Genomic DNA, 138,717 nt, shown 5'->3' with positions numbered 1-138,717 from the left:
GTCAGGGATGCTTTAGGGTGGATTCCTGCGTTGAGCAGGGGGTTGGACTCGATGGCCTTGTAGGCCCCTTCCAACTCTGCTATTCTATGATTCTATGATTCTACACACATAAAGCATTAAAAACTATTAAAAAACTAAACATGTGGGTGATTAAGATGTGCTGCCATATGCCTGGGCAAAGAGGAAAGTCTTAACCTGGCGCCAGAAAGATAGCAGCGTTGGTGCCAGGCGAGTCTCGTCAGGGAGATTGCTCCAGAGTCTGGGGGCCACCACCGAAAAGGCCCTGTCCCTCGTTGCCACACTCCGAGCCTCTCTCGGAGTAGGCACCCGGAGGAGGACCTATTCACGTCGGGAGAGGCGTCCATCAGGTATTGCGGTCCCAAGCCGTGTAAGGCTTTATAGGTCAAAACCAGCATCTTGAATTGGGCTCAGAAACATATAGGCAGCCAGTGCAAGCAGACCAGAGCAGGTGTTATATGGTCGAACCTTCTGGTTCCCAAAATCAACCTGGCCGCTGCATTTCGCACGAGCTGCAGCTTCCGAACCGTCTTCAAAGGCAGCTCTACGTAAGGTGCATTGCAGTAATCTAACATGTATATCCCGCCTTTTTTCCTCTAAGGAACCCAAGGCAGTGTACATTCTCCATTCTCCCAACAACAACCCTGTGAGGTAGGTTGGGCTGAGAGTTTGTGACTGGCTCAAAGTCACCCAGTGAGCTTCCATGGCTGAGTGGTGGACTCCTGACTCCCGGTCCAACACTCTAACCACTACACCACACTGGACACCTTGGTATGTCCCCTTAGGTTTGCAAGATCACAATGTTGCAGTGATTGGAGAACCTTTCCATTTCGGGCTTCTGCTATCGGACCCTTCCCCAACCTGACAAGTCAGATTGCATCATTCCCAGGCAACACCTGGAGGGTGCCAGGTTGGAGAAGGCAGCTGGCTGGGGATGATGGGAGTTGCAGTCCAACACATCTGGAAAGCTCCAGGTTCAGGCAGGCTGCTCCAGACCCTTCTTTTAGGCACCAGTGGTCTCTTGACCGGCGTCTCTTGTACTTCTGACTCCACAACACCCAGTCTCTCCTTCAGTAGCAATGGCAAAACATTTAGCCCTGCCCTTCAACAACCACTGCATATTTATTCTGCAATAAAGCAATCCATAGTCATTCATGACATTTTTATCCCACCTTTATTTTTATTTTATTTTATTTTATTTATTTATTACATTTTTATACCGCCCAATAGCCGAAGCTCTCCCAAGGAGTTCAAGGCAGTGTTCATGGTTCTTCCCTGCCCCCTTTTTTCCCCTTACAACAACCTTGTGAGGTAGGTTAGGCTGAGAGATAAGGGACTTGCCTAAACTCGCCCAGTGAGTGCTATGTCTGTGGGGATTTACTCCCAGGTCTTCCTCCTCTCAGCCGAACCCTCTAACCTAGTCTTGCAAAAGGAAAAAAGGGGGGGGGGGAAGCCCAGAGCAGTCACTAGCCTGCAAAGGGGCTAGTACCTTATGTTTCCATGCTTGTCCATGGAGCAGAGGAAGCCCTCACCTCTATGGCCAGCAAGGAAATGCAAATTACCAACCTTTCAGTAGGCTTATTAAACCAATTTTCCTTCTTCAAAGCAGGCTGGCTGAGAAAGCGTGAAGCCAAGGGACAGGTTGAAGAACATCAGAAGATCCCTCAGGCTGCATCAGACCAAGGTCCATCGAGTGCAGGACTCTGTTTACACCGTGGCCGACCAGCGGACCCGTTGGGAAGCCCGCAGCAGGACATCAGCACAAGTGCTCCCTCCTGACCATGTTCACCAGCGCCTGGCATTCAGAAGCTCTCTGCATCCAAGCTACCATCAAGCCTAGTAGCCATGAACAGACTTTTTCTCTTGCAAGAATTTGCCCAATCCCTTTTTTAAAGCCATCCAAATGGGGGTCCTTCACCACATCTTGTGGTGGCGAATTCCATAGTTCAGCCATGTGCTGCATACTTCCTTTAAAAATCATCATCATCATCATCTCCCACCCCCCCCACCATTAAGCTTCATGGAATGGCCTCACACTCCGGCTTTAGAAGAACCACTTGAAGACTTGGTGCTCATGAGACAAGAATGCATCTGACGTTCAACTCTTTCCCCCCTTTCTATTTTACCACCATTGGGCATGTTGTCTGAGGATGATGGGAATTGCAGTCCAACCCATCTGGAGAGCACCAGTTTGGGGCAAGTCTGCCACCAAGCCAGAATGAGGGAAGGCGCTCCCCCCTCCTCATGCACCACGTCCTTCTGAGGCCTGCTGTCAGCACATTCAAGCTACAACCACTGACGTCTGGAGCTTTTACTAACGGATCAGGTGTAAACTAATCCCATCATTTCCTTGCAGTAGGTAACTCCCATTTCCTCACTGTCTCTGGATGCTTTCAGATGCGTGGCTCCCAACATGACCCAATCACTGGGTACCAGATAACAGCAGGATGCTCTTGCACGGCACGCTACATTCTTCGGGCAAGGGCGAAGTCCTCTTTCTGGTAGTTACTTCCTGCTATGTGCCATCCACATGAGTGGGTATGTTACAGCCACATGGGCAGAGAAGGTACAATTCACCTGAACACCCTCTCTTCTTTTTTTCATTTGTTTTTCATCTATTCTTTGGTTTTGGTTTTAAACAGTTACTGGGTTTGCACTGACGCACGTATTTAAGCACAATTCAGAACTTGTAAAAATGTTTCAATAAAGCTTCTTTTCAGCGGAAATTTGCAGAAAAGAGGGGGGGGATGGTGCTAAAGTGACATGATGGAACGAAGGGATGGGGGAGCGGAAAACGGACTGTTTGCCTTTAATAATAATTAATCCCAGTGCCTGCTTTTCATTTTAACCTTGGAGCGTGTCTGTATAATTCTTGACCGCTTTGTTGGAAGCTAATAAAACTTCCAGTCACCTAGTTACACCGCACTCGAAGCAAGAATTTGGGGTGGGGGTGGGGGGCTGCAAACGAAACTGTTGTTTGCAACCAGTCTGGACTTGCTCACCTTTGCAGGAGGGGGGGGGGTGGATGCACAAGAGGCCAAAATAATTGTTCTATGGCAACGTTATTCAATTAGGTGGTGAGGCAACCCCCCTGACATGCTTGTGTGGGAGCCGTGGGTGGGTGGGGGCGACATCTCTTCTTTGTCCCTTCAACCTACCGTTTTGCAGTGGCTGCTGGAATATGCACAAACTCAAAAGGAAGGAGGGTGAAGCAAGCGCTGGGTTTGGGCTGCTGCTTCAAGCAGTGAAAGCAAGGTTGGAGGAGCAGGCAGCAGCCGTGGGAGTTGAGGAGACACAGAGGCCCAGCAGCAGGGGGCCTGATTAGTTTTATTTACTTATTTAATTTATTTGGATATTTCTAATCCACTCTTCATCACATGATAGCAGGGTGCTGGGCAATAGCATTCTTCACATACTTGAAAGGTTGTCACACAGAGGAGGGCCAGGATCTCTTCTCGATCCTCCCAGAGTGCAGGACACGGAATAACGGGCTCAAGTTAAAGGAAGCCAGATTCCATCTGGACATCAGGGAAAACTTCCTGACTGTTAGAGCAGTACAACAATGGAACCAGTTCCCTAGGGAGGTGGTGGGCTTTCCCACACTAGAGACATTCAAGAGGCAGCTGGACCACCATCTGTCAGGGATGCTTTAGGGTGGATTCCTGCATTGAGCAGGGGGTTGGACTCGATGGCCTTGTAGGCCCCTTCCAACTCTGTTATTCTATGATTCTATGAAACATAAATAAATGGTCTTCAAACCACAAAATGCAATAAGCCATGTTCTATTTATTGTTCTATTTAAGCAAAATAGAACAATAAAACAGCATTAAAAGGCAGCAAAAAGGCAGCAGGACAGACTGACCAGCTTTAAAAAAAAGCCAGGCAAACAGAAATGTTTTGACCTGGCACCAAAGCAACTGCAAGTGAAGAGTGTTCCTCAAAGGGGGTGCCATAACCAAGGAGGCTCTGATGTATCCACCTGGGTGGGGGTGGGGGGCACTGAAAAAAACCATGGCTCCATCTCCTGCAATGGTGAAGAGTGTAACCTGGGAAACCGGTTTCCTGCGTCTCCACAGCCTTACAGGGGCAGCCTGTGTAGCGGAGTATATACACTGCATGCAGAAGATCTCAGGTTCCACCTAGTAGAAAGGCCGGAAAAGACCCCTTTCTCCAAAGCCTTGGTGATCTGCTGCTCTCAGTTGAAGCACTGATGGTCGTTGGAGCGCATATATTATACTACTCATTTTTAGTGCACTTTTGAAGGTGCGAGGGATGGTCGAGATGTGTCTTTAAAGAAACCACAACTCCAGCTCTCTGAAGTAGAGACGCAAAATAATGTGCTATTTATTACATTTATATCTTACCCCTCCTCCAAGGAGGGTGGGGTCATACTTAGTCTTCCCTCCCACCATTTTATATTTGCAACAGCCCTGTGAGGTAGGCTACACATTGCACACAAATGCATGAAACAGAGCTGTTAAAATGTTTAAGAAAATCAGCTGACGTTGCAACCCTAGAAGTAAGCTCCATTGAACCATATGTGAGAAGTCATCAACAGGGTTGCACCGTTAGTGTGTGGGAGAGGGGCGGATGTAGAGGAGAGAAGCAGCGTGGGAGAACTTCACTCTTGCCCTGCTTATGGCTTCCTCATTCCAAATTCCTGCTTTCCATTTCTACTGTTTTCTGCTGTTCATGCTGTCTTAAAGTTTTTTTACATTGTTTCTGAAGTTTCAAATTGTTCTAAAGTTTCACATTTTTAAAAACAATTTAAAAAGTTTTAAGTTGTTGGAAGTTTTTCCTGCAAGTCACCTTGGGGGCAACTCATAGATTCGCAAATAAAATATGAATCGATAACACCCCCACTCCATCCCCTAGCTCAGCCTTCCTCAACCTGGGGTGCTCCAGATGTGTTGGACTGCATCTCCCAGAATGCCCCAGCCAGCTGGGAGTTGTAGTCCAACACATCTGGAGCGCCCCAGGTTGAGGAAGGCTGCCCTAGCTGCTTTCCTTCCCCCATCCATTCTCCTGCCCCAAAAGGTTTGCCAATGAGTGCAGTCTCTTCTGGACGCTTCCATCTCTGGTGGATGTGCCACCAAAGGGGGACCACCACACCCCGTCTCTCCATCGCCTTATCAGACTGCGACAGGCAAGGAGGAAACTCTTCTGAGGAGGGTGGAATTACCTTTAGTATAGCCTAATCGGAAATGTGGTTGGGCTGACACGGCCCCCAAAACCCCTGGCCTTGATTGCCCTTTTTGTTACGTTATAATGAGGAAGTTTAAGGTAGCTTCAAAATGGATTCCCTTGGCTGACCAATCTAATGCTGGCTGAGAATTCTTGGACAAATCAAGGGCCAGCTTTGGGACGTTGTGTGAGAAAAAGACACTTCTTCAAATGTTCAGAAGGCAGGCAACATTTCTTCTCCGTTTCCAAACGGAGTTCTGAGGCTGACTTTATAATATGACCTGTTTCTAATTCTCCTCAATTCAGTCTGTCTAGACCAGTGGTTCCTAAAGTGGGCGGTACCGCCCCCTTGAGGGTGGTGGAATTGCATAGGGGGGCATTAAGAGGCAAAGGGGTGGTAGGGGGGTGCTAAGAGGCAAAGGGGCGGCAGGGGGGCGCTCGAGGTGGTCTTTTCTAAGAAGCACCTCTCCAGAAGGTCTTAAAATCCAGAGACATTTTTATGGGAGAAGGTAGTTTGGTCCCAAGCCATATAGGGGAAGAATCCACACATGTATTAATACCGTTTAAGAAGAGTCCTTTTAATGGTGAATTGAAATGTTTCAAAAGCACCAAAACGCTAATGAAGAGACATATCCTGCTTGGTGTGCCCTGCCACGCTGGCTGCAAAACAGAGGCGTTCGCTCTCTTTTCCCTCCCTCCCTCAGCATTCCCTCACCTTCGTCTCACATCAGTCCGCTGGTCTCTGTCCTCCACTCTGCCCGCTAAGATCATCTTCTTGGGCCGCCGCTCTGACCATGTCACTCCACTTTTGAAATCTCTTCATTGGCTTCCAATTCACTCCAGAATCCAATACAAACTTCTCCTGTTGACCTTCAAAGCTTTTCACGGTCTAGCTCCTGCCTATCTCTCCTCTCTCATCTCACACTATTGCCCCGCTCGTGCAATCCGCTCCTCTGATGCCATGTTTCTTGCCTGCCCAAGGACCTCTACTTCCCTTACTCGGCTTCGTCCTTTCTCTTCTGCTGCCCCTTACGCCTGGAACGCTCTTCCAGAACACTTGAGAACTACAAACTCAATCACAGCTTTCAAAACTCAGCTAAAAACCTTTCTGTTCCCTATAGCTTTTAAATATTGAGTTTGTTCTGACTCTATACTGTTTAGCTTCACCCTACCCAGTGCCTGTTTACACTTCCCTGTGCCTGTTTGCATTCTCTTTCCCTCCTTATTGTTTACTACAACTTTATTAGATTGTAAGCCTATGCGGCAGGGTCTTGCTATTTACTGTGTAATCTGTACAGCACCATGTACATTGATGGTGCTATATAAATAAATAATAATAATAATAATAATAATAATAATAATAATAATAATAATAATAGCAAGCCTGCAGTGGGTGCTTCCCATTTAAAGGGTCCAATTGAGCTACAAAATGACATTGAGCCTCAAAATGACATTGAGCTGAAGCCAAAGTTTAAGAAATCGTACCAGAAGTTTTGGTTACAGAAGGAAATTTCTGATTGCTATCCTGCACTATGGAGAGTGGTTCAGAAGCTCCTGGTTGCATTTCCAACATAATATTTGGTGGAATGTGGTTTTAGTGTGGTCTGCCTAATTCTCTCCAAGCAAAGAAATCGACTCCAGATTACTAAACGTGGTGATTTAAGATTCATGTAAAGTGACTTTAAACCAGACATTGGGAAACTGGTATCACTTCATCAAGCCCATCCATCACATTAAGAATTTACAGAATAGTGAGGTACTCTACCCTAGTTACTAAATGTGATATCTAATATTCTTGCTAAATGACTATCAGACTTTGAAAAGATGATATCACTGGATCAAGTTCATCAATTATGTTTAATTGAATAAACTAAAAATATGTAATTGGATTTTGAATAATTATTCAATTAATTGTTACTGTTTTGAATTTTATTGTTATTATCTTCCTTAGTGGGTCCTTGAAAACCACTATTCTGAATAATTATTTTTATAGTGTAGGGTAGTGGGTGCTGGGCATGAGTTTGTGGAGCCAAGGGGGCGGTTACCTGAACAAGTTTGGGAACCACTGGTCTAGACTCTAGTTCTTAAGTTTGTATCCTGACCTTCCTGCAAACCCTACTGGAGCTCTCCCAGACTGAGACCAGCCTGGACCTGCTGAGGTTCTAGATGGAAAAGCCACACCATGAATGATGATGATGCAATCACTGCACGGTGAAGAGCGGCATAATTACATTCATGCCCCCCCACTTCCTGACTCACCCCCACCATCAGTTTTGATCATGCCCCCCCCCCCCAGAGTAGCCTTCTAAAATAGAGCCATCACAGAAGGCATTGGGTGGTTGTAATTTGAACACTGAAAAGAATTAAAATGGGGACTCCTCTCCACAAAATCTAATTCCAGGATACCCAGCATGTCTTTTGCAATCAGGGAGTTTTCTATGCTATTTGTGGTTGCAGTCCTGAGACAAGCTTTTCACCAACAGCTCCCAGATTTCCTAGCCCAGGTCCTACAATGCATTCATCTTTCAAAAGCTAAAAATATCCGCCATTGTCTGTTAAGAAGCACGCATTTTAAAAAAGGAGCAGGGAAAAAGCCCCCCTTCCTCCATCACCATTTCATTTTGACTTTTATCTTAGGCCTGATGCTTAGGGCAAAACATCACATTACAAATGTGAACTGGTTTAAAACCAGTTCAGTTGCCCTGGCTCCTCCGGCCAGAGAATTGTGGTATTGTTTGTTTGGTTATTTCTTATTGGAGGTTGGTCTCCCTCTCCAAGGACCAGAGTTCTAGGAGATCCGAGGGAACAGGCTTTGGCAGCTGCACAGTTTAGGCAGTGATTTAAAGTAACTTGTAGCGTGGGACGTCCCCACATCTCGAAAGCATTGCTGCGGTGTTATTCTCTAAGGTCCCGCGATACTTTTTGCCCTGTTAATACGGAGCATCGAAAGAAACCTCTTTGCTTCACTTTCTCGTGCAGCCTTCCCCGACCTTGTGCGCTCCAGCTGTGTTGGACTGCCACTCCCATCCCACCCCGTGGTCATGTTGGCTGGGGATGATGGGAGTTGCAATCCAACACACCTGAAGGGCACCGGATAGGGAAAGGTTGGTCTGCCGTACGTGGGCAATGAAACCATAGGGTTGTGGGTGCTCCCCACCCCCACTTCCCACTTGCCCTGCCAATTTTGTCCACCTCCTTCCAGTTGCCTGATAGTCAGAAATAAGGCTCACCTGTTTAGCAGGATCAGGCCAAACATCCTGTTCCGCAGTGGACAACAAAGGGCTTCCAGGACTCCCCAGCAATGCCCCCCTCCCTCTCCGTGTCATGGGACCAAAAGCTGTTGCTGATATACCTCGTCCTCCATTAATTTGCCTAAGCAATCTCCTTTTGATGCTCTCTAAGCTACTGACTGTGTTATTGTTTTTATGGATTCTACAAATGAACAATTGTGTGGTGTGAAGAAACCCTTCCATTTGTCTATCCGGACTCTCTCCGTTTCATTGGGGCCACCTCTGCCTCACGTTCTGGTGCTAGGGGAAGCAGGACGGCTGTTTTATTTCCACTTTCTTGAAACATTTCTTGGCCGCCTTTCAGGGCAGAAGCCCTCACAAGGCGGCTTACGACAATATGCCTATGTATGCCAGTTGCTGGGGGACATGGGCGATAGGGTGCTGCTGCACCCGCGACCTGCTTGCGGGTTTCCTGTGGGCAGCTGGTTGGCCCCTGTGTGAACAGGATGCTGGACTGGATGGACCCTGGGTCAGATCCAGCCTCAGGGCGCTTCTGATGTTCTTATAAGAGAGGAAGATAAATTTCTCCATGCACGGAGCCTTGTTCTGAAATCAGGAATGGTGGCCTTTTTAAGAAAGCCCAACTGGTGTAGACTTTCTCTGGCTGGGAGATCTCATGCAGAGGGGGCTCCAGATGTTTGGCCTACAACTTGTAGGCCAAACATCTGGAGGGCCACAAGTTGACATAAGAACATAAGAAGTGCCCTGCTGGATCAGACCAAGGGTCATAGAATCACAGAATAGCAGAGTCGGAAGGGGCCTCCAAGGCCATTGAGTCCAACCCCCTGCTCAAGGCAGGAATCCACCCTAAAGCATCCCTGACAGACAGTTGTCCAGCTGCCTCTTGAAGGCCTCTAGGGTGGGAGAGCCCACCACCTCCCTAGGTAACTAATTCCATTGTCGTACTGCTCTAATAGTCAGGAAGTTTTTCCTTATGTCCAGATGGAATCTGGCTTCCTGTAACTTGAGCCTGTTATTCCGTGTCCTGCACTCTGGAAGGATCGAGAAGAGATCCTGGCCCTCCTCTGTGTGGCAACCTTTCAAGTCTTTGAAGAGTGCTCTCAGGTCTCCCCTCAGCCTTCTCTTCTCCAGGCCAAACATGCCCAGTTGTTTCAGTCATTTCAGTCCATGTAGTCCAGCACTCTGTTCACACAGGAGCCAACCAGCCGTCGGCCAGGGATGAACAAGCAGGACATGGTGCAACAGCACCCTCCCACCCATGTTCCCCAGCAACTGGTGCACACAGGCTTACTGCCTCAAATCCTGGAGATAGCACACCCCTGGTCTAGTGCTTGGGAAAATTAAAGCAGCTAAACTCCTACAAGCTCTATGTGTGGATGACAGAAGCCCTGAAAAACTCTTTTTGCCAGGACCCTGTTTGCAAAGCAACTTCTCTCTTCGGGTCCCATCCTGGCCAACCAGGCTCCTGTTACCGAGCGGACTCTGCTGCCATCCTGCGGCGTTCAGGAAAATTGCAAATGCATTGCATTCCTGAGTGCTTAAACAAAATATTTTGTAAACTGGGAGGTTGGGAAAGGAATGTGGTTCTGTGATGGCCACAGACACACTGATTATCCATTGCTTGCAAGATGCAATTAGTGATTAAGTTCCTCCCTGCCCCCTGGCATAACCCATGGGCTCTTGGACACAAATGGCACAGGTCTGGATGCAGAGGGACTGAACCAGGGCATAGAGCTTTGTTGGAGTACATGTTTTCCAGGCAGGAAGTCTCAGGTTCAGTCACCAGAAGCACCTCCAATAAACAGGCTCTTGGGTAGTATGGCTGTGAAAATGTCCATTATGGGCTAGAGCGATCGATGCATAGTTAAAGTACGGCATTCAATACCGTGTGATCTAGAGATAGCCACCAATTTCGATGGCTTTAAAAGAGGATTGGACAAATTCCCGGCGGAGAAAGCTATCAATGGTTACTAGTCCTGAAGGTGATGTGCTACCTCCAGTATCAGAGGGAGTAAGCCTGTGTTCCCCAGTTGCTGGGGAACATGGGTGGAAGGGTGGTGTTGCACCATGTCCTGCTTGTGTGTTCCCCATGGGCAGCTGGTTGGCCACTGTGTGAACAGAGTGCTGGACCAGATGGACCCTTGATCTGATCCAGGAGGGTTCAGAGGAGGGCAACCAGGATGATCAGGGGTCTGGAAACAAAGCCCTGTGAAGAGAGACTGAAAGAACTGGGCATGTTTAGCCTGGAGAAGAGAAGGCTGAGGGGAGATATGAGAGCACTCTTCAAATACTTGAAAGGTTGTCACACAGAGGAGGGCCAGGATCTCTTCTCGATCCTCCCAGAGTGCAGGACACAGAATAACGGGCTCAAGTTAAAGGAAGCCAGATTCCAGCTGGACATCAGGAAAAACTTCCTGACTGTTAGAGCAGTACGACAATGGAACCAGTTACCTAGGGAGGTGGTGGGCTCTCCCACCCTAGAGGCCTTCAAGAGGCAGCTGGACAACTGTCTGTCAGGGATGCTTTAGGGTGGATTCCTGCCTTGAGCAGGGGGTTGGACTCAATGGCCTTGGAGGCCCCTTCTGACTCTGCTATTCTGTGATTCTATGACCCTTGGTCTGATCCAGCAGGGCACTTCTTATGTTCTTATGTCAACTTGTGGCCCTCCAGATGTTTGGCCTACAAGTCTGTCAGGGATGCTTTAAGATGGATTCCTGCATTGAGCAGGGGGTCGGACTCGATGGCCTTATAGGCCCCACCCAACTCTACTCTTCTATGATTCTTTGTATGTTCTTCGTTGTATGATGCAATGTTGTAAGGTCACTTTTGTGTGTTCAAAAATTGCCAGGGCCCCCTTTTCCAACAAAGAGCCCAAAGAGCTCATTTTTATTTTTCACAGAAAAACACAGGTGATCAAGGGTGTGTGTGTGTGTCATGACTGTTGCAGACCTTGCCTCCTCCAAGATAAGGGAGGCCCACTGAGTAGGGTGACCCTATGGAAAGGAGGGCAGGGCTCCTGTATCTTTAACAGCTGTATTGAAAGGGGAATTTTAATAGGTGTCATTTGTAGGCATGCAGCACCAGGTGAAATCCCCTCTTCATCACAACAGTTAAAGCTGCAGGAGCTATACTAGAGTGACCAGATACAAAAGAGGGCAGGGCTCCTGCAGCTTTAACGGTTGTGTTGAAGAGGGAATTTCACCAGGTGCTTCATGCATACAAAGGACACCTGCTTAATTTCCCCTTGCAATATAACTGTTAAAGATACAGGAGTCCCGTCCTCCTTTCCATAGGGTCACCCTACCGCCAAGGCCCTTCCAAATCCTAGAGCCAGCATGCTCAGCCAATGGGAGAATGGTAGCAAAGTTTACTAAGAACAAATAGGCCACCCCCACCCCTCATGAAGATCATGATGCCCCTTTCCTTTACAGTAGCTCCCATTACAAGCTCATTGTCCTTAATTTAATGTTCTCCTTTCTATCCTACAACTGTGTCCGTCCTTTTTCTTTTATCACCTTATAAACTTTCCATCTCTACCCATTCCCCATAAATTTATAGGGATACTGGTTTTCTTTTTTCTGGCAGGCTCCTGTGGTTTTAAAAAGCTGGAAGACAGGCAGAAGCTCAACCGGTACAGCTTTCCGCATCACTGCTTTGCTGTGCGCAGAAAAGCTTCACCTGCTGATTTTTCCTCTTGCCTCCCCTGTCCTCTTCCTTTTGTGTCTTACCTATTAGACTGGCAGGGACCTGTCCATTTAATTCTTTGCAGAATGCTTAGCCAAACCGTCAGTGCTGAATGAATCAATAAAAAAAGCAATGATGAACAATCATTTCTGCCAGACTGCAGCTGTTTAAAGACATAGAGGCCTTGCTGGGGTTGGGGGCAAGTCTCCCCCAGAGGCCATCTTTGCTAGGGTTGCCAACTTTTCAACTATCCTGCTGCTCTTCTGCAGGCATGAGCAGGCGACAACGTTCATCTCCATGCTGCAAGAAGCTTTACCTACTAAGGTTGTCGGCTCTTTTAATGACCTCTGCTCATGTGCATTATTAAACACAGGAGCAGGTGAGACCAGGTTTTCTTTTTGAGTCAACTGGCAACCTCATTTGCTCTTATGTGTACGGAGACGTTACTAGGGTGACCATATGAAAAGGAGGACAGGGCTCCTGTGTCTTTAACAGTTGCATAGAAAAGGGAATTTCAGCAGGTGTCATTTGTCTGCATGTCACACCTGGTGAAATTTCCTCTTCATCACAACACTTAAAGCTGCAGGAGCTATATTGCAGCTATACTGTGACCAGATTTAAAAGAGGGCAGGGCCCCTGCAGCTTTAACTGTTGTGATGAAGAGGGAATTTCACCAAGTTCCCCATATATACAAATAACACTTCCTGAAATTCCCTTTTCAATACAACTGTTAAAGATACAGGAGCCCTGTCCTCCTTTTCATATGGTCACCCTAGACGTTACCTACCATGGCCTCTGTCCACTACTTCCACAGGCTTCTGGGCCTACCGGTCAGCTCTGCTGCCACAATATAAGCCACTTTGTCTCTAGATGCCGTGGCTCTTTGGGGGGGGGGGCGTTGAGAGCATCTTGCCTAGAGGAGCTGCCTGGCCAGAGAACCGCCTTTCCCTGGGGCCTCCGTTGCTAAGCGCTGCTAAGATGCACCTGTTGCCTAGCAACCCTGTGTTGTGGATGCTGTTGCTGGGGCTCGGGGAACTACCACTCCCATGATGCTCATGGCCCTGCCCCACCTGAGAAGGGGGGGTTTACTGCTGTTGCCATGGTTGCAGATGCAAACAATATGGCTGCCCCCAGCCCTGCTGGCCAGAAGGCAGCTGGAGGTGTGCGGCAGCTGGTCCAGGAGGGCAAATAGAAGCCCACGTCTGCAGCATCATGGCCCATGAAGAGCTGGACGAAGAGAGCCTGAACGACTTGTACAGCTGGGTGGATGGCATCCCCCTCTCCCGCCCCAAGAAGAACATCGCCCGCGACTTCAGCGATGGAGGTTTGGGGTGGGGGGAGCAGAGGGGAAGGGGTGGGTGAGCCTTGCAGGGGGGTTGTTGTTGTTGTTGTTGTTATTATTATTATTATTATATTTATTTGTATCCCGCCTTACAAAGTTTAAAATATACATGGGGGGGGGGGGAACAAAACCATAAACAATTAAAAAAATACACAACAAAATTATAAGACATTAGCATAGATGGAGGGCTGGATTATGGGTTGTGTCCTGTGCCTTTCACAACAGGTGCACAAGGCGGATAGAGATCAGATCCGCCTTGCAGCCCTCCTCACTCTCTCCTGCAGCTCAGCCTCAGAACAGAACTCCTCGTCTCCTGCTGCTCACGCCTTTGCCTCCTTTTTAACTCCCCCCCCTTCTCGTGCTTCCTCCTCTGTGGCGAATTTTAGACTTGGAAGCTCCTTGGGGGCAGAGATTTATTGCACCACGCAAACCAACGACGCTTTCCACTTCAGTGTATATAAAAATGATGGCAACGGTAATCTGACAGGCAAAGGGCAAGCAGGGATGGAGGAACTGCCAGTTGGAATTATGCAAAATCAGGCCTTCCCCAACAGCCATGCTGCCTGGGGGTGATGGGAAGTGTAGTCTAACACATTTGGAAGCATCAGCTTGGGGAAGGCTGTGTAGAAGTATTATGAGCGTAGCACAGCATGTGTGAGTGAGCGCTGGCGTGACTTTTTAAGAGCCCCAAATATTATTTGGAGCTTCTATTACTTGGCTCCTGCCCACGAAATTCAGCTTCCTGGCGTGTTTACACATCACTCAAGCAACACCTGGGCCCTTGGAAGGTCTGTGGCTTGCATGGCCAGGAAGTTGATCCACATAGGTAGACGTCTAATTCTTGCATACTCAGACAGGTATGGAAATAGCAGGTGTGCCAGGAAAGGTTCACAGAAAGCTGCTCTGTAATGAGTCAGGGCTAGGGTGGCCCTATGAAAAGGAGGACAGGGCTCCTGTATCTTTAACAGTTGCATAGAAAAGGGAATTTCAGCAGGTGTCATTTGAATATATGGGGAACCTGGTGAAATTCCCTCTTCATCACAATAGTTAAAGCTGAAGGAGCTATACTAGTGACCAGATTTAAAAGAAGGCAGGGCACCTGCAGCTTTAACTGTTGTGATGAAGAGGGAATTTCACCAGGTTCCCCATACATACAAATGACACCTGCTGAAATTTCCTTTTCAATACAACTGTTAAAGATACAGGAGCCCTGTCCTCCTTTTCATATGGTCACCCTAGTTAAAGATACAGGAGCCCTGTCCTCCTTTTCATATGGTCACCCTAGTCAGAGCCTGGGTCCATCCAGCCCAGTACTGTTGGCACTGAGTGGCCATGGCTGGCTCTACAGGATGTTTCCAGCACTACTTCATTTATTTCTAAATTTGCATCTACGTAGACACATTAGGAAATTTTAGGCAAACCTATGTCTTCTTTTTGGGTGATGCCTCTGCTTTTGCCAGCGGGAGCCGGGGTGGGAGTGGGGATATGTAATAAGCTACATTTGGGCATTCTGCTATGATTAGAGTTACTATCAGACCACAACGAAACCTGTTTGAAACCTGCCTTCCAGGTAGAGTGGAAGGGAGTCTGTGGGAGGGGTCAAAGGAGGGGCTTTTGGACACTACTATCCCTTGGGACTCCCCAGCTTCCACTGCCCCTTTTCTCACTTTTATTTCCCATCCAGTTTTGGTGGCCGAAGTGGTGAAGTTTTACTTTCCCAAAATGGTGGAAATGCACAACTACGCTCCAGCAAATTCTACTCAACAGAAACTTTCCAACTGGCAACATCTCAACAGGTCAGTATCGCCGAGATGAATGCTGGCTTTAAAATCCACTGCTGTAGATTTCAAGGTTCCAAATTTTAAAATGGAATGTGCAATGTAATAATAATAATAATAATAATAATAATAATAATAATAATAATAATAATAATTGTTACCCGCCTCTCCCTCTGGATCGAGGCGGGGGTACAACACAAATAAAAACACCATAAAATACATACAACTAATTCAAACGTTTAAAACCAGTGCATCATTAAAAACAGCACACCATTAAAAAAGGCATCTTAAAATTCCACTGGGTAGGCCTGCCGGAAGAGATCGGTCTTTATGGCTTTCTTAAATTCTGGAAGACTGTTAAGTTGATGAATCTCTCCCGGCAAGCCATTCCACAAACTGGGAGCAGAAGAAGAGAAGGACCTCTGGGTAATAGTTGTCAGCCTTGTTTTTGTTGGCTGAAGTAGATTCTTCCCAGAGGACCTGAGTGTGTGGGGCGGATTGTACGGGAGAAGGCGATCCCGCAGGGAGCCTGGACCCAAACCATGTAGGGCTTTAAAGGTGATAACCAACACTTTATACTTCACCCAGAAACTAAACTAAAACCGTAGGATTTCCTTGCCAGAATTTATGCGCCAGTTTTGAGAGGGTTCTGATCGGGGTGGTAAATAAATATCGGAGCATTTAAAGTTTGATATTCCCTGGAGCGCTCCCTTTTTTTCTGTGAATTTCACCCTGTTATGCTACAAAATTCAACAAAACCAGCTGCTTGAAATCTCTCATAGGTGCCCTTCACTAAGTAAATATGGTGTGGTAATGTCTCCATGACCAGCATGTGCTGTGGACATATTGATATGTTTTGGGAAGGGAATTTATTTAATGGAGTGTACCTTTTTGCAGGAAAGTGCTGAGCAAGCTGAACTTCTCCATCCCGGAAGATGTCGTCCGGAAGATTGCCCAGTGCACCCCTGGGGTGGTGGAGCTTGTCCTGCTCCCACTGCGGCAGAAAATAGATGAGAAGCAAAAGCAGGTCAAGATGTCATCAAACTCCTATCAGGTTCGTAGCACTCAGGAGGCAGCGGGCCACAAGGCCCCCATCAGGTTTATGGAGCAAACCTCAAAGTCTTCCGGTGTTCCCTTTTCTTCCACCCAACACCGAGGTTTGGGATGGGCAACAGTATTCCTCTTGTTTTTTTCAAACTTACGAGCAGCCTGTGCAACAGGGCACTATTGTGCCCATTTTACAGATTGAGGACCTGAGGCTGAGAGATAACACCTTGGCCAAAAGCACCAGCAGCCCTTTGCTAACATCTCAGCCAAGTCTGAACTCTGGTCTCACACACCTAGGTGGAGCTCTTAACCTGGAGGCTGCACTTTTGCCTCTTGTTACACTATAATCAGAGTTGTCCATACTATATGCCTACGCCCAAGAGAATTCAAATTCTGCATTGAGCATATGCATACATACACACACACAGAGTCTATTTTTTTTAATTCTGAAGCCAGTATTAGAAGGAACACATCTTAATGCTATTACCTAATTTTGTGTCCGTTCCGAGAAATGCAGAAAAGTGGGAGCACTGGATAGCTGTTTACAGAGCAGAATCGACATGCAATGGAAACATTCTTCCTGGTAGTCCTGGAGGAAACTGGGCAGCACCTGGGGGAGAGCTCAGAGAAGCGGGAGCCAAAAGCTGCAGAGTTCACCTGTAACTCAGGCAAGGGCTGAAAGGTGACCTGGAAGTGTTTATACTGGGTGGCCAAGGTCAGCAGCAAGCAATGACCAAAGTGCGGGTGGAGCTCAGACAATATCTGCTACAGGACGACCGTGCCTTTGCACAGCTGGCGCTCATTTTAAAGGGGCCTGTGCAGGTGAACATTCCGGGGGATCGTGTCCAATGTTTGTAGTGGCATGTGCTGAAAATCACCAAAAACTACACTTTAAACTCATGACATTCCGCATAGAGTAGTCCTTGCCAGTTAACACTTTGGCCTCTGTACTGCAGTTTGCACCTGTGATCTACAGAGGACAAAGCCTCTGTAGATCACAGGTTTGAGGCCCCTGTCCGCGTGCCCACGGACAGGTTGTGACGGTCCCCATCCCACAAAACAAGGAAGTGGCCACCTTGCTTGCTGTCTCCCTGGAAGGCAGCAGGGGGCGCAACGTTAGCTTCCAGAGGATCCGTTTCAGACACCGAGAAAGCCGGAAGGAATTTAAGGCTGCAATCCTGTTTGCACATTAATTTCCAAAAGATCATATGGTAATGCAAGATTTTAAAAGATTGCTATTATGCCAAAATGTTTCTTGCTGTGCTGCATACCAAAATCTCTGGAAAGATGGATAAACCCGGTCAGGTCAGATCTGTTGGCCATTCTGGTTTAAAGTTAGACCAGCCTTCCCTCACCTGGTATCCTCTCAATGTGGTGGACTTCTGCTGCCATCACTCCCAGCCAGCAGGGATGGAATGATGGGAATTGCAGTCCAACACATTTGGAGAGCACCAGGTTGGGGGTGGCTGACACAGATGTTTGATTTGGCATGGAAGGGAAGGGCCGGCAAAATTGCAGCCAGGTAAACACTAGTGCAGAATACTCCCAAGTAGATGTACTGGGCAAACAGAGGCTTACTTTCCCCAAAAGTAGACAGCCTGCATCTGGGTTGTACCACTGAAGTCTTTAAGTGTCAGTTCACAGGACTGAATGCTCCACTACACACACTGCACACAGAAAGCTAGCATGACAGGGGGAAGGCTAAAGTAGAACCCTTCTCCCTGCCTCCTAGTCTTCTATATGCAGGGAATTATTTTTGTATGGAAGAGTTTTCTATTATATGTGCCCCCTCCTCCAGAGTGGTGAGGTACAGCCCAGAACCAGCTTGGCTGCTTCAAGGAGAAGTAGGCCACAGATGAGGATGCCAACGATGATGATTTATTGCATTTCTATACTGCCCCATAGCCGAAGCTCTTTGGGCAGTTTACAAAAGTTTAAAACATTAAAAATCAATATACAAAATTTAAAACCACAAAAACATAAAACAGACAGCATACAAAGACAACATAGATCTAAAACCAACTTTGAGCGCTCACCTAAACCTAAAGACAGAGCTGGGATTAATTAAAAACTAAACATATGCTGCTAAATGCCTGGGAGAAGAGAAAAGTCTTGACCTGGTGCCAAAAACAGAACAATGTTGGCGCCAGGTGGGCCTCGTCGGGGAGATCATTCCATAATTAGGGGGCCACCACTGAAAAGGCCCTCTCCCTTGTTGCCGTCCTCCGAGCTTCCCTCAGAGCAGGGACCCGGAGGAGGACCTTAGATGTTGAACGTAGTGAGCGTTCATGTCGGGAGAGGCGTTCCGTCAGGTATTGTAGTCCCAAGCCGTGTAAGGCTTTATAGGTCAAAACCAGCACCTCGAATCAGGCTCAGAAACGTACAATGAAAGCAGGGCATAGATGCCCACTGGTAACAGCTGCTCCGGGCTGGAGTGAGATGGCGATGGTGCCATGCACCCCTGCCTTCCTCCTTGAAAAGGACCCCCGCGCTGCTGTGCAGGTTAATGCAAAGCTCCCGGGACTTCTCCATGCCTTCCTCCATCTCCCTTCTGCTTCCTTCCAGGGCCGTCCAGCCACCACCGCCGTGGGCTGCTGCAGCCTCTGCTCTTTTCCGACTCCGTTGCCCCAGGTCTTGGCTCGTTTTGTCAGTCGCTGTTCTTTTGCCTGCTTGGAAACCCGTCTTGCGCCTTTTCCTCCCTGCCTGCCTGCCTGCCTGTCTGTCCGTCAGCCCAAGCCACAAGGCTGGGTAGGCGGTTAGGATTGCCAGATGCTACTCATTTTAAGAAAGTCCCCTTCATTTGTTGCCCGTTATTCCCAAAGAATCAAGGATACAGCAAGAGGGAAGGCGCTTAGACGCCCCGAAGAGAAGAGAAGACGTTCTCAGGTGCCTGAAAGCACTTTTCATTATGCCCAACACATTATTTTATTTATATATTGCCCAACAGCCTAAGCTCTCTGGGCAGTTTACAACTAAAACCATAAAATCCAGATTAAAACTTTAAAATCACATGAAACCAGAATAAATTACAGTCCAGGGAAGGCTTGTTGAAAAAGATATGTTTTTAGGAGGTGTTCAAAAGTTATTCCCTTTTCCGCCTCTCGAACCACACGAGGGTTGTTGTTTTTAAAGAAGGTGGGGGCCACTACAGAGAAGGCCCCGTCATTGAGGTTCTTCATGGCGCCATTCCCTTCGTGTTGGGGTGACGAGCAGGGCCTCATCTGAACATCGTAAATGTTTCCTGGGTGTATATAAGGGGAGGAGGTCTGCTAGGTATCCTGGTCCCACGTTGTTTAGGGCTTTGTAAGATAATAGCATGATCTTGTACGTGGCTCGGTACCTAACGGGCAGCCAGTGCGGTTCTTTTAACACTGGTTTTATGTGGGCAGAGCTAAGCATCCCCGTGAGCAGCCTCGCTGCTCCGTTCTGCACATGCTGCAGCTTCCGAATCACATACATGGGTAGCCCCACATATGAAAAGGACTTTCCTTCCTCAGGGCCTGCTTCTCTTTCTCCAAATATGTCGCAAAAACATCTCCCCAATGCTTCCTCTGTTTTGAAACGCTACATTATTCCAAAAGGTCAAAGCCCAACCTCAGTATAACGGATGTGCTTGACTCCAGGCCAACTAGAATCTGGAAGGTCCAGATTTGGCAGAGTTAGACCCAATGAAAGGAGCAGGTCTAACATGAGTCTCATTCATTTCAGTGGGTGTGATCGAAGTAGGACTATTGCATTGTAACACTGGATACAACCCAAAGTCATTAGGTTGACTTCGTTGTAACTCTGGATACAACCCAAAGTCATTGCCCTGCCTTGCTCTCAAAGTTCTCTCTCTCTCTCTCTCTCTCTCTCTCTCTCTCTCTCTCTCTCTCTCTCTCACTCACACACACACACACACACACACACACACACACACACACACACACACTGTTGAGGTTAGTTTGCTCTGTTTTTGTCAAGGAATGATGCAGGATCTGGAGGACTGAAGTGAAGGACTCATGGAGCACTGGGGAAGGAGGCCAAGAGTTGGGGACAACAGCTGGGGTCAATAGCAGGATTGTCTTCACACCCCTGTAAGAGGGCTTTGAAGCAAGGATGACTTCTGTCCTGTACTGCAAAATGCTGAGAAAATGACACATTCAGAGCTCTTAAAGTAGGGATGAGCAACTTGTGGCCCTCCCATGTTTTGGCCTACAATTCCCATAATCTTTCACAACTGGCTATGCTGGAGACAGCTGATGGGAGTTGTAGTCCAAAGCATCTGGAGGCCCCACAAGTTGTCCCTCCCAGCCTTAAAGAAGTGGAGGCTTTGCCCTGGTTGGGATCTGGCAACCCAAGGCCCTCAGATAAGGTCTGGGAGCTGTCCTAAGTGCTGAAAGCCCCACACTCATTCTTTGGTGATAGCAGGGGAAAGGGGGACGAGCTAACTAGGCTTTGGGTCAAGGACACCACCCGTGTGAATGCCCCACTGGGACACCAGCACAGCAGCAGCATTCACATTTATGCTGTGTTTTGGTCAATAAAGGCAGTAAGCCTATATACACCCCAGTTGCTGGGGAACATGGGTGGGAGGGTGCTGTTGCACTCATGTCCTGCTTGTTCATCCCTGGCCGATGGCTGGTTGGCCGCTGTGTGAACCGAGTGCTGGACTAGATGGACCTTGGTCTGATCCAGCATCAGGGCACTTCTGAGGTTCTTACAGCTTTAGGAAGCCCGGGGCTTCCCCGCCGCCCAAATCCTTTCTGGGGGCCTTCCCCATTAGAAGCAACTGTGTTTTATCTCCTGAGCCATGAGGACTAGTAAATTGCTGGCTTTTTACCACTAGACAGCAACTCAGAGGGACTTGTGGGCTCCTCAGTAACTCCCGATTAACTTTACAGCTTGTACCTGAGAATGTTTAGCATGAAGGAAAGATATGGGGAAGAGAACATATGCTGAGTGGGGTGTCAACGCAAAGAGAAAATGATGTCTCACCATATCCCCGGGAGACAGACACAATGGGATCTACTATGTCCCACCCAGTCCAGAGACCATGAGGGAGAATGGACCTTGGTGGACGGGGAGCCTGCTGGCTTATGAAGGTGCCTGTGTTCCCCACAGCTGTAAGCTCTACTATGACACCCATTTTAAGCCTTTTACTGCAGTCGGAGTTTCTGCTGGAAGATTTATTTATTTATTTATTTATTACATTTCTATACCACCCCATAGCCAAAGCTCTCTGGGCGGTTTACAAGATCAGCATGATGGAGATGTTCCAGGGCTTGGAGGTAGTTGAGAACGTTCAGAAGAAATCTAGAAGTTGTCAGCAAGAAGAAGGAGAAATTGTATCTCAGCTGAATTGAGGATAATAATATACAAGTAGGCAAGACCTACGTTGGCTGCTAGTGAACAGATGCACTGTGACTCATTCATCAATGGAATTAGCTGCCCACAGCTGCTATGGAGCTCCTTTCTTGGACAAATTCCAGAAGAGGAGCCAGGTTAGGGCTGAGTCAGGTGTGCCTAATACTTCGCTCGACGGACGGCAGCTGAGGAGATGAATGGCCCCCGCTAAAACGCCTCCAGCTTGTGACGTTTGATCTGCGATAGCCCATTCACAGACGGAAGCCATCGTTGGTCATGGCGGTCGCTGAGTGGTGGTCCGTGTGCGCTGGGACTCGTGCCCAGTCTGTGCAGCGGCGCAAAGGCAATGTGGAATGCCGACCGCCACGGGGGCCACAGCTACAGGCCCTGTGTGAGTCCTGTGCTTTGAACTCAACGGCGCTTCTGAGTGAATCGGGCACAGGACAGGACCGCGGCTGGTTTCTCAGCACAGGAGAGCGTTGCTGGATCAAATCAAAGGTCCCTGCTGTCCAGCATCTGGGTTCCAGCAACGGCCAGGAAAACCCCGCCAGAGCTGAAGCAGAGCCAGATGAGATGGGAGGCAGGACCGTTTATTTATTTATTTGTTTTATTAATTTATTTATTACATTTTTATACCGCCCACTAGCCGAAGCTCTCTGGGCGGTTCACAAAAATTAAAACCATAATAAAACAACCAACAGGTTAAAAGCACAAATACAAAATACAGTATAAAAAGCAAAATCAGAATAAAACCACGTTCCACCAGTCCTGCGGGGAGACCATTTTCTCTTCCCTCCCCACCATGTCTTCCTTTCATTTCATGTCTTTTTGGACTGTAAGCCTGTTGACAGGGACTGCCTGGTTTTCATTGACTGCATGTAAGCTCCTCTGGGAGCTGTTTTGACTGAGGAGCGGGCTAAAAATGCTTTTAAAAAAATCATTGATGAAGGTGACAAGGCTTCCCCATCTATTCCCCCCCTCCCCAGAAACTGGTGCTCAGTGGCGCGCTGCTTCTGTGAACCTGGAGGTTCTGTTTATCGTAGAATCACAGAATAGTAGAGTTGGAAGGGGCCTATAAGGCCATCAAGTTTAGCTGTCTTATTTATTTATTACAATTTTATTCCATCCAATAGCCAAAGCTCTCTGGGCGGTTCACAAAAATTAAAACCATGAAAAGCACAACGAAACAACCAACAGCCTAAAAACACAAATACAAAATACAATATAAAAAGCACAACCAGGATTAAAACCACACAGAAGAAATGGATACAGATTAAAATACGGAATTAAAACAGCAAAGTTTAAATTTAAGTTAAATTAGGTATTAAAATACTGAGAAAATAAAAAGGTCTTCAGCTGGCGACGGAAGGTATACAGTGTAGGTGCCAGGCGGACCTCTCTGGGGACCTCGTTCCACAGCCGGGGTGCCACAGCAGAGAAGGCCCTCCTCCTGGTAGCCACCTGCCTCACTTCCTTTGGCAGGGGCTCGCGGAAAAGGACCCCTGAGGATGACCTTAGGGTCTGGGCAGGTACATATGGGAGGAGGTGTTCCTTCAGATAACCTGGCCCCAAGCTGTTTAGGGCTTTAAATGTCAATACCAGCACTTTGAATTGAAACTATTAATCAAAATATGATTAATAGTTAATTAAAACATTAATCAATTTGCAAAAAAAGAAAAGAGAAAAGAAGCAATGAACAGAGCCCGGTTCTCCATATATTTCTCTCCTGTTTGAATACTATCCTTTACTCCTAGGATGCAGAACCTCTTTCAGCCTGAGGGCCCTGCTCCTGGTAGCCACGTGCCTCACTTCCTTTGGCAGGGGCTCACGGAGAAGGATGCCTGTGGATAATCTTAAGGTCCGGGCAGGTACATATGGGAGGAGGTGTTCCTCCAGATAACCTGGCCCCAAGCTGTTTAGGGCTTTGAATGTTAGTACCTGCACTTTGAATCGAGCCCGGACCTGGACTGACAGCCAATGAAGTTGTAGAAGGACAGGCGTGATGTGGTCTCGCTGGCCAGTCCCTGCTGTCTTATCCTCATAGCAGACCCTCTCCCCATTGCAGTACTTTCTGTTCAGCCAGAGAAGCTTTTGAGACAGGAGATCTTGTTGTCATCAGGACTGGCCAACTTCTAGCGCTGTCATTCCCAGCCCAGACTTAGACATCAGTCAGCTCCACAGAACTCTTCTCCTCAAATCTGGCACCACAGGTCTAAAGGGACCCCCGTTTTGGAAAGGGCGATCTGGCAATCCTTTGTTGGCTTCCGTGTTGTCGCTGCAGAGGCTGCTAGCTAAAGGAGCGTTCCGTGGCACCCCCCCACTCCACCCGAACCCCACAAGAGAGGCTTGGGCCTACTGCTTGCTCGCTCTCTTCCCAAACTCCAGGCTGAGAGCGCTGGGATTGGTTTAAAGTGCCCTGGAGATGTGGCTGCACATGGCTGCCTGCTGGTGGAGGGACTCCCAAACGTGAAGCTCCTGGCTCATCTCCAAGCCTCCACCACGTGCAGGTCTTGTGTTTCCCCATTAATGGACTAGTGGCCCAGTCTGTTGGTAGCCTGTTCACCGAGACCGTTCCTTTTGCTGCCTGTTCCCTTTGCCACCATGACAGCACTTCTTCTGCCCTTCTGAGAGGCTACTAGTCTCTCCTGGCCTCCAGCCTCCTTTCTGTTACGATACACACACATGTTGAGAATCAAATTGGCACCAGAGTGGTGCACCAGGGAAAAGTGGGGGCCCTGGTTCAGAGTGGCCAATTCTGGGGGGAAAGTGACCTACCATGGATAGGGGAGGGGGTAATTTAATTGAGCGACACTGATGCAAAAGGGGGCCCTTTTCGTGGAGAAGACAACAGCAGCGGGAACCCTGAACTTTATGGTGTGAAAACATGTTTCCTTTACCTCTCAATACAGGAACTAGGAATGCGCTCAATGCTGGAAGAGAGCAACTATTTGGATACAGGTAGGATCACTTAGAACAGGGGCGCTGTTGCATTATTTAGCTTGAAGTCCGGGTTGCTACTCAGGAAACCTCTCAGGCCCAACATGTCCAACCCAAACTGGATGGAGCCACCCACCCTCCCATGATCACAGTCCTGTCTGGTTGAGTTAAAGGTTTCCATGGGAGCCAATCTGAAGTGGTTGCACATACTGGAAGAGCAAGGCAGAGTCAAGTCAGGCCATGCAGGATAGGCAGGCCTTTCAGTACCCTGCGCAGGTCTATGCTGGCTAGAACTCATTCAGGAAGAGCTGTTGTCTCAGCAACATGCAGAAGCCTTCTCAAGCCTTAGGAAGGCTGGCAGGTCTGGACTTGCTCTTAACTCTGCCTCTGAGGACCTATATACTTCTTAAATGGTCATTGTTCATTTCTGCAGCCACTGAATCCTGCAGCATGGAGGCAGTGATGTTTGCATCAGAGGGTTACCCTCTGAGTCCAAAGACATGGTGTGGCCTGGATTGTCCCAGAATAGCAGATGATGGGTTACTGGATGAAGCCTCCTCACCCCTGTGAGCCAGAGGAGGAATCGAGGCTGGAGAACAAATCTCTCTCTCTTTCGCACACACTTATTTTAAAGTGGTAACCCTTTTAGATCTGGGACCAATTAGTTTAACTTGGAGAATGAAGGACAGCCACTTTGCTCTCCTCTCTCCTGGCCTTCCCCTCTCTCCATTAGCAGCCCAGCACTGTAAACTTTCCTTTTCAAATTTTTCTAAATGAACCTGAAGTTCTGACAGGGTAAATTTCAAATTGAAGAAACAGCCACCATATAACTGTGGCAGGTGAACATCATGGTGACAATGCAGTGACAAAATTGAATGGGAAACTGAAGCTAAAAAGCATGCAAAACCATCACATCAGTGTAAAGGAACGAGACCTGCGGAAATGTTGATTTGCTACAACACGATCTAAATATGCAGTAAACCCATTCTCATGGTAAAAGAAATGTAAATGTCTCTTTAAAAATAAATAAACCGAGGATAGCAAATGAAGAGCTCTGGGTAAAGGGCACACTGAATCTCAAATGCATTCTGTCTTTGCTTTGTCATGTTCTGTCTTTGCAGAACACGAAAGGTCCAACATGTCTTTCTCCTCATGCTGTCTGCTTTGCATTATACAGGCTACACTTCAAAGCCCAAACCCAACAGCACCGGGGTTTATATCCACAACTCACCTGGATCTGAAAGGTAAGCTTTTAACTGTCCCAGGGCTGGCAATATGGGGGCAGATATTTGTTGGTTAAGCAGGGGTGAGTAACCTCAAAGCAGCTTAGTCAGTAGATCTATATAGGGCCTGGTGGAGTATAGAATCATAGAATTAGGGTGACCATATTTTGAAAACCAAAAAGGAGGACAACATGGTCGCCCCCAAGGGGGCATGTCCAGCACCAAGGGGGCGTGCCCACCCGAACATAGCCTTGGTCACATGTCTGATTTTACAGCACACATTTAAGACAAATCTGTTCTACATAACAACTTAATGTTAAAATCACTAAAATAAAGAACAAGTGAGAGATTCAATGTATCTGAAATTAACTTCACTCACTCCTACTTTTGTAGGTTTTGCTGTACTTTGAAGCTTTTGCTCTACTCTGTGTGTTACATTCTCCCCTTCCCTCAAATATCTTTTCTGACTGTATCTTCACTCATTGCAAGCTGCTGTTGTTGTTAACAGGGTTTGCTACTGGCCCCAGATCTGTTTCAAATTTGGTATGGCTAAAGCTCTACCTAAAAGCTATCATGGTGCCAACTTTCAGCTCTTTATCTTTAAAAATGACAGTTTAAAAAATAATTTAAAAACCTCATTTTTAAAAAAAATCCTAAAAAATCAATGGATGAACGGATCCATTTCAAATTTGGTGTGGCTAAAGCTCTACCTAAATCCTATCATGGTACAAAGTTTCATCTCTTTATCTTTAAAAATGATGATTTTAAAAATAATAATTTTAAAACCAATTTTTTAAAAAATCCTAAAAAATCAATGGATGAACGGATCTGTTTCAAATTTGGTGTGGCTAAAGCTCTACCTAAATCCTTTCATGGTGCAAAGTTTCATCTCTTTATCTTTAAAAACGACAATTTAAAAAATAATTTTAAAACCTCAATTTTTAAAAAATTCCTAAAAAATCAATGGATGAACGGATCTGTTTCAAATTTGGTATAAGTAAAGCCGTTCCTAAGAGCTACCATTGTGCCAAGTTTCATGTCTTTATCTTAAAAAATGACAGAGTTACAAGCATTTTTGTTAATTCCCATTAGAGCTGCTCTTTGGGGGGAAAAATCCGGATTTCCCCTCCCCCTCCCGGATTTGCCATCAAAAACCCGGGCAAATCCGGTCATATGGTCACCCTAATAGAATAGCAGAGTTGGAAGGGGCCTATAAGGCCATCGAGTCCAACCCCCTGCTCAATGCAGGAATCCACCCTAAAGCATCCCTGAAAGATGGTTGTCCAGCTGCCTCTTGATTGCCTCTAGTGTGGGAGAGCCCACAACCTCCCTAGGTAACTGATTCCATTGTCGTATTGCTCTAACAGGAAGATTTTCTTGATGTCCAGCCAGAATCTGGCTTCCTTTAACTTGAGTCCATTATTCCGTGTCCTGCACTCTGGGAGGATCGAGAAGAGATCCTGGCCCTCCTCTGTGTGACAACCTTTCAAGTATTTGTAGAGTGCTATCAGGTCTCCCATCAGCCTTCTCTTCTCCAGGCTAAACACGCCCAGTTCTTTCAGTCTCTCTTCATAGGGCTTTGTTTCCAGACCCCTGATCATCCTGGTTGCCCTCCTCTGAACACGCTCCAGCTTGTCTGCGTCCTTCTTGAATTGTGGAGCCCAGAACTGGACGCAGTACTCTAGATGAGGCTTCACCAGGGCTGAATAGAGAGGAACCAGTACCTCACACGATTTGGAAGCTATAGGAGGAAGCAGTGCAGGTCCTTCGCTGCCAAACTCTGCAGCGCGAGAGCCCTGGCCCTTTGCCCTGCCATGGCATGAGCTCCCAGGGCTTTAGCAAGGCTGCTGTGCTGTATGCCCATGCTCCCCAATGTGGATGACTCTGTGCCATGCAACAGCCTCACAGCATGGCTAGGACAGGGCAGCGAGGAGATGATCGCATGGCAGTTTTAAAGGCTGGGAGAAGAAGCAAAGGGTTGATTTGCCCTTTGCAATGAGGGGTTTCCAAAGTTATTGCAAATCAGAAGCTCTCTCTCTTACACACACACACACAAACTCCCAAATCCCCCCATTCCCAGGCCCCAGGTGGATGCTCTGCTGGTGATGGCCAGGTGCTTTGGAGGAACTTGTGTGAGGGCAGGGAGCGTCCCCCGCTTTGGGGCCCTCCTGACCTCCGGGACTGTTCCCTCTCTCTAGGGATGGTAAAGGGCACCAAAGCTACACGGTGCCACTGCAAACCGACGCCAACCTGCGCCTCCATTTGGCCGAACGGGAGCAAGCCCTGCTGGCCTGCCAGGAGACGGTTCAGGTGAGGACGGCGTGCATGTGCTCACTCTGGGGATCCCAGCAAAGTACGTTTCCTCCACCCCACCACGATGCTCTCTGGTCTGGTGCTTCTCGGATCCACAGGGCTCCCTTTCCCTGTCAGGTGAGAGTACGGGTGCCTTTTGCAAGCGTGCAGGTGGAGCAGGTGGGAAGCCGGTGCACGGGCTAAAATGCAGGCCGCAAAGGCGGAAGCAGGGACACCTTGGGCAGTGACCCCCCAAACACCTTCATCACACTCATTCCATTTTAGAGAAGCTCAGGGGGCGGGGGGGTTTCAGTGGTGGGTGGGGTCAAAGGCAAAAGGGGTGTGGCCGAAGGTACCAAAAGCAGCACCCTAGTTTAGCCTAAAACTCTCTTCCTGCCAGCAACTCAACCTTTTTGAATGGGTGGTGGTGGAAACAGCTCAAAAGCACCAAGCAACTGGTTCTCAACAGAATCCCCCCCCCGGGGGGTTGGAATTGTAGGGTTCCGGGGGGGGGGAATTGGGACCACTATTCAGCAAAGTATGATGTCCTGTAGATTATGTCTTCCTACACATGTTATTAAAAACGTCCCAGAAAAGTGTCATGTTGTCTGCAAAAGCCAGGCCTTTGCGCTCTTTTCCCTCCCTCTTTCCCTCCCTGCCTCACAATCCTAGAAGTTTCAAGCTTCCCATTTAAAGGGGCAACGCAAAGCATGGGGGCTGAGAATGTAAAAGGGGCCATGCTTTGCGTTGCCCCTTTAAATGGGACTAATATAGAAAAAAAATTTTTTTAAATATTATATGCATATTATTTGGAATGCACCTTTTGAGTTAGACTATCTTGGGAAGGGGGGAATTATATTCTGAACAATGGTGAAAGGGGGGAATGGAGCAAAAAAGGTTGAGAACCACTGGAGGTTGCTGGAGAAGGGGTGTGGCCAAATGTGGGATCCCAGGGGGCCAGATCCGGGGAGGGGGCAGGGAGGCAGGATTGGGCCCATCCTTGCTTTAAAGACCGCTTCCGTCGTCGTTGAGAAAGGTTTTAGCTCCTCCGCTCACATTCCAACGGCAAAAGTTATTCACTTTAGCTCCCCAGTCCGGTAGGTAGGTCAGGTACGACTGGGGGCTTTGTCTGGACAAGGGGTTTGCCCCGGGGGTGGATCCGGAGTGGCGGCAGGTCATCTCTATGACGCAGCCGCCATCCCGAACTCATCCGGGGGCAAAACCCCGAAGCTCCGCTTAAAAAAAAGAAATCCAGGCACTCAGCCCGACTTTCTTCTTGCTGTGGAGGCGTGGCACAGCCAGTGGCGACCCCTGATTGGTCAGCTTCGGCTGACAGGGAAGGGGGCAGGCCGCCTCCCCCCACCCCGGTTTTTTATTCCTTTTATTTTTCTTTATCTGTACATGAACGAAGGGAGGGGGGGAATAGGCTGTGTCCGCCCGCCCCAGTGCCACGCACAGGGGCTTGGGTGGCACTGGTGGTTGGTGTGGTGGTGTCAGCGGGAGGTCCACGGGAGGAGAGCTGGGTCCGGGCGTCCCTCTCTTCCTCCCCCTCTGGCTCCCCCCCAATTTTATTTTATTTTTATCCGTACATGCGAAGCTTTGTGTGTACAGATAAACAAGAGGGAAACGCCTGCCTCCTCACCCACCCCCAGTGCCCGCACCATGCACACAGGAGCTTGGGCAGACGCTCGGCACGGCAGCGGCTACTCTGCACTCCTTCCCGTGCAGATGCCGGGAAGGAGCGCAAATGCGGGAGGCCGCGGCCCCAACGCACCGCCGTCAAGACGAGCGCTGGGATTCCATCAAAGACCATTTACCAAGAGCCTGTTGTGCCGAACTATACAAAAGCCTGTAGGTAGGAGGAAGAGGGGCAATCATGCAGTTTTTACCTTGTACACTGCCTTGAGAGGGTTCCGCCCTTAAAGGCAGCCTAAACATAATTTAAAATAAAATAAAGAAATGCTTCATTATCGGGGAACATCTTTCCAGCTCCCTACACAGCACCCTCTCTGCTTTCACTGTATGCCCGTTTTGCGCAGAAATGCCACATTTCCTTGAATCTCAGACTGGGTTAGTCATCAGGACAGGCCTATCAGAAGCTGCTTGCTGAGCACCACCTACGGAACTCCCTGCCACAGGACGTTGTGGCAGCTGCATTAGGACTGGTACCTCTGTGCTCTTTCCACCCAGAGCTGCTGGAACTACTGGGAGGCACTCAGAAAGTAATCCCTTTACCTCTCCCCTTGTCTCAGATCCTACAGATGAAGGTTCGCAGACTGGAGCATCTCTTGCACCTGAAGAATGTCAGGATCGATGACCTCACTCGGCGATTGCAGCAGGCAGAGCAGAAGCGGAAATGAATGAGCCAGCTCTGGGGTGAACTCTCCAGCCTTGCAGATGGTTTTAAGAAGGCCTTCCTTTTCCCCCAGATGCCTCCACCCCCCCACCCCCTCTTCCTTTGCCTTAGCTGCCTTCAAGCTCCGGGGAGGCTGAGATGCCGTCTAAAGAAGGACCGGCAGAGATCCTAAGTCTAAAGTACACACGATATCTCCAGCCAGCTCAGAGACCCGGCTTCTTAGCCAGTTCCCAAGGCCCCATGCAGAGCAGACAAACTCCGTTGGAAGAAAGACGTGGATGGATGGGGTGCGTCCTCCGCGGCATCCTCAAAGAGGCCGTGCCCTTCGTTCTCCCCGCCACGTCATCAGCTGCATGGATGTCCTGCATTGCGGTGGCTGCGCGTGCCCCGTATAGGCCCCAGGAGCTGATCGCTGTGCCAGAGACTTTGCCTGCTTGGGTCTGGGGATGGCTGTGGGAGCAGCAGGCCGGGGTAACAGCTCAGCCTCGTCCACTTCCAAACCAGGAGGAGCAGAGCACCTGCCCCCAGAGTTCCCCAGCCAGGAAGTCCCTCTCTGCCAGATTGGTCAGGAGATGCGCAGGCCTGTCCCGTCACCCTGGGACCTGTTGTTGTTGCACTGGCTGGTGGCCCCTGAACAGCTGGAAAGCAGCGGAGCAGACAGGATGGACAGGCAGGGCGTCCCGTTATGTCCGGGCAGTCAAATTAACAGGCCTCCTCAAGAGAAGTCTGCTAGGTGTCTTCAGCTCTAGTATCTTTGTACGGGAGCTTCTGAGGGAGGGATGTTGATTCCCGTTGGGAAGCATCCTTCTAGGGAGGGCCTCACCACATGGGCATTCCTCCAGTGGGCCTCTACCACCCCTAGCACTGTCTCTGGCCTGGAAAACCGCCCTGTGCACTCCTGTCTCCATCCCATTAAGCACTGAAGCTACCGGCCTGGACATCTATCCCCCCCTCACCCCCCACCGCTACAGGGGTGAACTTTTGGCTGTAGATTCCACTTCCGCGCCTGCTGTAACCCGTGGGGGGGGGCAGACGTCCCCCAACAGGGGAGCCACCCCCAGGCAATCCACATGTGAATACTTTTGTGTCTTTGTCCGTGCATCTGGTGTGAGGGGGCAGCGTTTATCCCAGGCGTATAGGGGCCAGTGCAAGGCCTCATCACAGTAGCCAACTTCAAGGGTTGTCGCCTCTTGCAGGCAAATGGGAGTCCTGGGCAAAAGCAGAGTGCAATTCGTGGCAGGTGCAAATTGAGTCATAGCAGCTGCTAGGATCTACCCAATATTGCTCGGTTGCAGCCCCCAGCCCTGGGGCTTGCACACAGGTTTGCTTCCCCTGCCCCTCATTTTGGAAAAAGTCCAAAATGTCCTTATTTTTGCAACAACAACAAAAAATTAGAAGAAGCTTTCATTGTTGTAGGCTGTAGCTCAGGAGAATTGTCCTGAATAGTTTGGGATGAAACTTTTGGGGGCATTGAAGGCCAGGCACTGACCGTGCCCACCTCATCTCTTCCTCAAAGCCCCCCACCTCCAAACTCTCCTTTGTATTTGCTGTAACTCTGCAAATTTGGTCAAGCCAGTAGGAACGTAGGTTTTATAGCCACACCCCTTCGCCTGATTTTTCCTATATGGGGAGGCAGTCGGGATTTCTTAATATCATTTCTTAATATAATTATTAGCACCTTCATCCGATTACAAATTTCAGGATTCTGCAGGGGAATCCATGGTATAGAACTGATTTAAGGGTGTCGTGTAAATGTTCCCATTGGCGCCACTATCTTGATACTGGCAGGCCTGATATGGGACTCTGGCCGTGGGAATTAGGAGATAATGCATCTGCCTCCCCCTTCACCCCCGGCCCCTCCTCATATCTAGACCTGGCTTGGCAGCAGGCATGCGTGTGTGTGTGTGTGTGTGTGTGTGTGTGTGTGTGTGTGTGTCTGTCTGTCTGTCTGTCTGTCTGTCTGTCTGTCTGTCTGTCTGTCTCATAATAAGACTGGAGAGTTCAGGAACCCTGGACTGGAACTTGTTATTATCTTGTAACCTCTACTTTTCCTTCCACTTTTTTTTAAAAATACTAGACTTTAGCAAACTCAGGGATGCAAAGGAAAATGGAAGAATAATACGTGTTTGTGTCCAGTGATTTTTCAGTGCGAAGAGAACCAGGCATTGTTGGAGTTTTGCGTTGTGCTTTCTCCCATCAGAACTAGCTGAGCTATAGAGATCAACCATGAAGCCCACCTGGTGCACATCCCTACTCTGTTTTGGGTCCTCAGCGCCTGTCATATAGACCCATGTAGAAACCCTTTCTAGCAAGCCCCATTTCTGGTCCAGTGGATATACATATCTAATACCTCCCTTGTAGATGCCTCTACACGAGCCATATTTCAAATGGAACGCCATCCCTAATGCTGTGTGGACTTTTATTATCTATTGTGTGGGATTCCAAGTTTGACATCTGGACCATTGTGTGCCTTGCTCTCTTTAGCTCCCATAACGATCTCTTTTTGATGTAGATCTCCAGGAACTGCCATGCAGGTCTCAAGGAGGTGCCCTTGCCTGTCATTGGGTAGCCGTTCAAGAGCCTACGCCAGCCTTCCCCAACCTGGTGGTCTTCAGACATGTTGGACTACAACCTGGCCAGCATGGCAGAGAGCACACCTGGAGGGCACCAGGTTGGGGAAGGTTGAGCTTCCACCAGTGGTCCTGGCTACCAGCGCAGAAGACGTCCTTCCTGACTATTGTCTGGTGGCATCGAGCGCCACGTTTTGCTTTGATGAAATTGACAGAGGTGGATTCCTAATCCTCAGAGCTTTTGAAGCGTTATGAATGCTTTAAAACAGAGAAATTTTAGGGTGAGCCAGTTCATACCCTATAACATGTTGCCCCGGGGTCTTGTGGCTCCTAAAAACCCAGCTGTCGCATTTCCTTAGACTGCACAGAACGAAAGTTGCCGTAAGGGCCTAGGGTCTTGACAGCCAGCCACTGCAAAGAGGTGGCAAAGGCACGCCAGCCACAGGCCACCTCTCAAACAACAGGGTGCCTCTAAGACTCATCGAAACGATGACGCATCGTGATTAAGCCACCCTTTGAAGACATTCAGGGCCAACCCCCTAGGGTTGAGGCACAGGCTAGAGCAGACACAAGACTGGTGCAATGAAGCCGGAAAATGTTGCCCAAAAGCTCCACCTTTGCTGGATTCAGCAAACGCAAAATGGATGCGTGGATGAGTGGGGCCTTCCAACAGACCCGCCATGTTGGTTAGTTGCTTTTCATCAATCCTTTTTCAATCATGGCAGTGCTAATGTTGCATTTGACTAATGTTGGGTTGTAGTGGAAGAGGAGATGGCATTGAGAGCAGAACTTAGTTTTAAATGCGATCTTGTTGCTTCTTTATATAAGGGCTATCTGTTGATTTTTGAGCATTAAAGATTTTACTACTCTTTTCCCTCTTCTCTTTAATTTGGAGAACTCCAGCAGCAGGACCCCAGAAAAGCATTCTGATGAACACAAATTCTAATCTAAAGTTTTGTTGGGTTTCAATTGCTTTGTAAGACAGTCAGATCTGGATTGGTCAGAGGCGTTTCTGAATCTTGCATTACAGATCGCATAAAAGGAACAAAGACCTTCTCTACACATAGGAAAAGAATCCTGCAGCCTTACTGGGGCAGAACTATAGTGCCTTTACACACTGGGTAGAGTGACCATATGAAAAGGAGGACAGGGCTCCTGTATCTTTAACAGTTGTATTGAAAAGGGAGTTTCAGCAGGTTTCATTTGTATATATGGGGAATCTGGGGGAATTTCCTCTTCATCACAACAGTTAAAGCTGCAGGTGCCCTGCCTTCTTTTAAATCTGGTCACTCTAGTATAGCTCCTGCAGCTTTAACTGTGGTGATGAAGAGGGAATTTCACCAGGTTCTCCATATATACAAATGACACCTGCTGAAATTCCCTTTTCTATGCAACTGTTAAACATACAGGAGCCCTTTCCTCCTTTCCATATGGTCACCCTAACACTGGGGAGATCCCGCAAGATCCCAGCAATAAATTAAATACCATATTCGATCTTTTTAAAAGTGAGGTTACGGGGGGATAGCACATGAGATGTCCCGGATGTTGACAACATCGTGTGATGGACCCACAGACTTCTGTGAGCGGCCAATTAGGAGCATGCGATAAATCACTCATTTAGAGAAGCTGAAAATCAGTGTCAGCCTCACGCATGAAAGAGCCCTAAGAAACCATCTGAGTAACGTTGCTGAGCTTTTGTGGTGTGTTTTCTTTGGTAGAGAATACGCATCACACAAATCAAAGCTCTATTCAGAAAAAGCTTCTTTTATTTAAAGAGTTTTTCAAAAATATACATTTTCCTCTCCCTCCGTTTCCCCTTCATTGATATTAAAATATCTGCATCTGAGAAACCAGCTGGAAGATATTTGAGGCAAGCAGAAATTGCTCTGCTGAGACCAATGTGCCTGCCTCCCTCCCTCTCCACCCCACCCCTCCCTCGCCCACTAAACATCAGATTGTAGGTGGGAGAATCAGGAAGTGAAGTTGGTTCTGAGGCTGTGAAAAGAAGGCAGCCTTATGGGCAAAATAAAAATAAAAATGCATATTTGAATTTGAATGAAATATAAAAGGCTCCTAAAAGATGCCTTTTACTCGACCATGAACTCTGCCTAGTACCCCCGCAAGAGATTCTGAGGCAGGCAGCAAAGCAGGGGTGGGGCTCATAGCTCACCTGCTTCGCATTCAGAAAATGCCAGGTAACATCCACGCATCTCCTGCTTGAGGCTCCAGAGTGTTGGAAGTAACTCTTCTCAAAGATAAACAGAGTTCTGTTAGAAGTGTCTCTAGGTAGGAATGCAGCAAAGACTCAAATAAGTCTCAAATACTTCGTTAAGATAAAACAAAGCCTTTACTGGCATAGAAGCTTGGTTGAACAAATTAGTTACAGCATCACACGTATACTCACAAACGGTCACATCAGATAAACAGCAGTAGCACTAGTGATGGTGGGGTAAGTAAGCATACACAACACACAGCCATAGAGAGAGAGCAAAAAACTGTACAGTCATCCCAGCCACTAATTGACTAATTGAATAATCATCCCATGCCAATAATTCAATAATTGCATTGTCCAGATGTGGCCTTGACATTTAGAAAGCATTTCTTCATATTTCTTCATGTCTTCTGCCAGTGGGCATTTCTAAAGCACAGGAATAAAGTAAAACAGATCCATTCCAGGATCCAACACAGAGAGCCACTTTATGTGCAGATCTGCCTTCCCCAGCCTGGTACCCTCCAGAAGGTTTGGACATCAACTCCCAATAGCCCCAGACAGAATTTATTTATTACGTTTCTCCACCGCTCACCGGCCAAAGCATGGCTAATAGCCAGGAATGCTGGATGTTGTCGTCCAAACCATCTGGAGGGCACTTGGTTGGTTGAAGGTGTTGGATCCTGGATTGGATCTAGTTTTACTTTTACCACTGTTTTTCAAGTGCCTGGAGACCTGAAGAAAAAGAAGAAGTCAGCAGAAAATGTATTCTCTGAATGTCAAGTCTCAGCTGGACAATTACTGAATTATTGGCTGGAGAAGTTTTTCAATTAATCAATTAGTGGTTCCCTGACTGTACAGTTTTTCCTCTCTATAAGTGTCTGTGTTTCTCCATCTCTCTCTCTTCTTCTGTATGCTGCTGCTGTAAAATCTTTATGATCGTCTGTATGTATGCTGTGACTAAGTTATTCAACTGCCAGTAAAAAGGCTTTGTTTTAACCAAGCAAAGAATCCTTTGCCTCCTTTGAGTCTTTGCTGCGTCCTATACTGAGAGCCACTGCTAATTCTGCTTATCTCTGCAATAGAGTGTCATTTTCCAACAGAAGGCTGGTGTAGATTATGTGCTAGGTAGAGCAATGGTCTGACTCAGTATACGGCAGCTGTAGCCCTTAAAAATAAGTTGCTTGTCCAGTTAGTCTGGCTGGACGCAGAGGCAAAACTCACAGGATGCTTTGGTGAACTAGGGTGACCCTATGAAAAGGAGGACTGGGCTCCTGTATCTTTAACAGTTGCATAGAAAAGGGGATTTCAGCAGGTGTCATTTGTATATATGGAGAACCTGGTGAATTTCCCTCTTCATCACAACAGTTAAAGCTGCAGGAGCTATACTGCAGCTATACTGTGACCAGATTTAAAAGAGGGCAGCTTTAACTGTGGTGATGAAGAGGAAATTTCACCAGGTTCCTCATATATACAAATGACACCTGCTGAAATCCCCTTTTCTATGCAACTGTTAAAGATACAGGAGCCCTGTTCTCCTTCCCATAGGGTCACCCTAGGTGAACGCTAAGGGCCTATCTGTGCATTGTGGGAGAACTGGGTGTTGCTGACCCCACATTTCCTTGTCACATCTATCCAATAAACTAAACCCATCACCTGAGATCCCCTCCAGAGGTTTCTTGCCCGTGGGGAAGGGGCCGGAGCTCAGTGGCAGATTCCCTGCTTCGCTCGCAGAAGGTCCCAGGTTCGCTCTCCAGAAGCATCTCCAGGCAATGCTAGGAAGGAATCCTGCCTCAAAGCCTTGGGCGAACCATGGCTGCCAGTCAGCGCTGACAATACTGGTCTAGATGGAGCCATGGTCTAACTCCGTATAAGGAAGCTTGATTGATTGCATTTCTATTCGGCCCAATAGCCAAAGCTCTGTGAGTGGCTCACAACAACTAAAACCGCAAAATACGACACAATAAAATAGGCTGACCTAAAGGAGGACCGGGCTCCTGTATCTTTAACAGTTGTTTGAAAAGGGAATTTCAGCAGGTGTCATTTGTATATATGGAGAACCTGGTGGAATTTTCTCTTCATCACCACAGTTAAAGCTGCAGGTGCCCTGCCCTCTTCTAAATCTGGTCACAGTATAGCTGCAGTATAGCTCCTGCAGCTTTAACTGTTGTGATGAAGAGGAAATTTCACCAGGTGTGACATGCATACAAATGCCAACTGCTGAAATTCCCTTTTCTATGCAACTGTTAAAGATATAGGAGCCCTGTCCTCCTTTTCATAGGGTCACCCTAAATAAAACAAACATTTGAAACTGCAGTGTGAAATAAACAAACCAGAATAAAACCTAGCGGCAGTGCAAAGGTTTAAAATACAATAACAGATTTAAAACAACAGAAACGGAGAGACTGTGCCTTGGGAAGGAAGGTCTTCGCCCGGCACCAAAAAGGCCACAACGTAGATGCTCAGTGAACCTCTCTGGGGAGCTCCTTCCACAACCGTGTGGGGGGGGGGGGCTGGGAGGGACAACAGAAAAGCTTCCTATGGTTCTGTGATGCAAGAGAGACACATGGTTGTAGCAACAACGCACACACACACACACACCCATGATGCCCACTTAAGTCTGGACCTCAGCTTCCTGAATTGTGGTTTGGTGACAGTGTGTTAGAGAGCCAATGTACGAGAGGCAGTGTGGTGTAGTGGCTAAAGTGTTGGACTAGGAGTCAGGAGATCCGGGTTCTAGTCCCCCCTTGGCCATGAAAACCCACTGGGTGACTTTGGGCCAGTCACAGACTCTCAGCCCAGCCTACCTCACAGGGTTGTTGTTATTGTGAGGTTAAAGTGGAGGATTATGTACGCCACCTTGGGTACCTTGGAGGAAAAAAGGTGGGATATAAATTTATTTATTTAATTTAATTTATTTTAGAGTATTTTTTATCCCGCACCTCAGCCAAAAGGTTCTCGGAGTGGCTTACAATTTATCAATAAAGAAGACAGTCCCTACCCTCAGGCTTACATTCTAAAAAAGACATGACACACAAGGAAAAGGGGATGGGGAGGGAAGAGGAAGAAAACACAAAGTAATTAAGGAGACTGTTTAGGCTGGTGGGAAGGCCCTGCTCTGTCCTCTCATCTCCCAATGGAGGGGCAAACCAACAGCTCCTTCTTCCCCACAGGATGAAGATGTTAGCCCGGAGTGTGTGTATTTCCAACTGAATTCCTGCATTGAGCAGGGGGTTGGACTCGATGGCCTTGTAGGCCCTTTCCAACTCTGCTATTCTATGATTCTATGAAACAGGCTCTGATGGTCCCTGCCTGTTTCAGTTTCCCTCACAACTTCTTTCCCACAGGGTGAAGATGGCAGTTAGCCCTGTGGGGGGTAAGGGGTCCAACTGAAGCAGGCTCCGATGTTCAATAATAATAAAAAAAATGTATGAGAAACCAAGTAGAGTGAATGCCTTGAAAAGTAAGTTTCTTTCTTCGATCTTTCAGGCCAGGTGGCTTGGAGTCGCAGGTCAGTCTGCTGACATTCAGATGTGTTGGACTAAAACCCCAGCAAGCATGGGACTGTGAGGTCAGGATGTGCAGGCAAAGGTTCCCCCCACCCCTTGCAAAGCTGCCCCATGGATGGTCTCTCAGAGACCACAGCAGGCACTGAGAAAGCAAGCAAGCAAGCAGACCGGAATCCTTCCAGCCTGGCCTTCGAGTCTCTCAGAGGGAGGAGATGGGGACAGGAGGTGTTCCTCGTGAACCGCCCAGAGAACTTCAGCTATTGGGCAGTATAAAAATGCAATAAATAAATAAATAAATAAATAAATAAATAAATAAATATGTTTACGCCTTGCTTGCTGAACTTTCCCTCCCTGACCCACGATGGAAACAGATCACGTTCTGCATCGTCACATTTGCGATCCTTTCCCAGAGCCAAAGAGGGAGCAGGTCACGTTCCCATCCTCTAGGCTGCTCTGGAATGCAACGTGCAAGGATGACTTGAAGGCCTGAAGGAGAGGCATCTCTCCGAGGGCCAGCCGTGACAGAGGCCTGTGTCAACAGGGAGGGTTGCAAAAAGAAGGAGGCCCAGACTACGTTACGTCACTCCTGAGACTGAGCTGTTCCCTGCTGTCTGCAGACCGGAACGAACCTGCAGACCTGGAGCCTGACCTGCTATGCCTGCCACATGCCGTGGTGCTGTGGTGTCGTGGCCTCACAGGGTCAAGGCACTGGGACCGTTTATATAGCAGGAGAGGATGTTGCCATCTGCCACCCCCATAGGCCTGCGTAGCATATTTCATTAGGGTTTGCACCTGAGGGTTATTATTTTTTAAAGGTGGACATCTTTGAATACTCAGTCCTAAAGGACATTATTTTAATTCATTTATTTATTAAACACAGTAGACACTGATGCTCTACTACCCTGCGTTCAGCTGGCCTGACCCCAGGAGGGCTGTTGCAGGTGAGGGGAGGAATGAGGAGGTTCTCCTCAAGCCCCAGCAGTGGTGGGACTTTCATAGAATCATAGAATAGCAGAGTTGGAAGGGGCCTACTACAAGGCCATCGAGTCCAACCCCCTGCTCAATGCAGGAATCCACCCTAAAGCATCCCTGACAGGTGGTTCGTTGTCCAGCTGCCTCTTGAAGGCCTCTAGGGTGGGAGAGCCCACAACCTCCCTAGGTCACTGGTTCCATTGTCGTACTGCTCTAACAGTCAGGACGTTTTTCCTGATGTCCGGCCGGAATCTGGCTTCCTTTAACTTGAGCCCGTTATTCTGTGTCCTGCACTCTGGGAGGATCGAGAAGAGATCCTGGCCCTCCTCTGTGTGACAACCTTTCAAGTATTTGAAGACTGCTCTCATGTCTCCCCTCAATCTCCTCTTCTCCAGGCTAAACATGCCCAGTTCTTTCAGTCTCTCTTCATAGGGCTTTGTTTCCAGACCCCTGATCATCCTGGTTGCCCTCCTCTGAACACGCTCCAGCTTGTCTGCGTCTTGTGGTGACACTGGCTGGAGGGGGGCTTACGAGGCGATATTAGCCTTCAGGGGCCCTCCTCCTGGCCTTTTCGAAGCATGGCTCCCAGCAGAGTGATTCCTTTTCACTTCTGCTGTTGGGAGCAATGGTGCTATTTCAGAGATAGCAGTTCTTTGACGTGGCGGTGGAGCAGCTGGAGGGCAGCCGGAGGACTGTTCCTTCCTGCTGCATCTGGATCCCCCTCTAGATCCCTACTCAATGGCTCCCTCAATTCATGCTTATTGCTTGAGACATTAGGGTGTGCCTGGGCTGACCTGGCACACCCCTTGTGCATGCCTATACCATCCTCTGCAGAGTTTAGTTGCCATTCCCCACAGAAGCTGGAAGGAGGGAATGGATTTTCCCAGCCGGTTTGCATTAACGAGAAGACACCCTGGGTGAATTTCCCCACAGCACTTTTTGTTGCGGTGTGGCTGCCATTTTGAAAATTCAAACTGCGGGTGTGTGTGTGTGCGTGCCACAGCTTGTCGTTACACACAAACCCAGAGGGAGGTTGGGTTGCTGGGGTGGTTAACAAGCCCCCTGCAACCCTAAAACAGGTCATGGATTCTGGGTGGGTGGTTAACCATCCCAGCAACCCACCGTTTCTCTGGGTCCGCTTGCAAGGACAGTGCACCACCACTGTGGCTTGAATTCTCAAAATGCAAAACGATAAGTCCCGCGGGGAAATTCACCCAGGGTGGCTTGCCATTATGTGCGAACCAGGTCAATATACGGTTGTGAAGTATTTGAGGGTGGCTTGGACCTGAAGGCTCAATTAAGATGCATTAGCTTCATAGAATCCATGCTACATAAAGCGGCACAAATTGATAATAGCATATCAACATCCATCATTGACAAGGGAAGGAACGATAGATATTTTGCCCAGCTTGTCTTGAATTTTCTAGGAAACCAGACGTTTCGCAGCAGAGCTTCTTGGGTTTCCCTGCATACAAATATAACCACTGCTTTTGCCACTAGCCTACACTGGTTTTCTGGCATTTCCCCCACTCTCCGACCGAGATGGCTCCTTTCGGAAGCAACCAGTTCATTTGGCTGGGTATTGAAAGCTCAAATTAATCTCAGGGAGGTTTGGGAGGTTAGCATGACAAATAATGGGGGGCCTGGGAGGAAAAGACCCTCAGCCCCCTTTTGTGCTGCCTCCCAAAGCTACTGTTTTTAGAAGTCTACAGTCAGCCATAACTTGTCTGAATTTAGGGGAGTGAAAGGGGGGGGGGTTGCGCTGCTTTTACGAGGATCTCCCTCCCTGCAACCCTGGTTGTTTAAGCACTGTTTTAGCATTTATTAAGCATTTGCTGTTCCAGCTAGAATTCAACAGTGTATTTTCACAATCATTTTATTATCCCCTCCCCCCTGACATTTAGGGATTGGTTGTCTTACTTATTCCACTCCTCCCATGTACTATCTTCACCCCATAAACATTATTGGGGTGCGGTGTGTGTAAGCCAAATGCCACCAGCAATTACTTGAATTTGCAATCTGATTCATTTAACAGCTGCAATCAAGTTTGTTCTGAAAGACAGCAGATGTGATTAGGGTTTAAAAACACAGCATTGGCCGAGAAGCGCAACAGTGATCTCTCTGTGCTGAACTTCCAGTTTTCGCTCTTGAGTACCTTTGCCGGAAAAAGATTTCTGCCCTCTGTATGACCTAAAAGCTTGCTTACTTCCAGAACCTGAGCTGTCATTTGCTTCAACTTTCCTTGGCCTTGTGCTTTCCAGATGCATTGGATTGTGACTCCTGTTCAACGCAGATGGGGACGGCTGTGGAGTATCAACTCATTCGTTCTGTGCTTCTTGTTCTCTGGAGAACTCTGGGGAGGGAGTTTGGTGAAATCCAACCTATTCTCCCCTCCTCTTCCAGACCTCTGAAGACCACGGACAAGGCCTGGCAAGGAAAGCAGCAGAAGACCAAAGCTGATGACTAATGGTCGGTGGAAACCGGACCCCTCTCAGGGGGCGACCAGCATCGACCGCCATCCATTAGTAAATTAGAGTTGCTGATGAGATTACCCGCGTTATTCCGGGCTGCAGGGAAGCAAATAACTCCTTGCTGTGAGTGAAACAAATGGCTTTCTCCATTGGGGGGTGGGGGGGGGGGGTGGCATATGGATGGGTAACACCAATCAGATTTCCTTGACTTGCAGGTGGGGCTGATAAGCCATGGTTGCAACACATGGCATGGGGCCAATTCACAATTTATGGGTGCCTGTAGCAGTGAAGCCTCTCCAGAAATGGAGTGTGCATCAGCTGGGGAAGAGGAGGAGGAGGAGGAGGAGGAGGAGGAGGAAAAGAAAAAGAAAAAGAAAAAGAAAAAGAAAAAGAGATGTAGACACTTGGACCAGGTTTCACTGAGTCATTAAACCTGTTTTGGGGCTATAACACTTCTTGTTTATTTATTTATTGCATTTAATAGAATAATAGAATCAAAGAACAGTAGAGTTGGAAGGGGCCTACAAGGCCATCAAGTCCAACCCCCTGCTCAATGCAGGAATCCACCCTAAAGCATCCCTGACAGAAGGCTGCCCAGCTGAAGATCTCTGGGCAGTTCACAAAAATAATAGGAGTTCACAAAAATTAGTGTAGTGTCAGTGGATGCTCACGTCACTGAATCCACACACAACCCCCCCCACCCCGGCTCATGGAAAATTAGTATGTCAGGGAGATATGTGCCAGGGCTACTTTTGCGGCTTTTCCAGTAGATGACTGTCAATAGCTCTGTGTGCATGTGAGGACGAGTGTGCATAAAGATGGAGGGGCATTTAACCCTCCCGCCCTACATCAATAGCACAGTACAATCCCAATGGAAATTCCACCCCTTGAACCTTCCAGTGTGCAGCAGAGGATTCTGATGACAAGGCACAAGCTACTTGAATACCCACAGAACCTCCATTTCCCCCAGCCTCACAGAAGTCCCAGGCTACAACATCCGGTGAGAGCCCTTTAACAGCCCAGCTCAGCATCTTCAGGAGGGGTGGAACTGGCCACACTACCAGTCTTCTCAGCTCTACCTTTCCTTTTCATCAAACCCAGGTGAGGCAGTGACTGTTCTGAACCAGTGCCTGAGCACGGTAATGGACTGGATGAGGGCTAACAAACTGAGACTCAATCCAGACAAGACAGAGGTACTGTTAGCGGGTGGTTCATCTGTCCGGCGAGGTGATGCAACCTTTGCCCTGTCCTGGACGGGGTTGCACTCTCCCTAAAGGATTGGGTCCATAGTTTGGGGGTGCTCTTGGATCCAGAACTGTCACTTGAGGCACAGGTGAACTCAGTGGCAAAGAGCACCTTTTATCAGCTTAGGTTGATATACCAACTACGCCCTTATCTGGACAGAGATAGCCTAGCTACAGTTATCCATGCTCTGATAACCTCTCGCTTGGATTACTGCAATGCGTTATACGTGGGGCTGCCTTTGAAAACGGTCCGGAAGCTTCAGCTGGTACAAAATAGGGCAGCCCGTTTACTAACAGGGTTACTAACATTACGCCAGTCCTTTTCCAGCTTCATGGGCTGCCAGTCCAGGTCCGGGCCCAATTCAAAGTGCTGGTATTGACATTTAAAGCCCTAAACGGTTTGGGGCCAGGTTATCTGAAGGAACCCCTCCTCCCATATGTACCTACCCGGACCTTAAGATCATCTACAGGGGCCCTTCTCCGTGAGCCCCTGCCAAAGGAAGTGAGGCAGGTGGCTACTAGGAGGAGGGCCTTCTCCGCTGTGGCACCCCGGTTGTGGAACAAGCTCCCCAGAGAGGTCCGCCTGGCGCCTACACTGTACTGCTTTCTTCGCCAGTTGAAGACCTTTTTATTCACTCAGTATTTTAACACTTAATTTTAACTTAAATTTAAATTGTACTGTTTTAACTCTGTATTTTAATCTTATATCAACTTTGCTGCGTGGTTTTATCCTGGTTGCGCTTTTTATACTGTATTTCGTAATTGTGTTTTTAACCTGTTGGATGTTTTTTGTGGTTTTAATTTTTGTGAACCGCCCAGAGAGCTTCGGCTATTGGGCGGTATAAAAATGTAATAAATAAATAAATAAATAAATAAATAAAAATACAAGAGGCTTCCGCTGGCTTCAGCTACCTGCTGAAACAAGACCCTCCTATTGTTCTAGCAGGAGAAAGTTCCAACCAGCAGGACCTACTTGGAGCTCTCCAAGGTCCTATTTGCTTCCTGCCTTGACCTGGCTGCCATAGGATGCTGCCGTTTTTTTCCTGTGAGCATCCAGGAATCACAGAATGGAACAATGACCTGTCACTCAGGTCTACCTGCAAGAACTAAGAGCCATAGCATCTTCTTAATAGTGTAAGCGCAGCCTTCCCCAACCCAGTGTGCATTGGGAATGATGGGGATTGTATGCTGCTTGGGGATGTTAGAAATATGGCAGGTTCTTGTCCCTGACCTTAGGTACGAAAGACGAGCGTAGAAAACACTGCAGAGGACACCACGTATCAGTATACTGAGGTGCGACTCGAACAAGGTCGGACCCTGATCAGAGCTTGCACACAACTTTTATTCACATGAGGTCAGCTGACAACAAACAGAAAAGGGGGTGGGATACATTTACACAACCTGTGTACGAGAGGAGTGGGATACATTTCTAAACAGGATACCTTTACCTAGTCCCATCCCCCTTCCCTGCCATTCCACATCTCTCTGGGATGTGTGAGTCAGCTACTTCCTCTTGCAGGGTCTACAGAAAGCACAAAGGGCATCTTAAAACTCAATTAACCCTTTCATTTCCTACAGGGATGATGGGAATTGCAATTCAGCACATTGGGATGGGGATGGTTGGCCTTTGAAATGTCCAAGTACGGCAGAGTGCAATAACGACTGGATTTCTAATCACACAGAACCAGCTTAGCAGTCGGTTTGTCACTTTGGGCGTAAAAACCACATCGCTTCAAATACGTTCTTCAAAGGAAGCTCAGTCAACCCCATTTCAGATGGTTATCGGTATCCCCAGATCGGTGCTGCAAATCATTCTGCTAGAGCAAAGCAATTCTCAAGGGCCTAAGGGCAAAACCCGCATAGCGTTGGCCAAGGACAATGGGGGCTGGAGATATTGGATGGATGGCAGTGAGCTACATTGCACTGCACCTACGTGACTTTGGACAGACACATTCTTTTTTTCAAGGACCTCAAACCAGGGGTTTATTTAGCCACTAGTCTAAAGTCCCAGTTGGCTTCATGGGCCAGTGGCATCTTGAAGTAGATTCCAGTGAAATGTCCCACCTGGCAGTCATAAAGCAAGAAAGCTGAGGCAGGGCTGAGGTTCACCCCACTTGCCTCTGAGTTCCACCCAGAATGGATGACCCAGGAAGGTACGGCGGGAAGATGGAGAGAGGGAAGCAGGATCCCACCTGAACTTTTCACATTCATCCTCACCTGCACAGAGCGCCAAGCTAAGAGGGGCGCCGGGCACAGCGCAGCAACTCACGTGCGTTGGCTGTGAGCCAGCCCGGCCCGAGGGTTTAGCTGGGCCTGGGTGGGCGAGATGGCGCCCTGTGCCCGCCCAGCCGAAGCGAAGCCAGGGACGCTGGGGTGGGGGTGGGGCGGCTCCACGTTTGGACTTCCGGAACACGCCTGGAAGAAAGACAGAGAGAATGTATGGGTGAATGGGGTCTTTGAGTGAATGCATGTGTTCACGCGTGTGTTTGTTTGGAGTGAGTGATGCTGAGTGTGTGTGTGTGCGCGTGTGTGTGAGTTGGGGGGGGATGATTTGGAGTTGATATTCCTATTAAATAATGCATTTTAGACCCATAGACGTTCCTTTCCAATTTGTTTGCTATAATTGGCATGACGTATTTCTTGCACTTTAAAATAAATTTAGCAGTTTCAAGTTTTGTGCTTCTAATGTTTTCCAGGAAACATCTGTCCTTAAAAATCAAAGTTGGCATTTTTTTGGGGGGTGGTGGTGGTGGTGAAAGTAGCTCACTTTGCTGTGGGCGCAAAATAGTCTGGCACTGGCCCTGCATGAAAGGCCTGAGAGCCTGGGAATTGGGGACTTCCCGGTTTATCACTGGAACAATTTTTAGCCACAGCTCTTCACCAAGGTAAGCTTGGATGACAGGAACAGGTGTGCTTCCAAGTGGAGGGTTCCTAGCGCTACGTATCAGAAGACATTGGGCAGCAATACTATCTTCTTTTCCTTAATTGGTTTTTTTTCCTGGCATACCACTTTTCGATATGTAGGTCATGTTTTTCTAGGGCAGAACATTTCCTAGCCACGCAGGCCCTTGCATGGAAATAAACACCACCTGCCATCCAAGGTGTTTGGGCAGACTTGAAATCTTGCTTTCATCCAAGATAATTAAATGTGGGAGATATTCAAAGGTAGGCTAACCCTATGAAAAGGAGGACCAGGCTCCTGTATCTTTAACAGTTGCATAGAAAAGGGAATTTCAGCAGGTATCATTTGTATATATGGAGAACCTGCTGAAATTCCCTCGCCATCACAACAGTTAAAGCTGCAGGAGCTATACTAGAGTGATCAGATTTAAAAGAGGGCAGGGCTCCTGCAGCTTTAACAGTTGTGATGAAGAGGGGATTTCATCAGGTGCAGCATGCATAACAATGACACCTGCTGAAATTCCCTTTTCAATACAACTGTTAAAGATACAGGAGCCCAGTCCTCCTTTTCATATGGTCACCCTATCAAAGGAGATCAAAGCTCCCAGGAGTCTTTAAAAATGGCCCAACCAGAGGCAAAAACATTTCTAAGTCACTGTTGTCATGGGAACCTCATTTTGGCCACAAGCTGGAACATTTATCAGTCGGCCACTCAAAGTAACGGAGATAACAGCTTCACTCTCAGATGCTGAGAGACTAATTCCTAAAATGAGACTGAATCCTGGCAAGACGGAAGCCCTGTGGGTGAGTGGTTCCCAAGTCCGGGAGACAGGCTCATTGCCTGTTCTGGATGGGGTTGCACTGCTTCTGAAAGATCAGGTTTGTAGTTTGGGGGTACTCTTAGATCCATCTCTGAAGCTGGAGGCTCAAGTGGCCGCCACTGCTCGGAGTGCCTTTTAGCGGCTTTGTCTGGTTTGCCACCATGACCTCTCCTGGACAGGGACAGCTTGGCCATGGTGGTACAGGCAGTGGTGACATCAAGGCTGGATTACTGCAACGCACTCTATGTGGGGCTGCCCTTGAAGCTGCTCCGGAAGCTGGAGCTAGTGCAGAATACTGCAGCTCGGCTGCTGTCTGGAGCTGCCCCTTTCCAGCATGTAACTCCTCTGCTGAGGGAACTGCACTGGCTGCCTATTCGCTACTGGGCCAGGTTTAAGGTTCTGGTACTTGTGTACAAAGCCCTGAACAACTTGGGACCAGTATACCCGAGAGAACACCTTCTCCCTTACCAACCTGCCCGGTCACTGAGGTCATCCAAGGGCATGTTCCTGGTGGTTCCACATAGATCCATCCTCCGATTGGAGTCCACCAGGGGAAGAGCCTTCAGTGTGGTGGCCTCCCTCCTGTGGAACTCCCTGCCTCTGGAGGTCAGGCAGGCGCCAACTCTGTACTCCTTTCGGAACCTTCTGAAAACATCTTTATTCCAGGAAGCCTTTCCTTAATGTCCAGCCATGAGTCACTGTATTTGCTGCTTTTAAAATCTGTTCTAAGTGTTTTATTCTGTTTTTATTTTCATTTTATCTTGTACACCGCTCTGAAATTTGCAAAGGGGAGCGGCATATAAATATTGTAAATAAATAAATAAAATGCTGCTGCAGTTTCCCCTGGTCTGCATAGAATGAGGGCTGTTCCTGAGGCCACTTTCTCACCACTGTGTTCTTAAGATGCAGAGGAGCAAGGAACTCCTGCATCCTTGGTGACATGGCAAGAGATCCAGGGCACGCCTCCAGATTGTGTGTTGCATAACTTGTTCCACACCCCACCACTGCCACTAAATATACTGCTACCCTGTATGGGTTTGCTTGTCTAGTGTTGGACTGACCTATCTTTGTCCTCCTCCTCTTAGGGCTGTGTGCAGTTTTGCAGAGAACACTAGCATCTGTGCTGCCTGCCCCTTGCTTCTTTATCCTGTAGCACAGACCAGTGTGGAAGGAGCAGGACAGGGTACTGAGTGACCCCTGGAAAGGTTAGTCAACAACTCCTCTGACTTCTGAGATTTCACAGGCAGTGCCCTCACAGCATGTTCAGAGGAGGGCAATAAGGATGATCAGGGGTCTGGAAACAAAGCCCTATGAAGAGAGACTGAAAGAACTGGGCAGGTTTAGCCTGGAGAAGAGAAGATTGAGGGGAGACATGACAGCACTCTTCAAAGACTTAAAAGGTTGTCACACAGAGGAGGGCCAGGATCTCTTCTCGATCCTCCCAGAGTGCAGGACACAGAATAATGGGCTCAAGTTACAGGGAGCCAGATTCCAGCTGGACATCAGGAAAACTTCCTGACTGTTAGAGCGGTATGACAATGGAATCAGTTACCTAGGGAGGTTGTGGGCTCTCCCACACTAGAGGCATTTAAGAGGCAGCTGGGCAACCATCTGTCATATATGCTTTAAGGTGAATTCCTGCATTAAACAGAAGGTTGGACTTGATGCCTCACAGGCCCCTTCCAACGCTACTATTCTATGACTGTCAGGCCTACTCTTCCAGCCACAAGGGTTGGATACTTGCATTTTTAAACCAGGACGAAAGATTCTCAGGAAGTCAATTTCTTTTGCCAATTCCATCTTCTGCATCTTCTGTGTGTTCCTATGGAATTGCAGCAGGCCAAGTTTGCCAGTCCAGGAGAAAGTAGCATCTGTGTGCATCCTGTCCTTATGTTACTCCCAGTTTACCTCTTTGACTCCCTGCAGCCATTCCAAATTGGCAATGCAGTTCTTCATAATCCAGACACACGGCCATAAAAGTCACCTAGAGCAAAGACATCTGGAGGCCCGGTCACGTTGCTTTTGCCTGCAAGCCTCCTCCTCCTTAACGTCTTCAGGCCTGGACCCAAACAGATGTTCCTCACATCTGCAAGCTGCAGTTTTATGGCTGCCTCCTTTGCTTTCTCTGCAGAGAAATAACTGCTCCCGCAATGCTGTTTCTCATGGGTGTGTGTGTGTGTGGAAGCCAGCAGTGTACCAGTGAAGAATGAATGGCATCCTTCAGAATCAAGATCAAGGTTTCCTTGGACAACATCAAGCAAGCAAACAAGCTCAAAATGTGCATGCACTGGATGTTTTATAATAAACTAGCAAAAAAAACTGGCTTTGCATTGGTTGAAATTGCCTTTAGGTTCATGCAGAGATAGGATGACCATATGGAGAGGAGGACTGGGTTCTTGTATCTTTAACAGTTGTATAGAACAGGGAGTTTCAGCAGGTGTCCTTTGTATGCATGCAGCACCTGGTGGAATTCCCTCTTCATCACAACCGTTAAAACTGCAGGAGCCCTGCCCTCTTAACCAGCTACAAAAGACCAGGGGAAGCAAAGCTAATGGGCTCAAGTTACAAGAAACCAGATTCTGGCTGGACATCAGGAAAAAAGTCCTGTTAGAGCAGTACAACAATGGAACCAGTTACCTAGGGAGGTTGTGGGCTCTCCCACACTAGAGGCCTTCAAGAGGCAGCTGGACAACCATCTGTCAGGGATGCTTTAGGGTGGATTCCTGCATTGAGCAGGGGGTTGGACTCGATGGCCTTATAGGACCCTTCCAACTGTGATTCTATAGTCAAAAAGATGCCCTAACTTAAGACTTCCATAGTATTTACGCATATTTATATGTCAAAAGTGCAGTGAGAACTGTTCAAGGGGAACAAATATACACCATGTTTTTTGGTCCTGCCCCCAAATAGTAAATTATTATGAAAATTGTAGACATTAAGTTCTCTTTGGACCCACAGATATTTGTATTTGGTTATGTTAAAGATATAGTTCCAATTAATGTGGAAATAACTATTCACTTAGTGACAGCTGAGCTGCCTGTAGGGCAGCAAGTCATAGGTGAAAAAGAGTAAATCCTCCAGCAGTTGAAGAGGGTTTAGGATGTTGAAACTAACTAATATGATTAGAGCCAGAGAGGGAAAATCAGTAACTAATCTCTTCATAGAAAAATGGAGTCTCTTTGTTTAATATTGGAATGAAAGAAATTCAGGATACAGTACAACCTTTTTTACTGTTAGGAGAAATTTAACTGGTATGAGTTTGATTATGTTTATAACTCTTTTTTGTTATCATTTGTATTTATGAATCAATATAAAATGAAAAGTTTTCCTTTATTTATCTCTTGGGAGTTTCCTCTGTAATAGCAAAAGAACAATAATATATATAAAAAAACCTTTTCCATAGCCAATTCCCAGTCCTCTGGTTTGACAAATAAATCTTGGCATGAAGTACTCCATGATGCTAATTAAGCTTATAGGTCTATAATTAGCTAATGAATTTCTATTCTTAAAAACAAAACAAAACAGTGGGGGCCACAATAGCAGTGCTCCATTTTGGAGGACTACAGACCATAATATTGTTATAGTCCAAACAAGTGATTTGCCTGCAAAAAAGCAAATGCTATTTTGGGTTGCATTAATAGAAATATAGTTTTCAAATTGCACGAGGAACTGGTTCCTCTCTATTCGGCCCTGGTTAGGCCTCATCTTGAGTATTGCATCCAGTTCTGGGCACCACATTTTAAGAAGGACCCAGACAAGCTGGAGCGTTTTCAGAGGTGGGCAACCAGGATGATCAGGGGTCTGGAAACAAAGCCCTATGAAGAGAGACTGAAAGAACTGGGCATGTTTAGCCTGGAGAAGAGAAGATTGAGGGGAGACATGAGAGCACTCTTCAAAGACTTAAAAGGTTGTCACACAGAGGAGGGCCAGGATCTCTTCTCGATCCTCCCAGAGTGCAGGACACGGAATAATGGGCTCAAGTTACAGGAAGCCAGATTCCGGCTGGACATCAGGAAAACCTTCCTGACTGTTAGAGCAGTACGACAATGGAACCAGTTACCCAGGGAGGTTGTGGGCTCTCCCACACTAGAGGCCTTCAAGAGGCAGCTGGACCACCATCTGTCAGGGATGCTTTAGGGTGGATTCCTGCATTGAGCAGGGGGTTGGACTTGATGGCCTTAGGGAGCCCTTCCAACACTACTATTCTATGATTCTATAAGTTGGCCATTACTGGTTGCTTGGCACGTTAGGTTGTTCTTAAAGGCCTTGCTGCCTGGGTACTCCAAACTCTCCTGGTGCCGCATTAGAGACAGAGCATTTAATTAAGCAGTTGGTATCTAAGTACGCTTTTGGCAACCAAAGGTCAGGATGATTAAGATAAAGAAAAAGAGCTTTGCTACTTCAGTGTGGTCAAAGTTCTCTTAAAGAGGTTAGTAAAATGTTGTTCCCATGTTATTTTTGAAAGACTAGCCCCGCCTTCACCAACTGGGTGCCCTCGAGACGCGCTGGATTGCAATTCCCATCATTCCCAGCTGGGAATGATGGGAATTGCAGTCCAGCACGTCTCGAGGGCACCCAGTCGGGAAAGAATGCACTAGCAAGTAAGAAGCGACTGACTACCTTTCCAATCGCCATCACTAAAAAGTTCCCAAATGTGTTGCTCGCTGTTTTCCATTCCACAGTCTAGCCAAAGCCATATATGTCTCGGGGAAAAGATGCATTTTGCTTTTTCAGTAATCTCTTACAGCCTTTGCTTGGGTTTGTCAAATGTTTTATGGCCAAGGCTGAATCATGCTGTTTAATTTGCCCCTCTGTCTTTTTCACATTTCCCCCTAGGATATCTTACACTCCTAGCCAACCCTCTTAAGTAATTTAGGGCTCAATTCTGTACTGAAGATCCAGCTGCTGAGGGGCTACAGAATCTGGCAGAGGCCCTGCGACATTGGCGGAGTGACAGATAACGCCACCGGCACGCCCAAGGAGATGCACCAGTGGTACAGCCTGCTGGTGAAGCCATTCTCCCTGTGGTGTGTTGTTCCTTTAAGAGAACTGTAGGAAAAGCTTGCCTAGCAAATGTGGAAGTAAAACGAGCAAAGTCTCCGTCAGTGCTTGCTGGTTCTGGCTTGAAATACGAGAAGAAAAGCATCCTATACCCTTTCCGTGAAGGGCCTGTCGATGGTGCAACTTCACAGCAGACCTGGACCCGGTGCAGGAAATTTCCCTAGCACTGAGTGCAATGGAAAACAAGGAAATTAAACAAAAATACTCACCTCGGCGTTGACAGCTGCACCACCCACGTTCACCACGACGGAGGGTAAGATCCGATGTGATCCAACTCAGCCTTCCTCAACCTGATGCCCTCCCGATGCATTGGACTACATGCTGTTCGGCGCTCGTGGAACTGAGCACCGAATCACAGTATATCACGACCAGTATATCAACTGCGTACAGGGTAAACACAGTCAGAGGACAAGGCATTGAACAAGGGGCTATCTTTCTCTCTGGCTTCATGTCACACACAGTGAACCTGTTCAGACGACACACTAAGCCATGGTGCTTAAACATTTTGAGCTAAACATTATGGCTTAGGTGTCGTGTGAACCATGACTAGTGTTGAGTGAACCATTCCTAACCATGGTGGTTACATAACCACAGTTGAAGCACACTCAAAAACCTTTTGCTGCAAAAGGATTAGTGGCCTAAGCAAGGCTTAGCATGTTGTCTGAACAGGCCCTGCATCCATTCAACAGGAGGAATGGATGCAGAACAGTATGGATACGAGGAGAGTCCCCGGTCATGGATCCAGTGTGGCGCAGTGGTTAGAACGTTGCCCAAGCTTAGCCAGACTTACTGGATGAACTTGGGCTAGCAACTATCGCTCAGCCTAACCTGCCTCACAGGGTTGTCGCGAGGATAAATAAATACTCCAGTTCTGCACCCCAGTAACCCAAACTCTGTGCACATTTATATCCTGCAAGTCTTCTATCGCTTAACTCAAGGCAGAGAGCCCGGGGGTTTCCAAGCAGTCGCTTGGCTAGGTGCTGACCAAACTCAGACCTGCGTACTTTCATCAAGGTGTTTTCATCACCTGCCCTCAAACAATGCCCTGGCCTAGGACATCATGCAAGTCCAGTCAATACAAACACTCCTGTTTTCTGAGAATTCACCAAGCCTTACCTGCTGCCTTTCACATTCATAATTTATTTATTTATTTATTACATTTTTATACCGCCCAATAGCCGAAGCTCTCTGGGTGGTTCACAAAAATTAAAACCATCATAAAACAACCAACAGGTTAAAAGCACAAATACAAAATACAGTATAAAAAGCGCAACCAGGATAAAACCACGCACCAAAATTGATATAAGATTAAAATACAGAGTTAAAACAGTAACATTTAAATTTAAGTTAAAATTAAGTGTTAAAATACTGAGAGAATAAAAAGGTGTTCAGCTGGCGACGAAAGGAGTACAGCGTAGGCGCCAGGCGAACCTCTCTGGGGAGCTCATTCCACAACCGGGGTGCCACAGCGGAGAAGGCCCTCCTCCTGGTAGCCACCTGCCTCACTTCCTTTGGCAGGGGCTCACGGAGAAGGGCCATAAGGGCCAGGGAGGTGGCTGTGTGTGGCTTTTTTAAATGAAGGATTCTCAGGATACTTAATTCTGTACCCATTACCCAATGACTCATTGGCCTGGTGTTATCATTGGCTGTGCAGCATATACGCAGTGCTGGGGATAACCCTTCTCTAGCCCACGTTGCATTTGCTTCCGCTGTGCAACATATGCAATGAGCCTTTCAGCAGCAGCAACTGAGTGTTGCTCCCAGCGCACAGATGGTTTAATGGAGTCCAGATGGCGATGAGACACTGAGCTCTTTTGCCTGGAGGTCATCCGTTTGACTCCTTCTTATCCCAGCTGGAACGGAAACCAAGTTTAGACACAAATGATGCTCAGGAACATTTCCTAGCAAGGCTCTTTACTTCGCTGCATCATTTGAACTGGGGCCCTTTGACTTTCTAAGAGAGGGCAAAGCAAACACGTCTCTACCTGGTTGCAGGAAAGAACTGTCCTCACCCCATGCTTGGCCATGGCCTCCTGGGGACCTACCTGCACTCAGTTTGCCAGCTGTCAAACCGGAGATCACACTTGTCGACCCGGAGGTCACGCCTGTCCTGCCTCAGCAGCGCTGCCCACCCTATGCCGTCCCCCATTAGGGAGGATGCAGGACAGGTAAAGCTGAGCGAACCCAGAGCCTTTTGCTCCTCCATCAGCGAAGCGTTCTCGGGTTCGCACCCCTGCCCTCTGCCCTCCTCCCAATCTCTGAACGGAGATAACGGCGGGGATTCCTCCAGGGGGCTGGGATTGGAGGTCCAGCTCCTGTCCCCTGGAAGAACCCCAGGAGTTTCTGCAGGCCGATTGGGCAGCCTGTATTAGGCCCACGGGCCAGGGGTTCTGCACCCGTGCTTTAAGGGTTCTGAAGCCGTGGGGAAAGGGTCAAGCCACGAGGTCTCCTGCCCAGTCCCTCCACTGGACCTTTCACTCCCCCTCTTTTGCTTGCTGCCTTTCGTGTTGCCCCTGAGCAAGTGGGAAGACGAAGCTGGGTGAAAGGCCTGGGGGAGGAACAGCTCGGGAGATGCAGCCTCCTCCTTCTTCAGCACTTTTCACAGGGACAGTCCGGGTCTTCAGGTTGGCCACTGGCAAGATGCCGAGGTGCGGGTACCAGCCAATGAAGGTTGGCCTGGCCTGGGAAGGAACAGCTGCTCCCACAGTGACCTCCCTGTATCCTGCAGCCATCTGCGGATGCTGGGTCAAGGTGAGATGGACAGTGACGAGGGAGGGGCTGTGTGGCTGTCTCCCCATCTGTGAAAGGAACCTGCCCGGAGCCCTTGGGCATGTCTATAAGAGTCCTTATCCCGGGGATAGCCCAGGGATTATCCCCCTGAGCGTCCACATGACACACAGGGTAGGGTGACCCTATGAAAAGGAGGACCGGGCTCCTGTATCTTTAACAGTTGTATTGAAAAGGGAATTTCAGCAGGTGTCATTTGTATATATGGGGAACCTGGTGAAATTCCCTCTTCATCACAACAGTTAAAGCTGCAGGAGCTGTACTAGAGTGACCAGATTTAAAATTGGGCAGGACACCTGCAGCTTTAACTGTGGTGATGAAGAGGGAATTTCATCAGGTTCCCCATATATACAAATGACACCTGCTGAAATCCCCTTTCCAATACAACTGTTAAAGATACAGGGGCCCTGTCCTCCTTTCCATAGGGTCACCCTACCCGGGATAAATGGGACGGCTTTTAGCCCGATTTTTCCCGCAGTCCCGGGACTGTGGGAGGCGAGGCTGGCCATCCCGGCTTCGTCCCGCCTTCTCACGAGTAAACACTAGGAAGCGGGGACGTGCATGGAGTTCTTCAGGTGCTCCATGCCCATTGAGGGTGGGGAAAGCGGGATCGGGTTTGTTTCCCCCCCTTAACTTTTCGTTGGAGTGCACGTGCGGCCGCGACGTCCTTCCAGAAGCCGGTAAGTCCAGGATCCCCCCCCCCTACACCAGCCTTCCTCAACCTGGGGCGCTCCAGATGTGTTGGACTGCATCCTCCAGTCCAAGGCAACGGGAGGGCGCCAGGTTGGGGAAGGCAGTTGCCGCCTTTCCCGCCCTCCGTCCCTATTGGCTGAGCCGCCCGGCTTTGGCCCCGCCTACGCCCTCCGCTTTCTTTTCCTGCTTGGCGTCACTCGCGAGGCCCCGCCTCCTCCCCCTCCCCCTCCCCTGTAGGATGCGGCTGCCGCCAATAGGGATGCGCGCGGAGGAGGGCGGGGCCTGCCTCTTTGTCGCAAGGCCCAATGGCAGCGGGGCGGGGCGGGGCGCCCGTTGGGCGGAGGAGGCAGCTTGGGCGCCCGCGTTGCCAGAGCCCGGCCAGAGCAGCCAGGTGGCGCCAGGACAGGTGCGAGCGGAGCCAGGTGAGTCCCTGCGGGCCTCTTTCTCCCGGCCCCGCCCACATGCCCCGCCCTCGCGGAATGCCCCCAAAGGGGGTCCCTGCCCCGCGGAGCGTGCAGTCTCAAGTCTTGACAGCGGGGAGGGAATGATTTGGGAGGGGCAGGGCTGGCTCGGGGCGCCGTTAAGCATCGTGGCTGCTCCGTATTTTGACATAATTGTTATTAATTATTATAGTAGGGTGACCCTATGGAAAGGAGGACTGGGCTCCTGTATCTTGAACAGTTGCATAGTTATTATAACTTTATTATAGTAGGGTGACCCTATGGAAAGAAGGACTGGGCTCCTGTATCTTGAACAGTTGCACAGTTATTATAACTTTATTATAGTAGGGTGACCCTATGGAAAGGAGGACTGGGCTCCTGTATCTTGAACAGTTGCACAGTTATTATAACTTTATTATAGTAGGGTGACCCTATGGAAAGGAGGACTGGGCTCCTGTATCTTTAACAGTTGCATAGAAAAGGGAATTTCAGCAGGTGTCATTCGTATATATGCAAATATATGCAATAACTCTACTACTCCTTTCCACCCAATTCCAAGGAAGCAGTTTCTGTGCTAAACTGGTGTTTGTTGGTGGTAATGGATTGGATGAGGGAGAACAAATAGAAGCTTAATCCAGATAAGACAGAGGTGCTCCTGGTCAGTCGAAAGGCAGATCAGGGAATAGGGATTCAGCTTGCGCTGGATGGGGTTACATTCCCCCTGAAAACACAGGTGTGCAGTACTTCTGGATTCAGCCCTGAGCCTGGATGCCCAGGTTTTGGTGGTCGCTAGGAGTTCATTTGCACAGTTAAAGCTAGTGCACCAGCTGCACCCGTTCCTAGAGATGTCGGACCTGGCCACGGTGACCCGTGCCTTAGTTACATCCCGATTGGATTACTGTAACGCGCTCTACGTGGGGCTGCCTTTGAAGAGTGTTCGGAAACTCCAGCTGGTTCAAAGAGCTGCAGCCAGATTGTTGACCGGGGCTGGTTACAGGGAGCACACAACTCCCCTGTTAAAACAGCTCCACTGGCTTCCAGTCTGTTTCCGGGCACAATTCAAAGTGCTGGTTATGACCTATAAAGCCCTATATGGCTCGGGTCCAGGTTATTTGAAAGACCATATTCTCCCTTATGAGCCTGCCCGTGCTTTGAGATCTTCTGGAGAAGCCCTTCTTTCAGTCCCACCATCTTCACAGGCGCACTTGGTGGGAACACGGGAGAGGGCCTTCTCGGTGGCTGCTCCGGTGCTCTGGAACTCTCTTCCCAGGGAAGCTAGGCTGGCTCCCTCCTTGAGGGGCTTTCGGGAGCAGGCTAAAATTATTTTGTTCCAGCAGGCCTTTGGAGAATAATCTGGCCCTCCATCTATGTTAATGTCTTATAATTTTGTTGTGTATTTTAAACGTTTATGGTTTTGTTTCCCACCCACCCCAATGTACGTTTTAAACTTTGTAAGGCCGCCTTGAGGCCCAGCATTGGGCAAAAGGTGGGATACAAATAAAAATATGTAGAACCTGGTGAAATTCCCTTTTCATCACAACAGTTAAAGGTGCAGGAGCTATACTAGAGTGACCAGATTTAAAAGAGGGCAGGGCATCTGTTGTGATGAAGAGAGGATTTCACCAGGTTCCCCCCATATACAAATGACACCTGCTGAAATTCCCTTTTCAATACAGCTGTTAAAGATACAGGAGCCCTGTCTTCCTTTTCATAGGGTCGCCCTACTTTAAAAACACCTTTCTCAAAGAAGTCTCAAGCAAACCAAAGAATAAAGCATGCAATATAAAAGTCTTCAACAAACCACTTTTCACTGCAGGGGAAGCTTACTGAAACTCGTGCCATACAATGGCCTGGTTCAGGCAACACACTGTTATTATAAGGTGGGGGAGTGGGGAGGGGTCTTTATTCACTGGATCTTTATTCACTGGGTTTGTTTCCAGTTAGGTTTGTTTCCTTTTTCTTTTGCCCCCTTTCCGTCTCATAGTTGCTTTGGGGCTTCAGAGACCCCCTCTCCCACTGCTGTTCTTTATTATTAGCTGGCCTATCAAAGTTCTGGGAGATCCAGGACAAATAAAAGGAAGAAACTTCTTCACACAGCGCATAGTTAAATTATGTAGGCTGACCCTATGGAAAGGAGGACAGGGCTCCTGTATCTTTAACAGTTGTATTGAAAAGGAAATTTCAGCAAGTGTCGTTTGTATATATGGGGAACTTGGTGAAATTCCCTCTTCATCACAACAGTTAAAGTGCAGGAGCTATACTAGAGTGACCAGATTTGAAAGAGGGCATGGCACCTGAAGCTTTAACTGTTGTGATGAAGAGGGAATTTCACCAGGATCCCCATCTATACAAATGACACCTGCTGAAATTCCCTTTCCAATACAACTGTTAAAGATACAGGAGCCCTGTCACGGCTTTAATGATGGTGAATAAAGCAAAAACCCTTATTCACCATGGATAAAGCCATGGTTTAAGGTGTCTTCTGAAAATGGCCTGGTTTTCTGGCTTAACTGCCATGGCTTAAGGTGTCTTCAGAACACGGCCTGGATTTCTGGCTTAACCGCCATTGTTAAAGCCATGGTTTATGGTGTCTTCGGAACACAGCCTGGCTTTCTGGCTTAACCGCCATGGTTTAAGGAGTCCTCTAAACACGGCCAGGCTTTCTGGCTTAACCGCTGTGGTTACAGCCGTGGTTTAAAGTGTCTTCTGAACGGGCCCATTAGGAGTCTGCCTTCACGAATGAGGGCGGTTGCCAGGCGGCTCGCTGTCCTGTTCTGCTCCCTTTTCTCCTATGCGAGTTTTCCTTTCCTTGTTCCTGTCTTACATGAACACCTGCTGCTTGCCTTCTCCCCTCCAAGGATACGTGGGGTGGGGGAGGGAAGACCTACGGATGGTCCTCTTGCACTGAAACTTGCTGCCCCCTGCTCCTGTCCCCGTGACTGAATTTGGTGCAGTTCAGCCTCCCCACTGTGCCTGTCAGTCCAAACAGGCGTGCTGTGGCTCCCGGTTCGGGGCCAAATCCTGACATCTGTTTTGTTCCATATTCCGACCGGAGCTCTCACTGGCTCCCTTCTCTTGACTCCTGTCCTTGCATTCAGAGAGAGACTTCAAGGGCCCAGAGTGGGGTGGGAGAAAGGGTTAAGAAAGTACATCTGAGTTTCCTAAGTCAATAGGAACACCTAAAGGAAAGAAGATTGGATCGGAATGTGGTTCTGTGGGGATGGTGAAACAAATATGCTTCTTTGCAGTTAGTCTCAAATAAATTTTACAGGCGTTGTCATGCGTTGGGTGGAAGAATCAATAAACAAGTAATTCTGTTGTTGTGGTGATGTTTTGTATTGTAACTTGGCACAGGGATAAGGCAGATTCCATGTACTCTTAATGGGAACACAACCTTTAATCAGTAGATTAATCAACCAAAGCATCAGTTGATTAAATTGCTGTAATCAAAACAGAGAGAGGTTGAGAGTTGTGACATTCTATTTGCAGCTGTTTTGGCTCTCTGATTACTGCACAACAGTGGTATGGAAGCTGCAGCCCTTGGTGGAATTATCTCATGAGTCAGTGGTCCCTCCAAGAAAAAAGATAATTCTTTTGTTTGCTGTGCATGGGGGAGAGAGAGAGAGAGAGAAACATTAAAGATGTCCTTTGCTTTCTAACAGTGATTGATAGCCTTTATTAACCTATTCAGTGAGCACTGAGCTTTTGTGTAATATGCAATTATATTCAAATTAAATAAATTGATTTGTTTAACAGTTGAGAGCTCTACTTCACAAAATCTTTTGAAGGAAGAAGGTGAGCAGTACATCTCTCTTCTTCTCAGTGATGTGGAGGACTGGAAGCTTTTAGTGGGAACTGCAAAGAAGCATTTTGAGGTCCGTTGTTTGGAGATGCCTCTAAACTGTTACGGCCCTGGATCTGGAGAGGTGGTGGAAACTCTTTCCTTGGGGGCTTTTGCTCCAAGTAACATAAGCTGTTACCTAGGAAAGCATATGCCACGTAGCTTGTTAAGGTGCTACACGGCCTTATGTTTCTATGGAGCAAGGCCTGCTTTAAGCATCCCAAGTTTCCTGCACACGCGAGGAAATTGCAGGAAACTTGCATTTGGACCGGCATATCTGGTGAGCAAATGTGGTGAGCATGTTGCTTGCTTTGGCAGATGGCATCTATGCAGCATGGTTGCACAGGAATGTCTACAACCTGGTGCTCTCCGGATGTATTGGATCACAGCACTGGGGGATAGTGGGAGTTGCCCAACAGAATTGGAGAGAGCGTGGTTGGAGACGGCTGGTGCCATATCTGCAGCAGCTTTAATAAATCATGTCAGGTGGAAAATTTTCCATGGAAAACATTCCAGGATGGAAAGTTTTCTTTTTCTGCAGAAAATTTTCCATTTTATAGGTTTGTCGGTAACAATGGATGGATGCCATTTGCAAATAATATTAGGCAAGCGTAGCAGTTTCTGTGTTTTTCATGTGATTGTTCCTAGCAGGTGTGTGGGAGAATACATTGATGTCATTGAAACACATCTGTGTGAAATGGAACTAATAAGTAGTGACAATGGAACTAAAGGTGACTCAACAAGAGGAAAAAAGCTGAAATCTTAATGAAACGAATGAATCATAGAATAGTAGAGTTGGAAGGGGCCTATAAGGCCATCGAGTCCACCCCCCTGCTCAATGGTTGTCACCATGCACAGTTCTTTGGGTTGCTAAAATGCATTAATGTGTCGGCAGTTTTCAGGACTTTTGTTTTTTTTTAAATTTAGGAGGTTTGTGTTATCGTCTTTGAGGACAGTGTCCCACAGTGACATTCCGCAAACTCAAATGGTGCTAGTGGAGCTCAAGCGGTTGCCCTGTTACTCTTGCACAACAGGCAGAAGCACTTCTGTAACCCAAGCAGAATCATAGAATAGCAGAGTTGGAAGGGGCGTACAAGGCCATCGAGTCCAACCCCCTGCTCAATGCAGGAATCCACCCTAAAGCATCCATGACAGGTGGTTGTCCAGCTGCCTCTTGAATGCTTCTAGTGTGGGAGAGCCCACAACCTCCCTAGGTAACTGATTCCATTGTCATACTGCTCTAACAGTCAGGACATTTTTCCTGATGTCCAGCTGGAATCTGGCTTCCTTTAACTTGAGCCCGTTATTCCGTGTCCTGCACTCTGGGAGGATCAAAAAGAGATCCTGGCCCTCCTCTGTGTGACAACCTTTTAAGTCTTTGAAGAGTGCTACCATGTCTCCCCTCAGTCTTCTCTTCTCCAGGCTAAACATGCCCAGTTCTTTCAGTCTCTCTTCATAGGGCTTTGTTTCCAGACCCCTGATCATCCTGGTTGCCCTCCTCTGAACATGCTCCAGCTTGTCTGCGTCCTTCTTGAATTGTGGAGCCCAGAACTGGACGTAATACTCTAGATGAGGCCTAACCAGGACAGGCAGTTAAGATAATGGGTCAGCTCATGTTTGTGCATAGTTCTGTAGGTTAACTAGAGCTTTGTAACTCTATCGACAAGGTCATGTATACTGGATTTGGCTGCAATCCAGTCCTGTTTAACACTATCATTCATGTAGCTGAACATCCCTGTTCTCCTTTTCCTTCCCTTAATGATATTACAAAACTTTCAGTTACCCTTTTTTCATTAGGTTTAGGCTGGAGGCAGACAGCCAATTGAGTTGAAAAGAGGAGGAAGTGATTTGAGATAGACATGGTATCCCATGAAACATGCATGCTCTTATTCGTCAAAGTGTTGTTTCTGCTCAAACAGATTTGGCAGGCTTTTGAAACGGTACTAAAACCTGCCAAACCTGTTTTTTCTGGAGATAAGAACATAAGAAGAGCCATGCTGGATCAGACCAAGGGTCCATCTAGTCCAGCACTCGGTTCACACAATGGCCAGGAACCCACAAGCAGGACATGGTGCAACAGCACCCTTCCACCCATGTTCCATGCAACCATTGTGTACAGGCTCACTGCATCTGATACTATAGATAGCAGATAGTATTCAGGACTAGTAGCACTTGATAGCCTTCTCCTCAAGGAATTTATCCAACCCCCTTTTAAAGCCATCCAAATTGTGCTAATGAATTCCACAAAGTCCGTCCTTTGATCTGTCCTGAATCTCCCACCAGTCAGTTTCATGGGATGACCCCGGGTTCTTGTATTATGGGAGAGGAAGAAGAATGTATTATGGGAGAGGAAGAAGAATGTCTCCCTACCTGCATTCTTTGAACAATGCATAATTTTGTACACCTCTATCATGTCTGCCTCTATCTGCCCAGACCCTAAGGTCATCCTCAGGGGTCCTGCTCCGTGAGCCCCTGCCAAAGGAAGTGAGGCAGGTGGCTACCAGGACGAGCAGGGCCTTCTCTGCTGTGGCACCCCGGCTGTGGAATGAGCTCCCTAAGGAGGTTCGCCTGGCACCTACATTATATTCTTTTAGATGCCAGGTGAAGTCCTTTTTATTCTTCCAGCATTTTAACATTCTATAAATTAATTTTAACTTTGCTATTTTAAATTTGCATTCTTTGCTTTGCTGCTGTTTTTATCTTGGTTTGTGCTTTTATATTGCATTTTGTATTGTGTTTTTTATTATGGTTTTACACTGCCATTTTATACTTGAATTGTTTTAATTTTGTAAACCGCCCAGAGAGCTTCGGCTATTGGGCGGTATAGAAATGCAATAAATAAATAAATAAATAAATAAATAAATGTCTCCCCTTCAGCCTCCGTTTTTCCAAGCTGAACAATCCCAGCTGTTGTAACCTTCCCTCATCGGGGAGATGCTGCAGCCCCTGGATCATTTTAGTTGCCCTTTTGTGCCCTTTTTCCAGCTCTGCAACATCTTTTTTTTTAGGTGTGGTGACCAAAACTGTAATTTATTTATTTATTTATTTATTTTCATTTATTGCATTTTTATACCGCCTAACAGCCAAAGCTCCCTGGGCAGTACACAGTATTCTCAGTGCGGTCACACCATAGATTTGTATGTAGTCCGTATGATACTAGCAGGTCTGTCCTCAATTCCTTTTATTATAATGTTTAAAATGGAGTTTGGCTTCTTTACAGCGGCCAACACTAAAAAAAGTTCGGAGTCACGACCAGGAAGCATCGCTGGTAAGCGGAGGGGGTGTGTGCAGAAGGGTTGCCGTTCAGGGGCCACCAGGCAATGGCTTCAAGCGCCCCTGAACAAGGCTTGGTTTGTTTCGTCAGCCATCTTGCTAAGAACGCGTTGCAGCCCCCTTTCTTAAGCTCTTTTGCCCAGCTTGCCTTCTGAAGGCTGCCTGTGAATTGTGAGTAAGGTGGAACGAAGGTATTGGTCCCTTGGGTAAATGGGGCTGAGAGGCTACACACACACACACACACACACACACACACACACGCCAGCTGCTCCTAGATAGAATAGACCAGGGCAACCAGGATGATCAGGGGTCTGGAAACAAAGCCCTATGAGGAGAGACTGAAAGAACTGGGCATGTTTAGCCTGGAGAAGAGAAGATGGAGGGGAGACATGAGAGCACTCTTCAAATACTTGAAAGGTTGTCACACAGAGGAGGGCCAGGATCTCTTCTCGATCCTCCCAGAGTGCAGGACACGGAATAACGGGCTCAAGTTAAAGGAAGCCAGATTTCGGCTGGACATCAGGAAAACCTTCCTGACTGTTAGAGCAGTACGACAATGAAACCAGTTACCTAGGGAGGTTGTGGGCTCTCCCACACTAGAGGTACCTTCAAGAGGCAGCTGGACAACCACCTGTCAGGGATGCTTTAGGGTGGATTCCTGCATTGAGCAGGGGGTTGGACTCGATGGCCTTGTAGGCCCCTTCCAACTCTGCTATCCTATGATTCTATGAAAAGGAGGACAGTGCTTCTATATCTTTAACAGCTTTGTAGAAAAGGGAATTTCAGCTGGTGTCACTTGTATGCATGCAGCACCTGGTGAATTTCCCTCTTCCTTACAACAATTAAAGCTGAAGGAGCTATGCTAGCGTGACCAGATTCAAAAGAGGGCAGTGTTCCTGCAGCTTTAACTGTTGTGATGAAGAGGGGATTTCACCAGGTGCTGCATGCATTCAAAAGACACATGCTGGAATTCCCTTTTCAATTCAACTGTTAAAGATGCAGGAGCCCTGTCCTCTTTTCCATATGGTCACCTTAGCATTGTAGATGGAAGTTAACCCCTTCTCCCCAAAGAAGAGGAAGGCATCCTAATTGATCCCTTAAGCTCGCCTGTCTAAGGGGAAGATTAAAAGCTTAAGAATGCCGTTCTGTACCCGCTTATCCAGGAGTAAGCTTTGTTGAACTCAGGATCGCTCTAGGACAAGGTTCAGAGCGTTTGCTCACCTGCTTCCCTTGGGTGGACGGGGCTGAAAAGAGGAGCCAGGTTTACCAACAGTCTGGAGAACCTCCTCAGCACGGGGAGTCTAAAAGTGCCTTCTCTAAGCTGATGTTGTCCAACACGTGTGGAGGGTGTCAGGTTGGGGAAGGCATTTGGGCCTCTTTTCTTTTAGGAATAACACATAAAAACCCAACAACAGATGAAAGGGGGCTTGTTTCAGAGGCTTATACAACAACGCCTCATGCAGAGAGAACTCTAAACTGATGCCCATCGTGACATCGATGCGCAGGAGATTCAGGTCAGCATAAAGAGAAGTCCTACTTCGTGAAATACGTAATTAACTTACGGGGTTTTGCTGCCGTGGTGTAGCGACAGCCACTGGCTCAGCTTCACTTTCAAAAAGGATGAGATGCGGAGCTGAGCTCAGTCAACAGCTCTCCTCTGAACAAAGCCTCCATGCACAGAGGCAGCGTACCTCTAAATTGACCAAGCGCAGGGCGGGCTGCTGCGTCCAGGTACCGAAGGCCTAAGTGCTAAGTTGCAGGAGTACGTCTCAGTGGTGACCTGCACAGAGTAGAACGTAACAGTGGCTTTGATCCGTCAGGCCAAGAGACCCGCCCAGCCAGGTGTTCTGGTTCCAGCTGTGCCCAATCAGATGTCCTCTCCACCCCACCCCACCCCGGAAGCTTTTAAGCACGTCATGAGCTTGGTGTCTTTCTCCAGTTGTTGGTCTGCAGCATCTGGTATTGAGAGGTAAAAGTGGGCACGGCAACAGAATGTTGCAGCATGTGGAGGGTTCCAGCCAGCCAAGTTCGCTCCCAGGTTACTCCATTCTGCCCCCATTTCCCATGCTCCCCACAGACATCCAGTGTTTTGTGAGTATTGAGCATGCTCCGTTCTTATTGGGGTGTTCTTGCTTGTGTACGCGTGTGTTCCCTACTTAGGATTTTATTTTAAAAAATTGTACTCCTGCAAACCTTGGTTTCCCCGAACTTGCCGAAACTTCCCTTTTGAGTGTGTGTGTAGATGTATCGGACCGTGTAGTGCTGGCTGGAAACTATAGGAATTGTAGTCCAACAAACCTGGAGGGCACCAGGTTGGGGAAAGGAAATATGTGGGTGTTCCCCCCTTGCTGCTTTTGCCTAATAGAAATAATACAGCTCTACTCCTCTTCTTCCTCCTCTTCTTAATTTGTCCCGTCCCCTCAAAAAGCCATCTGAGCTAGAGACCAGTTGGACATGGCGGTGTCCCCTCTTTCTCTCCGTTTTTTTCTTCTTCCTCTTCTTCTCCTGCTGCGGGAAGATCACAGTTTTGGAATCCCTGAACGTGATCTCTTGAGCGTGTAGCGGAATTCCTTCCCTCTAAGCCAGCCTTCCTCAACCGGGGGGGGGGGGGGGCGCTCCAGATGTGTTGGACTACAACTCCCAGAATGCCCTAGCCAGCAGAGCTGGCTGGGGCATTCTGGGAGTTGTAGTCCAACACATCTGGAGCGCCCCCCCCCCCCCGGTTGAGGAAGGCTGTGTCTAAGCTCATAGTCTGGCATGAAGAGCGTGATTTCCGTTCTGTGAGGGAGAAGGAGAGATGGGGTGGGCACAGGCCTCTGTCTGCGTCGGGCTTAATTTCTTCAAGCTGGACGGGTTGTGGATTGCGTTTTCTCGGGGGATCTTTTCCCCAACCTCTCGTTGGGTGGGAACTGGTCGAGCTGGCTAGCGTTGCCACCTTCTCACCGGGCAAGCCGGTCTTGGCATGGGGACGCAGGACAGCGGCCTTGCGCTAAGGCCAGGCTCTTGGTCTGTCTGCCTCAGTATTGTCTACACCAGTCTTCCCCAACCTGGTGCCCTCCGGATGTGTTGAAGTTGAGGGCCATTGGACGTGCTGGTTGAGAATGCTGGGAGTTTATTTATTTTTTACATTTATATACCGCCCCATAGCCGAAGCTCTAAAGGCGGTTTACAAAGATTAGATTAAAAAGACTGAACATTAAAAATCAATGTACAAAATTTAAAAACAAAAACATAAAAACAGCTAACATTTAAAACAATTTTTAAACACTCAGCCAGGCCAAAGCTGGTTTTGGAGTCAGTTAAAACTCAGCATATGCTGTTAAACGACTGAGAGAAAAGGAAAGTCTTAACCTGGCGCCGAAAAGATAACAATGTTGGCACCAGGCGGGCCTCATTGGGGAGATCGTTCCAAAATTGTGGGGCCACCACAGGAAAGGCCCTCTCCCTTGTTGCCGTCCTCTGCGCTTTCCTCGGAGTAGGCACCCGGAGGAGGACCTTAGATGCAGAGCGCAGTGAAAGGGTAGGTTCATGTCCGAAAAGTCGTTCCATCAGGTATTGCGGTCCCAAGCCATGTAAGGCTTTATAGGTTAAAACCTGCACCTTGAATCAGGCTCGGAAACATACAGGCAGCTGGTGCAAGTGGGCCAGAGTGGGTCTTATATGCTCAAACCTTTTGGTCCCTCTTACCAATCTGGCCGCTGCATTTTGCACAGGCTGCAGCTTCTGAACCGTCTCCAAAGGCAGCCCCACGTAGAGCGCATTGCAGTAATCTGACTTGGAGGTTACCAGAGCGTAGACAACTGAAGATAGGGAAGGCATCGAGCAATGTATTCATGGGTTTCTAATGGCATTGTCTTAATTATTGGGTACAGTAAGGTTTAATGAAAATCTTCTCTCAAAGCGTTTTTCTTTGATTATGTTGGTTGTTTTGTGCTCCCCCCACTCCCCCCCCAAAAAAAAAGTTCTGGAAAGGCTGCAGGAAGTTCTTCAGAGTCAGTCCAAATGTCCTTCCTTTACAGAGCTGTGTTTTGCCCCCACACCCCAGATGCCCCTGAGATATCCACAAGGGGGGCCATGAAGTTAATGGCCTCCCCCCGCCCTTAGTGCCTGGTGTTCCAGTGTCTCTTCAGCTACTATGGCTCATAAAATCATTGAGTTGGAAGGTGTCTTGGAGATCATCTAGTTCACCCCCTGCTCAGCGTAGGCTCTGCAGTTCTGGATGCCGCCACAGCATCCTCGACGGAGGCCCGTCCTGCCTCTGCTTAGATACCTCCAGCGGAGGAAAACCCACCGCCTTCAGAGACATCTGCTATTGATAGATCTCCCCTGGGGATTTGTCTCATCCCACCTTTCTTTAAGCTCTTTGGCCCCTTCTCGGAGTAGTGGAATCCTGTGCTAAAGCCCTCTCTTCCGTCAGCCCTGAGCTTCCTGCCGGCCTGTTCCAAGCTCTTTCGGTTGACTTGTTGAGCACCGCAAAGGGGAAGGGGTGGAAAAGCGACGTTTTGGGTGCAGCCCACGCAGTGAGGCAGGGCACACGTGTGTCAGGCTGCTGGTGCCGCTGACCTCAGCTGCAGCTTCCTAAAGCCTCTCATGGAAGCCTCAGTCCAGTCAGGTGGATGTCAGAGCCCTGGAGCTGACCCAAGTCTCGTTCTTAATTGCCTCGATTCCTTTTCTTTCCCTTTCCTTTCTTTGCCAGCCTCTCCGGCTGTGCTTGTCTGTTTACACAATGAATCTACCTCTCCCAGGGGAATGTTTATTATCCGCAGGAGAACAGCTCAGAAAGTGCTAGCTGTGGGAGGCGGGTGGCAGTCGGAGACCCTGGCAGAGACGTCTTTGCAGAATGCAGGAAAAAAGCAGCAGCCACGGCCGGCGCATTCCGGGTGTAAAACATTCTCTCCAGGTCACAGAGGTGTCGGTAAGGAGGCCGAAGGCAAGGGATCTGCATTGTGGAGTGCTAACTTAAGACGGTCAGGCATGGGTGAATCTGCCTGAAGTCCTGGGATGGCTGAGGCTAAGATTTGTGCAGAAGCTCCACCTTATGACGTACAACCCAAACCATTCCCAAATGTGTAGGCCTGTGCTGTGGACATTGGACTGAGTTCCAAAAGCTATCTCCAAATTGGGCAGAGTATACAGCCAGCCAGCAGCATGCCCCGCCTCCATCAGCTGAATTTGCAGCTGGAGAGGGGTTGCTGCTGTTGAATTTCTGGGCTGGGGTGTGTGTGTGTCCATGGAAGTCATATTTAGAGGTATACTGCCTCTGTGCCTGGAGGTTCCATTTAGTTATCATGGCTCTGCCTTTTCAGTATTTCAACAGATAAGGAAACGCAGTAGGTAATATTGGGGTGCCCCCCAGAGAGCGATCTGACTTCCCTTTCCCCACAGGACTGTTACTTGCATGTTCAAGAGCTCATTCGGTGTCTTTTTGTTGAACTAGAAGAGGGGAGGGATTGTGAGGAGCTCCAAAAGGATCTCTCCAAGCTGGGAGAGCAGGCATCCGGATGGCGAATGCGGTTCAGCGTAAGCAAGCGTAACGTGATGCACGTTGGGGCCGAAAATCCCGCTCCAAGTTCCTAAGCCGATGGGATCTGTGCTCAATGACTGACCAAGAAAGGGATCTTAGGGTTATGGACAGCAAAGTGGAAACGGCGACCTGGTGTGCAGCTGCTGTGAAACAGGCAATCTCCAGGTTAGGCATAATTAGGAAAGGAATTGAAAATATTACTACCAAGGTCATACGCTTCTTATTATACAAATCTATGGTGCGACCACCCTCTCGTACAAGCAGTGAGTCATTACTGACTCTTGGAGGGACGCCAGCTTTCGCTGACGTTTTCTCGGCAGGCCTTATAGCGGGGTGGTTCGCCGTTGCCTTCCCTGGCCATTATTGCCTTTCCCCCAGCTCACTGGGTACTCATTTTACTGATCTCAGGGGGATGGAAGGCTGAGTCGACCCGAGCTGGCTGCCTGAAACCAGCTTCCGCTGGGATCGAACTCAGGCCGTGGGGAGAGTTTCAGCTGCCGAAACTGCTGCTTTACTGCTCTGCGACCACACTGCACCATAAAAAAAAGGATATTATATAAAAAAAGGGCAACTAAAATGATCAAGGGGCTTTAGCATCTCCCCTATGAGTTGAGATTGCTTAGCTTGGAAAAAAGGGGGCTGAGGGGAGGTGTACAAAATTAGGCATGGTTCAGAGATTGTGGATAGGGAGATATTCTTTTCCCTCTCCCATAATACAAGAACCCAACAAGTTCAGGACAGATCAATGACGGTGCTTCTTCACACAGCATGTAGTTAAACTGTTGAATTAGCTATCGCAAGAAATAGTAATGGCCACCAATATAGATGGCTCAGCAATACTACAAGCGAGAAGGATCTTGGAATTGTTGTAGATCACAAGCTGACTATGAGCCAACAGTGTGATGCAGCTGTGAAAGAAGCAAATGCTATTAATAGAAGTATAGCTTCCAAGTCACGTGAGGTACTGGTTCCCCTCTATTCGGCCCTGGTTAGGCTTCATCTAGAGTATTGCGTCCAGTTCTGGGCTCCACAATTCAAGAAGGATGCAGACAAGCTGGAGCGTGTTCAGAGGAGGGCAACCAGGATGATCAGGGGTCTGGAAACAAAGCCCTATGAAGAGAGACTGAAAGAACTGGGCATGTTTAGCCTGGAGAAGAGAAGATTGAGGGGAGACATGATAGCACTCTTCAAGGACTTGAAAGGTTGTCACACAGAGGAGGGCCAGGATCTCTTCTCGATCCTCCCAGAGTGCAGGACACGGAATAACGGGCTCAAGTTAAAGGAAGCCAGATTCCGGCTGGACATCAGGAAAACCTTCCTGACTTTTAGAGCAGTATGACCATGGAATCCTTGACCTAGGGAGGTTGTGGGCTCTCCCACACTAGAGGTCTTCAAGAGGCAGCAGGACAGCCATCTGTCAGGGATGCTTTAAAGTAGATTTCTGCAATAAGCAGGGGGTTGGACTGAATGGCTTTATAGGCTCCTTCCAATTCTACTATTCTATGAAAAGGGGCTTCACGAAATTCCTGGAGAAATAGGTTATCCATGGCTACTAGTCCTCATGGCCATGTGCTACCTCCAGTATCAGAGGCGGTAAGCCTATGTAAACCAGTTGCTGGGGAACATGGGTGCGAAGCTGCTGTTTTGCTTGTGGGTTTCCCGTGGGCAGCTGGTTGGCCACTGCGTGAACCGAATACTGGGTAAAATGGACTCTTGGGCCACAGCTAGACCTAAGGTTTATCCTGGGATCATCCAGGGTTCACCCCTGCCTGATCACTGGATCCCCTGTGTGTCACCTAGGTGAACAGGTTTGACCCCTGGACGATCCAGGGATAAAACTTAGGTCTAGCTATGGCCTTGGTCTGATCCAGCATCAGGGCTCTTGTTGTTTTCTTACGTGTGGGAGTGAGTGATGTGGGATAGAGTGTTTTCCAAAATGAAAACTTTTCCACACAAAAAAACTTCTGCTGTTTCATTTTCCCATGGAACATTTTCCAGTTCTTAAAAAACACATTGTTCCCTAATGTTTTAATTAGCCCCATAATGAATGGATACAGTCCCAGTCAAATGTGGGAGTTTTATTGTCTTTTTGTTTTACGTGACTCTCATTAGGAAGTATGCATACATATGTAATATGTTTGCTGTGCAATCCTGTACATGTCTACTCGGAAGTAAGTTCCATTGAGGACAGTGGTGCTTACTCCTAGGTAGGTGGCTGCACGATTTCAGATGTAAATTCTCGGCATTTGGGGCATACTAGAATTAATGTCAACAGTTTTTAAAGTCTTAGTTTTCCCCTTAGACTTTAAACAAGGCAAGAAGGCGTGTGCTTGTCATGTTTTAAAATGTTTACAATTATTCCAGTAAACATAATTTTCATGTAAAACTTAAAATTAGTAGGAATAAATCATTTAAACAACATTAAGTGAGAGTTTTCCCCTATTATCAAACATCATTCCAAATACTCTTGGCTATTGGAAAAACAAACCCTGAGATCTTTGTACAGCACATGAAATTAACATAGTGTGATTTTTAGTTTTGGGAACCAGTGTAGAAATGCTAATTCAGCTGTCAGAAGTGCTAATTTAGATGCCAATAGATTTAGGTCACTGGGAAACCCATATAACTGGTTGGGACTGAGATGTGTTTTATACATGCTCAGAGGCATTGCCAAATGTAGGATCTGCTTCATGCATTCCTGAGTGGCTCAGATTTAAGTAGGTCTTGGATGCTTCTGAATTATCATTAATGCCCCTTTCATTGTTGAGGGCAAGGTATTAAAAGGGCAGATGCTGCATCAATCTTTGTTTCAGCCTCTTCTTAAATACTTTTAAAAACTTTGCAGTATTGTCATGAGGCCAGGTTCTCTCTGAATTTCTCCCGCAGTGCTGCGGTGATGTTCAAAGGCCTGCGGCCGCGTGGACAGGCCCAGCGGTGTGAGTCTTGGTGAAAGAATTGTCACCCTTGGCAGGCAAACTAACACTTCCCACGAGGCCTAGGAACGGGCTTCCTTTTTCAAAATTGCAATTCAGTCTGAAAGCCAAGATTTCTCAGCACTATTTCCAACTTTGGTTTTGGGATTCTTTGTGTCTGCAGATTCTCAGTGGAGAAGTAATCCAGTCCATTAATCTCGCCTGCGTAAGATCCTACCTTTTGTATGCTGCTAACCTAGAATAATGCCCCCCCTTTTGCTTTGCATTCATGATAACATGAATTGGAAGCCTTCCTGCTCCACATTTTTAAACATGAGATGAGAAGGGTAGTCAAACCCACATTTAAAAGACCCTTGAAAAGTGTCGATCGTTTGCAGTAATGACTCTATGTCTGGTGCACTCCATTGTTTTGAACTACAGTTCCCAGTATTCCTGATGTTTGGGTGTGTCAGCTGGGACTGATGGGAGTTGAAGTTCAGAACATCTAGAGGGTTGAGGAAGCCTGATCTATGTGGAACGGATCCGGAAGTGTATCGTGTACGTTCCAGAGCTTTTCCAGCCCTTCTTCATTCTGACCTGCTCTGTCTCTGTATCCTTGGTTTGCGATGAGGACGGAACAGCGCAGACTCTGGGTAGTGCTAAAACCTGCAACTGGATTGCCTCCAAACTATGGTTTGCAAACCCACTTCAAATGATGGTTTGGGAACAAGGCAATAGGAGCTTCCGCTTTGCACGCAGAAGATCCCATGTTCCATCCTGACATTTCCAGGTCATGCTGGGGAAAAACCCTCCGCTGGAGACCTTGGAGTCAGTCTAGAGGAGACACCGCTAGGCAGACAGACTTGGCCTAAGGCAATTTCCTAGGGTTTATCTTAACAGTCTGGCTAATTCCGGCATCACTGCAGACTCTGATGATGCAAATGATGAAAGCGCGGAGGTGAGAACGCTGGTCCCTGTGACGTAGCTTTGCAGTCTGTCTGTCTCTTTTCCTGAGTTTGACAGATCCTGGAACTGGAGGAAACGCACCCTGTGGAAAAGGGCTTAGGAAACCAGAAGCTTTCTGAATCTTTTAAGGTGACCTTGATGAAGAAGAGGAAGTGGGTTAGCCTCCCTTCTCTGCATTCTTCTCAAACACACCTGCAGGCGCTGGTTTTCCGAAGAACTAGATCAAGAACTAGATCAAGAACCCGCTGTGGGGTTTTGTCCCTCCTCAGGGGCTAGCAAAGAGCCTGCATGACAAGTGAGAGCCCTTTTGTTGCCTTTCTAGGTTACGCTTCCTCCCTCCGCCGTAGACGCCCCAGGTGGTGTTTTGGCGAGATGCTCGGAGCCCTGACCTTCCATTTCTACAAATGTGCCTATAATGTGTGTGTGTGTGTGTGAGTGAGTGAAAACCAGCTGTGTTATGGGAAGTGCGAAGTTGTGGCTGTGTTCTAATGTTGAAGCGAGGTGCGAGTATGTGTGTGTGTGTGTGTGTGTGTGTGTGAGAGAGAGAGAGAGAGAGAGAGAGAGAGAGATGGTTACCATGGCGAAGGAGCCTCAGACGTGACTGGAAACCCTCTCGTACTTTCGAAGGTTCTGCTGTTTTTGTTCCTTTCAATGCAAAACATAGATTGCAATTTCCTCGGGGCAGGGACCTATCCCTTTGCCAACGTTCCTCTGTAAAGCACCAGCTTGACTGATGATTCTGTGAATAGTATGGTAGTAGCCCAGGACATGTTTAGGCTCATGAGTTAGGCTGAGAGGATGTGTCCCTCCCATAGGGACTAGGCTCAAGTCCAGGTTTTTCAGGGCTCCCCAGATGTATGGGGGTGCTTCACCTCACACTGGTCCATTGGCTCCTGCAGTGATCTCTGGAGTTACAGCTGGGCCTGCACAGGGCCAGGTGGTATCTTGCTGCCCTCGGGATCAGGCCTGCGCTCGCGTGGTAAACCTTCTGGGCACCATCCAGCAGAAGCTGCCCTTGTATCGGTTTCATGGCGGTTCGCCCAAGGCCACTTCCCACTCAGTGGTTCCATTTCAGCCAGGGCGTTATTCTCAGCAAACCTGTTCTCCGGCTTAGCTCTGGAGCATGTCATCTAGAGGCTTGTCCCTGACCTTGTGCAGAATCATAGAATCATAGAATCATAGAAGAGCAGAGTTGGAAGGGGCCTACAAGGCCATCGAGTCCAACCGCCTGCTCAATGCAGGAATCCACCCTAAAGCATCCCTGACAGATGGTTGTCCAGCTGCCCCTTCAAGGCCTCTAGTGTGGGAGAGCCCACAACCTCCCTAGGGAACTGGTTCCATTGTCGTACTGCTCTAACAGTCAGGAAGTTTTTCCTGATGTCCAGCTGGAATCTGGCTTCCTTTAACTTGAGCCCATTATTCCGTGTCCTGCACTCTGGGAGGATCGAGAAGAGATCCTGGCCCTCCTCTGTGGGACAACCTTTTAAGTATTTGAAGAGTGCTATCCTGTCTCCCCTCCATCTTCTCTTCTCCAGGCTAAACATGCCCAGTTCTTTCAGTCTCTCCTCATAGGGCTTTGTTTCCAGACCCCTGATCATCCTGGTTGCCCTCCTCTGAACACACTCCAGCTTGTCTGCGTCCTTCTTGAATTGTGGAGCCCAGAACTGGATGCAATACTCTTGATGAGGCCTAACCAGGGCCGAATAGAGAGGAACCAGTACCTCACGTGATTTGGAAGCTATACTTCTATTAATGCAGCCCAAAATAGCATTTGCCTTTCTTGCAGCCATATCGCACTGTTGGCTCATATTCAGCTTGTGATCTACAACAATTCCAAGAGTTACATTTGATAATTTAAATGTACAGTTTATGAGGAGCAGGCAAAAAACAATTTAAAACAACAACAGACGAAACCATCAACATTAGTAACAAAGAAAATCATTTATGTCTCTGCTAGTCCTCCACAGTGTCAAGCAGACATAAAGCACCCAATCCCATAAAATGAACTGAGAAAAAACGGGGGACTGAGATTCAATGAATATGCATGGAATTTAATGAGACTCGTTTCCTGAACTATAGCCATCACTATTAGCTTCAGTCCCTTCATCGGTGGCAGTACTGCCCCCTAGAGGCAGAAATGCATCTTGCTCTTGCCTTTGAGAGTCGTAGCCTCTTGTCCTCGGTGCACAGAAATTGTAATAATCTGATACTATACATAGTTTTTAGAAATCATTTGTAGAAGTAAATATCTGGACACCTTGTCTTAAACATTTTATTCATCATGCTAAAATAAAACATCCCATAATCCATTTTTTCTTCGTCACCCCCCCCCCCAATTTTTTCGGAAAAAAAAAGGCTTCAGGGAAAAACTAGGGGCGGGGGGGGGGGAATGTTTTTTTCCAAATTTTTCCGGGTCTTCACATCTCCATTCTCATCCAAGGAAAGGCACTCTGTACATGCTCGGAGGCACTTAGCTTGACATGCCTGGAGTTTTTAAAAACAGAAGTAGCAAGCATTTGTACATGTTCCGTCCCTTATGGTGCTAATTCCAGTTTACTCCATTGCAAATACCTTCCCCCCCCCCAAAAAAAACTATTATTTACAGATCTCGGCTCCATTACACAGGCAGCTCTTTAAAAGCCAAGCCACCCCAGGGCTTGGCTCTCATCCATCCGTCTATCTAATGCCTTTCTAACCACTTCCCTCCGCCTTCTGCCAAATGTGCAGACATATGGGATAATTGCTATTGTACTTTCACTGTTCTGTGAATTTAAATACCGCAGCCATTTTTCCTTCTCTTCTCTCCAGCCCCCTGAAAAATCCCACCTCGCTGTCCTGACCACTTTATCTGTATTTTTTGTTTTACGGCTCCTTTTTTGAGTACCATTCAAGTTTGGCCCACGCGTGCTGTGCCGGAGATCCAAAGCCCAAAGGTACTACAGCACGTCTCCTGGCTCAGCGCAAGGATGTCAGTAGTGCTGTGTGCCACAGAGTTGGTGCTGTGATGACCAGTGAGCTCCAGCACCATCAAGGCTGGCCATAGAATTGGCCCACTTGACGTCAAAAGCTACATAAATGATTGTGGGATAAAATTTGGGTATTATCTCTCTCCCCGATTCTCTGGCTGGAGCATTAATCCCACCACTCAGGGGGAAAAAGCACTTTACTGATCCATTACAATGTCAGAGGGGTTTCCCTGAATAGGGTGGGGATAGCAAAATTGCAAGGAACTGGTAGTTAATGGTACATGAATGTTCATACCTGCTGATTACTGGAATTCTCTACCTGGAGTCTGAATTTTGGGTAGAAACTACTAATGTGTTTTGGTGTTCTCTCTTCACATATGAGGGCTAGAAACTTGCCTTAAATTAAAAAAAAAAGAGTTCATGAGCTTCTGTGTTAGTCCATATTCTGCATTTTACAGCAGGGGGTGGACAGAGGGTAAATTGCGATCCACTGGTTAGATCCCTGAGGAATTTGCATGAAATTAGCAAGAGTTTCTGGCTGCCAGTATGTTTTAGCACATAACGCTGCGTGTGGGAAAACCTAATTCTCTCCTGTTGCTCTCCTCGAGAGAATCGCTCAGCCTCCATGTTCCTCCCTGGTGAAATGGGAGTATTAATTGGTTGCCTTTTGACTAATTTTAGCATTAGAATCCCTGGTTTGTATTACTGTGGGAACAGATTTGTACTTTGGCTCTGCATGTAACCCCAGTGTATTTCTCGTAGGATGCAAGAGGTAAGCAGATGTCAGCCTTGCAGAAACTCCTTTGTTTTTTCTTAGAATTAGTGATGCCACTGAATTTCGTAATGGGTTGGATCATTGGCTGAAACTCAATGGTCCGTAATGCTTGCCTTCGCAGCGAGCCTGGCTTGATGTATTATAAATTCACAATTAAGTTCAGAGTTGGTTGTGTGCTTTGAAGCATGCACAGTAAAGTAGAGCATAGATCCTCCCCACTAAATTTTAAATTTTCCTACCCCCTAAATCCCCCATGCCGCCCCACTTTTTTGAAACAGTCTCATTGGCTGCTTCTATCATCACCACAGACCTGCCTTCGAGGAAGAGGAGGAGGAGGGCTGAGGGTCAATTTTCCTACTGGTGATCGCTGAGGGTGAGAACCCATCATTCGGGAGCCCATGGGAAAACAACCAATCAGAAAGGATTGATGATGTTACGGTTCCATCCATGGCTCTTCGCTGTGCTGTGGAAGAACCTATCACTCTTCTCACTCTTCCTTATGTTTGTACTCAACCAGCTCTGGTTGTGCATGCTCGTTATGGCTTTGAGCTGGTAAATAGTAGAGTGCAGTCTTGTGAATAAATCTGCCGAAGTTCCTAGTCCACAAGAAATGCTTCTCTCCTGCCATTGGCCTGGTTCAGACAATGTGCTAAACCACAAATTGGTTAAGGGAATGCATGCATTCCCTTAACCATTTTGTGGTTAAGCAGCATGGTTTAGCGTGTTGTCTGAACCAGGCCATAGCGTGCATACAAGAGGAACATAGAAGCTGCCTTATCCTGGGTCAAACCTTTGGCCCATCTAGGTCAGTATTGCCAATTCTGTCCGGCAGAAGCTCTCCTGGGTTTGCAGGCAGGGAAACTTTTCCAAGACGGTTCGGAAGCTGCAGCTCGTGCAAAATGCAGCGGCCAGATTGATTTCGGGAACCAGAAGGTTCGACCATATAACACCTGCTCTGGTCCGCTTGCACTGGCTGCCTGTATGTTTCCGAGCCCAATTCAAGGTGCTGGTTTTAACCTATAAAGCCTTACATGGCTTGGGACCACAATACCTGACGAAACGCCTCTCCCGGTGTGAATATACCCGGTCACTACGTTCAACATCTAAGGTCCTCCTCCGGGTGCCTACTCCGAGAGAGGCTGGGAGTGTGGCAACGAGGGACAGGGCCTTTTCGGTGGTGGCCCCCAGATTCTGGAACTATCTCCCTGACGAGGCTCGCCTGGCGCCAACGCTGCTATCTTTCCGGCGCCAGGTTAAGACCTTCCTCTTTGCCCAGGCATATGGCGGCACATCTTAATTACCCACATGTTTAGTTTTTTAACAGTTTTTAATGCTTTATGTGTGTATGTTCTGTGTTTTAGAATTTTAAATTTTGTATATTCGTTTTTATCTTAATTTTAGAATTTCTGTAAACCGCCCAGAGAGCCCTGGCTATGGGGGCGGTATATAAGTGTAATAAATAAATAAATAAATAAACCCTGCAGTGTGAGATCTTTTAAAATTTGAGATACCTGCATCTTTCGGCATGTCTGTCCTCTGCTGTTGCGAACGGAAGAAGAGGCCTGCTAGGAGTAGTCTAGCTTTCTGTTCATGCAGTGGCTGTTCTGTGCTATTGTCGTCCATGAGCGGATGTTTATATGCCTGCAGTGATGAGGCGCACGGGTAGCGACATGGCAGAAAGAGTCCTTGCGATCAGGGACAGCTCTGATGTTTACAGGCGAGGTGCAAGTTCCACAAGAGAGATGTGTTTCATACAGCTGCTGCAGCATCACTGGTTTCGGCTCCCACCAAAGAGGGCCTCTTTGCTTCTCCTTCTGTGCCAGGCCTGGAGCAGATTATGCCCAAATGGGCTGAACTTTGGTGTGTGTGTTTGGGCTCATGGAATTGGTGCAAAAGCGAGAGAAAGAAGCACCACCAAACCGAGGAAAAATGGGGAGAGCAAAGCTCTGGTGCTATAAATCTCTATTTTTATTCTTAAATCAGTTCTTCAATGTACTCAACGGGTTTCGGACATTGTCCTTCGTCAGGAGCAGAAGCAGGAAACGGAGGAGAAAAACACTAGACTGTAGTTTCGCGATTCCAAGTAAAATAGTCCAGACAATGTGGATAGGGGGACATTTTTCTCCCTATCCCATAATACTAGAACCCAAAGGGGTCATCCCATGAAACTGATTGGTGGGAGTTCCAGGACAAATAAAAGGAAGGACTTCTTCACACAGCGCAGAGTTAAATTACGGAACTCACTACCACAAGATGTAGTGGTGGCCACCATTTGGATGGCTTTAAAAGGGGGTTGGAGAAATTCCTGCAGGCGAAGGCTATCAGTGTCTACTAGCCCTGATGGTTGTGTGCTATTTCTGGTATTTGAGGCAGCAAGCCTGTGTGCACCAGTTGCTGGGGAACATGGGCGGGAGGGTGCTGTTGCACCATGTCCTGCTTGTTCATCCCTGGTCGACGGCTGGTTGGCCATTGTGTGAACAGAGTGTTGGACTAGATCAGCCTTTCTCAACCTGGGGCGCTCCAGATGTGTTGGACTGCACCTCCCAGAATGCCCCAGCCAGCTGGCTGGGGCATTCTGGGAGGTGTAGTCCAACACATCTGGAGCGCCCCAGGTTGAGAAAGGCTGGAGTAGATGGACCCTTGGTCTGATCCAGCATCAGGGCTCTTCTGATGTTCTTATATAATGATAAAACCTAATTATAAAAGAAACTCTTAGCTTGTACGCCAAGCATCTGTTGCTTCTCAAAAACGCTCCACCTTCTGCTCCTGATGGAGGACAACGTCCAAAACGCGTTAAGTACATTGAAGAACTGATTTAAGAATAAAAATAAAGATTTATAGCATCATAGCTTAGCTCTCCCCGTTTTTCCTCGTGGAATTGGGCCACATGGCCCATTGAACTCTGAAAGTGGCCCATAAATTGGAACAAAGTTCTACAATGCTCTTCTCCATCCCAGAAATGGAGCTCAAATGGCAGGCACACCTGGGCTAAAAGTAGCCAGCTGGGGCATGAAACCTGCATGGATTTTTCTGTAGCTTTGACGGCGGTCAAGGAAACACTTTTCTCTGGTACTGGCCTCCAGATCTGGAGGCATAGTGTTGCTAACCAGCTGATACTTTATTGCTCCCGCTAGTAGAGATGTCCTCTTTCAGGAGGCAATCAATACTGAGACCTGAAATCCAGTAAACCACAGCCTCTACCAGGTCCTAACCATGATTTTCTGGGCATGCATGTTTACTCAGAAGTAAGTCCCACTCCTTTCAACAGGGTTTAATTCCAGGAAAGTGTGGATAGGATTACAGCCTTCCAGTAATATCCTCTCTGTGTTTACTCACGGGTAATTAGCATTGTCTTCATTTGATTGGGCTGGTGAGTGTGTCTGGATTGCAGCCTTTGTCTCCCGTCTGCCTTTCCTGAGATGCTTTGCCCCTTAATCCCGTTCTTTCTTTATTAATCCCATAAAGCCCTTGGTAAACACAATCCGTCGTCTGTGTGTTCATTCTTTCCCCTTCGCTCCCAAGCAGAAGTAACCTTCCTTGCTCTTTCGTTTTTGCAAACGCTAGCGAAGCGCTTTCATTTTCTCTCTCTTCATAAAACGTGCATGCTGCTTGAAAAGGAAATGCCTGAAGATTACACTGTCTTCCAGGCTTTTGCATCCCTCCCCTTTACCTGTGCAGGTGCGCTCTGTCTGTGCTGCCTCCGCCCTTGATCGACCTTGAGCATTTCTGAATGCACAGTTTGAAGGATGTGTGAAGCTGCCTCCTGCTTAGTCAAAGAGTTGGTCCACAGGTAGAGAAAGGACCTTTCTGCTTTCAGGTCCTTTTAACTGTGGAGTTGTTCTGGGGGGGGGTGGGTTCTACCACTGAACTATGGTCCACTCCCAGACTGTTGCGTATGCAGGGAGTTTTTTCAGCCTGAAAGAGCTATATTCTTCATTTCATTTCTCCTTCCCTCCCTGACCCGATGACTAGATTTCTGCTTCAGTGACACCCATTTGCCTGAATGCAGCAGGATGCAACCTGCCTCATTCTTCTCTCCATGCCCATGTGAGTTCCAAGCTTGTGGGGGCAAGCTAGGGAGGACCCTCTAGGGCTACATTAACTGTGCCCTAAAAGAAAATGTAAGTTATGTGCCAAAGAATGTCAAATTCTATTGCCTCGAATTATGAAAACTCAAGGAAGATTTGTCTGGTGCTCTCTCTCTCTCTCTCTCTCTCTCTCTCTCTCTCTCTCTCTCTCTCTCTCTCTCCATAATTCCATTTCTGTCAGTCAAGGAAAAGGGGAGAGAAATGATGTGGATGACTTAGCTTCACCTCTCCACCAACCGCTGTTGCCTCTGAGGTGCCACTAAACCTGCCCTCATAGAATCATAGAATAGCAGAGTTGGAAGGGGTCTACAAGGCCATCAAGTCCAACCCCCTGCTCAGTGCAGGAATCCACCCTAAAGCATCCCTGACAGATGCTTGTCTAGCTGCCTCTTGAATGCCTCTAGTATGGGAGAGCCCACCACCTCCCTAGATAACTGGTTCCATTGTCGTACTGCTCTAACAGTCAGGAAGTTTTTCCTGATGTCCAGCCGGAATCTGGCTTCCTGTAACTCAAGCCCATTATTCCGTGTCATGTGCTCTGGGATGATCGGGAAGAGTTCCTGGATCTCCTCTGTGGGACAACTTTTCAAGTATTTGAAGAGTGCAATCATGTCTTCAAATACTTGAAAGGTTGTCACACAGAGGAGGGCCAGGATCTCTTTTCGATCATTCCATAGTGCAGGACTTGGAATAATGGGATTGAGTTACAAGAAACCAGATTCCGTCTGGACGTCAGGAAAAACTTCCTGACTGTTAGAGCAGTATGACAATGGAACCAGTTACCTAGGAAGGTTGTGGCCTCTCCTTGACTTGTACTTCCTGGACTTGTACTGAGACACAACAGAATTGCGCAGCTTAAGTCTTGACATGTGTTTTTTCCTTGACTGTTTCTACACAGGATAGCGTGTTGCTCTGTGTATTTTAACATGAAGTTCTCTGGGTTCACGAGATTTTGCAATCTAGGAGTTCCCCTTTCGCTTTTTCCTTGTGTAGTTGAGGTGCGTTGGGTGGCCCTTTGTTGTTGCTGTGTTGCAACATAAGCATTAGTGAAGTGCTTGTTTCAGGGTGTTCAACGTGCTTAACATGCATTGTGTCACTGTAATCCTCACAACAACCTTGTAAGGCAGGCCGCTGTTATTATCCTCATGTTGCAGATGACGGGTTGAGAGACTCACCCAAAGGCCATCTAGTGCAGCCTTCCTCAACCTGGGGCGCTCCAGATGTGTTGGACTACAACTCCCAGAATGCCCCAGCCAGCTGGCTGGGGCATTCTGGGAGATGCAGTCCAACACATCTGGAGCGCCCCAGGTTGAGGAAGGCTGCACTAGTGACTTGTGCAGTGACTGAGCTACTAATATTTCTTACTCTGGGGTGGGCAGGCTCAGGTTTATGGGACTGTTCCCCCCCTTGCCCCAAACCCTGAAAGCCACCAGAGCCTGGTGCAAAATAGTAGCTGGGCAGGGTTAGAATTAAGGAAGAAGGGTGCCTTTGAGCACATGTTCAGGACAGAAATGTGTTTCTTAGTACTGGAAGGTCACACAAAAATCCATTCCTGGTTCCCACTTAAGCTTTCTTCCATCTCTGCAGCCTTATTTAGAAGAGGGAAAGGAAGAGTTGGGAGTCCGAAATGCTGCCCAGACATCTCCAAGTAGATCTACCGCCTGGCTTTGCACTACACCCTGTTAGAATGTTTTTGGCTTGTTTGTTTCAGACACCTTTTATCTGCCCTGAATCTCCCACCGTTCATGAGATGACACCAGACGATTAGGAGAGAGAGAGAGAGAGAGAGAGAGAGAGAGAACGAAAACCTCTCTCTTTCTTTCTCCACGACATGCAAAGCGTCTTTTTAAAAACCCTGGATCACGTCTCTCTGCTAAGCATAATTACCTGCTGTAAGTTCTAATATCTGCTCAACCCCCACACCTGTCTTTAAGATTGCTGGAGTGGATGACCGAGGTGGGGATTTGGGGAAGGAAAGCTGCACCACGCTCTGGAATGACGTCTTCTGCCCCCCCCCCCCGCCTTTGGCTTCCACTCTTGCGTGAGTTTCTTCTGCTGCCGTTTGGTGCAGAGATTGCAACTAAACAGCAGGAGGCAGAGGACGAGAAAGCTGCCGCCGCGCTCCCCTAGGCAAGGCGTGGGATTGTGGTGTTGCTAAGAGGCTGGGTGTTCGCTGAGCTTCATTGCCGTGGTTAACAAGTGCAGGGGCTGGCTTTGTACCCCACCTTGCCCACTCCCCCCCCCCCCGTGGCAGCCACGAGGGAAGTCGGGGTGGGGGCTGCGTAGGGCGCGAAAGCTGCATTTCGGAACGGGAAAGGTGGCAACAGACAGGGCTGGTGCCAGGCTTTTTTGCACCCTAGGCAAGGTGAGCTGCTTTCACACACACCCCACCGTACCCCCCACCCCCACCCCACCCCAGGTAGGTGGAGACAGGTGGGGATGGAGGTCACCTTACCTTTCCCTCGCCTGAAGTCATCCCGGCTGGGCGGGACGCTGCGGTGGGGCGGGCGGACAGCTCCACCTTCTGATGTCCGGCGTGCCCGGACGCCAGAACGTGGAGCTGTCCGTTCCCCCCCCCCCAGCGTCCCGGCTTAGCTTTGGCTGGGTGGGCCCAAATGAAGCCAAGCTGAGACGCTGGGGGAGGGGTGGTCAGACGGCTCCATGTTCTGATGTCCGGCGCACGCCGGAAGTCAGAACGTGGAGCCGTCCATTTGCACACACACCCCAGCGTCCTGGCTTGGCTTTCGCTGGGTGGGCCCAAATGAAGCCAAGCCAGGACGCGGGGGGGGGCAATGTGGAGCCATCTGTTGCCCCCCCCCAGCGTCCTGGCTTGGCTTCGGCTGGGCGGGATGCTGCGGTGGGGCGGGAGGGCGGGCGGCTCCATGTTCTGACATCCGGCGTGCCCAGACACCAGAATGTGGAGCTGTCCGTTCCCCTCCCCCCCCAGCGAAGGGCCCAGCTGAAGCCATGCTGGGACGCTGTGGGTGGGGCGGTCAGACGGCTCCACGTTCTGACGTCCGGCACACGCCGGAAGTCAGAACGTGGAGCTGTCCCTTCGCCCCGCCCCCAGCGTCCCGGCTTGGCTTTGGCTGGGCGGGCACCCAGCCGAAGCCAAGCCAGGGACGCTGGGGTGGGCGGAAGGGCGGCTTTGGAACGGCGTGCCCGGAAGCTGCCCTCATTCGGCCAGAGCGTCTCTGAGAGTGGGAGGGCGACTTCCGGGCGCGGCGTTCGGCGCCCTCCTTACCTTGGCACTCTAGGCGGCCACCTGACTGGCCTCTATGGCAGCGCCGGCCCTGGCGACAGAGTGCAAGCCCCTTGGGTTTTCTCCTTTTCTTTGGGCGCAGCTGACCGGGCAGGATGCTTGGCTGGCTGTGACAAGACAGGGGCCGGAATCTGTCTTGGGCGATGGGATGTCGCTTAATTGAGTTGCCCAGGGGTGATGGGCCAGTGTGAGCCACATTGGATGGTCGACCCACTTCCCTAACATGCAAGCCTTTATTCTGGGAAAACGTTGCTGGGGGATCTTCAGATGTTACCCTAGATGGATGAGCTCTTTGGCGGTTCCTGGAAACCTGGGTCACCAGTGGAAGAAAGGGGACCTCCTGGGGTGGTGGGGAGAGAATTAGAGCCCCCCCCATCCCCCATGCTCCTTGGCCAGTGGCATGATGGAATCAGGGCTCACGGGGATGCAGCTCTGGTATTTGCTTATTAGCAGGGACGCTGGTGTCATAGAATCATAGAATAGCAGAGTTGGAAGGGGCCTACAAGGCCATCGAGTCCAACCCCCTGCTCAGTCTCCTGGCCCAACTTCTCTGTCTTCTCTGAGCTTAGCTGAAATCTTCACACTAGCTAGAGGGGGGATGAATTGTTCCAGCAATTATATATTGTCCCCTGTTCTAATGCGAAGTATTTTATTTATTTATTTATTTATTTATTGCATTTTTATACCACCCAATAGCCGGAGCTCTCTGGGCGGTTCACAAAAATTAAAAACATTCAAAGTATAAAACAACAGTATAAAACCATAATATCAAATACAATATAAAAGCTCAACCAGATAAAAACAGCAGCAATGCAAAATTACAAATCTAAAAAAAACCCACACCAAGTTAAAATTTATTTATAGACTGTTAAAATGCTGAGAGAATAAAAAGGTCTTCACCTGGCGTCTAAAGGCATATAATGTAGGTGCCAAGCGAACCTCCTTAGGGAGCTCATTCCACAGCTGGGGTGCCACAGCAGAGAAGGCCCTCCTCCTGGTAGCCACCTGCCTCCCTTCCTTTGGCAGGGGCTCACGGAGAAGGACCCCTGAGGATGACCTTAGGGTCTGGGCAGGTACATATGGGAGGAGGCGTTCCTGGACCCAAGCCATTTAGGGCTTTAAATGTTAATACCAGCACTTTGAATCGGGCCCGGGGTGTCTTGGTTCCCCATTGGGCAACAAAGGCCCATTAGCTTTGCAAAAGATGTGCTCTGGGTGGAGACAAAAACTGCTAGCACCGGTTGACTGATATGGAACAACAGCGCCGCCTGCATTTTCAAGTCTCCGTGAGGGCGTGGCTGTGGAGACCGTCACGATGAGCGCCTGCACTTCCCAATTGACCACTGCACCAATGCCCGTGGTAGGGTCCCAACCCTGATCAGGTTCAAAACTATGGCTTGCAGGCAAAGTTTGGTTTGCCCAGTTCAAGAGGCATAGCTTGCTCTTAAATTAGATGGCAGAGGTGAAATCGGAGCACCCAGGAGAGGCGGGAGTGTGCAGGCAACAGCCTCATTCACACAGCGACAACCCCAACGTCTAAATTGCCTTTAAATCTCCTGTTCCAGGTCAAGTGGTCTGGAGTTCTTCTCAATTCATATTCTTCCTCCACCGCTTGAGCTTTGAAGCGTTACATTTTGGAAGGATTGCGCTGGAATCCAAAGAACTTGCAAGCCGTGGGGGGTGGGAATACGTTGTTTTTCGTACAGCTCTAGAAGAACATATCAAAGATGGGCCATGGTGGGGGTTTGGCATTGACGCCAATTGGTCACCATCAGTTTCTCCCCCAAATTCTTGCCCTGGACTTCCGAGAGGTGTGTTGCAGGGTGGGATTGTGGGGTTCTGTACCAGAAAAAGGCGCTTTTTTAAAACAACCAAATTGAGGTGGACTTGGGAACACAAAACTTCTGCCATAAGTCTGTTAGTCCTCAAAGCACTGCAAGAGACTTAGTTTTTTGCTGCTACAGACTAACACGGATATCCCTCCGGAAGTTGATAAATTTGATAAATTCATGGTGGGTCAGTTTGATAAATTCATGGTGGGTCAGGTTACTAGTCCTGATGACTGTATGTTATCTCCAGTAATGGAGGCAGGCTGTCTATGTACTCCAGTCGCTGGGGAACATGGGCGGAAGGGTGCTATGATGTTCATGTCCTATTTGAAGGTTTCCAGCTGGTTGGCTACTGTGGGAACTAGGGTGGATTTGATTTAAATCAATTTGATTTAAATCATGATTTAAATCAGTACTCGGAAAGACTTAAAAGGTTGTCACACAGAGGAGGGCCAGGATCTCTTCTCAATCTTCCCAGAGTGCAGGACACGGAATAATGGGCTCAAGTGACAGGAAGCCAGATTCCAGCTGGACATCAGGAAAAACTTCCTGACTGTTAGAGCAGTACAACAATGGAACCAGTGACCTAGGGAGGTGGTGGGCTCTCCCCCACTAGAGGCCTTCAAGAGGCAGCTGGACAACCATCTGTCAGGGATGCTTTAGGGTGGATTCCTGCCTTGAGCAGGGGGTTGGACTTGATGGCCTTGTAGGCCCCTTCCAACTCTGCTATTCTATGATTCTATAACTCGATTTAATCATGTGACTGCCCCCCCCAAAAAAGTGCACTCTTCCTCGCTATATTTTACCCAACTCAGAGTTACCAAAGACTCCTTCTTGCTGGTATAATCTTAATATTTACAACCAGATGAAGGTTTCATTTTTAGAATAGCAACTTTTCAGATTAGTTTTACAGATATATATATATATATATATATATATATATATATATAATACTGATTTAGTTATACTATTAGAAACACATCATCGATAATTATGAAATGATGGCAAGGTGAACTATCTCCAGTTTAATAGGTTAATCATTCATATTTGGACAACTTTTCTGCTGTACTTTATTGGAAGGAGAAAAATAATCTTACAGAAACCTCTGGAAGAGCATGACGTCGTGAATGGATTAATGGGATTCATTTACCCAAAAAATTTAAGCAGCCTCATGCTACCTAATGAAAAACTATTTATTTATTTATTTATTTATTACATTTTTATACCGCCCAATAGCCGAAGCTCTCTGGGCGGTTCACAAAAATTAAAGCCACAATAAAACAACCAACAGGTTAAAAGCACAATTACGAAATACAGTATAAAAAGCGCAACCAGGATAAAACCACGCAGCAAAATTGATATAAGATTAAAATACAGAGTTAAAACAGTAACATTTAAATTTAAGTTAAAATTAAGTGTTAAAATACTGAGTGAATAAAAAGTCCTGATTTCATGATGAATAACCTTTGGACTATAATGTAACTTAAATATAAAACTATCTTTAGATAGATTTTTCCTCAAAAAGCATTTTTTTTAAAAAAAATCCAATTTAAATAAAAAAATCATATTTAAATTTTAAAAAATCCAATTTAAATTTTAAAAATTTATTTTTTAAAAAATCATTGATTTTTATCCACCCCGGTGGGAACAGAATGCTGGACTAGATAGACCCTCGGTCTGATCCTTGGCTGAAATGCCAGGCAAAACTGAATGGGCTTCATTGTGCAAACCAGTATGTTTGCAGGTGTGTTCATGTTGAATTGTATTCCTGTTCTAGTTCCCACTTTTCCTTTTATGGCTCCCTACCTCCACACACCTCCATTTTTGAGACTTTGCAGTTCTAATGCAGGTGTGAATATTCCCTTCAATGTGTTATTAATTTTTTTTAAAAAAAATAATATTAAAAGGTGTATAGCATGGATGTGATAACACAAGGATATCACTTCTTTTTTTTTTGTCCAGAAGCCAGGGCAGGTGAAAACTTCAACGAGGGCTCTATTTTTATATCAGACACATCTTTCTGCAGTGTCACTTACGATGCATTCTGGCATAACCTGTTTGAGGCTGGAAGTCTGGAGAAATTGTGCAAGAAAAGATAATAGCGACATGCTTGTTTTCGAGATTTAGGGAATAGGTAGTACGGAGGCCTCTTTGGAGTGTCTGAGCCTTCGAATCGGAACTGCTGAGCGTGTAAAATGCTTGGCAGTCTGAGTGGCTGGGATGTGTCCTGTTTGAACTGGAGTTCTCGTTTTGCCTGTGGATCACTTATTTCACATTATGGGGTGTTTGTGTGTGTGTCAAGGTTTGACTTTTCGTGCTGTGGTTACGGTAGATCCGATGCACTTCTAGAAAGCATCGCTGTCACGGAGGTCATGGATGACTTGCTGAGAAATAAAACTATCCCAAACTTTTCCCCAAACTTGAGGCTTGAAATGGGAGGCACGCGACTGAGTGAAAGGCAAGGCTTGTGACAATTTTGTAGGAATATTAGTGCTCTCTGATTTCTTTCCACGCACCGGGTGTGTGTGTGTGTGTAGGTGGGAGAGAGGAACATTTGTTCATGGGGCAAGGGATTGCTTTCTGTTTTCCCTGATTCCCTTGAGGCAGCAATCCTGCCCAATCTGGAGCCCTTCAAATGCGTCGGACTACAATACCCATCACCCCAGGCAGGGCTTAATTGCCGTTATAGTCCCAGCCACCTGGAGGGTGCTGGATTGGGGAAGTCTGCCTTTGATGTACTCACGACATGTTGCTGGGCTTTTATTTTCCTTAACAGTAGTAGGTTCTGCTGTCCTATTTACAATTAGCAGCAAAGTAAAATAGAGCAGTAGAAATTAATTACTGTTAAAAGTGCTGGGCAGACTCAGCCTGGGAGATGTTAGAAGGGCCAGGTGATTCTCCCTCTGGGAAGATTCCCAGAGCCCAGGTGCCACGACCAAGAAGGCCCTCTCTGCCGCGTCGGAAGGTTGAGGGCACCTGGAGAAGGCTTAAGAGAGGGTCTCGATTGATGGGCAAGATGTCCTTTGCATAAGCAAAGAATGAGCTTGTTTTCATGCCATATTGGCCCAGCATGGCTTAATTTACCTGCAGGGAGCTGTCACATTTAGAGATGTGAAGGGCCGGAAAAAAACAGGAAAAATTTGGGAAAAAAAAGTTTTTTCCCGTTTTTCCCCCGAAGCCTTTTTTTGGTTTTTTTCCAAAAAAATTGAAAAAAATGAAGAAAAAACAGATTACGGGATGTTTTATTTTAGCATGATGAATAAAATGTTTAAGACAAGGTGTTCAGATATTTACTTCTCCAAATGATTTCTAAAAACTGTACAATGTCAGATTATTCCAAGGTCTGTGCACCAAGGACAAGCAAGTCCTAGGTTGCAAACTGAGACTACAACTCTCAAATGCAAGAGCAAGATGCATTTCTGCCTCTAGGGGGCAGCACTTCCATGGAAGCAGGGACTGAAACTAATACTGATAGTTCTAGGTCAGAAAATGAGTCTGATTAAATATAATGCATATTCATTGAGTCTTGGTTCCCCCCATTTTTCTCAGTTCTTTTTATGGGAATGGGGGCTTTATGTCTTGACACTGGAGGACTAGCAGAGACATAAATAATTTTCTTTGTTACTAATGTTGGTGGTTTCTTTAGTTGTTGTGTTATAAAATTGTTTTTTGCCTGCTCCTCATAAACTGGCAAAACCAAAGAGGTTCCTTACAGTTCAGGTGTTTGTAGCTCCATTTGTTACCAAAAAAAAAAAGTTTAAAAAGTAAATTAAATTTGTAATAATTGTTTGAATACACTACTTTTAATATACCAAATGTAATAATTTTATGGCAAACCAACTTGGACATAATTACATTTTATGTTCCTAAAGTAACAAAGTGACTTTCAATCTGTAAAAACTGCTAATATTGCATTATTTCAAATTTTCCGGAAATTTCCGTTTCCCCCCGAAAAAAACTGAAACCCCCCCGGGTTTTTTCCATGGCTTCAAAATTTCCGGAAATTTTACATCTCTAGATGGCGATTTGTCACGGTAGCTGTATGTTACCTCCAGGTCTGCAGGTAACACACCTCTGAATCCCAGTTGTGTGTTGGATTATGTTTGGCTGGGGATTGTGAAAGTTGTAGTCCAACACATCTGGAGGGCTCCGACTTGAGGAAGGCCCAGATAACCTTTGGGTCTGATCCAGTACAGCTCCCCCACCCCCAATATAAATTGCTATCGCCCAGATTAGAGATGTAAAATTTCCAGAAATTTTGAAGCCATGGGAGGGGGGGGGGGGGAACCAGTTTTTTCTCCATTTTTTTCCAGGGAAAAAAAAGAAATTTTTGGAAAAATTGAAAAATATATGCAATATTAGTATTTGCTTGTCCTTGGTTTACAGAAATTGTAATAATCTGATGCTGTGCATAGTTTTTAGAAATCATTTGGAAAAGTAAATATATGAACACCTTGTCTTAAATTTTATGCTAAAATAAAACATTCTATGAACCATTCCCCCCCCCCAATTTTTCCAAATTTTCTGGAGAAATAAAAGCTTCAGGAAAAAATGGGGAGGAGAAGTATTTTTCCATCCCCCCCCCCCCCCCCGGCCTTCTCATCTCTAGCCCAGGTGCAGCTGGTCATCTCGGTGAGAACTAGACCTAAGTTCTACACAGTGTCAACTAACCTTGTGGAATACGGTCACCCTCAAAACCAGGGGAAGGCTGCAGTGCCACATGGAGAATTAGCACTGTGAAATGGGCGTGATAAGTAGTGTTGTTGTTTTCTGGACAATTCTATATTTTTTTTGAGGTTAGGACGGGCAAAGGGGCATACTTTGTATTACAGTTGCTCAGCGCATGTTTTATGCATCACCATTCTCCGTTGAATATGCCTAGGGAAGCAGGGCTGGTTGAAGACACGTGGTTGCCCAGGCTGGAAATGCCAAAGGTTGACCTCCACTGGCCACGATCCACTGGAAAGTGTACTGTGCAAACCCCACTGAATTGGACTGGAAGCGCCCAAAGTCCCCTACCGCCTCTTGTCCCCCGAAAGACCTGTTTCTGTGCGGCTTATGGGGAGGCAGTGTACCCCACTGGCAGAGCTCCTGCTTGCATGGAGAAGGTCCCGGGTTCGTTGCCAGCATCTCTAGGTAGGGCTGGAAAACTGCTCCCTGAAACCCCAGAGACCCATTGCCCCGGAGCTAGACGGACCACAAGTCTCCTACCTTTGTTCCACGTTCCTGATCGCATTGAAGAGAGCTGTCCCTCCCAGCTGAAAAAACAACAACGTTGGGGTGGCTTTGGACATGTCAGCCTTTAGGACCCAGGGGGAATGTTTTGAGAGTTCCTTGGGCAAGGCGCTGCCCACCCAGTACAAGGAGCTTTGGGGATTACTTGGCTCCCGTGCTGAAAGTGCCGCCCTGGCTCATTCCTGCCTTTTCTCCCTTTCTCCAACCCTGCATTGCCTCTTCGTTTCCGAAGGCAGCCGGCTGCATTCCCGAAGAGGATGGCCTCTTGCTGATCGGGGCTGAACTTCAACGCAGAACCGGAGCAACGCTTCGCGGGTCAGATGGCGACAGCAAACAAGGGTGAGTGGCGGCCGGGCAGCCGGCGTGGTACCCGTGCGGCGGGATGCCTGTTGCCGTGGTGACCTGTGCATCCTCTGTTTGGTCTTCTTTGCCTTTCTGTGCCTCGGCACGTTTACTTGGCCACGCAGGCTGCAATTCAGAGCTCATCGACCCCAGAGTTGTCCATGTCCGGAGGCGAGAACCGTCCGGTTGGATGAGGCAAAGTCCAGCAACTCTCTATTCCAGTTGGACGTCTCTAGCCGGAGGCTCACAAGCAGGACACGCCAGGAGGGGGATGACCATTCCCTGGTCTTTTGCTTGTCCCCAGCACCTAGCACGGAAAGGGACACAGCACCTCTCTATAGGGTGGTGGTTCGGGGCTAATACTAGGTGCTAAATGGATGCAACATGAATTTTGTCTGATTTTTGTCTGAAGCTGTTTAAATTACTGGCTGTTGCCACAGAAAAGTGAAAGAGAATTTTTTAAAATTAAATCTTGTGCCAGTAGAACTGTTCTGGGGTAAGTGGAACATAGCCAAGGGAATTGGTATTCAGGGACACATAAAAGAGTTGACTAAATTTCATGCAGAATCACCGCATCTTTTTTTGCTGCTGCTGCTTTATTATTATTATTATTATTATTATTATTATTATTATTATTATTAGCCTTTGTAACCTGCCTCCTTTAATCATCAGTTTTAGTAAGCAGATGCAGGTGTTAAAGCCAGTGGCTGCAGACTTCTAAGAACAGCCTCTGGCAAATAAGTCCAGATCTCAGAGCTCAACCGTAATGAAGGGATTGGAGTCAGTTTTGGTGCAGTGCATTGTTATGCACTTGAATGCAGGAAATCCCAGGTTCGAATTCCCACAGCCGTGAAACTCGCTGTAGGTCGTTTGGTGCAAAGGGCAGCCTCAGGCTAACCTTCCTCGCAGGATTGTTGCAGAATAAAATGGGGAGGGCAGGGGGGGGGGTAAGCCCCAAGTTCCTTGGAAGAAGGACTGGTGCAGATGTGATAAACAAGACCCTGCAAGGGGCCAGCCCTCTAGCTTTGGAGGGCTCAACTGCCCTTTGAAAAGATGTTTGGGTTATCCAAGGAATGGCCCTTCTGTATTTGCTGTAAAACTCCCCCAGCTTTTTTAAACACACACACACACACACCCGCACACACACTCACAATTATCTTGCCTTATTTCATGCCTGGTGCATTGCTCATGGTAGTGGAGACTGGAACGCTTCCCCCCTCCTTCACATTGTACTGGACAAGATTTTCTGGAGAGGCAAGTCAGTGAAATTCACCCCGGAGGAGAGTTGACAAAACCTTTTAACAGGCAAAGGAGACGGTAGCGTAGTTTTTGGCCTTCCCTGCCTGCCTGTCTTCGTATGGGGTGAGTTTGCATCTATGCAGCAAATAATGAAGACCTTATGTCAGCCTCCTCAGCCTAGTGCCTTCCAGGTATCTTTGACCATGGCTTCCATCACCCCCAGCCAGCAAGGTACCTTGATGGGAGTTGAAGTCCAGCACATCTGGAGGTTTGGGAGAGGCTGCCTTAAGCTGAGATTGAGAAGGGAACAGGGTGGTCGAACCGGGTTCAAATCCTCACCTGGATATGAAGCTCACACAGAGTGGTAAAGTTTGCTAATAAATAAGCCCAACTAGGAAGGTAGAACTCAACAGCTGTACGGCTGTAGTGAACCTACCGCAGTGAACGAGCATAAATCGAACCGCACCCTGGTATCCTCTCTTGGCCGCTGGGACTCCACCGGAAGACCTGATTCCTGGTTTGAGAAGAGATGGAGGGCTGTCTTTTGACCTTGGAGACCCGGGTTCTAATCCCCTCTTTGCCATTAACTTGCTGGGCAGCCTCACGTGGCTTCCATTTCAGCCTTGATGGTGCTAGGGTGAACTGCTGGCAACAGACTGGCATGTGCCAAGCGTGGCTTGTGTTGAAGCTACCCGCCCTCCCCCAGCATGCTGCTTTCATGGTGCGGGAGGTGGCAGGGCCTGCCGGATCTCTGTTGGGGCAACGATTTGGCCTCCTGGCTTAATGGGCTCAGGGCAGGTTTTGCCTTTGCTGCTGCAGCGTCCCCCATGCAGTTACTTCATTCTCTTCAGCGGAGTGAAGGGAAATCTTACGCTTCTATAGAGAGGGGCTTTGATTTAGCGGTTGAGGAAATGCTTTGCATCTGGAAGACCCTAAATCCCGTCCTCAGCACTTCCAATTAAGAGGGACAGAGAGTAGCGGATGATGGCAGAGACCTCTGAATCCCAGTTGCCAGGGGGCACGAGCGAGAGTTGGCCAGTATCCTCATGCCTTGTTTGTGGGCATCCCATGCGGGCATCTAGTTGGCCACTGTGGGAAACAGGAACCCAGGCTAGAGAGGCCTTTGGTCTGATGGAGGGGAGACAGGATAGCACTCTTCAAATCCTTGAAAGGTCGTCACACAGAGGAGGGCCAGGATCTCTTCTCGATCCTCCCAGAGTGCAGGACACGGAATAATAGGCTCAAGTTAAAGGAAGCCAGATTGCAGCTGGACATCAGGAAAAACTTCCAGACTGTTAGAGCAGTACGACAATGGAATCAGTTACCTAGGCAGGTGGTGGGCTCTCCCACACTAGAGGCCTTCAAGAGGCAGCTGGACAACCCTCTGTCAGGGATGCTTTAGGGTGGATTCTTGCATTGAGCAGGGGGTTGGACTGGATCGCCTTAGAGACCCCTTCCAACTTGTAAGCCTATGCGGCAGGGTATTGCTATTTACTGTTTTACTCTGTACAGCACCATGTACATTGATGGTGCTATATAAATAAATAAATAAATAAATAAATAAATAATAATAATAATACTATTCTATGATTTTATGATCCAGCCGGACACGTCTTCGGCCTCTCTCTGCCCAAGACCCTGCAGAGCTGCTGCCAATTAGAGGGAAAAATACTGGGCTACCTGGACCACTAGCCTGACCTAGAACAAGGCAGCATCCCCCGGGAGAAAGTCATAGAATCATAGAATCATAGAACAGTAGAGTTGGAAGGGGCCTACAAGGCCATCGAGTCCAACCCCCTGTTCAATGCAGGAATCCACCCTAAAGCATCCCTGACAGAGGGTTGTCCAGCTGCCTCTTGAAGGCCTCTAGTGTGGAAGAGCCCACAACCTCCCTAGGTAACTGATTCCATTGTTGTACTGCTGTAACAGTCAGGAAGTTTTTCCTGATGTCCAGCCGGAATCTGGCTTCCTTTAACTTGAGCCCGTTATTCCGTGTCCTGCACTCTGGGAGGATCGAGAAGAGATCCTGGCCCTCCTCTGCGTGACAACCTTTTAAGTATTTGAAGAGTGCTCTCATGTCTCCCCTCAATCTTCTCTTCTCCAGGCTAAACATGTCCAGTTCTTTCAGTCTCTCTTCATAGGGCTTTGTTTCCAGACCCCTGATCATCCTGGTTGCCCTCCTCTGAACACGCTCCGGCTTGTCTCTGTCCTTCTTGAATTGTAGAGCCCCGAACTGGATGCAATACTCTAGATGAGGCCTAACCAGGACCGAATAGAGAGGAACCAGTACCTCACGTGATTTGGAAGCTATACTTCTATTAATGCAGCCCAAAATAGCATTTGCCTTTCTTGCAGCCGTATCGCACTGTTGGCTCATATTCAGCTTGCGATCTACAACAATTCCAAGATCCTTCTCGTTTGTAGTATTGCTGAGCCAAGTATCCCCCATCTTGTAACCGTGTATTTGGTTTCTAGTTCCTAGATGTAGAACTTGGCATTTATCCCTATTAAAGAACAGCCCTGATGCTGGAACAGACCCAGGCTCCGTCTAGTCCAGCATTCTGTTCACACACTGGCCAGGGATCAACAAGGCAAGACATGGTGCAACAGCACCCTCCCACCCATGTTCCCCAGCAACTGGTGCACACAGGCTTACTGCCTCAAATACTGGAGATAGCACCCAACCATCAGGGCTAGTAGCCATTGATAGCCTTCGCCTCCAGGAATTTATCCAACCCCCTTTTAAAGCCACCCAAATTGGTGGCCATCACTACATCTTGTGGTAGTCAAGGGGGAGAGTTGCAAATGGGAACTAAACTTGCCTTTTGCCTGTGGTGAGCTTGACCCCTAAGAATCAAGCCAGCCTTTTGTCTGTGTAGCTCCATCCTGGGTTTCCTGTCTCAGTCCTGCTAGAGCGTAATGGAATATTTGCTCCATGCACGCTCTCATGTTGGCAGGCTTACGAACAGATTCCTGTTCTCTTCTCCCAGTCTGGGTTTGATCTCCTTCCTTCGCACCCCCTATTACCCTTTCCTTGAATTTCCCCACGCTGTCTGTCCCTTGCCTGCTTGGCCGCTTGGCTGCATTTGAGCCATCCTTCTCCCTATCTGGGGCCTTCCAGATGTTGGAGTGCAACTCCACAACTCCTGTCTGAAAGGTACCATGATGGGAAGGCTGATTTCATGTGACGTCTTTCTCTCGTAATCGTTTTTTGTTTATGTGTTTGTTTTAACGCTAATCCCATTGGTGTGATGTCCAGATGGACATTATTGTTTCTGGAGATGAATCAAAGACTGGATTCCTCTTGGGCCCTGCCGTGGTTGAGAATGGCTGGCTGCCTTTCTACAAAGCTGTTCCTCGTGCCTTCGAGCCCAGGGAGGTAGCCAGGCCCTCTCGTGATGCTCTTTCTCTATGTAATGGACTTAAGGAGGAGGCGGAGAGACCGTGGGACATTTGCAGCTCTGTCTCCTGGCTTTAAAGGGTTTGGGCAGGAAGCCAAGGAGACAGTGTCCGGGTTTGGATGATCAGCAGGGGAAGCAATGCCACATCTTGTATGCCAATGATGTGACCAGGGCCCTGTCTAGACGTCGTACTGAAGGCGCATGGATGCGCCCCAAGTACAACCCCAAAACGATAGTGTAGACTACAGCCAGAAGAGATGGAGGCGGCGGCGGCTGGAGAATCTGGGCGCGTCCTTGCCGCCGCCGCCTCCCCGCCGGTCTCCTGCTGCCTGGGTAAGAGTGACCCGGGTCGGAGAGCTCGGCTTCCGCCGAGCTCTCCGACCCGGGTCACTCTTACCCAGGCAGCAGGAGACCGGCGGGGAGGCGGCGGCGGCGGCAAGGACGCGCCCGGATTCCCCAGCCTCCTCCGTCTCTTCTGGCTGTAGTCTACACTATCGTTTTGGGGTCGTACTTGGGGCGCATCCATGCGCCTTCAGTACGACGTCTAGACAGGGCCCAGGATTACTCTAATTACCCACACTGCGGTACGGGTTGCTGTGTAGTCTGAACCCAGCGTGCGGCACAGGCGTGGTGCATCTTCACCCACCCTACAACCCATGGCTTGCAGCATGGGATGTAGGGTGCGTGAAGACGCACTACGTGTGCGCCAGGTTCGGAGGAGACAGCAACCTGCGGGACGTGCAATTGGGGTGATCCCGTTTGGGCAGCCGGTATGTGGGGTGGGTGGAGAAAACAACCCACACAGCGTTTCCCCCCCCCCACTGATTGTCTGGACAACCCCAGGGCCATCACCCTACAGGACTGGCAGTGCCCCCCGCCCCCGAGTGCACAACGTGGGCAGCCCTTTTTTCCAGGCTCAGTTGTTAACTGAGAGAGCTTCGGCTATTGGGCGGTATAAGAATGTAATAAATAAATAAATAAATTAACTTCTCTCCCAAGTTAAGTAGCTAATTGCATTTCTGAATAAGTAATAATAATTAATAATATTTATTTCTTACCCACCTCTCCCTCTGGATCAAGGCGGGAAAGAACATTAAATACACTATAATACATAAAACTAGTTAAAAGAGCATGTAAAACTAATACAATATTAAAATAACAAGCACAACATCTTAAAATTCTTAGGTTTAAAATTCATCTGGGTTGGCCTGCTGGAAGGGACTAATTATTCCCCAAATAAGTAGGATAATCAACTATAGGTAGATCGCAAGCGGAATATGAGCCAACAGTGCGATATGGCTGCAAGAAAGGCAAATGCTATTTTGGGCTGCATTGATAGAAGTATAGCTTCCAAATCACGGGAGGTCCTGGTTCCTCTCTATTCGGCCCTGGTTAGGCCTCATCTAGAGTATTGCATCCAGTTCGGGGCTCTACAATTCAAGAAGGATGCAGACAAGCTGGAGTGTGTTCAGAGGAGGACAACCCGGATGATCAGGGGTCTGGAAACAAAGCCCTATGAAGAGAGACTGAAAGAACTGGGCGTGTTTACCCTGGAGAAGAGGAGATTGAGGGGAGACATGAGAGCACTCTTCAATTACTTAAAGGGTTGTCACACAGAGGAGGGCCAGGATCTCTTCTCGATCCTCCCAGAGTGCAGGACACGGAATAACGGGCTCAGGTTAAAGGAAGCCAGATTCCGGCTGGACATCAGGAAAAACTTCCTGACTGTTAGAGCAGTACGACAATGGAACCAGTTCCCTAGGGAGGTGGTGGGCTCTTCCACACTAGAGGCCTTCAAGAGGCAGCTGGACCACCATCTGTCAGGGATGCTTTAGGGTGGATTCCTGCATTGAGCAGGGGGTTGGACTCGATGGCCTTGTAGGCCCCTTCCAACTCTGCTATTCTATGATTCTATTTTATTTGAGAACTTTTATAGAATAACGTAAGTAGGAAATGGGTCCCTGACACCCAGGAGCTTATAAGCTAAATTTATAACAACCTAAAGTTGCTCTCAGTAGGACTGATCTCTTTAAGTATTAGGGGGAAAGATCAACCCAGTTCTACAGTCTCGCTTGGCTCTGCCAGCTCCAGTATCAAGAAGTTTATTCATGCAACGCAAAGCCCCAACCTGATAACCATTTACTCTTTCTAATACATTAGTCTCTTTCACTTGCTTAACTATTAATATAGAACACCAGTAACGCAAATTCATCACTATATGGGGGTAGGCGATTGAACATGCCATTCTACGACCATGGTTAATTCCCATGCTGGCTGGGGATGGTGGGAGTTGTAGTAGTCCAACACATTAGAAGGGCACCAGGTTGGGGAAAGGGCGAAGGGGAGAGATTCCCTAGTGTGACATATCTTATTATTATTAATAATAATAATATTTATTTATATAGCACCATAAGTGTACATGGTGCTGTACAGATAACACAGTAAATAGCAAGACCCTGCCGCATAGGCTTACAATCTAATAAGTTGTAGTAAACAATAAAGAGGGAAGGAGAATGCAAACAGGCACAGGGAAGTGTAAACAGGCACCGGGTAGGGTGAAGCTAACAGTATAGAGTCAGAACAAACTCAATATTTGAAGGCTATAGGGAAAAGAAAAGTTTTTAGCTGAGTTTTAAAAGCAGTGATTGAGTTTGTAGTTCTCAAGTGTTCTGGAAGAGCGTTCCAGGCGTAAGGGGCAGCAGAAGAAAAAGGACGAAGCCGAGTAAGGGAAGTGGAGGTCCTTGGGCAGGCGAGAAGCATGGCATCAGACGAGCGGAGAGCCCGAGCGGGGCGATAGTGTGAGATGAGAGAGGAGAGATAGGCAGGAGCTAGACCATGAAGAGCTTTGAAGGTCAGCAGGAGAAGTTTATATTGGATTCTGGAGTGAATTGGAAGCCAATGAAGAGATTTCAGAAGTGGAGTGACATGGTCAGAGCGGCGGGCCAGGAAGATGATCTTAGCGGCAGAGTGGTGGACAGAGACCAGCGGACTGATGTGAGACGAAGGAAGGCCAGAGAGAAGAAGGTTTCAGTAGTCCAGCCGAGAGATAACCAGTGCGTGAACGAGAGTCTTGGCAGAAGAGACAGACAAAAATGGTCGAAGCATCTATTTGTGATCGTAGGATTGTTTCAAGAAATGATCTGGAAAGCAAAAAGCTTTGCTCAGGAGGAGACCTTTATGCTCCTGGGAACTCTAGCTAGCCCCTGCCGGAGCTTATGGAATGCTTAGCCGCCCACCCTTAGGCCATACGCGGCTAGCAAGCGGTTCTGTGGCTCTTCCTATAGTAGCCGACACCCCCCTCCTTGCCCAAGCTTGCTGGGTTTTGCCAGTTTGTTTTCATTTTATTGTGAAAGCAGCTGGCCTGTGCCATCCTTTATCTGTAAGATATGCCATGACTCATAGCCCTGAAATTTCCCCATTTCTTTTTTTGAAATACCTCTGCGATGGGCTGGCCTGGGCTGTGAGTGGTGTTTGCTTTAGGGAGCATAGAATCATAGAATAGTAGAGTATAGGGGCCTATAAGGCCATCAAGTCCAACCCCCCGCTCAGTGCAGGAATCCACCTGAAAGCATCCCTGACAGATGGCTGTCCAGCTGCCTCTTGAAGGCCTCTAGTGTGGGAAAGCTCACCACCTCCCTAGGTCACTGGTTCCATTATCATACTGCTCTAACAGTCAGGAAGTTTTTCCTGATGTCCAGCCGGAATCTGGCTTCCTGTCACTTGAGCCCATTATTTCGTGTCCTGCACTCTGGGAGGATCGAAAAGAGATCCTGGCCCTCCTCTACATGACAACCTTTCAAGTATTTGAAGAGTACTATCATGTCTCCTCTCAATCTCCTCTTCTCCAGGCTTAACCTGCCCAGTTCTTTCAGTCTCTCCTCATAGGGCTTTGTTTCCAGACCCCTGATCATCCTGGTTGCCCTCCTCTGAACACGCTCCAGCTTGTCTGCTTCCTTCTTGAAGTGTGGTGCCCAGAACTATGTTGCTATAGAGTCCATTGGTTTCTAAGTCGATATGATTTGCCTTTCAGCATGGATCTCACTACTATGAATCATAGAATAGTAGAGTTGGAAGGGGCCTACAAGGCCATCGAGTCTAACCCTCTCCCCTGCTCAATGTAGGAATCTACCCTGAAGCATCCCTGACCGAGGGTTGTCCAGCTGCCTCTTGAAGGCCTCAAGTGTGGGAGAGCCCACCACCTGCCTAGGCAACTGGTTCCATTGTCGTACTGCTCTAACGGTCCAGAAATTTTTCCTGAGTTCCAGGTTGTGCAGTGCTCCTGTAGAGATTTATGGTGGAGAAGAGAGGAACCTGTGAGAACCTTTGCATGTTAAAAATAATCCTATAACTCCCAGCATTCCTGGAGCCTGGCTTGGGCATGAAGAAAGGACATAAATAATTTTAAGCAGGGACTGAACATATTTTATGCTAGAGAGCCCTGTCAAGAGCTACAAGCCATGACAGCTGAATGGAATCTCCATGTTTGGAGGGCGCCTACCTGTGTATAGCAGGTGTTGGGGGCATGAAAGTGAGGGCTCCCGGGATTCCCGTTGTTGGAAACTCTGCAGAGCTGAAAGCTCAGTCAAATCGGAATGTTTGGCTCAAATTCCCTGGGAGACCCGAAACCCTCATGCAGATTGCAAAGCTGGGAATTGTGAAATTTTAGCAGAACTGGAATTTTGGCGGGTGGAGGTGGTGAGTTCTGCCTTGCCCATGAATTTAGCCTCTCTTCCCCCATCCTGAAGTATCAGCCTACATTTTGTGCATGGGGTGGTGAACTGTGCTCATGTTTGTCCAGTTCTGGGCTCCACAATTCAAGAAGGACACAGACAAGCTGGAGCGTGTTCAGAGGAGGGCAACTGGGATGATCAGGGGTCTGGAAACAAAGCCCTATGAGGAGAGACTGAAAGAACTGGACATGTTTAGCCTGGAGAAGAGAAGATTGAGAGGAGACATGATAGCACTCTTCAAATACTTAAAAGGTTGTCCCACAGAGGAGGGCCAGGATCTCTTCTCGATCCTCCCAGAGTGCAGGACACGGAATAACGGGCTCAAGTTAAAGGAAGCCAGATTCCGGCTGGACATCAGGAAAAACTTCCTGACTGTTAGAGCAGTATGACAATGGAATCAGTTACCTAGGGAGGTTGTGGGCTCTCCCACCAGAGAGGCCTTCAAGAGGCAGCTGGGCAGCCCTCTGTCAGGGATGCTTTAGGGTGGATTCCTGCCTTGAGCAGGGGGTTGGACTCGATGGCCTTGTAGGCCCCTTCCAACTCTGCTATTCTATGATTCTGTGTTTGGTGTGAGTTTTGCTCAGTCCTAGATGTGGGAAGAGGCTGCCAGCCAGACTAGATGGGCCTTTGGCCTGACCCAGCCGGCCTCCTTCGTTCCACGTGGTGATCGTTGCATGTAGCCGGGCTCTTGCAGAGGAAGGCAATACACGTGTCCCTGGACCATTTTTCTGCTTGCACAAAATAGACTCCAAATCACCACCACCCCCAACACACCGACACCCACACTTACACTTTGTGAGCTCCCCACAGGCCTACAAGTCAGATGAGGCTTCCATCTCCAAAAAGCTCCTTCCACAACAAGCCAATTAGTCTTTAAAAGGCCACAGAATGTGCTCTCTCTCTCTCTCTCTCTCTCTCTCTCATGCTGTCACAGACTGATATGCACTTTCTTTTAAGACATCCCCCAAAACTGTAATAAATAAGTTTCCATGGCAGAAAACCTCTGCAAAGAGAGCTAGATCTTTTTCTCTGGAAGCTTTGCGTTCCCTGAGATTTTCCTTGTTGGAAAGTCTGACACACCCCTGCTCCCCGGAGGGAACGTGGAAGGTCCCTTGGGTTCCCTTTTCCTCTCCTCCTCCCCCTCTCACTGTCTCCAGGGCACCAGCCTTATCTCTGCATGCCGGCGAGTCATCAATCTGTCGGAACTGCAGCTGCTGCCGGATGATAGCCGCTCTGCATTGTAACGAAAGCCGCTCCAAACTAAGCTCCATGGTGTCTCCTGTACAAGCTTCGCTTCCCTCCACCCCAAACATGCTGATTTTTCCTTGGAACAAACAATGAGGGAGGAGGCTGCGTCTTTCTGTTGTGGCTTCCACTGCAAAGCTGCGTCTGATTTTTCCAGACGGGGCCGACCTGAATAGGGAGCCTGGGCGAGGCAGGCCATCTCAGGGGGTAGATTTTTGCATGCCATTTTGAAAGATAGCGTATGGTCTGTTTCTTTAGATTTGTGTGTATCTCTCTCTCTCTCACACACACACACACACAATTAGGGAGGAGGTCTGGAAACAAAGCCCTATGAAGAGAGACGGAAAGAACTGGGCATGTTTAGCCTGGAGAAGAGAAGATTGAGGGGAGACATGATAGCACTCTTCAAATACTTAAAAGGTTGTCACACAGAGGAGGGAAGCTCAGAGGATGGCAACAAAGGGGGATGGCCTTTTCACTGGTGGCCCCCCGATTGTGGAATGATCTCCCCGATGAGGCTCGCCTGGCACCAGCATTGTTATCTTTTCGGCGCCAGGTCAAGACTTTTCTCTTCTCCCAGGCATTTTAACAGCATTTAACAACATTAAGTTTGTTTTTAATGGACCCCAGAATTGTTGTTTTTAAATGGATACTGTTGTTTTTATACTGTTTTTTATGTTTTGATGGTTTTTAAATTTTGTATACTTTTAATGTTTACCTTTTTTAATTGTTGTAAACCGCCCAGAGAGCTTTGGCTGTGGGGCGGTATATAAATGAAATAAATAAATAAAATAAATAAATAAATAAGGGCTAGGATCTCTTCTCGATCCTCCCAGACTGCAGGACACGGAATAACGGGCTCAAGTTAAAGGAAGCCAGATTCCGGCTGGACATCAGGAAAAACTTCCTGACTGTTAGAGCAGTACAACAATGGAATCAGTCCCCTAGGGAGGTTGTGGGCTCTCCCACACTGGAGGGAGGGCTGGCTGACGGACACTGAGCGTTGCAGCCCAGCACACCTGGATGAGATCACCTGGGGAAGGCTGCCGTACTCTGTGGAGGCCGTGCTTGTGAGCTTCCTGGAGGTGCTTTCCTTACCATAATTGGGCCAGTCTGGCGTATTGCCTAGAGTGTCGGACTGGGAGTCGGGAGATCCGGGTTGTAGTCCCCACCCAGCCATGGAAGCCCACTGGGTGGCTTTGGGACACTCACAGACTCTCAGCCCAACCTACCCAACCCTCAGAGGAGGGCAACCAGGATGATCAGGGGTCTGGAAACAAAGCCCTATGAAGAGAGACTGAAAGAACTGGGCAGGTTTAGCCTGGAGAAGAGAAGATTGAGGGGATAGCATTCTTCAGATTCTTGAAAGGTTGTCACACAGAGGAGGGCCAGGATCTCTTCTCGATCCTCCCAGAGTGCAGGACACGGAATAACAGGCTCAAGTTAAAGGAAGCCAGATTCCAGCTGGACATCAGGAAAAACTTGTGACTGTTAGAGCCGTACGACAATGGAACCCATGACCTAGGGAGGTTGTGGGCTCTCCCACACTAGAGGCCTTCAAGAGGCAGCTGGACAACCCTCTGTCAGGGATGCTTTAGGGTGGATTCCTGAATTGAGCAGGGGGTTGGACTCGATGGCCTTGTAGGCCCCTTCCAACTCTGCTATTCTATGATTCTATCCCTCACAGGGTTGTTGTTGTGAGGGTCAAATGGAGAGGAGGAGGAGGAGGATTATGTATGCCGCTTTGGGTTCCTTGGAGGGAAAAAGGCGGGATAGAAATGCAATAAATAAGCAGGATGTTGGGAAAGGTGGACCTCGCAGGTCTTTTATGTGTGTGTTTTAATGTGAAGGGGCACTTAACCACACATTCCCCACTGCCTCCCAGCTGCAGCCTGGAGTGGTACCGTCCAGGAGTGATCCACCACTGCTTCTGCTGGTTTTGTGCCAGCCAGGCGGGTCTGGGCCTGAGCGAGGGGGTCCTCTGCCTCCCGGCTTGCCAGTCCAACTGCGATCCACCAGGCCAAGCCAGCTCTGAAGGACCCTCATCCATTTGCCCCTCTGGAATCCATGTGTTTGTCCAGCATTGCTACCTCGAGGTGCTTCCTGCAACCTGCTGTTGTTGTCTAATCTGTGTCTTGCTGTGCTGCTGCTTCTCTAGGCACCAAGTCCAAAGTGGGGGGTGTCCGTTTTGCCCCCACCCAGACGGTGGAAGGATCTTCCAGCCACGTCCACTTTGATGAGAAGCTCCACGATTCGGTGGTCATGGTGAGCCAGGAGAAGGACGGGAACTTTCTCGTGAAGGTAAGAGCGGTGCAACCCCATCCTGTGCATGTTCCCGGCAGTGGGGCTTACTCCCTCGTAAGCGAGCGCAGGATCACTGCCTAAGAGAGCTTCAGGGGGCGGGGAGGAAGAGCCAAAGGTGTAAGGCCGGAGACCCCTGTGAATCGAGGCCAGTGGGACGTCTTTAGAGTTCGGTGTCACAAACTGCAATTTTGCTCCAACTGGCTTGGGGCTGATCCACAACCGTGGAAGTCAGATCTGTGTGTCGCTTTAAGGTGGATTCCTGCGTTGAGCAGGGGGTTGGACTCGATGGCCTTGTAGGTCCCTTCCAACTCTGCTAGTCTATGATTCTCCCATCCCAGGTATTCTCGACACCTTGCAGGTGCACAGAATTTACAGGTGCACTCTTCAGTTAACAAAACCCTCCCAAACGTGTAAAAAAAAAGGGGGGGGGAGGCACTTTGCAGCCCCTTCAGATATTTCGCCCTACAGCTCCTAGCCAGCCCTAGCCAGCGATGAGCGATGATGGGAATTGTAGTCCAGAACATCTGGAGGGCTACAAGTTGCCCGTCTCCTGTTGTAAAACCTGCAGAAATTGCACTAATATTAAACACACTTGCAGCGGTTTCTTGCGTTGCATCGCTGAGAAGCAGAAGCAGCTCTTTGGGGCAATGAATCCCTGACCCACTGAAAACCCTGTTTCACACCTTGCTTCTTGGCCATAAGGGCTAGAACAAATAAATGCAAGGCAATGGTGGAGTTAATATGAACAAAAAGAACCACAACAGGCGACCACCAAAGATATAAAGTTAAACCAGTAAAGTAATTGTTATTCAAATGTGTATATATTAAACCAGTCAATACATTGAATTAGGACCCCATTAGTAATGAGAGGAATATGCAATCAAAAACAATTCACAATTCACATACATAACAGGATATCTAGACCAAATCAGTCAAAGTAATTAATGTGGTCTTTAAAACAATGTTTAATTGCTTTGACTGATTTGGTCTAGTTATCCTGTTATGTATGTGAATTGTGAATTGTTTTTGATTGCATATTCCTCTCATTACTAATGGGGTCCTAACTCAATGTATTGACTGGTTAAATATATACACATTTGAATAACAATTACTTTACTGGTTTAACTTTATATCTTTGGTAGTTGCCTGTTGTGGTTCTTTTTTGTTCATTCATTCATTTATTTATTTATTGCACTTATATACTGCTCCCATAGCCAGGGCTCTCTGGGCGGTTTACAGAAATTCTAAAATTAAGATTAAAACGAGTATACAAAATTTAAAATTCTAAAACACAGAACATACACACATAAAGCATTAAAAACCATTAAAAAAACCCATTAAACATGTGGGTGATTAAGATGTGCCACCATATATGCCTGGGCAAAGAGGAAATTCTTAACCTGGCGCCAGAAAGATAGCAGCGTTGGCGCCATGCGAGCCTCGTCAGGGAGATCGTTCCACAGTCTGGGGGCCACCACCGAAAAGGCCCTGTCCCTCGTTGCCACACTCCGAGCCTCTCTCGGAGTAGGCACCCAGAGGAGGACCTTAGATGTTGAACGTAGTAACCGGGTATATTCACGTTGGGAAAGATAGCAGCGTTGGCGCCAGGCAAGCCTCGTCAGGGAGATTGTTCCAGAGTCTGGGGGCCACCACCGAAAAGGCCCTGTCCCTCGTTGCCACACTCCCAGCCTCTCTCGGAGTAGGCACCCTGAGGAGGACCTTAGATGTTGAACGTAGTGACCGGGTATATTCACGTTGGGAGAGGTGTTGCGTCAGGTATTTTGGTCTCAAGCCGTGTAAGGCTTTATAGGTCAAAACCAGCACCTTGAATTGGGCTCGGAAACATACAGGCAGCCAGTGCAAGTGGACCAGAGCAGGTGTTATATGGTCGAACCTTCTGGTTCCCGAAATCAATCTGGCCGCTGCATTTTGCACGAGCTGTTTCTAGTCATAAGGACTAGAAACCTATGTTCAAAACCAAACTTAGCAGCTGTGAAAAGGCTGAAATTCTCGGGGCCTGGGCTTGTACATCCAGCACCACAACCCGTTTTTTTCCTGAATCCTGAAATAGGCTCAGCTCTAGTCAGTAGCTTTTGAGAAGCCCCAAGTATCTGCACTTTCAACGGCAGGTTCTTTTTCTGCTTATCCTTTGGCCCCTGGTAGCAAGATCCCGCCTGGTCCTCAAACAACTATTTCCAGGAAGTTGGGCATCGGAGAGTGATCTATATATAAAGCGTGTGTGTCCGGGCCCGCCTTGATGGTAGAGTATTGAAATTAACACGTCCTCTTTATAGCCCTGGGAATTACTGGTTTAATTCACCTTTGCCCTTGACTCTTGGAAGCCGCCCAAGCGAGGAATCCGGTAAGATTTGCACGCTGGCTGGCGAAGCTGCTGGTGACTCAGAGCTTATCCAAATTAGCAGCCATCTCCTCGAATTGCTTCTGCTTTCCTTAACGAATTGTGGCTGAGTTTGTTGAGAGCAGGTGGAAAACTTCCTCCAGCCTCGTATTATATCTTCCAGCTCTTGAATAGGTACCATATGTCTGTTTTCACTGCAGTCAGGCAGCTCTGGACATATTAGTCTAAGGGGCAGGGTGGATAAAAATCAATGGTTTTTTAAAAAAATAAATTAAAAAATCGGATTTTTTAAAATGTAAATCGGATTTTTTTTTAATAAAATGCTTTTTGAGGGAAAATCTATCTAAAGATAGTTTTCTATTTAAGATAAGTTATAGTCCAAAGGTTATTCATCATGAAATAAGGATTAGTTTTTAATTATCATAGAATCATAGAATAGCAGAGTTGGAAGGGGCCTACAAGGCCATCGAGTCCAACCCCCTGCTCAAGGCAGGAATCCATCCTAACGCATCCCTGACAGATGGTTGTCCAACTGCCTCTTGAAGGCCTCTAGTGTTGGAGAACCCACAACCTCCCTAGGTAACTGATTCCATTGTCGTACTGCTCTAACAGTCAGGATTTTTTTCCTGATGTCCAGCTAGAATCTGGCTTCCTGTAACTTGAGCCCGTTATTCCGTGTCCTGCACTCTGGGAGGATTGAGAAGAGATCCTGGCCCTCCTCTGTGTGACAACCTTTTAAGTATTTGAAGAGTGCTCTCATGTCTCCCCTCAATCTTCTCTTCTCCAGGCTAAACATGCCCAGTTCTTTCAGTCTCTCTTCATAGGGCTTTGTAGCATGAGGATGTATATTCATGCAATGTTTAAATTTTTCGGTATACGAATTCCATTAACCCATTCACAATGTCATGCTCTTCCAGCGGTTTTTGTAAGATTATTGGGCAATTTTTCTGTCTAGAAGATATTATCACAGCTGCTTGGTTTTACAGTTCTCAAAACTGTGAATTTGTGTCTGCAGAGACCACAATCCCATTGTGCCTTTGCAAATCTATGTACACAGAATCAACCCCTTACCTCTTAAGAGCTAAGTTTCAAAAAATTCATTGAATAGAGTGCACTTTTGGGGGCAGGGGAAGTCACATGATTAAATCAAGTCTTTCTGAGTGCTGATTTAAATTGTAATTTAAATCAAATTGATTTAAATCAAATCCTCCCTGCTTAGGGGAGCCCACTTTAGAAGACCATGTGTATTTTTTTCAGCCCTGAAGCAGACATTTCACATTTTACTTCTCTCTGCCCCCTCCCTCTGGGCCATTCCTGGTTTATAATTGCTGCTTCGTTCCTGATATATTAGATGCATTTGCCAAAGGAATAGCTGAACATGTACAGTTTTGTGTTTTAAACTCACTTAAATCATTGGCATTGGCTTCTGCTGCTCTGCTGCTCAACACCTTTATTTGCTGTGGAAGGAGAATATATTTTGGAAGTGAAAATAATTAAAGGAGCATCTGTAACCAATGTACATGCCTGGCTGTCCGCTCTCCCTGCAATATAAAAAGTTTTGTTTTTAAATAAAAAAGGATGCTGCAGGAAGCAATGAGTCCTGGATATATCCTTGCTGATCCAATTCCTATCCAGCTCCCATTCATTTCAGTGGGTTTGCACAGAGGAATTGGGCCAGTTTGTCACCGCCCTTATCATATGCTGCTCTCTTAGTGATCATTTGTGGGGGGGGGGGGGCTCCAGAGGGTCCTGGACTTTGCCCTCCCCTGGGCCAGTGAGCCAGAGCGGCCGGCGAGAAGGTGTGGGGGGGGACATCGCCCAGGGCGTAAACATAAACAATGCCGTGCGGGGGTGTGCCAGGCTGTGCAAAGCATGCACAGGGTTGTAGCGTATTGGAGATTAAACTGAATTAAAAGCTTAGCAGAGCACTAAACACACGCAAACGTAGTACTTAGCCCAGTAGGGCGTGGCTTACTACTTGTAGTGCGAGAACCAGCCGTAATCTTTGCTCGTGTCCTGAGAGATGCAATGGGATTTGCTCATGGGCTCCCTATCAACGGTCACCTGCTGCGCTGTGCTCATTTTGTAGCTGCTTTGTCAAATGCAAAAATGTCCTCAGCATCATGGATGGATCCTGTGGATGCCGCCCTCCCCTTCTTTGTCCAGAGTGGTTGCCCACGACAACTCATCCCTGTTCATGTTGCAGGAGCGTTGCAAGGCGGAGAGCATCACGTGCTACGATCTTGCACGAGTAAATTTGGGGGTGATGGTACAGCAAAATGACATTATGGTAAATCTTCTCATAGAATCATAGAATAGTAGAGTTGGAAGGGGCCTACAAGGCCATCGAGTCCAACCCCCTGCTCAAGGCAGGAATCCACCCTAAAGCATCCCTGACAGATGGTTGTCCAGCGGCCTCTTGAAGGCCTCTAGTGTGGGAGAGCCCACAACCTCCCTAGGTAACTGATTCCATTGTCGTACTGCTCTAACAGTCAGGAAGTTTTTCCTGATGTCCAGCTGGAATCTGGCTTCCTTTAACTTGGGCCCGTTATTCTGTGTCCTGCACTCTGGGAGGATCGAGAAGAGATCCTGGCCCTCCTCTGTGTGACAACCTTTTAAGTAATTGAAGAGTGCTATCAGGTCTCCCCTCAATCTTCTCTTCTCCAGGCTAAACATTATTATTATTATTATTATTATTTATTTATATAGCACCATCAATGTACATGGTGCTGTACAGAGTAAAACAGTAAATAGCAAGACTCTGCCGCATAGGCTTTGTTTCCAGAGCCCTGATCATCCTGGTTGCCCTCCTCTGAACACGCTCCAGCTTGTCTGTGTCCTTGGCTTCACACATGTGAGTTGCCAGGGTTGGCCCACGAGATTTGGGTCCCTGAGGCACACTCCAGAGGGCACCTCCAACATGCATTTTTACAGGGCATGATCCACTGGGAAGTTCTCTGGGAGCTTCCATTCATTTCTGTGGCTTTGGGCAGGAGAACATCCCAGTGGATCATGCCCATAGTTTAGGCCCATTGCTGCCCCCGTCTGCCTTGCTGTGCTCCATCCTTTGGGTGAGTTTTTAGAGAAATATTCTATTGCCCCTGAACGCCCACAGTGGCTCTTCCAGTCAAATGTTTCTCATTCAGGAAGGACCAGAATCAGCATTTAATTGCATTCATTTTTTAAATTAGCCGTGATGAAACCCTCCACATAGACTTCAAAGGGTGGTGTGTGTGTTTTTTACTGCAGAAAACTTTTATCCTCTTCTTGAAACAGCTGTTCCCAGTTTTTATTCTCTTGCCAGTCGTATTTTGTCTCCCGGGAGTCCAGATTCTTTCCTTGGGCTGGTGGAAAGCAGGCTGTGTTGACTGATCTACAGCTTGGCTTCTTGTCTGGCTTCGTCCATTGTGCTGATTCCTTCCGGAGGGCCTGTTCTGTGAGTAAAACCTATGGAAGAGGCAAGGGCGCATCACGCAGCGTGAAAGCCAACAAATGTGTATTGCGTTTCCTCCTCACAAAGCTTTGGAGTGGAGGCTTTGGAGTGGTTCAGGCGTAATGAGAAACCACGTTTCCCTGGTATGTATGAGATACGTGGTGGGCCTCAGGTTTGCGTACTTACCCCTGTCTTCTCCTCCTCCTGTTTCACAATTTTGAGGAGAGAACTGGAAGCTTTTGCTCCTGATTTTGAACTAACCACGGTTTCCTGTGATGTCTTGATCTCCAGGAACTCTGGCTTGCTTAAACATGATCAAATAAATGAATGAATGCTTGGAGGCGGTAATGGGCTGGATGAGGAAAAACAAACTGAAGCAAACAGAGGTGCTTGCTATCAAGGGCTCTGACCTAGGTTTGGAGGTGTGTCAACCAGTTCTGGATGGGGCTACACTCCCCCTGAAAGACTGTGTTTGCAGTTTGGGGGTGCTCCTGGATCCGTCGCTCCAAAGGACAGCCCAGATGGATGCGACGGCCAGGAGTGCCTACTATCAGCTTCGGCTGATACGCCAGCTGCGCCCCTTCTTAGAGTCAGAAGACCTAAAGACAGTAGTGCACGCGCTGGTAACCTCAAGGCTTGACTTCTGCAATGCGCTCTACACAGGGCTACCTTTGTACCTAGTTCGGAAACTTCAACTAGTTCAAAATATGGCAGCCAGGTTGGTCACCGGTACATCTAGGGGTAAGCATATTACCCCAACATTGAAATCACTCCACTGGCTGCCAATTAATTTCCGGCAAAGTACAAAGTGTTGGTCATTACCTTTAAAGCCCTAAATGGTTTGGGTCCAGGTTACCTGCGGGATCGCCTTCTCCCATACAGTCCGCCCTGCACACTCAGGTCCTCTGGGGTGAACGTACTTCAGTCAGCTAAAACTAGGCTGACATCAGTTTCCCAGGGGACCTTTTCTTCTGTCGCCCCCAGATAGTGGAACAGCCTGCCGGAGGAGATTCGTAAAATTAACTCTCTGTGTGATTTTAAGGCAGCTTTAAAGACTAGCCTTTTCTGGCAGGCCTATCCAGATCAATGTTAAATCATGAATTTTTAAGATGTATTGATTCCTGTTCTAATGTTGTTCCCCGCCTCGATCCAAAGGGAGAGACGGGTAAGAAATATTTTTTAAAATTATTATTATTATTATTATTATTGTTATTGTTATTATTATTATTATAGCCAGTTGTGACTAATTAAAGTGCAGTAAGCCAGTGTGGTGTAGTGGCTAAAGTATCGGACTGGGAGTTGGGAGATCCGGGTTCTAGTCCCCACTCGGCCGTGGAAACCCACTGGGTGAGTTTGGGCCAGTTGCAGGCTCTCAGCCCATCCCGCCTCACAGGGTTGTTGTTGTTGTAAGGATAAAATGGAGAGGAGGAGGAGGATTATGTATGCTGCCTTGTGTTCCTTGGAGGAAAAAAGACGGGATATAAATGCAATGGTAAATAAATAGTAAGCAAAATGAGAGCAACCCCCCCCTCCCCAAACACACCATGAAGAACTTTCAAACTTTCTTTTGTCATTAGATGCAGGCGGGGTATACATTTATCTAGTAGTAATTAATCATAATAGCTCAATTCAAATAGAGCTATTATAAATTCTTGTATAGATAATAACAATTCAGGGGAGGATAATTAGGAGCGCTGTTCAAGCTCTAAATCCCCAAATGCTCTCAGAAAAAGTACAGCCTTTAGACTGGTGGTGTTTGGAAACACCAGCAAGGAGAAGACAGTGAGAATCTTCTCCAGACAAGAGTTCCTTGACCTCATCATTGAATATGCCCCATCCTGGCCCTGATTCCCCCATTTCAAATGGTACGGAGGCATGAAGCAGGGCCTCCGAGGAAGATCTCCCTGATGAGAAGGGCTCTTGGTAGCTCAGTCAGGATGCTGGGGACAAAGAAAAGGAGGGCGGTGGTCTAAGAACATCAGAAGAGCCCTGATGCTGGATCAGACCAAGGCTCTATCTAGTCCACCACTCTGTTCACGCAGTGGCCAACCAGCCGTCGGCCAGGGACCCACAAGCAGGACACAGGTACAACAGCACCCTCCTACCCATGTTCCCCAGCAACTGGTGCACACAGGCTTATTGCTTCAAATACTGGAGGTAGCACACAACCATCAGGGCTAGTAGCCATGGATAGCCTTTGCCTCCAGGAATTTCTCTAACCCCCCTTTAAATTTATCCAACCCCCCAACACCACATCTTGTGGTAGTGAATTCCATAATTTAACTCTGCGCTGTGTGAGGAAGTTCTTCCTTTTCTCTGTCCTGAATCTCCCACCCATCAGCTTCATGGGATGCCCCCATTGGGTTCTAGTATTTTGAGAGAGGGAGAAAAATGTCTCCCTGTCCACATTCTCCATACCTGGCATCATTTTGTCCACCTCTATCATGTCTCCCCTTAGCCTCCTTTTTCCCAAGCTGAACTATCCCAGTTGATGTCACCTTCCCTCATTGGGGAGATGCTCCAGCCCCTTGATCATTTCAGTTGCTCTTTTCTGCACTTTCCCCAGCTCTATAATACCCTTTTTTAGGTGTGGTGACCAGAACTGCACACAGTATTCTAGGTGTGTTCTTTGGGAGTATCTTGCTAGCTGTGCTGCCCTCACCTGGCAGGGATGTTCTTAAGAAGTTGATCTGGTGAAACTTTCTGTGCTTCTCATTGCTCTCTCTCAAGGGCAGGGGTCGTAGCTCAGTAGCAGAAGAGCCAGGTTCAATCCCTGGCAGCGCTTCCAGGTAGAGCTAGGTAGGAATCCTCCCTGGAAAGCCGCTGCTGCCAGTCAGTGCCGACAGCACTGGATGGACCAAGGGTCTGACTATAATGACTGTTTTTTCTGTCAACGTGTCTCGGTTTTGTTGCGGCTGTTCTTTAGAATCCGCTTCCGTGACTGGTAGCTGCTCTGTGTTTATTCTTAAGACTACTTCACCTCTCGTTGTGTTGTTTATCTTTCTGTTGGTTTGGGGTGCCGTTGGACTCGTGGGTGGGCTAGAAGGGAGAGGAGGAACTGTATAGCCAGTTCCAAAATGTGATGGCCTTCTAGTCCTTGTGAACGGTGTGGTTCAGCTTCCATCCCTCCACGCTTCTGGCGGTAATGAGCACGGATCTCTCCAGGTCTCACATCTACGTGGGGTTGTGTTAATTGCTCCTTTCTCTAAGGCAGCCTTCCTCAACCTGGGGCGCTCCAGATGTGTTGGACTGCATCTCCCAGAATGCCCCAGGCTGGGGCATTCTGGGAGTTGTAGTCCAACACATCTGGAGCGCCCCAGGTTGAGGAAGGCTGCTCTAAGGGCAGAGTGGGAATGTCTCCCCTAGCAGGATTTATTATTGGAACGTCCTGTTCACGCGGACTGCAAGAAGGTTCTGCGGGAGAGGAAGAAGGTGAAGACCTAGCTGTGTCCGCCATGTTTGCCCAGAGCTCCTTGGCCTTCCATTTCTTGCTGACCACGTTCACCTTTTCTTGCTCTCGTGCACCTGGGCCGGTTCAATGAAGCTGTCAAAAAGCCTTGTTAAATGGTGAAGCCCTCTAATTAATAAAACCGAGAAGCAGGTTTTGAAATGAAGTTTTTATAGTTGGCTGCTTTTCATTTCTTTCCCAGGTGTGTGTTCGCATGCACAAGAACAGCTCTGTACCTGTTGGGGGTTCTTTTGGATTGTGGCCAAATGCCCCCAGAATAACTCACTCCCTGACGTGCCTAAATCATCCACTGGAACCACTATCCAACCAACCACTGTCTGCCACCTCCCCACCCCCTTCCATTGCCAGCCAGAAAAGAAAGCTGGTCTGGCAATTCATACGACACTTTGACAATACCCGGTTCTTGACGAGGGCCCAGTTCTAACAAGTGGTTTGACCCGTTGCCAGGCGGCTCCACTAACACACCATCAAGCCGTGAAGTTTTTCCAGTTTCCGAAGGGAATCAGGATGCGATTTTTATAGTTTATTCTGATTGTGGTGTGCATGCGTGCATGTGCGCATGTGTTTATAACTTTTGGCGGCTTTTCCACGGAAATGTTTTGGTAAAGCGTTCGGTGTGGTGGTGTAAACATATTGTCTCCCTTGGCAAATTCGTCAAGATGTTCACTTAGAGTTCAGCATCCCATCCTGAACATGTGGTGCTACCTTAGGCCAGCTTTCCCTGAGCTTATGCCCTCCAGATATTTTGGACTGCAACTCCCAGCATTCCTGGCCATTGCCCATGTTGGCTGGGGCTGATGGGAATTGCAGTCCAAAGCATCTGGGAGGCACCGGATTGGGGACAGCTGCCTTACACCGAGTAGATCCATCTATTGTCTCTTTCTTACTTGCTGTGGCATCAGGGTCTCGGACGAAGCCCATTTCTCATCCTACTGGCCAGGATCCTTGCTCCTGGAGATGCCAGGGCTTGAACCCAGGTCCTTCAGAGAGGCATCGCAGATAGCTGCCCCCTTCCCCAAATCTGCTGGACTCCCTTTCCTGAAATCATAGAATCATAGAATAGCAGAGTTGGAAGGGGCCTACAAGGCCATCGAGTCCAACCCCCTGTTCAATGCAGGAATCCACCCTAAAGCATCCCTGACAGATGGTTGTCCAGCTGCCTCTTGAAGGCCTCTAGTGTGGGAGAGCCCACAACCTCCCTAGGGAACTGATTCCATTGTCGTACTGCTCTAACCGTCAGGAAGTTTTTCCTGATGTCCAGCTGGAATCTGGCTTCCTTTAACTTGAGCCTGTTATTCCGTGTCCTGCACTCTGGGAGGATCGAGAAAAGATTCTGGCCCTCCTCTGTATGACAACCTTTCAAGTCTTTGAAGAGTGCTCTCATGTCTCCCCTCAATCTTCTCTTCTCCAGGCTAAACATGCCCAGTTCTTTCAGTCTCTCTTCATAGGGCTTTGTTTCCAGACCCCTGATCATCCTGGTTGCCCTCCTCTGAACACGCTCCAGCTTGTCTGCATCCTTCTTGAATTATGGTGCCCAGAACTGGACGCAATACTCAAGATGAGGCCTAACCAGGGCCGAATAGAGAGGAACTAGGACCTCACGTGATTTGGAAGCTATACTTCTATTAAACCCTGTAATGCCAGGCCCGGGCATCATTTAGAAAAACGAACCAAGACTTTTCCCATTTGGTCTTTGGAGGATAGACCATTTTAACATCCATTATATCTTTTTCGGAGTTTAGTGAAGCTTTATTTTACACAAGTTAGATATTTTACAGGTGGGTCTATATGCCTCTGAACACACCACACATACACGCATATGCGCCAGGCTAGACAAAAGCAGAAGATGTCTCAGGATTGTTTTTGGCCTTTGAGCGTCGGAGCTTCTCTGAGCATTTCCTCGCCACAGGGAACCTACCATGCTTGCTTATGCCTAGATTTAGGGAGCGATGCCTTGAAATGCCGGGGAACAAAATGCCTGAGCCCCCGGCTCCTCTGTGGTGGTGGTGTTTTTTTGCAGTTAAGCATTACGTGATCATATCAGGCTCCCTTTTACTGCTCTGCGAGGCTCGGCTGCCTTTATCTGTGCGCTGCGCACGCCAAGCCTAATTACTTCTGGCGTTTTGGACATAAAAACCAATTATCCGAGTTTCATTCCAGTAACAGCCTGATTACAGCAGCCGCTTTCGCCTCTGTGATCTTGGTGCTTTTCTCGTTGAGCATAAAACCAAGAAGGGTGGGAAAAGAAGCAAGTTGGAGCTAGTATTTTAGCTGGTTCTTCGCTCTTTACTTTTTCGTCCTGGGAGATTGGGGATGCTAAATTGGGGTGGGGGTGGGGGAAGGCAGCCTCTTCATTGTTAAAGCCCTTTTAATATCCTGTTTCTTCCCCTGGAGCTTTTGATCTTAATTTTCTTCTGTTCATTTTATAGGGATAGCTGTGCCAGACATTTTCTGTCTTGGGCAGTGCTAAATGCAGTTTCAAGAGCATTAAAATATTTGTTAGCATAGATCTACCCTACTGGCAGACCCTACGACGGTTGCGTCCAGTTCTGGGCACCATAATTCAAGAAGGACGCAGACAAGCTGGAGCGTGTTCAGAGGAGGGCGACCAGGATGATCAGGGGTCTGGAAACAAAGCCCTATGAAGAGAGACTGAAAGAACTGGGCATGTTTAGCCTGGAGAAGAGAAGATTGAGGGGAGACATGAGAGCACTCTTCCAATACTTGAAAGGTTGTCACACAGAGGAGGGCCAGAATCTTTTCTCGATCCTCCCAGAGTGCAGGACACGGAATAACGGGCTCAAGTTAAAGGAAGCCAGATTCCAGCTGGACATCAGGAAAAACTTCCTGACTGTTAGAGCAGTACGACAATGGAACCAGTTACCTAGGGAGGTTGTGGGCTCTCCCACACTAGAGGCCTTCAAGAGGCAGGTGGGCAGACATCTGTCAGGGGTGCTTTAAGGGGGATTCCTGCATTGAGCAGGGGGTTGGACACAATGGCCTTGTAGGCCCCTTCCAACTCTGCTATTCTATGATTCTATGATTGCCTTTGCAGAATCAGGCAGCTGGGGCATGTAGACCAGAGCTGTGGAGCTGAATTGTGTGTCGTCCCCCCGGGGCCCCCCCGCCATGGACCAGATGACATCAGTGAGTGTGGCCATGACTGCTGACATCACATCTCCTGACCCACCCCTTTTTCCTCTGCCCTTCTCAGCATGGAAAAGGGGACTCAGCTCTTCCCAGTCCTGGTTGAGTCTTTCTTAATGCTCCTCTCAGTGTCCTCACTGGTGGTGGCAAGAGGCACACGAAGGATGACTTGGCCAAGTCTCGGGGACTCAGCGATGGGACACTGAGCGCCACATTAAGAGAGCATAGAATCATAGAGTAGCAGAGCTGGAAGGGGCCTACAAGGCCATCGAGTCCAACCCCCTGCTCAGTGCAGGAATCCACCCTAAAGCATCCCTGGCAGATGCTTGTCCAGCTGCCTCTTGAATGCCTCTAGGGTGGGAGAGCCCACAGCCTCCCTAGGTAACTGATTCCATTGTCCTACTGCTCTAACAGTCAGGAAGTTTTTCCTGATGTCCAGCTGGAATCTGGCTTCCTGTAACTTGAGCCCGTTATTCCGTGTCCTGCACTCTGGGAGGATCGAGAAGAGATCCTGGCCCTCCTCTGTGGGACAACCTTTCAAGTCTTTGAAGAGTGTTCTCATGTCTCCCCTCAATCTTCTCTTCTCCAGGCTAAACATGCCCAGTTCTTTCAGTCTCTCCTCATAGGCCTTTGTTTCCAGACCCTCACCATGTTCATCCTTATAGAGTTGTCTCTTTGTTTTACTAGAACCTCCCTATAAATATAAATTAAGAGAAGGGGTGCTTGCTCAGGATCTTTTAACAGTTGAGACATGACTGCCTGTTTATGTTTTAAATTGATCCTAAGCCTGCTACTTAAGAACATCGGAAGTGCCTTGCAGGATCATGCCAAGGTCCATCTAAGCCTAGCATCCTTTGCCAGAATTTTAACCACCAACGGGAGCTCAGGTGGCCCTCCAGAAATTGCTCAGTGGACTTTTGGCCTACTGACCTCCCTCTGCGGTAGCTGGTCCGCCATGTGCATGAGGCCGTGAAGCTCACTGGGATAAAACAAGGTGGGGGACAAATGCAATGGTGATTTACACAAGAAGGGGAAGGGAGAGGGCAGACCTGAAGGCCAGGACGGTTTTGAGAGATGGCACATCAAACCCTCTGACCACGAGCCATTGCCACTGAATTGCCTTTTTATTAGGGACTAGAGGAAGTGGCCTTATTGACTTTTTGCTCACCTTGTCTTCTCTAAGTGGAAGCGGTTTCCCAAGACCTCAGGCCGGGAATGGTCTTTCCCAGGTCCCACCACCGGATCCTTTTAATGGGAGGTGCTTAAATTGAACCCGGGACATTCTGAGTGTGAAAGATGAGCCCAGTCTGTGAGCGTAGACAGTGGTATCGGCTGCGTTATGCAGTCTTAGCTGCCATCAGGAATTCCTTGGAGCCAAGCACAAATCCATAACACGTGGTCCTGAACCCAATCTTTAATGAGCATGTTTTCCAAATAGATTTCAGTTTTTGCTAACACTGCATATTAGTCATATTATGTATTCTCTGCCACCACTCCAGTGTCAGACGCCTGGCTCGTGCTGCAGGCAAGAAACGATTTATGGTCTAGAGTGATTTTTTTAAAATCTATCTCTTGCGTGTGTGCATATATCTTGCTTTTGTAGCCTCTTTCCTTTGTGCAAAACTGCGCTGCTGTAATCCCATAAATGCAGCTGCTGCTTAAACCTTTTCTTTCAAAGAGCCTGTGGACAGATGCACAACTTCTGCCGGTTTATTACTGGCTTGCTTGAAGAATTTACACCTTAAGGGTTCTGCGTAATTTGCACATTCATGTCCAGGGTTTGTGAAGATTGTGTGACCTATAAACATCGCTCTGTAATCTTGAGTTGAAAGATGCCCAAAACAGGTGGGCTTGTAGAAAGAGGTGAGTGGAGATGGTGGGATAAGGCTCTGCATGTGTTCTGTAACCATACTGGAGAACTGTATGAATGGCTTTTGGGAACTGGGATGAGGAATTTTCAGGCCTTGGGGGGATTTTTTTTTTTAAGAACAACCCTTAAGGCTGCAAAAATAGGATTGAAAAGGGTTGCGTCCAATGTCGGGTGGTGAATTTAGAAGTTGGTGGGATGGGTGCAGGTGGGGGTTGAGTAGGATTTCTTGTGGTCAGAACATGGGTGCCGTGTATATCGCTCGCTGCATTTATTTGCATAACTTATGCACAGAGGTCTGGAAACAAAGCCCTATGAAGAGAGACTGAAAGAACTGGGCATGTTTAGCCTGGAGAAGAGAAGATTGAGGGGAGACCTGATAGCACTCTTCAAATACTTGAAAGGTTGTCACACAGAGGAGGGCCAGGATCTCTTCTCGATCCTCCCAGAGTGCAGGACACGGAATAACGGGCTCAAGTTACAGGAAGCCAGATTCCAGCTGGACATCAGGAAAAACGTCCTGATTGTTAGAGCAGTACGACAATGGAATCAGTTCCCTAGGGAGGTGGTGGTCTCTCCCACACTAGAAGCATTCAAGAGGAAGCTGGACAACCATCTGTCAGGGATGCACAGGACTTGGCATAGAATAGAACATCCCCTTTTTAAAATGTGTCTTATTATGATTACACATAGCAAGGTGTTATTTTAATACTTTCTTTCCTGGGAAAGCCTTTGAGCTCTTCCTTTGTTTGTTCTTCTTAAGCGACTTTTAACTTCAGGATTCCTCAAGCGTTTTTCTCCGCCTGGACAGAAAGGGAGATCTCTGCGGAAGACCTTTTTTCCCCCTACCAAGAAGCACTTCTCTCATTCTCTCTCTCTTTGCCTTTGAGCTGCCAGAACCCCCTCAGATGACACAGAATTGTTAGTAACACTTTAAACCAATGCCAGTTGCAGTGATCAAAGATGCAGGGACAGCAGCAAAGCCACCCCCCATTGCTGTTAAGGGGCTGCAGACGTGCAGCGGAAAATTTCGAGTTTGCACAAAATGGTTCCTGGCTGGCGTCTTGGTTGCTTGTTTTCCTTGCAGCATCAAGTCTCGGCTTGCATGTGTGAACCTGGAGGCTTCCTTTTATCGGGTCAGGTCACTGGCTGATGGAGCCGGTCCGATGGGCACTGGCTGTCCAGGGTCTAAGGCACAGAGGGCCCATCCCATTGCCTGCCAGCTGATCCTCTTGGTGCCAGGATGGACCTGGGACCTTGTGCATGCAGTGCATATGCTCTGCTCCGCCACTCAACTATGGAACCTTCTCCAGGATCTAACGCCAGAGACAACACTTTTGCAGCCTTTTCTCCCTGATTCCTGCAGGATCCCCGAGCGGCTTGTTTCGATCCCGGTCAGGACGTCTTGGCACATTTTAAATTGTTCTGCTGTTTCTTCCTCCACCTTCCTTTGTTTTTTGTTTTTTACTTAAAATGCAAACTTATTTTTTAATACGTAATGTGTGCATGTAAGAAAATGAATCTTAAATAGCCTTTCAGGGCGGAAGGCGACAAGGCTATTTCTTTTGTATAAAATAATGTTTGGGAGTTGAGTCCCGATCTCCTACAGCTGTGGTTGATTTCATCGGGGCTTCTACATGCGCGCTCCCTAGCGGGTTGGACCCAAAGATGCCGTGTTCATTCCGGTTACTGGTACGTTTTGGAACTGTACTTCCTATTCCTGGATGAGGGCTAATAAACTGAGACTCAATCCAGACAAGACTGAGATGCTGCTAGTAGGTGATTCCGCTGAGAAGATGGGGGGTGTTCTACCGGTTCTGGATGGGGTTGCACTCACCCTGAAGGAGCAGGTTTGTAGCTTGGGGGTTCTTTTAGATCCATCATGGTCTCTTGAGGCTCAGGTGACCTCAGTGGCACAGAGTGCCTTCTACAAACTCTGGTTGGTGGCCCAGCTACGCCCCTATCTAGACAGGGATAACCTGGCTTCAGTTGTCCATGCTCTGGTAACCTCCAAGTTAGACTACTGCAATGCGCTCTGCGTAGGGCTGCCTTTGAAGACGGTTTGGAAGCTGCAGCTCGTGCAAAATGCAGCAGCCAGATTGATTTCGGGAACCAGAAGTTTCGACCATATAACACCTGCTCTGGTCTGCTTGCGCTGGCTGCCTGTATGTTTCTGAGCCCAATTCAAGGTGCTGGTTTTGACCTATAAAGCCTTACACGGCTTGGGACCACAATACCTGACGGAACGCCTCTCCCGACGTGAATATACCCGGTCACTACGTTCAACATCTAAGGTCCTCCTCTGGGTGCCTACTCCGAGAGAGGCTCGGAGTGTGGCAACGAGGGACAGGGCCTTTTCAGTGGTGGCCCCCAGACTGTGGAACGATCTTCCTGACAAGGCTAGCCTGGCACCAACGCTGCTATCTTTCCGGTGCCAGGTTAAGACTTTCCTCTTTGCCCAGGCATATGGCGGCACATCTTAATCACCCACATGTTTAGTTTTTAATCGGTTTTTAATGCTTTACGTGTGTATGTTCTGTGTTTTAGAGTTTTAAATTTTGTATACTTGTTTTTACCTCAATTTTAGAATTTCTGTAAACCGCCCAGAGAGCCCTGGCTATGGGAGCGGTATATAAGTGCAATAAATAAATAAATAAATATTTGGGGTGAGCAAAGAGCGTTTTAGCAGGAAGGCTGCCCTTCCCAGGCCCTGGTTCTACGTTTCAAAAGTATCTGCCTGGCAGCTTTTGGACTATATGCTGGACTAGAGAGAGCTTTTAGTCTGTGATCCAGCACAGCGCAGGATGGAACGGAAAGGACTCCCTCACCCCCATTCTGCCCCCAAATATCGAGATTTCCTTTTTCTCTTGGCGTTGCTGCATTTTTCACATGTTTTTACAAGTTCTACAAGAAATTTCTGCAACCTTGGAATATTCTGCAACTTGACATGGTTGTATTGGCCTCCAATAGACTCAGTCCCTACACACACACCCCATAGCTATTCTGTGGGGCAGCATTGCAGGCTCCTCCTCTGACCTACAAGCATTACTTGTAGGTCAGAATGTATGTGGGTTGGTGGCTCAGGTTGCTGCTGCTGCTGCAATCCCCCTCACAACCCCCCCCCCCCCAATTTATGTGTGTTCATTCTCCCCACTTTGACTGGCTGGCTAGCTAACTTAAAAGTGCGCCTGTCTGAGCCCTTTGACAATCTAGGCTGTTTTCGTTCTCTTGCCCAAAGCCTTACTTTCTTTGCCCTGGGAAGCCAAACCCTTCTGTGCTGGCGGCAATTAGATAAATGAAGCCTAATTTTTAGACTTTGAATGTCATTGTGCATTTAACCGCAATTATGCGTAATGGGCCGTACATCCCAGCCATCTCCAGCTGCAAAAACCTGGAGGCTGCTTTCCGCTCTGGGGGCAGGGCAAGCGGGCCGGCGGTTGGAAGCGGCCCCAGGCTCACGTGCGCGTTTGACCCTCCAGTTGTGGTTGTTGTTGCTGAGTCTGTACAAAGACTTCGTACAGGCCCTGCCCGCAAGCCCACAGCCTGAGGCCCAAACTACTTGTCACGGGAGTGGCTGTGTGCGCACGTACTGTTCACGTGCTGGAAGCCAGATTCCAGCTGGACATCAGGAAAAACTTCCTGACTGTTAGAGCAGTACGACAATGGAACCAGTGACCTAGGGAGGTTGCGGGCTCTCCCACACTAGAGGCCTTCAAGAGGCAGCTGGACAAGCATCTGTCAGGGATGCCTTAGGGTGGATTCCTGCATTGTGCAGGGGGTTGGACTCGATGGCCTTGTAGGCCCCTTCCAACTCTGCTATTCTATGATTCTATAATTTAGCCCCTACTTTTTGAGCGTATCTTCTGAGCCGCCGCTGGGGTGCAGGAGCAGGATTTTAAAGAAATGCTTACATTATTATTTATTTATATAGCACCATCAATGTACATGGTGCTGTACAGAGTAAAACAGTAAATCGCAAGACCCTGCCGCATAGGCTTACATTCTAATAAAATCATACTAAAACAATGAGGGGAAGAGAATGCACCAAACAGGCAGTATAAAAGTCAGAGCAAAATCATCCTGCATAAGCTTTAAAGATAAAGACACCAAAATTGGCACAGCAATAGATATTAGGGAGAGCTTTACCAAATTTGAATTGAATTGTGTCCTCCGTTGATTTCTTAAATGATTTTTTACATTACCCCCTTAAACTCACTTCCTGGTATGTCGCCCAGTAGCAAAAACAACAACTGTGAAAGCTAAGCCCTACGGGGATAATCCGAGGGAAGCAGGTACGTGGGATGAAGCTTTTGATCTCGCTGACTGTGGCTTCCCATGACGAGTACAACCAATCTGCCCTCTGAGTGAAAGAGCTGCACGTTGCTCCTTCAGACCTGAGGTGTCCCGCGTGCCTCCTCTGAACCTGTAGGACCGGAAGCCGCCCTTGGCCTTTTGGCACCCTTCTTGCTTGGTTCTGAAATGTTGTGTTTTTTCCTGCACCGGTGCAGCTAACTCTGCCTCCTCCTCCTCCTCCTCCTCTCCTTCTAGGTTGGGTTCCTGAAGATCCTGCACAAGTACGAAATCACCTTCATCTTGCCTTTTGTGCAGCAGCTGGGGAAGAACATTGTGAGTGCGCCGCTCTCCAACCTTAACCTTAAAGTGATGGATATTCTGCCAGTCCCTGAAGGTACGCGCTCTCTGTCCCACACCGGCCGTTGTGCTGCGGAATGATAGGTGTGTTTGTCTGAAGACGACGCTTTCCTTGGCTTTCCCGCAACCTGAGGGTCGTCCTCTCTTACAGAGCGCCTGCTATAAAAAATTCCCTTTCCTATTTTTTTAAAAAAGTCTGATTTTTTATCCCCTTCCTTTTTTTGGTATCCTCCGCTTTTGAAATCGTCCCTTTTTCTGTGCCATTCTGCTTCCCCAAATCCGAGTGATGGGTGAGCTCCCCGCAGGCTCTGCTTAAAAATTGGCTCACCTCAGACTGTCGCAAAGTATAAATGTAACGTATATTGTTGAGGAGGACTTACTGTATTTTGTAAGAGTGCAAACTGTATATGCTGTGTGTAATTTTAAGTATAGAAGGAGTTCTGAGATTTCGGGCGAAGGGGCTTGGCCCAAGTGCAAAGCGAGTTCCTGGAAGCAAAGAGCTCCTCAATTCTGAAGGCGGCCTTCAGCTGTAGACTTGGCTGGGTTAGAGAAAGGGCCTCTTGGAGTTGGGTGCAGGAGCTAAAGGCTGAATCTGGAGCTCCCTTTTAAATACAGTGTGGTGTAGTGGCTAAAGTGTTGGACTGGGAGTTGGGAGATCCAGGTTCTAGTCCCCACTCGGCCATGGAAACCCACTGGGTGATTTTGGGTCAGTCACAGGGTTGTTGTTGTGAGACGTGCCTTTTCCGGGGAGAACCAAAATTGAACGTTCACTTGTCCGTTGACTTGCAAGAGAGATGGATAGCGGAGTTCATCACTGGATATTTTAGCCAGTCTCAAGTGAGAAGTTGTCTTGCTCTTAAGATGTTGCAGTATACTGTGATAGACATCTACCACCTGCCAGATTGAGAGGCTGAGAGAGGGAGGGAGTCTCTGGAAGTTCTAGCTATGCCGGGTGGGACCTGTTGATGGACTGGAGCAATCGGGTGGCCGGTTCCACGGCACGAGGGGTCTTGGCACACCTGTTTGTCCGGCCAGATGGAATGCAGAGGGATTTGATGTGGAAATCACAGCCTGGTCTCTGTCGGCTGAGACAGGGAAGCAAAGAGTCTTGTGTTACTGGCCACAATGATCTCTGCCTTGCAGAAAGCGCCAGGTCTGCCTTTGCTGTGCGGAACAGCTATTTGACAGAGCACTGCGACAGAACAACATTGTTCCCTGCTGACAAACGTCTAAGGAATTGTTTCCCTGGTAATATTTCTGTCTCTCAAAGAAGTAATAGCACACTTTGAGGGTTTTACGGATAGTGCATTCATTTCCCCATCCAGCATGCTTACCAGCTTGCAATATGCCCACACTGGGTCATGAAGGTTGAATACAGGCCCACAGCTGCCCAGGGTTGCATCATCTTCAGTCCTGAACTTAGAAAAAAGCTGTTCTTCTGGGATGTAGCGGTATAGCTGGCTGTGCTGTTGTTCTGTCACTGATTGGCTGCCTCATGACATCCCAAATCTTCCTTTTTGCAGCATTTTAAACTCTGTTCTCTCCCCTCCCCAAGAATATCAGAAAAGCTGTGCTGGATCAAGGTGACATCTAGTCCGGAACTCTGTTCACACAGTGGCCAACCAATTGCCCCAACAGGAAGCCCACAAGTTCAACAGCACCTTCCTACCCATGTTCCCCAGCAACTAGTGTACATAGATATGCTCCCTCAGATACTGGAGGTGATCCTACAGAAGTCAGGAGTAGTAGCCATTGATAGCCTTCTGCTCCATGAATTTGTCCAATCATTTTTCAAGCCATCCAAATTGGTGGCCGTCGCCACAACTTGCCACCTCAGGCCTCATTCAATGTCTGAGGTGAGCAGATTAAAGATGATCGGCAGGACCAGTGTTCTGGAGAGCAGTTTTGGGGTTACTGTTGCTGATCATATTGGCATCTTCGGGTCCCTCACTCCCCCGAATTGTTCATCAGTTGCAAGATGTTAGTGGAAGACGCCTCTTCATAGAATCATAGAATCATAGAATAGCAGAGTTGGAAGAGGCCTACAAGGCCATAGAGTCCAACCCCCTGCTCAATGCAGGAATCCACCCTAAAGCATCCCTGACAGATGCTTGTCCAGCTGCCTCTTGAAGGCCTCTAGGATGGGAGAGCCCACAACCTCCCTAGGTAACTGATTCCATTGTCGTACTGCTCTAACAGTCAGGAAGTTTTTCCTGATGTCCAGCTGGAATCTGGCTTCCTTTAACTTGAGCCCGTTATTCCGTGTCCTGCACTCTGGGAGGATTGAGAAGAGATCCTGGCCCTCCTCTGTGTGACAGCCTTTCAAGTCCTTGAAGAGTGCTATCATGTCTCCCCTCAATCTTCTCTTCTCCAGGCTAAACATGCCCAGTTCTTTCAGTCTCTCTTCATAGGGCTTTGTTTCCAGACCCCTGATCATCCTGGTTTCCCTCCTCTGAACACGCTCCAGCTTGTCTGCATCCTTCTGCATTCTTCTATGAGGATAGATTAGAGCAGCCTCCAAATTTATTTAATTTGACATGCAATTCTCACTTTTCTGAAAGGCAACCCGTGGGGGTGGGGAAATGCAGCCATCACCTTGCACGTCATACAGGAATTCGGTCAGTAAGGTTCAGGCCATCTAATGTTGGGTGGAGGACAGGTATTTTTCCAGAGGAGAGCACAGCAGCTATTCAATTGCATTGGAGAATGTCACTGAACCTTTGTTTGTGAGTATGTGGGTGTGTGTAAATCCCATCCACCCCAGTTCTTTTTTGCCCCAGCATCTGGAGTGCAGGACAGGTTTTGTTCCAGTTGATTCTTTGGTAGATTTCTATGTTGTCCTTTTAATGCTATTATTATTATTATTATTATTATTATTATTATTATTATTATTATTTGAGCTTTAGAATAAAACCGTAAGCAAACTTACCAAATAACATCATGCAATTAAATCAAGAGGGCAAAAACAGAAATGCAAACAAATGAGTACATTGTTGGTGCTAAATAAATAAATAAATAAATAAATAAATGATGAAGCTCCCTGCCTAGTAAAAGCCTGGGCAGATGAACAGGTCTTCACCTGGTGCTGGAAAAGCAATTTAACATCCACTCCTCATTGGCCTGCCAGGGAGAGTGGTGGTGTGTGTAAGCTCTCCCTGCGTGGGATGTCACGACGGGGAAGGCCACCTCGCCAGTTGCCATGACGGAGGATCTCCTCTGATCAAAGTGTACACGGGGACGGTGTGGGGGAGCTGGTGTCGCTTCAGGTGAACCCGTGAGAATCGGGTATTCTAGGCTTGCTGGACTGCAACAGCTGCCTACTAAACTCCCCTGGCCGGTGTACGTCCTCCGGACCCACAGCTATGCTGGTGATGGTTTGGGTCTTTCCATTCAGAGTTCCTTCCCCCTCACTTTTATTTTAGTGTTGGTTGTTTTGAAAATACCGCTGCCTTCAGGACGGGGTGGGTGGCGGGTGGCAAGGCTGCTTATTTAACTCAGCCAGGCGACTGCCCTGTGATTTTTCCTTGGATCGGTTTCGGCTGGTGAAAGGGCATCCAGACGTTCACCTTCCTGGGGCGTCCAGTGGTTTTCGGCCTACAGTTCCCAGGATTCCTGACCATTGGCCATGCTGGCTGAGGTTGATGGGAGTTGCAGTCCAGTGCATCTGCAGGGCACCAGGTTGGGGAAGATGGATATAAGCTGTAAGGGCCAATCCCCCGCTCCCCGCGTACCCTCCTTGAATCCGGACACAGAGCACATGGTGTTGATTTTTGCTGGATTTCTTTTGCCATTTTAAAACAATTTTCTTTGGCACCAGGTTGGCGGACGATGCTCTATAGGGTTTCGGTCCAGGGCTGCTGTGCTCCGACCTAGCTGTGGCTTCTAAATCCTCCCATTCCCATTCCAATTACCAAAGTGCTCTGCTGTGCAACATGGGAGGAAGTCCCACTTCGGGATTCAGGTTTAACGAGACCAGCTGAGTCACAGCTTTGCAGGTCCGCCTGCCTCCTGTTGCAGACAAAACAGCTCACGTCCTCTGTGCCGTTGCAGCTATGCGGAGGACTTGTAGGGCCACTCTCTGGGCAGGATTGGACCCTTTCCTGCACTCCTTGTGAGGGCAGCTGCTTATGCTCTCCCTGCATGGGAGCTGGACGTGCCTTGAGCCCGGTACGGAACGAGACGTGATCTTCCAGCTCTCAAGAATGTGAAACTGCCAAATCTCTGTGGAGTAGTTAATTGGTAGGCTCGTTCTCCTGCCCCTCCTCCCCCTCTCCTCTCCCTCCCCTTTACCCAAATTCTTTGCTAATAGACCAGGGGGATGTTCAGAGCCAGCCTTGCAATTATCCAAATCGGGCGTTTTGCTCAATTAATTAGGGCTGCCTGATGCTTTGATCCAGAATTGCTGGGGAATTGCATAGCTGAGTCTCGTTTCCTGATCTAAACGTTGGAAGCCACCAAGAGAGGCTTCCCTGGTCTTCCTGGAAGGGAGGAAGGAAGGGCTGCCAAGTCCAAAGGCTGGCAGTGTGGAATGGAGTGGGTGGGGGGTGGGGAAACCATGCCACATCCATGATGCCTTAAGCATCTGAAAGTTCCTGGGCAAAAGAAGCCTTGCTCCCAAACGAAACAAGGCAAGCCTGGGGGGAAAAAAAGAGAATATCTCCCCTAGGGTGCATGCAGTGGATCACCCTAGGAGATCAAAAGGAGGCAAGTTAAAGGGCTCAAGTTAAAGGAAGCCAGATTCCAGCTGGACATCAGGAAAAACTTCCTGACTGTTAGAGCAGTACAACAATGGAATCAGTTGCCTGGTGAGGTTGTGGGCTCTCCCACACTAGAGGCATTCAAGAGGCAGCTGGACAACCATCTGTCAGGGTGGATTCCTGTATTGAGCAGGGGGTTGGACTCGATGGCCTTGTAGGCCCCTTCCAACTCTGCTATTCTATGATTCTATGATTCTAAGAGAAGTGCTCCACATTTCTAGCATCCTGACATGGGCCATTCAGGTGCCCGTAGAACTTTACAAGCAGGATGTGAATGTAGTGGCTGCTCCCTCTCCCCCCTGATATTCCAGGGTACACTGCCCCTGATTATGGCAGCCCCATCCTGCTTCTGCCCTTCCACAGTTTGTTCTGGGAAAGACTTGTGGCATAGACAGGAATGGTCCTCTTCCTCTGCCCCCGGCTGCTGCTCTACCACCCGCTGCAACACCTCCCACCGGGAAGTGTGTTGCTTCTTTTGTACGTACGTCTCTCCCATCACTTGCTATGTGATTCGTTTACTGAATCAATAAACGAATTGATTCGTTTATCAACGAACGGCAGGAATTGAACTGGGACCATACATGCATAGCAGGTGTTCAGACACTGAGTTGCAGCCCTTTCCAGAGTTAAAATACTCTAGGGCAGCCATCGAGACTACAATTCCCAACATCCCCTGTTGTAGAGTCTGTCCTTAGAATCATAGAATCATAGAATCGCAGAGTTGGAAGGGTCCTACAAGGCCATCAGCCCCCTGCTCAATGCAGGAATCCACCCTAAAGCATCCCTGACAGAGGGTTGTCCAGCTGCCTCTTGAAGGCCTCTAGGGTGGGAGAGCCCACAACCTCCCTAGGTAACTGATTCCATTGTCGTACTGCTCTAACAGTCAGGAAGTTTTTCCTGATGTCCAGCCGGAATCTGGCTTCCTTTAACTTGAGCCCGTTATTCCGTGTCTTGCACTCTGGGAGGATCAAGAAGAGATCCTGGCCCTCCACTGTGTGACAACCTCTTAAGTATTTGAAGAGTGCTCTCATGTCTCCCCTCAGTCTTCTCTTCTCCAGGCCAAACATGCCAAGTTCTTTCAGTCTCTCTTCATAGGGCTTTGTTTCCAGACCCCTGATCATGGTAAGACCCCTTACCATGGGTTCTTGCTATTTACTGTTTTACTCTGTACAGCACCATGTACATTGATGGTGCTATATAAATAATAATAATAATAATAAATTCTTCTGCTTGAAACCTCTGCCGACATATGCATAGGTTGGAACCCCCCCCCCCGGATTTTGCTCACCACCCTAATCGGGGCGATCTCTGAGCTTCTGGAGAGCCTTTGTCCCGAAGCCATCAATGTGGTCCATCAACAGCAAGCCTTCCATATTGTACAAATAACTTGGGTTGGCATCGGCTTGAATTCTACACCCTACAAGTACGTGTAGCAAAACTGAGCTTTCCTGCGTTCCTGCTTGGGTGTGATAGCCTACGCCTGGAGACATTTGGAGGAGCTATTAAAGAGCAGCGGATCGAAATGTTCTTCTCAGCATTGTACGGGCTGCAATTGAATTTTCTGCCTCAGGCACTAAAATGTCTCTGCCTGCAGAATCAGCTTTGCTCATAAAAAGTGGTTGCGGAGTTGGCGATCTCCTTTGGGCACCAGAGCGCAAACTCTCGCCTCTTCTGGCTTGTTTGGAAGAGGTGCAAATAGCCTTTGAGGCAGCCGTCAATTCAGGCGTGACCCTTGGCATTCAAAAGGGCTTTGCTTATTCTATCTGCCCAGCTCATGGGAGCATTAAGTCCTTACGCTAGACGAGAGGGCAACACCTTCCCTTCCTTCTATTATTATTATTTTTATTATTATTATTATTATTATTATTATTATTATTATTGTCCTTCTGCAAGGACAAGAGATGAAAGACTGCAAAGGCATTCGTGTGAAATTGCCAGCAGTGTTCTTGGATCATAGAATCATAGAACAGTAGACTTGGAAGGGGCCTATAAGGCCATCGAGTCCATCATACCTCTGGATGCTATCCAGGGATCACGTTAAAATGCCTATATCTCAACGGTATACTGATGGGACCGCTCCCATTTTTTAAAAAGTGCCATACAGGGCGAGATTTCAGAACTCAGCCCTCCAGAAGAGTTACAAAAGGTAAACTATTACGTACTCCAGTTGTAGTCACCACCAAGAGCTTGCTGTTCAACTCCTCCCCTTACAGACAGCTCAAGGAAGAGTAGAAAGTAGTCTGTGACTTCAGTTTCGGAGCGGCCTTTTGGATGGGGGTTGTGTAGGGTGCCAGCTCGGACTGTTCCACACATCGCACAGCTCCCCCCGAGCCACAGGCGTGGCCGTACCACGCACTCATTCGCAGCAACCGCACATCATGTTTTTAGATGTACGTGAGGTACTGGTTCCTCTCTATTCAGCCCTGGTTAAGCCTCATCTAGAGTATTGCGTCCAGTTCTGGGCTCCACAATTCAAGAAGGACGCAGACAAGCTGGAGCGTGTTCAGAGGAGGGCAACCAGGATGATCAGGGCTCTGGAAACAAAGCCCTATGAAGAGAGACTGAAAGAACTGGGCATGTTCAGCCTGAAGAAGAGATTGAAAGCCCTGAAATTATTTATTATCGATTACATTTATATGTAACCGAAGCTCTTTGGGCAGTTTACAAAAGTTAAAAGCAGTGGACATTAAAAAGTATACAAAATTTTAAGCCATCAAAAGCATAAAACCAACGATATCCATTTAAAAACAACCGTTCTGGGGTCCGTTAAAAACAAACTCCGCATCTGCTGTTAAATGCCTGGGAGGAGAGAAAAGCCTTGACCTGGCGCCGAAAAGATAACCATGTTGGCGCCAAGCGAGCCTCGTTGGGGAGATCGTTCCATAATTGGGGGGCCACCACTGAAATCTGTGACTTCACTTCATAACGTAAGAAGAGTCTGGCTGGATCATCAGATCAAAGGAATGTCGAGTCTAGCGTTCTGCGCCCACAGTGGCCAGCCAGCTGTCTGCAGGAAGCCCATCAGCAGGACATGAGTGCAACAGCAATTTCCCACCCATGTTCCCCAGCAACTGGTCTACATAGGCATGCTGCCTCTGATCCTGGAGGTTGTCCTTAGCCATCAGGGCTAGTAGCCATGGATAGCCTCCTCCTCCAGGAATTTGTCCAACCCCCTTTTAAAGCCATCCAAATTGGTGGCCATCACTACAGCTTGTGCTAGTGAGTTCCATAATTTAACTCTGCACTGTGTTCCTTTGATCTGTCCTGAATCTCCCACCAATCAGCTTTATGGGATGATCTTGTTGGGTTCTGGTATTATATATGAGAGAGAGAGAGAGAGAGAGAGAGAGAGAGAGAGAGAGAGAGAGAGAGAGAGATTTCCCTATCTATTTTCTCCACACCATGCATAATTTTGCGCACGTCTGCCATGTCTCCCCTTGCAGGCCTGACTGATGAAGGTTCATAGCAGCCGCAGATGAATTTTGCAGCCTGTCTAAATGTTATGAATACTTGCTTAATGTACATAAACTGCTTAACGCCACCTAATTTCTTCTGCTTGGTACGGAGAAAGCCCCCTGGAGAAGACCTGTTGCCCCCATCTTGTTTGGAGACTGGGTACTTTTGAGTTCCTCTTCATAGCCGCGAGTGCTGTAAACATTTTTTGTTGCTATCTTAAATGCAAGCTGGGCTTCACAGGTTTCCCTTTATGGCCTCAGCTTGCATGGAATTGTACATTGTGCCCCCACCGCCCTTCAGTGCCCCCCATAAGTCTCCTCTGAACTTCTTCCTTTGGCTGGATGCCGATGGCGGTTTAAATAAGATGTTGCCAGCTGCCTCCTTTGATCTGGCTGCTTTTCCTGGTAGCCCTCTGTAGTATAGCGTTAGTCAAATTCTCACTTTGGAGTCTCGCATGGCTTTCTGTCTCTGGGCCATGGGAGAAGCAGGCGTCTTTCCTTCAGGGTTGGAACATGCTGCTCCTGGGTGACCTTCTCCTGAGTGCTGGTGGGGCCCCTGGGAGCCTTTTGCGCCTTCTTCCTATCTGCCAAGAGGAGCACCAAGAGGAGGAGAAGTTTTCCATTATAGATCACGGGGTTGCTCCTCTCCGCCCATGTAATGCAGCCCATTACAATTGTGCAAGAGAAACCGGAAGCAAAGCAACGTGATTTCCCCTTAATCTAAAAAATCCTGCACAAAGGGTTGGCATTGTTGTGGCTAAAATCTTCACCTTCTCCAAGCAGTTTAAGCTAAAATACGTAGATATTTTTGATATTTCAGCATGCCTCTTTTGCCTTCAACCCCCCTCACCACTGGAACGGGATCCTCAAAAGTGTCTCCGAAATGGCATTGGGCTGTAAGAAGGAGAAATCAAACCTCCTTGTACTAGCATAAAAAAAAACCCACTGCACTTTGTGGGGGTAGACCCTCCAACGTGCAAAGGATTCAAGGCAGAAAGTTGCCGGCAATTTGCTCTCTTGAGATGAACGTCTGGAGACTGTCCAGGACTCCTGAATTAGTTTTATATTTAGGTTCTCTGGCTGATAAATGATCTGCTACACAGAAGACTATAACAGCTGCAGCTGTATCGCAAATTGCCAGAAATCTTGTGGCATATTGAAAGGGACCCAGCAGTGCCAAGTAACTAAACAACAACCATCTCTGCAGTCCCAGGCTTCTGCCTAAACCAGCCTTTCCAACCTGGCTGTGAATGATGGGACATGCAATCCAACACAGCTCAAGGGCTTACCATGTATAACATTGGTATCCTGTCCTTAGCCACAGAGGCTCCAAAGGGAGTTTACAAAGGTAAGAAACAAGGCATAATACGGCCCCTGCCCACATGCTTATAATCTGAAAGGCACAGCACGAAAGGAAAGAGGATTGGGAAGGAGGAGGAAACCTGCCAACATCGCTAGGAATCGTATTCCTTCCTGGAAGGTGCTGCTGTCGGACCCTGGCTAGGATCTGGCTGAATAGGTTAACTGTGTGCTAAAAGTTTCCCTTCGGTGCCTCTCCACCACCCCAGCACCTGTTAATTCCCAAAGGAATTAACTTTGTTTGCAGCAGCGTCACTCGCCTGCTCCTGTTCGCTCTGTAGTTTACTCCCCCCCCCCCCGCCCACCCCGCAGTGGGAAAAAAGGGTTTTGGCTCTTTCTGCAGGTGCCATTCCCACCCCCCAGGCCTCACAGGGTTATGTCGGATTGAGACGTGCTCGCCTGCCATTTGAGTTAGAGTCACTGACCTTCCGCAGTGTGCCGGACGTGATGGGAATACTTTGTTGAAGCTGAAGCAACTCTGGTGGTGTGCCCTGCTCTGCCCTGCCTGAGCGTGTGCTGTGTCCTGCAGCAAGAGCTGCAAGCTGGCTGGCACCCAGTTCCTCCAGTGGGAGAGAAGCGGGGGGACAGGCTGGGAATTGCTCCTGCCCAATTGGCATACTGCGGAGAATCAAGAAGCCGTCTGCCTAATTTTAACCACTGGGGCCAGGGACTTGGCAACCCTTCACGACACTGGTGCTACCGCACAGAGCAGGGGCGTCCGTCCTCTTCCAACCCACGGGCCAAATTCCGGTTTGAGGACGCTCTCAGGGGCTGCATTTCAAAAGCAAGAGGGGGTTGGGGCAATGGCAAAAGGGGCAAGGCGGAAATACCCCAAATACCAGCATATTTTAGCTTAAAGCTCTAACTGCCTGTAACTGAGGTTTATTTATGCATTTAGTAGATTTTAACCCACCCAATAATGAATGTTCTCTGGGCAGATTACAACCTGGTAATCTAAAATGCCGTTTTCAAACAGGGCAAATATAAAATACAATAATGTGTAAACTGCCCAGAGAGCTTCGGCTATGAGGTGGCATAGAAATATTATTATTATTATTATTATTATTATTATTATTATTATTATTATTATTATTATTGAGATTTCCAACTCTACTATTCTATGATTCTATGATCTAGCCTAGTATTGTCAACACTGACTTGCAGCAGCTCCTCAGGGTTTTTTCCAATCCTACTTGGAGATGCTGCCGGGAATTGAAACTGGGACCTTCGGCAAGCAAGACAGGGGCTCTGCCACTGTGCCATTGCCCTTCCACATCTAACAGGCTACTGGGTGGCTGGTAATGGATTTCGGAGACCTCCTCTCTGGCAGGACTTAGAATCATAGAATAGCAGAGTTGGAAGGGGCCTACAAGGCCATCGAGTCCAACCCCCTGCTCAATGCAGGAATCCACCCTAAAGCATCCCCGACAGAGGCTTGTCCAGCTGCCTCTTGAAGGCCTCTAGTGTGGGAGAGCCCACGACCTCCCTAGGTCATTGGTTCCATTGTCATACCGCTCTAACAGTCAGGAAGTTTTCCTGATGTCCAGCTGGAATCTGGCTCCCTGTAACTTGAGCCCATTATTCTGTGTCCTGTACTCTGAGATGATTGAGAAGAGATCCTGGCCCTCCTCCGTGTGACAACCTTTTAAGTATTTGAAGAGTGCTATCATGTCTCCCCTCAATCTTCTCTTCTCCAGGCTAAACATGCCCAGTTCTTTCAGTCTCTCTTCATAGGGCTTTGTTTCCAGACCCCTGATCATCCTGGTTTCCCTCCTCTGAACACGCTCCAGCTTGTCTGCGTCCTTCTTTGGGAGGACTTTCTTGCCAACTGGTCCCTGATACCTTGAATTCTAGGAATTGAACCTGAGACTGTCTGCATGCAAAGCAGGTGCTCCGAGTGGTGTCCCCTGTATTTATTTATTTATTTATTTATTACATTTTTATACCGCCCAATAGCCGAAGCTCTCTGGGCGGTTCACAAAAATTAAAACCATCATAAAACAACCAACAAGTTAAAAATACAAATACAAAATACAATATAAAAAAGCACAACCAGGATAAAACCACGCAGCAAAATTGATATAAGGTTAAAATACAGAGTTAAAACAGTATAATTTAAATTTAAGTTAAAATTAAGTGTTAAAATACTGAGTGAATAAAAAGGTCTTCAGCTGGCGACGAAAGGAGTACAGAGTAGGCGCCAGGCGGACCTCTCTGGGGAGCTCATTCCACATATTTAGAAGGCTTGAAGGAAAACAGAACACAGAGCTAATAGCCTTAGCTCAGGCGTGGGCAGACTGTGTACACTTGCAGGTGTTTTGTGCTTTAAAAACTCCCAGAAGCCCCTGCCTGCATGGCCAATGATCAGGAATCCTGGGAGTTGAAATCCAAAGTATCTGGAGATCAAGTTTCTGCCCATCGCTGTTCTGATCTGATGTTAGACCTGCACTGGTGATGCGCTACTCTTCTTAGATTTACTGCAGGCAGCTTGGGAACATTGAAAGGAACCTGGTTCACAGAGTTTCTGTCCCAGCTCCGAGATTCTCGGAGTCCCAGATGGATCTCACGTTGGCGCCTGAGATGAGCTGACGATGAAATCTAGCATGTTAAAGCAGGGAGAAAACTGTGGTGGATTTCATTGGGGTTGAAGGTGGGAGAAAGTGAAGCAGTCAGCCTTAGATGGTCAGTAGAGCTGGGAATGAAAACGCAAAGAGTCAGGGCAGTGCAAAGTTGAGCCGTGGGTTTCAGTACTGCAGGATGTGGAGGTGACCCATTCCATGAGTAACTGTTCAAAAGTTACACAGAGGAGGGCCAGGATCTCTTCTTGATCCTCCCAGAGTGCAGGACACGGAATAACAGGCTCAAGTTAAAGGAAGCCAGATTCCAGCTGGACATCAGGAAAAACTTCCTGACTGTTAGAGCGGTATGACAATGGAACCCATGACGTAGGGAGGTGGTGGGCTCTCCCACCCTGGAGGCCTTCAAGAGGCAGCTGGAGAACCACCTGTCAGGGATGCTTTAGGGTGGATTCCTGCATTGAGCAGGAGGTCCTGCACTCTGGGAGGATAGAGAAGACCGACAAGGCAGGACATGGTGCAACAGCACCCTCCCACCCATGTTCCCCAGCAACTGGGGCACACAGGGTTACTGCCTCGTATACTTGGCAACATGTGAATTGGCCTAAAAGTAGTAGCCGAAACCACATCTGGTGGTATTAAACCAGCCTTCACCAACCTGGTGTACTCCGGCTATTGGGCGGTATAGAAATGTAATAAATAAATAAATAAATAAATACTCCAGATGTTTTGGATTCCCAGCGCTTGGGAGGGCTGTAGCTGAGTGGTAGAGTCCCTGCTTTGCATGAAAGAAGGTTCTGGATGGGCTGGACACCCCCCCCCCCCCCCGCTGCTGTTTTCTGCCTACGTGACTTTCACCCTTTGGCAATCTACAAACGCTGACGTTTCAGGATGTCAGGAGTCGGACAAGGCTTTCGCTTTGGGGACGTGCCTAGTTTGTAAACACTGGAAATTGGAGACTGACCTCATGAGACCTCCCTCGGCAGCCCTGGGAAGGATTCCTTCCCCCCCCCCGGCCAGCCCAATCTCTCAGCTGGCTGGGGCATTCTGGGAGGTGCAGTCCAACACATCTGGAGCGCCCCAGGTTGAGAAAGGCTGATCTAGTCCAACACTCTGTTCACACAATGGCCAACCAGCCATCGGCCAGGGACCGACAAGGCAGGACATGGTGCAACAGCACCCTCCCGCCCATGTTCCCCAGCAACTGGTGCACACAGGCTTACTGCCTCGGATACTGGAGATAGCACACAACCATCAGGGCTAGTAGCCATGGATAGCCTCCTCCTCCAGGAATTTATCCAACCCCTTTTTAAAACCATCCAAATTGGTGGCCATCACTACATTCTGTGTTAGTGAGTTCCATAATTTAACTATGCGCTGAGTGAAAAAGTCCTTCCTCTTATTTGTCCTGGATCTATGGTGCAAATGCACAGCATCAGTCCTCTTATTACTAGAGACAGTTGTTGCGCATGAAGGGGTTAAGGAATTACTCTGCTGCCACCTGTCGGTGGAATCCTGTTCCAGCATTTTTTTTCTTGCGGAACCCAAATGTCCATGCAGTTGAGAGCCTTCCCTATCCTGGCACCTTCCAAATGTATTGGACTACAACTCCAATCATCCCCCAGCCAGCATGCTCATTGTTTGTTCGTCCACAGCCAACATGGAGGTCCCCGTTACCACCGAAGCCAATAGCGAGATCAATAACCTCGAATAATTTCCTGGTCTGTGAAATCAACCCCCAAGAAGTTGCCTCCCCCAAGTTGGACCATTGGTCTAGGTAGCCCCCATTCACTGCTCTGACCAGCAGATGGGCAAGGTCTTCCCCATCTCTTACTCCCGGGTCCTTTTAATTAGAGGTGCCCAGGATAAGGTATAGAAAGCCAGATTCTGGCTGGACATCAGGAAAAACTTTCTGACGGTTAGAGCAGGACGACAATGGAACCCATGACGTAAGGAAGTTGTGGGCTCTCCCGCCCTAGAGGCCTTCAAGAGGCAGCTGGACAACCAGGATCTCTTCTTGATCCTCTCAGAGCGCAGGACACGGAATAATGGGCTCAAGTCACAGGCAGCCGGATTGCGGCTGGACATCAGGAAAACCGTCCTGGCTGTTCGAGCAGTACGACAATGGAACCAGTTACCTAGGGAGGTTGTGGGCTCTCCCACACTAGAGGCCTTCAAGAGGCAGCTGGACAACCATCTGTCAGGGATGCTTTGAGGTGGATTCCTGCATTGAGCAGGGGGTTGGACTCGATGGCCTTATTGGCCCCTTCCAACTCTACTATTCTATGATTCTATGAACATATTGCATAACTTCTGAGCTGCCGGCCAGCACCCGTGCCCCAACCGGTCTCCTGGCAGAAGTGCAAGCAAATCACTTCGGTTTGTTTATTTTTCCACTTGCACCGCGTCGGCTTAAGGAACACATTATACATGTCCATCCCCTCACGGGAAGATGTCTCCCATGCAGAGTTTAAAAATGAGTGGGAGGGATTCATATGCAATATAGAAAAATAAAATTTTGGGATTCTAAAAAGCTATAAATATATATATATACACACACACACACGCACACATACTGATAAGAAGCAAGGTGGCATAGAGGACTTAAAACATAGACATTTGAAAGGCTCTTTGGAGGGTGTAGTAAGACCAAAGTAACACCTTCTTGGTTTGCTGAACTGTCACATCTGGGGGGCCCTTCTCCCCCTTCAGATCAGACCCATAAGGCTGGTAGATGGATGTGACTAGCTGGATCAATATAAACAGAGGCATAACAGCTTTTCTTTGGATTTTGACACAGTCCGGTCCGCCCCAAGAGCACAGGGGCCACCATGCAAACATCTACCATTGCTGATCTACGCAGAGCTTCCATTTTCCTATGAGTCTGTCCATATGGGAGTCTTCCCCTTCCTTTGGTTCCATTTTGAGCCTGCCTCTTCCTGGGGGATTAGGGCAGGTAACCATGCTGAAAGCCAAACCTTTAAAACAGAAGACTTCAGAAGTCAGCACGGGGTTGCAGAGCAATCTTTTCAGTTTGCTGTTTTAGAGTTTGAAAAAAATAAAGTTGAGTGACCAACAGTATTAAAACTAAGTTCTATATGTGCTTACTCAGAAGTAAGTCTCTCTCTGTTCAATGGGGTTTACTCAAAGGTAAGATTGAGGGGAGAGATGACAGCACTCTTCAAATACTTCAAAGGTTGTCACACAGAGGAGGGCCAGGATCTCTTCTCGATCCTCCCAGAGTGCAGGACACGGAATAACGGGCTCAAGTTAAAGGAAGCCAGATTCCAGCTGGACATCAGGAAAAACTTCCTGACTGTTAGAGCAGTACGACAATGGAATCAATTACCTAGGGAGGTGGTGGGCTCTCCCACACTAGAGGCCTTCAAGAGGCAGCTGGACAACCCTCTGTCAGGGATGCTTTAGGGTGGATTCCTGCATCGAGCAGGGGGTTGGACTCAATGGCCTTATAAGCCGCTTCTAACACTACTATTCTATGATTTTAGTATGACTTGGTTGTAAATGCAGTTGAAATCAATGGGGTTTACTCTTGAGTAAGGGAACCAGCAGATCTCTA

General features: G+C 48.0%; 2 protein-coding genes across 2 annotated transcripts; both read left to right on the top strand.

Moving 5' to 3' along the window:
- The first annotated feature begins 13,349 nt into the window (after positions 1-13,349).
- SPEF1 (sperm flagellar 1) lies at positions 13,350-30,462 on the top strand. Its single transcript, XM_063135680.1, has 7 exons — positions 13,350-13,461; positions 15,164-15,275; positions 16,155-16,311; positions 24,560-24,608; positions 25,765-25,831; positions 28,009-28,120; positions 30,355-30,462. The coding sequence occupies exons 1-7, from the start codon at positions 13,350-13,352 to the stop codon at positions 30,460-30,462; spliced, it is 717 nt and encodes a 238-aa protein (XP_062991750.1).
- Positions 30,463-56,073: 25,611 nt separating this feature from the next.
- ADISSP (adipose secreted signaling protein) lies at positions 56,074-136,854 on the top strand. Its single transcript, XM_063136059.1, has 5 exons — positions 56,074-56,118; positions 91,040-91,146; positions 103,923-104,065; positions 122,892-123,030; positions 136,796-136,854. The coding sequence occupies exons 2-5, from the start codon at positions 91,128-91,130 to the stop codon at positions 136,852-136,854; spliced, it is 360 nt and encodes a 119-aa protein (XP_062992129.1). The 5' UTR covers positions 56,074-56,118; positions 91,040-91,127.
- The last annotated feature ends 1,863 nt before the right edge of the window (positions 136,855-138,717 follow it).

Source organism: Elgaria multicarinata, chromosome 10 (genome assembly GCF_023053635.1).
Source record: "Elgaria multicarinata webbii isolate HBS135686 ecotype San Diego chromosome 10, rElgMul1.1.pri, whole genome shotgun sequence".
Lineage (NCBI taxonomy): Eukaryota > Metazoa > Chordata > Lepidosauria > Squamata > Anguidae > Elgaria > Elgaria multicarinata.
This window is presented reverse-complemented; position numbering and strand designations above follow the sequence as displayed.

Excerpts from the sequence above, each read along its gene's own strand:
- ADISSP (XM_063136059.1), top strand. Across the intron at positions 104,066-122,891 it reads ACGGGAACTTTCTCGTGAAG|GTTGGGTTCCTGAAGATCCT; the intron begins GTAAGAGCGGTG and ends CTCTCCTTCTAG. Across the intron at positions 123,031-136,795 it reads TATTCTGCCAGTCCCTGAAG|CCAACATGGAGGTCCCCGTT; the intron begins GTACGCGCTCTC and ends GTTCGTCCACAG.
- SPEF1 (XM_063135680.1), top strand. The coding sequence starts at position 13,350 with ATGGCCCATGAAGAGCTGGACGAAGAGAGCCTGAACGACTTGTACAGC. Across the intron at positions 15,276-16,154 it reads AACTGGCAACATCTCAACAG|GAAAGTGCTGAGCAAGCTGA; the intron begins GTCAGTATCGCC and ends ACCTTTTTGCAG. Across the intron at positions 24,609-25,764 it reads GAGCAACTATTTGGATACAG|GCTACACTTCAAAGCCCAAA; the intron begins GTAGGATCACTT and ends TGCATTATACAG.